Below are 138539 nucleotides of genomic sequence, written 5' to 3' on the forward strand. Positions count from 1 at the left end.
TTGGCATCTCTTTCAAGCAGAGGAGCAAACTGTCTACTAAGCGGGATTCCGGGACAAGAAATAGCAGTCCTAGCTGTTAAAAGCTAACCACGTTGCGAAATCTACGACTAAATACCAGGTTTGGGCTCTACACGTGGTAGTGTGGAGGGTGGATGGAGGTGATGGTGGACAGTAGCTGGCTGCTCTGGTGGAGGTCCCCCAGACCTTCTACAACCGCACCGTGGGCCTCTGGAGCTCCAACCACACCGATGACTCCCTGCAGTCTGACGGGAAGCTGATGACCTTCCCCAACAACAATTACCCCTATAACTCCACTGAGTCACACATGGAGTGCCAAGTATTGGTAGCCATTCACAGACATTGCTAGGTGTTTAAAGGAGCAGTCTTTCACCCTTTCAGCTTCGGGTCTGACAAGTTGGTAAGAATACACTCCGAGCCCCTCGGTCACATATACGGTCCTGTCTGTTCAGTCAGTGTATGATGCTGTCAGTTTGCAGTGCGTTCATGACATACTGTCTTCTAACGACACTGGCCTAGGTCTGGAGTCCCAGGGGCTGTGCCTCAACCTGGCTATGGTGTTTGGTAACTCAACTGTTACATTAGGCCAAAGGTCCAAGAATCTGTGTCTTTATTCTACGTGTTGGTCCTTCCTCTTTGAGTCCCATAATGTTGTATGCTCTGTGAAAAAGTTGCCCCCTGGACAAATATCTAGGGGCAGCTTACTCTCTCCCCAATTACAGACTCTAATCTTAATTACTACCCTAATTGGGCTGGTTTAGTGGGATAAACACAAAACGGACCTTAGATTAGCCTCTATGTGCAACTTCATCCTACTTCAACGCATTCTACCAACCGTTGTGTAAGAATTCATCAAATGCGGTGTAGTGGTGATTGAGGTCAGTTAGCATGCCTCTCTATAGGCCATTGACATGCTCCAATTTCTCTCCCATGTAGGTAACATGCCTCCCATCGTGACTGAGCCCACAGTGATCCGCTGTAAGTTCAAATCCACTGTTCACATGCAGATCGGCACTCAAGGATGCCAACAATATAAGCTTCTCAATGTTCTTCCCCAGACCACCACAAGCCTCTGTTGGGAAAAGTGAGCCACACACACACGCATGCAACTCCCCTCTTAGTGAAGTTACCTATAATCCCACCTGTATCTCTCCCTATAGGTGATGGCATATTGACCTGGACACCACTCGACATCCAGCTCGTCTACCTGGCCATCAGAGTTAATGACCAGCTGTTCAGCTCTCAGTTCACCCTCATCCTGCAGGTGTGCAACTGCCTCAACGGTGGCACCTGCCAATACACAGCATAGTGGACAACCATCTGCAGGGGAGATTTCAGGTAAACAAATGCAAACATGCATAGACAGACAGGCAAAACAATATGGGGAGCACTTCTATATGGACTTGGGTGTTTTCTCCCAGAGCGCAGTATAGTCCTGGGTTTTGAGTGTGAGATGATATTCCCATGCCGATCAACCCACACACCCTTCCTTTGTGTCTTGTCCTCCCAGGTGGTAGGGTGTCTGTGGCCTAATTCTGTCGGAATACCACCGAAGTGTGTAAAGGGAAGCCTAACTTCCCAGGAGTGCAGTGCCAGTCCCAGTCTCAATCCCAGGGAGAGACAGACCAGTTCACCTGTGGATAGTGCCCCCCCACCCACCGTCTATGAGGACAGGCAGGGATACAAGTGCTTTGAGGATGGTTAGTGTGTTTAGGATTACAAGGGTTGTGTTCATTAGGCACACAACGGGGTAGAAAATAGGGAGGGACTGCCTGGAGCACGTTTCCGTTTCCAGTTGCGAAATATTTTCAAACGTTTCGTTGCATGCCCTAATGAACAAGACTCCGCTAGCAACCCCTCACCTGGATTCAGGAATTTATTTATTACTCGCAAAGAAACTCCTGGCTCTGTTCATTACCATTGAGCTGTCCTCATTCATGTCTCTCATTCTTTTCCTCTCAGACTTCCACCTCCCTCCCTTCCTCTTTCGATGTCACACGATGGCTGACAGCTTCAGCTCAGGGTACAACTACACCTGCAGGTGCAAGCCTGGCTTTACTGGGGACAGATGCCACTGTACAGGTACTGACCCTTGACCCCTAGATGGAGTTTTGTCTGAAATCTGTCGAATCCCTAATATGGCTGCCATACTCTGTATATACACTTATAAAGACAATGTAATAGATCTAAGGTCTATAGGCCATATGTTACAGTCGTATTATGGAGAGATGAATGTACATAATGATAATTTCCCTCCTAATGCAGACATAGATGAGTGCCTGGACCACTCGGCCTGTCCCAAAGCCACATTTTAGGGTTAGGTCAGTCCGATGCTCCTGTTGCTACTGTACTGAGGAAACCGATGTCTGTGGTACGTACACAGTTAAAGCCTGTTATAACTGTTCCAGCATTAGCTCTGCATGAAAGAGTATCTATGAAGGGCATTATGACCCTGTCATGCATATAAAGACTTTATTAAGGGCCCAGCGCAGTCAAAATTATGTTATTCGGTCAATCAATCAAATGTATTTATTAAGCCTTTTTTACATCAGCCGATGCCCCAGCCTAAAACCCCAAACAGCAAGCAATGCAGATGTAGAAGTGGCTAGGAAAATCTCCCTAGAAAGGTCGGAACCTAGGAAGAAACCAAGAGGGGAACCAAGCTCTGAGGGGGGGCCAATCCTATTCTGGCTGTGCCGGGTGGAGATTATAACAGTACATGGCCAAGATGTTCAAACGTTCATAGATGACCAGCATGGTCAGATTTATAATAATCACAGTGGTTGTAGAGGGTGCAACAGGTCAGCACTTCAGGAGTAAATGTCAGTTGGCTTTTCATAGCCGATCGTTCAGAGCCGATTATTCCTGTGCTTTGTATCATTATTATAAACGAACACTGTAAAAGTGTGAAATCCTGATAGTTGCGGTCTGAAAATACAATCTACACAGGTCCATCTATCAGCAGGTTTCGCATGGGTGGGATTTTGGCTTGCCTGGTAACCTCACCAAGCGGTAAATAAATGAATAGACCAATAACAAAGAGCGTTCCAAACCTCTCTGCCAATAAAAGCTAGTTTTCAGTTTCCCCTCCCCACTCAGACCACACCCATACAGTCCTAGTAAAATCATTTATTGAGAAATAGTTTTTTGCTAAAAAGCTATTTTTGTTTATTTTATATATATATATATATATGTGCCTTTAAGTAAAGTGTTAACCAAATTGTTTTTGTATAATGATGATAACATTTATTTTGTTCCCTTGCAGGGGACTCTGTTCTCAAACGAATCCCCCAATACTACCCACATGACATTGCTGCGTCAGTGTTACCATGGTGATCATGACCACATCATAGAATATGAGGTCATCTGATGGCCTTGTTGTTGTTGGCAGGGTTCAATGTCTTCAACGTCTCCATGGGCTGGAAGAACCAGGGTGCTGGAGGAGAGAGACTGAGACAGGTGAGAGGGAGCGTGTGGGCAGCCTGTCTCATCAAATCATTTTTTACATAGGCCTATATTTGTGTGTGGGACATAAAACATGTTGAAAGATCATTTGTTTTTTTCCTGACGAGGAAAAACTCTGGTCCAGAAATGCCCCAGTTCTTTCTCTCTGCATTGTTGGGAAGGCCCCGTAAGCATTTCACTGTTTATTCGACACCTGCCGTTTACATAGCATGTGACAAATAACATTTGATTTGATTTAGTTTGCAGTAATAGGCTATAACTATAGTGTCTACAGATTTTCCTGGGAATGGGTGTGTAAATTTAGATAATGGCAGAGGGAGTTTTGCTGCTGGTCCATGTTCATTAGGCAGCAAATGGAGGAAAAAATATTGAAAAAGGGAGGGACTATATGGACTTGTCAAATAAGTAACACTCTTTTCCGTATTCTTTTTCAAAATGTTTTAAACTGTATAGGCCTATATTTGTGTATAGGACATACACTACCGGTCAAAGATTTTTCTGTATTTTAACTTTTTTTCTAAATTGTAGATTAATAGGGAAGACATCACAACTATGAAATAACACATATGGAATCATGTAGAAATGTAAAAAGTGTTAAACAAATATATTTTATATTTGAGATTCTTCAAATAGCCACCATTTGCCTTGAAGACAGCTTTGCACACTGTTGGCATTCTCTCAACCAGCTTCACCTGGAATGATTTTCCAACCGTCTTAAAGGAGTTCCCACATGCTGAGCACTTGTTGGCTGTTTTTTTTCTTCACTCTGTGGTCCGCATCACTCTCCTTCTTGGTAAAATAGCCCTTACACAGCCTGGAGGTGTGTTGGGTCATTGTCCTGTTGTACATATTTGTACATACAATGTAAAGCAATGGATTCATCATTTGATTTATCAGACAACAGGTTGTGGGATCCTCTATTTAACATTCAGTTCATCTACTGTTGTACTTCAGAGTGTAATGTCCACAGCTTTGTGTTGGACTTAGCATTGTGATGGAGGGTATTGTCGGGTTCTGAGTCTTGATGGCTGTGAAGACACAGAGAACAAACGACAAACGCTTGAATCCAATTCGAGGTTTTATCAACTACCGGTCGGTGAGAGTAATACACATGTAGCATACCAATTTTGTCATACAGGGGAGTCTCCTTTGCCTTAAACCTATGGAATGCATACAATAGTAATCATAATACATCTCAATGTTACAAAATAAACTAAATGCATAATGATATCCCTTGGCCGAGACGTTCTAATCACTGAAGTCATGAACCAGACAATGACCTGCCCTCTAGTCAATAAGAAAACAAAGACGGTAGCATGTTTAAAGGGGGAAGCATGTTTCACGATTGCCATCCATGTTACAGAGAGGCACAGATGGTGAAACATTTATCTGCCCGGCTATAGTTAATACCCATGAGTATTTACAGTATCGCCATACTTTGACCATTCCTATCATGTGGAGGTGTTATACTATTTTCCATCAATAGGTGTCAGCAGTGAGTCACCCACACAGGGGCAGCGGAGAGGCTGATCAATCACATTTGTTTTGTGGGTGGCTGAGCTGAACTGAATAGCACAGCAGCCACCTGCTCAGACTGCAGCCCTGGCTCCTTAGGAAGTGGCTGCAGCGTGCAGTGTGTTGCCCCCCTGCAAGATGAGATCACCTGAGTCCCACAGGTCCCAACACTGCAGAGAGGCCTGTCCCACACAGAGGCAGCTACGCTAGGGTCAAGGGCAGGGCCCTGCCACTGCACTCCCCAACCTACTTCCTGAATGTGGAGCCCCCTTCCACCACCCCCCACACTACCCCTGCATAACCTCTGCGCAGCCACAGTTCCTCTTGCTATCGTCCTCTGGATGACGCGAAACACAGATAATGTCGAAGTCCTGTTCAGAATATTTATAGGAAAGAGCTACAAAGAGTCATTGAGGTATTACATGGCAAACAACACTACTGACGTCTGAATGAATAAACATCAAGTTCTAGTAAAGAAATACCAGGAAAAACATGTATTTGTAATAAAGGAATTTAGCATTGAAGATGAAAATATGACAAGTACCTTGATCGCCTACTTTTATCCGGCACAGTATAATCTGGTACTGAACTGAAGGCTGCAGTGTTTGAACGGGGAATACTACTCAGACTGCAGCAGACACCTGGAGCCACGCCAGAAAGAGGGCGAGGGGGGAGAGAGAAAGTGAGAACGAGAGATCAAGAGAACGAGAGAGCTGAGCACCAAGATCAACAGCAGGAATTCAGTTGGACAGTTTCTAAGTGGTGTTGTCCTTCTGATCACCTCAAATAAGAAGGCTAGCAGGTGACTTGAGCTACAACGACACTCGCAGATTGAGAAAAGTCCAGAGTAGACAGAATTAGAAGGATTCAAAGGATTCAACACTGAGCATGTACTGTGTGACCATATCAATTTCATCAGAGCATGATTGAAATAGCTTGGGAAAACCAGCAATGCTAAATCCTCTTATCAGATTTGAAGGCATTAATCATATTTGGCTCATGATTATGTAATTGTGAATGCAACAAGTCATTGCTCTGTAACATGTAGTTATTTAGGCCTGTGTTGGTTGGTTGGTTTCTGCCATAAGCCTGTTGTGTTGAACCTTAGTAACATGGATAATGCTGTTATCACACATCCATAAAACCATAAAGAGCTGCATCTCTGAAGTAACCATTCATACTCACTGGGAGTATACTTCTCCTCCACATCACCTTTGACCAGTGGAGGCCTTCTGGCAGGATCACCAATTGCAATTAGGAACTCTCCAAGGAGAGTCTCTCTTAGACACAGCCAAATTGCCTTCAGTCATAAAAAATGCATGCATTTTACATTCATACACCACACACACACACACACACACACCACAAATTATAATACCTATTCACATCCATATTACGCACACTACAACTATTCCCCATCATGAAAGGTGACCCTCCCTCCTGGCATGGAGCCAACAGGTGCATTACAAAGCCCTCATACATGAGTGATGACAACGTCTCCTAGTTACACAGGTAAACATGCTCTCATATCTGTCACCTGCTTTTACCTCTGGAACTCCTCACACATGCCACTTGTGCCAGTGAAACTGTACAGCTTGTGTAGAGGAACAATACCAACTCGTATCTAGGCACAACGTCACAGCGACACTAATGAAGATGGGTTGGAGAACACAGTACCAGAGTCCCTGACGACGGCCCTGCCTCCCCTACACATGACCCTTGGCCTGATGGTGAGACCAAGAGCAGCTATCTGAAGGAGTGTGTCCTGGGATGGGTTGCCTGTTGCAGATAAGGTCTGACTCTCGCACCAAACATACATACCATGCAGAGGAGAGGTAACATGACATAAATGTGGAGATTACTGGGCTAGCTCATAGGGATACATGTGCACGCGTGCACACAAAAGGAGTAAACTAGTCCATGTAAATGTAATGAAACCAAAAACATAAACCCATACATATTCTGTATTCTGTGTACACACATCCCCTCACAAACCCCTCACAACTTACATTACAGAGATTGCTTTCACGTTTTTATAGACATGAACCAGGGTTATTTATTTGACCCTAACCAAGTCCCCCAGGGACCCAGGGAGAATGAGAGGGCATGTCAACCATCCAGCTCATTCTGCAAATGTATGGGAAGCACCCTAATAGATCGATATGTAATGGTGTGGCCATATTGTGGCCGTTTTATGACATATCAAAAATCTTTGATCTACAATAACATAATTGCAGGATTATAAATGAAACTATATATTATCAGAATCAGAAAACCCTTTCAGTCACACCAAGTTTATTTAAATACAGGGACACAAACATTTACAATGCGAAGTTGGTTCTTACATAAACATTGTAAAACACTGGGCATGCTTCACATATGGTGCATTTTGTCATGGAAACACACACACACACAGATCCCAGTTTATCTGGTCCCTGTGACAAATGTAGGCATTTGTGCCATCTTCAGACTAACATAATCTGTACTGGGAGTAAAATCCTGTTGCAGAAAAACAGATCTCACTGAATAGACTCCATTGTGTTCCATATTAGGTCGAGAAAAACCTGGGAGGTGACATTGGAACTGCTTACAAAGATCACAGTTCATCTCTGAACAGAACAGAATGTAGTGAATATAGTGAAACCATATTTTCTGATGCTTCTTGCTTTCATTTACAGTATGTCACCAACACAAAGTGTCTGACAGAACAATATTAGAAACAACAGGCAGCATTCGCATGATCTCGTGCTCTCTCCGGGAAGAGGACATTTCACTAGACCGTTGACCGTCAGTCAAAGAGACAGAGCGAGGTGACTTGGGGTAGAGAGATGGAGATGCTGTTACATCTTCACTGGTTCTTCAAATCCTCCTCAGCCTAAGTTTCCATCCTCCCCTTGCCCTGTGGCTCAAGTGGGACAGAGACAGAGACAGAGAGCAGCCAAACATAACAAATCAGGATATCAGATACGACCATCCTCACTACCAACTCAATTAGACCTGAGAATCTAGTAAGCTGCATAAGTGACATAAGCGGTCGCTTAGGGACCCAGATCGCCAGGGGGCCTCAATTTACTAGTCAGGGTCTCAACTTACTGTTGAGAGTTAGAATAGTAGAATACACAATGTGCAAGTTCGAAATTTGGTTGTGCATCAGTAATTTTTCTCTTGTTATGTCAATCACTGGCAGTCACTTAATAAGCCATGTCAGCTAACAATAATCATGGCCGAATACCGACTAGGCACGCAGGGCACATGCCCAGGTGTCCTGACCACTACGGGTCTCCCATTGATTTTGTTAGTCACTCTCACTCAGATACTGTATCATGGCATAAGTCATGGCAAAATGTACAGAGGGCCAACCAAATCTCACTTAGGGCCCCCAAAATGCTAAAGCTGGCCCTGCTCATGATATTAACCCCCAATGAGCAAGTGAGGTGAAATAAGGGAGGGAAAGGCAAAAAAAGGCCATGGTGGTGAAGTAAATACAATATAGCAGGTAAAACACTGGAATGGTTGATTTGCAGTGGAAGAATGTGCAAAGTAGAGATAGAAATAATGGGGTGCAAAGGAGCAAAATAAATAAATACAGTTGTCATAAAATAACATCCAATATATATATATATATTAGTTTTTTTTAAGTAATAGAGTTTGGTGTGGCATGTATGCCACAACATGGAGATTGAAGAGAGCATAGAAATATAAGACAATGTGTTGAAGGCTGGCACTCCCTTTTTATAAAACCGTCCCCACCAGGAAAAGTGGACCATGGAGTCTGTGCTATGTATACTTTGAGCTCTCTGAAACGGAATGCATGTAATTTCCATCTGCTGTGTATGATATTCCATCTACGAAATTATTCCTACACAGGTACAATTATGTGCTTATTGCAAATGCGATGTATGTGTGGACTACAATGCAGCGGCAATGCGAGACCAAGGGAGTGACGCATTGCAGGTACAAACACACCAATCAGAGATCGCTATTTCATCCATCTACGTCTTATGCAGCGCAAGACATATCACTGACTAGCAGAAAGTATACATGCGCAGCTGGCCAGTCCATCTTCTAAAGCCACTTTTTATGTTTAAATATGGCATATAAATTCATGTCGGTGAAATATTAACAGAGTTTAGGTAATTTTACAAATAATTTTACAATTAATCTCATTAAATGTGTGTTTGTGCTAATTTAGTAAATTAGGAGAAAGGAGGTTGGCGGAGGGATCGCAAATGGGGGAGGAGTTAAAGTACAACGGTTAAAGGCGCGTCAAACTGTCTGCTAGTGCATTCCGTGAGGTTGTAACTTTAAGCTGCGACTATATATCCTTGCTAAGCGTTGTAAAAAACCTGCTGCTACTATATCGCAATGGTAAGTGAACCGAATTAATTTTTTCCCCTCCTCGCTATATGGTTCAGTACTTGTCGTCCTTTTTTTTTTTTCTCGACAAAAGTACTTCGTTACTTGGGCTTGACAGCCATGCTGTCTGAATAGGCGAACCTGCGTGCTGGCGCAGAAATTTTGCTGGCCGTCGTCGTGAGTTGGATACTTCAGCATTATTTAATATCTTGCAGGAAGTTAGTATAATAACTTAGCTAGCTAGTGACAAATGTTGGCAACTTGTTACATTAGTTAATGTCATATTAGAAAGCAGCAGACGCCGACTAAGGTAAATCAAAAAAGAATGACGTTACTGTACGTAGCCGAAGTTAGGTAGCTAAGATTACCGCCAATTTTGCGGTTGGCTAGGAACATTCAATAGCTAGCTTGCTAACTACTTGAAGTTAGAATAGGTCACGTTAGCCGGATAGCTTCATGGCGTAACGTTACTGTTTTGTCTTGGCTAGTATCTCGCCATCAAATTTGTAATCTCTAGTTTAAAGAGCATTCTCTAATTTGTTTCCGCTACTTGCTGTCGTGTAACGTTAGTTGACGTTATGTATTTGTGTTGGCTAATTTGACTCGCTAACGTTAAAGCTAAAACTTGCTAGGCTAGGTTCACTAGCTACTGTAGTTAATTTTAACTCCGAGTTAACGTTTAAGTTAATGCAAGCCAGTTGCCATCACCACTAGTCGGTTAGTTAGTTAACATTTGTTAAGTGGTGGCTCATGTTATAATTATTATAACATCTATTCCCCCCAGGCTGATCAGCTGACAGAGGAGCAGATTGCCGGTAAGACAGCATTGCACTCGTCTGTCCCCTACCCTGGAACGTGGCCCACTGTGGACCCCCCCACCTACTCGGCATTGGATTTATATTTTTGCCTTTTAAGGCTTGCATCGGGACAAGCTGGTCATAAAACGATAATGAATGGGCAGGCTTTCTAGCCTTGGGTCTAAAGGACTCCCTCATGGGAAGCAACACAACACGCTTTTTATGATTTCCATGTCATAAATGATCAAATCTTAAAGGGATCATCTGGTCCCACCTCTTGCTCAACTGCTGGTTGCAGCCTTTGACCTGGGTGTGTCCTCTCCTTGTTGGATGACATTCTGCTAGCTAGTTCATGGCAGGACGCCTGGCACGCAGAGTGAGACTAAGTTCAATCGGAATCTTGAGTCTGTAACATGACCCAGTGTATGCAAAACCTTTTTCTACAGAAAAAAAAACTAACTCATGGAGAAGTTGCCAAGTTCACGTGGTCGTCCCCCCCCCCCCCCCCCAGGACAGTGGTCAAGTCAACTTGCGTTAACTGACATATTTTCATATTTTCTTTCGTTAGTCTGAACATGTTTTGCATGTCAGCAGTCAAGTTTTCAAGATGTAAGATTTTCAAAAAGCAGTGTCACTTGCCACCATGTGTTTTGGATCATGATATAGAAAGTGACTTTGCTTCTGGAAAACTTGACTAATGACACTCCCAACATGTGTGTGTATATATAAGCTTTTAATGTGTAAAGTCTAGTTCAGATGGGGGTTGCTGACAACATGCATCTCATCTGGTGTGTGTGGTTTGAATAATGTAATTGTAGGGAAGTATCCCCTGTTTTGTACAGAGGATTTCAAACTTTACGCTAGAAAAAAACTAAACTGTGGCCTAGATGGCTGACCCGTGTTTTCAAATTAATGTCATGCATGACATTTCGTGGTTGCCATCTTTCTAGATTAGGTTTTACTGGGTTGCCTACGCACTGGACAGACCGCAATATCTTGTGAACATGCTCCGGGAAGTCTTAGGTTGGGGGACTCTGCCTCATGGATATTTTTATTTAATGCAATGGGAGTTTTGTCCATGAAGGTGACGAGTGTCTTATGAATTTAAATGTGATTTCTCTATGGGAATTGTCTTTCTGGGCTGGATTTTTGTTCAACTGCAATACTGACGCTGTCCTCTGGGAATTTGAAGGGGGGGGGGGGGCATCTGTTAGTGCTTTGGTAAAGTGGAGGCAATTGATGTGTTGTCATGGTTATTTTTGTTTGACCCCTGTGAGGGTTTCCTGACACTGGCAGGTCTATTTATTACACAGTACTCCTGCAACAAAGGAAGTTCCTACTTATAGCGAAGGATCTTCAACTGCAGGCCTAATTGTGGTTCACTATGCTGACAAGCTGTTGCAAGCCATGACTAAATGCAGACTTTGCACAGCAAGACTGCTGGCTATCACGATAGACTGCTTGTCATTCATTCTGTGCCAAGTCGGAAACTCTTTCTAGAGCTCTGACTTGTTCCCAGATGTCTTGAAATCACAATTTTATAGCAGGCCAGAGTTTAGGGTGGGGTATATTTCGAGAGCATTTCACAGGCAATAGTTATTTCATTGTGCAACACTTTTTTTTTTTTTGTACTAGCCTTTGTGGGTTTCCTGTATCTGAGGAGTCACTTCCCCTGCTGGCAGTTCAAGAGGAAGGCCTCAGTTTCTGTTTATCTCTCTGCAGAGTTCAAAGAGGCTTTCTCGCTCTTTGACAAGGATGGCGATGGCACCATCACCACCAAAGAGCTGGGCACTGTCATGCGCTCTCTGGGCCAAAACCCCACAGAGGCTGAGCTGCAGGACATGATCAACGAGGTGGATGCTGATGGTGAGAAGCCAGCTCTTTCACAACTTCCTGTTGAGACTAGATGTGTGCAGTCACTGAAGAGATGTCCCTAAACAAGTTTCTTCTCCATCCCAGGTAATGGAACGATAGACTTCCCAGAGTTCCTGACCATGATGGCGAGGAAGATGAAGGACACAGACAGTGAGGAGGAGATCAGAGAAGCATTCCGCGTCTTCGACAAGGTAAAACACATTTGCATTCATCCTGACAAGGTGTTTGGGTGTGGGACTGTGCTCTAACGTGCGTGTGCTCTGCTCTAGGATGGGAATGGTTACATCAGTGCTGCTGAGCTGCGCCACGTGATGACAAACCTTGGGGAGAAGCTGACTGATGAAGAAGTTGATGAGATGATTAGAGAAGCAGACATTGATGGTGATGGCCAGGTCAACTATGAAGGTTGGTACAAAATATTTAATATTTTCTCAATTTAGATTTTCTTTGTTCTTGGGAGGTGTCAAACTAACGTTGACCTTTTTATCATTTGCAGAGTTCGTACAAATGATGACAGCGAAGTGAAGGCCTTGTACAGATATTTCTTATATAAATAACTTGCCTTTTTCTTTGTAATTTATCTGTAAAATCTTAATAGCCCTCCCTGCTGTCCAAAGGAACTGCATGTAAACTGCATAGGCTCTGAGTCCCCATGTCCCTTTCTTTTGCTGTCATCGTGTTTTGGAGTGACGGCACGGTTGTAATAAGGAATGCCCGTCGCAGCCCCAGGGATTGGCCAGAGCTTAGAACCGTCACGTCTGCTCAGCTCCAGATGCGTGGTGACGGTGGAGACCTGTCAGCTGGTTGTCACTTGGCAACACTGTTGGAATGGAAACAGTGTAGAGGAGTCAACACTGCATGGACTACGGACAAAGTATATGAAATCTCTCAGCATTGCACTACTGCAAAAAATGACTGGTGTATCTTCTAGATACTCGTACAAACTCTTTTTGTATCTGCTGTTCTATACCAGAAAACAACTTTGTTTTAATCTTACTATGCTTTTTAATGTTTTACTCACTATTCTTTTATGGCCTTTGGCCGTGCTTCAACTAATTCATTCCAAGTTGTATATTTTTGTTTTCCAATAAAATGTACAATTTACTCAGATTTGAAAATGGTGTTCTCAGCTGTAAGTTTAAGTTAAATTTGTCTATGAAAGATTCTCCTTTTGCAAAGAAACTGACATGAAAGCTGTGTACTAATGTACCCATGTAAGGTCCATGAGCAGTGAAAATGAGCATCAGCCAATGCCTTGTAACATTCAGCTCTAATTCCTATTGTCCTTTAAATAAAAGGACAATGGGATCAAAAGCTTCTCTTTTTTTAATAGTACTCCATTAGCTTAACGCTAATGTCCAGACCCTTTACTAAATAGATGCATTGTGTGATGTTGGCTCAGGACCAGGCAGACGCTGACTGCCTCATCTTATTTGGCACGAGTGCCTTTAACGCTTCAGGTCAACTCCAAGGCAATAAAATGAACTGCAAGTTATTTTTAGGTTAAACAATGAGTGTTTACAGATATGCAAGTTTTTATTTTAATGATAAAGCTCATTGGAGCTCACCCATGCTTCCTGGGCCTATACCCTTGCCACACTGCATAGGGACATGCTAGCTACTAGTCAATCTGGAAGTACTGTTCATGGCATGGAAAAGCAGCTATTGAATCTAGAACGGCAGCATGGGAATAGGATTGCAATAACATTTAGTGTTATGGCCAACTTAACATTGACGCCTGCGTTACTCATCAGTTTGGTTTCACCTTGAGGCTAGTATGCAGCTCAGCACAAGCTTTGGCATTATCACAGCTCTTTCCTCAGTGTCAAGTAACTACCACTATGCACAGTTACAATTTGTGTGGGGGGGGATTAGGGGCCGAGGTATGAATGATTAAACTTTTGTCTCGTGACAGATTTGAGTTTGGGATTCGAGATTAATCATTAGATTGTGTGGGTCCCTTTTTTAGCATGTCTCTGCGGCTGCGTGTACACAGTTAAAAATCAGATATTTTGCCCAGTTATTGAAAAAAACACTGATCTGATTAATCAAAATGCCAATTAGTGGAAAAAGATCAGAATTGTGCTGCCTGTGTAAACAGCCTGTGTCACGAGACTCCGTTGACTCGTTTAAACATTAATTCCTGGCTCCTTTTGTCCCATGAAGCCTAACAATGAGGCAAAGTACAATATTCTGCTCCTGCTCCCACAGAAATCTTAGCAGGCTGTCTAGATGATCTTTAGCTCTGGTATATACTTACACTGCACCACTCAGCTGTATGTGATCTGAGAAGGGACTTTGGACTACGCCACTAGAAACAGGTGCTTATAATAAAGGGGTCTTACACGAGTTACTCAACAGGGCCATAACCCTCGGAGAAGACGTGTCTAATAACTATTAACTTGATTTATTAAGGGTTTTCATACATGTGTCTATGTGACCGCCCACATTTGTTGGGTAGAAGTGTGTTACGCATCTAGTAATAGCTATATAATAGCGATTCTCATTCTCAAGGATACTCATTCACACTTATTTAAAGATCCCGATGAGACTCCAACTAACATACCAAAAAGTAGCCTATAAAGATGACTGTTGCACTAAAATGCCACTGGAAAACCAGTTATGACACATTTGGGACACGTTATTAAGTGGCCGTGCAGTAGGCCTGTGTGACGTCACAAAGGATTCATAGTGACTATGGCCATTTTGATTTGTGTCACATAGCGTCAGCTTGTCTGATAGAGGGAGAAGCTGTAACGGGATCTCTGTTGGACAAACAGCAGACGGTGAAGTGCGTACACATGTAACAGTATAACTTCAGACCGTCCCCTCGCCCAAACCCGGGCGCGAACCAGGGACCCTCTGCACACAACAGTCACCCACGAAGCATCGTTACCCATCACTCCACAAAAGCCGCGGACCTTGCAGAGCAAGGGGAATTACTACTTCAAGATCTCAGAGCAAGTGACGTCACCGATTGAAACGCTATTTAGCGCGCACCGCTAACCTAGCTAGCCGTTTCACATCCGTTCCACACACAGCAGGGGGAAAACACAAAGTTGGTGACATATCCCGCAATGATGCATCACGCAGGGCAGATGAGAGGGTAAGCTTAAGACTATTCAGTGTTATTTCCATCTTTGTATAGATACTGCATTGGGTAATAAAAAACGTGGTTTGTTGAGAGCTGAAATATGCTGTGAAGTGAGATCATCTTTGCCCTCAGGAGGAGTTGGTAGTCATAGGATATTATGGCTGTTGATACACTGAAGTTAGATTCAGTCTCTTGGCAAATAAATACATGAGCTAAAATGCAGTCATTAAAATGCAGAAATGAATAAAGTCTGTATTATTTGGTCACATAGACTTCAAAATACAGTCCACAAACAAGCCGTTCTTCTGTCTGGCCTTTCTTCCATCTACAGGGCAATGAGAAAGGAGAGGTGTGACAGAGGCGGCTGGTGGATGGGTACCTTGAAAGTAGGTGTTTTTAGTGAGGGGAAAACAACTAGCAGTTTGTTTCAGTAACACATCTTCATACTGTCATTTCAGAAAATGTCCTTAATAGTGTATATGTACAGTAATAGTGGCATGATAGTGTTTCATAATATTTTTTCCCCCTAAACATTATTGGGGCCCACACAAAATTGCATTCTACTGGTGCAGCCTTCGAATTGGTCAACAAGACGGATCAGCTCTTGTTGTCAAATTGACTGGGGCCAGCAAATCTCTTGTTGTCAATTCAACAATGGGCAAAACAAGATATTTGCTGGCCCCAGTCTATTTGACAACAAGAGACGGTTTGTTGTTGAATTGTTACAAGTAGTACCTTTAAGATATGACATCAAACTCCCTATCAGTGCAGTTAAAGGTGATGCTGTCCAAAAATGCCTTTTCAATCTCTGTTTCCTGTATATGCGGGAATTTGTGTGCGGGAGTTATAACATTTCTTTCTACAATTTTATAACATTTGTATATCTCCTTTTCCTTTCATCGCCATTCCCCCAGGAAACGCCCATCCCTGGGAGTGACCACATCCGGGACTTCATTGAGGAGGCTGGCATGAACCCGGTCCGTAGGACATATGGCTTTAAGGGTACGAGGAGAGTCGCCCAGATGTAGATGCTTAAGGGGGACCTGCTGCTACTGGGAGCCTAAAGCTTCACTGAATCCACCCAGGAGGCCCTCCAACGTCAGGCCGCCTACTCCTTTAAGAACTACCAAACAAAAAGGGAGGGGCGTGGGGGCAGACAAGAAAGGGAGGTGAGGAGAAGGGGGTGTTATCAGCAGCAATTTATCTTCTAATTACACAGTTTTATTTGAAATTATAACCTGAGAGTTTGTCCAGGAAATTGACCTTTCACCATGCCACTGCAATGTGACCGAGAAACCAGTGCCCAAGATACCCTGCAAGTAAACACTTGCATAATCCATCATTCAAATGTTGACACTCAAATCTGAGTCACTGCAAGCAGACTGCCTCTGATTCATCTCCTTGATATTTGAATCATCCCTATATATCTTTTTTTCCTGTGATCTTTCATCTCTTCAAAACATGTACAAACAACAACCTGACCTCTCCATTTCAGTGCCACACAACTGGTCTGGCCCACTGAGGTATAATAAGAACTAGAGACGGCCTCCAAGATGGCCAACCTTTGTTTTCAACGTAATCTACTCACGTTTGCATGCGCCATTTTGTGGTTGCTGCAGTTTTTCTTACTGGGATTACTACATCTGTGCACTAGTACTCAGTGCACCCTGGACATACAAAAGTATTGCGTGAACATGACCCAGGAACTCTGCAGAGCACCTGGACAGCTAAACAAGCCAACCATCACTTCCCCTGGCTAGCTGGGGTCATGACCTCAGAGCATGAATATAAAATGTTAATATCTTCGGCTGTCAGTGATGGAAGATTTTTTTCATTTGAATAATTCAATGGGTGTCTTGTGCACAAAGGTGATGGATTAAAGTATTTTATTAGGAATGTTCAAATTTGAGTTATCTATGGGGCCGTCCATGTGAATTGTCTTTCTCAGCCTGGGTGTAGTTTAACAGCAGTACCAAAGCAATACTATATGTGCAGTCAAAAGCGTGCTTCCAGACCGTAACCCTAGCCCCTTGGTCTCTATCTATGCCAGTGGAGGCTGGTGGGAGGAGCTAAAGGAGGACGGGCTCATTGTAATGGTTTGAATGGAATACGAGGAACAGTCAAACATATGATTTCCATGTGTTTGATAGCGTTCCATTTATTCCATTCGAGCCAATACAATGAACCCTTCCTCCTATAGCTCCTCCCACCAGCCTCCACTGATCTATACCCTCTTCTCTACAGCACCTCATCTCCTCTCTCACCACTCCTCTCCTTGCAGACACGTGATGTTTCGTTCGGCAGTGCAGAGTGCCAACGATCTGCCTGTGAATATCTAGTCTCCACTGGCTATGACTAAGGCCCTTACATTGCCAACAAAGACTGCAGGCTCACGTGTTTCAGCCGGTGGGGTTATGACACCCATCACAGAGTCTGTTCTCCGACCGCATTTGATTCATACTACGGCACTGTGTTGATTGATGATTCAAGTTCGGTTGCACTGTGTGTGCTGCAGCAAGTGCATCCGTACTTGATAGATATTTGAGCAGTGTTGGCAGGTATCTCGTGTTGACAGAGAAGGAAATGTGTAAAGAAATCTCAAGGGTGTCATGACGATGTAGTAGGGAGCTTTTTTGCACTGTTAGTGACGTGTCAGGGCTAGTCCAAGTTTACTGTCAAAGGTTAAAGAGCTCAACAAATCCCATGGCGATTGTATTTGTGGCCACAACCATTCAGACAGCTGCCTAGTTGATGACTTGAAGCAGGTTCGCCATATATCAGTGGGTCAAGGGTCACAAGGTAGTAATGTTTTACACTGAGAATAGTCAGCCAGAGAGTCCCTATCAAACTTGTTCAAATAGGCAACAGAGGAGTTCTCTTGGATTACTCTTTGCAGGCGAAGAATGTGAAATAGATTTTCAGAACAAACCATTTTGGAGCCTTTATTTCCATGACATTTCCACAACATTAGGCGGCAGGGTAGCCTAGCGGTTAGAGCGTTTGGACTAGTAAACGGAAGGTTGCACGTTCAAATCCCTGAGGTGACGAGGTACAAATCTGTCGTTCTACCCCTGAACAGGCAGTTAACCCACTGTTCCTAGGCTGTCATTGAAAATAAGAATTAGTCCTTAACTGACTTGCCTAGGTAAATAAAGGTAAACTTTAAATAGCCCAGCTGGGATTATCCAAATCATTATTGTTTGGCCATGGCCTCTGAAGTTTTGTGGTTGAGGATAATAGCTACGTACACTTGGTGCACTACGTACACGTGGTGTATCCATGGAAATAAAGGTGGTCGAGGACCTTGGCTGCAGCACACCCGTGATTAACGAAAGGTCAAAGGTTCAGCAGACATTCGCGGCATGGGCCAGTTATCTGTGCCAATGCCGGGAGAATGTGGCACTCGCTCTAGCAGCAGCGAAAAGTAGGCCAGGCGCCTTACACAGAGGCAGATCATCAGGACAGCTCGTCACGGGAAGGCGAGAGTGCTTCGGTCCCCCGTGTCCTTTCTAAAAATCTCCTGTGAAATACACCTGTATTAACACCTCCACCGTGGATCAGCTCCCCTGCGAGCTGATGGGCAGGTGGTGGATATCAAGTGAATTTGCCCAGCGTGAATCAAATGGCACGTAATGATAGCTATAGCTAGCTAGTCTGAGCCTCCCAGCTCAGGGACAGAGGAAGGCTCTTCCTAGAAGCTCCTTTTCTTTTCTTCTCTCAATCCTTGTGCTGCGAATCCCCCTATCAGGAGGGCTAGGGATGGATGGATTACCGGCTCAGCTTGTTCAGAGACATACAAATGTCCAGTAACGGGAAGGGTAGGAGAGGCTGTGTGCTATTTTCTGCTTATGGTCAACAGTATGTGTGGGCAGCGGGGGAAAAGGATAGCTGGAAGCCATTGAAATAAATGTTTTGAATCTCATGTAATTAATATACGGTATATGCAGTGGTTCAAGTATAAATACTCATACATTTGAAACTGCCTCAATGATCCAACTTCACCGTGTTTTGGCACTGAATGCTTATATAAACCTGATTCGTGCCAGTAAATAATCTTCAAGACAACCATTCAACTTTGGTCCCTCTGAGCAGGTTTATTTGCCTTTGTGTATGAGTTAGCCTACTATAAGTAATGAATCAAATGATTCCTGTTTGTGTTCAGAGAGAGGGCCCTTGGTCCTGCACACACACACACACACACACACACACACACACACACACACACACACACACACACACACACACACACACACACACACACACACACACACACACACACACACACACACACACACACACACACACACACACACACACACACACACACACATCATTGATTAATTGAGCCACTTGTAAAAATCTAAACAGAAACTGTCATTTTTGCAGCTGGTATGTTGTGAAATATATTCTCTCCCACAGTCATGATCAGTGAAGATCTAGCTAGCTATGTTCTAGTGAGTGTGTGTCTTGTTCAACAGAGGACCGCAGGACCAGGGACCTATGAGCCTTCCTGGCAAATGGGTCACCACATACCATTATCAAATACTTTTGTTTTGCCTAAATACATTTTAGACATACGAACCAGGGAAACCAAAGGATATTCATCCGCATTGCAATGCTGGTTAACTAAGGGCTGGATTCATGGCCAACCCAACAACGAATCACCTGGATGGGCGTTTGATTTCCATATGTCTTTCACAGGACCTTCTACATTTTTTAAATGGGTTTTATAGTAAAGACATTCATTTCAGACACATACGGAGACAGAGGGTTTCGCTCGCTCAGATGCTTTATCTTATAATTTGTGTGTCTTTCTGTCTGTACTTGTCTCGGTCAAATAAATGATCAATATTTAAATATTTTATTTGAACGGGCAAGGAGGTGCGGTAGGGCGGGCCAGGCCCCTTAAGGCCAGCCCATAATTCCAGCCCCAGCTGGATTCAATCCGTAGCGCCGAAGAACAGCGTTACAGCCAAATTGCGTCCGCAGAGACTGCAGTCACGGCAAACGCTGAGTACGTCAGCTCAATCGAAAATCACCTTCAATTTTCAACTGAGCTACAACGTTGATCTTCAGCGCTACGGATTGAATCCAGCCCTAAGTCCTTCTGCATACCCCACTCGCTTTCTCACTCTTGCTCTGCTGGCAGCCTGTCCTGCAGGCTGTTTTGCTTCCACAGTATCTGCTCTGCTATGCACTCGTGAGTGAGGGGGGAGGACGCAGTTCAGTCATCCATCACCTGCACATAACAGTAGCTTAGTGCGGCTTGCTGCACATTCAATATTAGAAGAGCAGCCAGTGTGACACACTAAAAAGGCTATTCTTACTGTCTATGAGCAAAACAAACACTTGGGATAATGTGGACACAGGTTACACTGGCATAGACCTTGATAAGAATCAGACCTGTGGAGAGTAGGCCAAGTGGTTGTGGGGGTTTATACAACAGATCGTTTTTCAGTCCTGGACGCTGATTGGCTGAAACCACATTTTCATTATAGTCTTGATTGTGGGAATAAGCAGAGAGAAAATGCTCTCCTCTCTGTGGAGCTATGAGAGAAAAAAAACAGGGAGGGCATCATTTGAGACGTCACTCTGTGCGTCTCACTAGTTCCATTTCCTTGTATTGATATCAGTTCACAATGTCTGTATTCTCACAAATATCGCAAACATATCCCTAACGTCATTATCTCAGCACATCAGTTTAAACCTCCCAACACCTCACTTACTTGTCTTCAACTAGTGACACATACAAGTGGCTCAAGTGGTTCAAGAGCAGGGCTCTTATTTCCGTTTCCGTTATTTAGGGGACCAAGGAGCACACTTCGAGGCTGACAGAAAGACTTGACTATTAACATGGGCTACAAGCCTGGTACCGTAAGTACTATGTGGTATCTGAGAATTTGCGGTGGGTGCATCATTGCGCTAGGCTGTGGTCAGGGGACACTATAGCCACTTGTAACCTAGTGGTTAGAGAAGCGGGCAAGCAACCCGGAGGGTTGCCGGTTTAGATGGAGAAAATCTGGTGCAGAGTGAGTCGGCAACCGGAGGGTTCCTGGCGTTATCCCAGATACCTTCGCCTGCTGTTGTGCCCTTGAGTAAGACACCTGACCCCTACAATTCCCCCAGGGGCGCTGCATTGTTGCTGTCCAATTGCTTCCAGTCAGTTGGGGTGTGGGGTGTGAGCATAAAGACACATTCTTCTCTGTTGCTTCTCAATAAAGTAGGCTAGATCTTATCTTATAATCCTTCATGGTCAGTGGTCACCATAACAACACTCTGGTCTGTAACATATGGCCCCATAGTGATAATTTAGCACAGCCCTTCTCTCACGTCCTGCATCGATGAAAGACGTGGGCTAGGCTGACCCTCTCTCCCTCTCGCTCCTTGTCTCTTTCTATCTAGCCCCCAGTTACCCCTGGTTCGGACATGCGCCCCTGATCTTGTCCACATTCTGATTGTGCCCACAGTTTCAAGCAGCTGAGTTGTCTGGGTTCCAAAACTAAGTTGTTGATCAATAGTATTCTTGTAAAGTTAACCTCCAATCAGATATCAGACATACATGATGTAACCTCTGCTTCTCAGAAGTGAGACAATGAGGGTTGGAGAGATAAGAATACTGACTTCCAGGGCCTCCCGAGTGGCGCAGCGATCTAGGGTTTGATCCCAGGCTGTGTCTCAACCTGCCGAGACCGGGAGTCCCATAGGACAGCACACAATCGGTCCAGTGTCGTCTGGGTTAGGGGGAGGGATTGGCCGGGGGGAGGCTTTACCTGGCTCATCACGTTCTAGCGACTCCTTATGGCGGGCCGGGCGCCTGCATGCTGACTTCGGTCATCAGTTGAACAGAGTTTTCCTCCGACACACTGGTGCGGGTGTTTGGAAGCGCGGTTTGGCGGGTCATGTTTCGAAGCCCACCGGGGAGTTGCAGCGAAGAGACAAGATCGTAATATCCCGAAATGAAACAACTTCCTAAGACAACGTGGAGAAACTTCTTGCATACAGTTGATAAGAAGAGTCCGTTTGGGGGCTGGGCTGCCCTACAATGGCGTTAAAATGTGTATATCTGTCCACTGTGTCTGCATTGTCACCAGAATTCCTAGTCCCTCCCTGCATGCACATTATTGGACAGATATTCTTTTAAAATAGTATTTAATTATTTATTTAAAAAAAACATTGATGCCACATGTCAATGGTTTCACACGTTAATGATTTTAGAAGGCTACGATGATTTAAACGATTTCACTGTCCAGATAAAATCTAAATCAAATCAAACTTTATTTGCCACGTGGGCCAAATACAACAAGTGTAGACCTTACCGTGAAATACTTACTTACGAGCCCGTAACCATCAGTGCAGTTCAAGAAGAGTTTAAAAAATATTTACCATGTAAACTATAGTAAAAAATAATAAAAAGTAGCACAATAACGAGGCTATATACTTCGGGTACCGGTACAGAGTCAGTGTGCAGGGGTACAGGTTTGAGGTCATTTGTACATGTAGGTAGGGGTGAAGTGACTATGCGTAGATAATAAGCAGTAGCAGCAGTGCACAAAACAAATGTCTACACTTGTAAGACATCCAGACACAATGGGTTCCTGACCACCTCTTGAAGTGATCAGGAAGATCTGATCACAGTCAGATCACAATGTGTCTTTTGATTGTCTACACCTGTCTAAAAATGTGGGCACAATCAGAATGTGGACAAGATCAGGACAAAGGATGTATGCTCGAACCAGGTATAAATGGGGCTAGTGAAAAAAGGATAACATCTGATTGACCCAGGTTATACCTGCTCTCCAAAATAGCAAAATAAATTAAATCTTAGAAAAGGTACATTTTATTACAAGAAAATGTGATTCTATTGTCTACTAATAACTTGACATTTTGTGATCTCGAAAAGCCAAGGGAAAGAGATAAGCTTGTTAAATTGATCACATTCTAAACTCCATGTAAAATCCTCTTCAGGGTGGTGACAGGTGGGTCAGCTGCAGCCCAGGTTTATTGTGGGATGAAATCACTCACTTTCATTAGAAATGATCTGGTGTCAACAAGGCCATCTAGGCAGAACAGGCAACTCAAACATTACCTATTGCATTTCTGGGACCTTGTGATTTCCGGAATAGCTCAAATAATTCAGGAGAATATTGGGAGGGACCAAGCCATGATAGTGGATGTTTTGAAAGTCCTCTTATCCTTATAATTGGCAGCTTTGAACAGGAAGTGGTCCGGCATCAAACCGAGTGGGTCAACATTTTTTGACTATTTGTGTTTTCCAATGTTTGCTGTAAGGACATTTGTCCTGAATTGGCTTATACCAGATCTGGAGAGACAACAAGTATCATTCGTCACTCCAATCCACCTCACTCTCAATGTTGATGAACCCATAGCGCCAAACGAGCAACAACAAACTTTGTTTATTGGCAATGCATTGAACCAAGATGGCTGCCCGACCTAAACTTGCTTTTTTTTAGGGTGAAAGAGGTTGAGGAGTCAAGGGTCAGGGCTGTACAGCAGATCTCCTATGTGGAGTAAATGTTGCTGCAAATGTTTTTACGTTAATCAAGTGATCTGGATACACTCATTGTGAAGAAGGTGGATTTTGTAGCATTTATAGCCACAGTTATTAATTGTGTTGCACAAGTGTCCAAGAAGCAAGACATCACTGTGTCTGTAGACAAAACGTTTTGGGGGCTGTAAGACGGTAGAAGCACTGCAAGGACTACTGTCACCAGAAAATGTCCCGCACTCATAGGATCCTTCTGAGCCTGTGTAGGGGCCTGATTAGAATTTTTGATTTTAACAGAAAAGCAAGTTGATTTTGCTTAGTTTAACTATACTTTAACTTTGGAGTGCTGTTCACTTATGTCCTCTCCGGCAGGGTCATATACACTCCCATCGACCCGACACCACTGTGTTGACAGCTGGCTAAACAATTCAGAAGGCAGCATGACACCAAGGTGGGCGACCAGGTATCTTTTTACCATGTCATTAACAGCTGTGATAGGCTGACATTACAGCTCTCTTAAATGACCTATAAAAGTTTTATAAGCTTGAATATGCTGTTTTAGTGAAACAAAGGGTCATTGTTTATCCTGTAATGGGGCTGGCATGATGTTTGGCACATGGACGAGGACCGTGGCTGTTTAAGGGCGATCAGGTGAGTCGGACTGGTGAAATACAAACTGGGGGCAAGGTTGGTGATAGCTCTGCTGCTGTAACTCATTTACGCTAACTGGCTAACCTCAAACATTATCAAGAGGAATTAGTTACAATTGGAAATCTGCCTCTTTAATGGCTGCCGCCTTTTATGTGTCAACATCGTTATAGAATGCATTGTTAGGTCGCCGGTTCCTTTGCTGATCATTAAAGGGATATAACTATGTAGGTTTATATGAAAAACCACACCAATGACCTGCCATAATTGCCCTCCTGGCCTAAAGTTATCCCTGTGTACTGAAATTCAGGTTGCCACACAGAACCTATTGTTAGCGTCCACTCTATTAACTTCCCTCTGCCCTACAATAACCCCCTGGAGTTTGGCAGTCTCATAGGGTTGCTCCCTTTTTGTCCGGAACACCACCTCACATACAGCACTGTACAGTGCTAATCATAGAAATAAAATTACTAGAACTGGCAATTTGTTCCATGAACGGTGGACCCGCAGCCACATTGAGTGTGCCCTTGAGGGTACAGTCAAATTGCAGTTCAGGGGTTCTTTACCAGTTCTAGTAATTCCATTTCTATGGGGCCAAAACTCTTGGCAAGCTTTATATGAAACGATTGAACAGTTTTCTAAAATGTTGGTATCACAAGCGTTATAACGTTTTGTTACCTTGGTGTTACCGTGGTAGCGCTATACTGTGCAACAGTACTTTGGGCACTATTATGTTTTCCTCTGCAGTCAGTCCAGTTGTTTCCCACTCAGCGACAACAACAAGATCCATCACACTGTGTGTATGTGGAATCAGATGTAAGGCTGTTATTATACATAGCAAAACGTTACTGGAGCGTGCATTAAGTTACAACCTACAGCATACACAAGATCTCTGAACAGAGCCCTCTGTGTGTTGAAATCACAAAGCAGTTACGTAGTACTTCTAGTTGAGTATAAATTGAGGCTTAGCCACCTCTGAAGCACCTCTGAATGCAAATGCCTGATCATATTGGACTGGAGAACGCAGAATAGCTTACTATACAGGGATACACTGGCCGTGTGTACAGTGCCTTCAGGAAGTATTCATACACCTTGACTTATTCCACATTTTGTTGTGTTACAGCCTGAATTCAAAACTGATTAAATATGTTTTTCTCACCCATCTACACACAGTACCCCATAATGACAATGTGAAAACATATTTTTTGAAATGTTAGCAAATGTATTGAAAATTAAATACAGAAATATATGATTTACAAAGTGATTCACACTCCTGAGTCAATAGTTTGTAGAAGCACCTGGTGGAAAGCAGACTGAACAGGTTTTCCTCTAGGATTTTGACTGGGCTTAGCTCCATTTTGTTTATTTTTTACCCTGAAAAACTCACCAGTCCTTAAAGATTACAAGCATACCCATAACATGACGCAGCCACCACTATGCTTGAAAATATGAAGAGTGGTACTCAGTAATGTGTTGTATTAGATTTGCCCCAAACATAACACTTTGGATTCAAGACAAAAAGTTAATTGATTTGTATTACTTTAGTGCCTTGTTGCAAATAGGACGCATGTTTTGGAATATTTTTTATTCTGTACAATATTGTGGAGTAACTATAATGTTGTTGATCCATCCTCAGTTTTCTCCTATCACAGCCATTTAACTCTGTAATTGTTTTAAAGTCACCATTGGCCTCATGGTGAAATCCCTGAGCGGTTTCCTCCCTCTCCGGCAACTGAGTTAGGAAGGTCACCTGTATCTTTGTAGTGATTGGGTGTATTCATACACCATCCAAAGTGTACTTAATAACTTCACCATGCTCAAAGGGATATTCAATGTCTACTTTTTAATTATTACCCATCTACCAATAGGTGCCCTTCTTTGAAAGGCTTTTGAAAATCTTTTTGTGGTTGAGTCTGTCTATGAAATGCGATGCTCGACTGAGGGACCTTACAAATAATTGTATGTGTGGCGTTCAGAGATTCAGGATTCATTCAAAAATCCCGTTAAACACTATTATTGCACACAGAGTGAGTCCATGCAACTTATTATGTGATTTGTTATGCACATTTTTACTCCTGAACATACAGTGCCTTCGGAAAGTATTCAGACCTTTTGACTTTTTCCACATGTTGATATGTTACAGCCCTAACCTAAAATCGATTAAATAAATACAAATCCTCAGCAATCTACACACAATGCCCCCGAACGACAATGCGAAAACAAGTTTTTAGAATTTAAAAAAATATATTCAAAATATGAAACAGAAACACCTAATTTACATAAGTATTCAGACCCTTTGCTATGAGACTCTAAATTGATCTCAGGTGCATCCTGATTCCATTGGTCATCCTTGAGATGTTTCTACAACTTGATTGGAGTCCAACTGTGGTAAATTAAATTGATTGGAAATTATTTGGAAAGGCACACACCTGTCTATATAAAGGTCCCACAGTTGACAGTGCATGTCAGAGCAAAAATCAAGCCATGAGGTGGAAGAAATTGTCCATAGATCTCCGAGACAGGATTGTGTCGAGGAACAGATCTAGGGAAGTATACCAAAACATTTCTGCAGCATTGAAGGTCCCCAAGAACACAGTGGCCTCCATCATTCTTAAATGGAAGATGTTTGGAACCACACCAAGACTCCGAGAACTGACCGCCCGGCCAAACTGAGCAATCGGGGGAGAAGGGCCTTGGTCAGGGAAGTGACTAAGAACACAATGGTTACTCTGACAGAGCTCTAGAGTTCCTCTGTGGAGATGGAAAAATCTTTTCTCTGCAGCACTCCACCAATCTGGCCTTTATGGTAGAGTGGCCAGACGGAAACCACTCCTCAGTAAAAGGCGCATGACAGCACACTTGGAGTTTGCCAAAAGACACCTAAAGAATCTCAGACCATGAGAAACAAGATTCTCTGGTCTGATGAAACCAAGATCAAACTCTTTGGCCTGAATGCCAAGCGTCACGTCTGGAGGAAACCTGATACCACAAACCTGGTACCAGCCTCAGACAGGGGCGAAGGTTCACCTTCCAACAGGACAAAGACCTTAAGCACACAGCCAAGACAAGGCAGGAGTCTCTGAATGTCCTTAAGTGGCCTAGCCATAGCCCGGACTTGAACCTGATCGAACGTCTCTGGAGAGATCTGAAAATAGCTGTCCAGCAACACTCCCCATCCAACCTGACAGCGCTTGAGAGGATCTGCAGAGAAGAATGGACAAAACTCCCCAAATACAGGTGTGCCAAGCTTATAGCGTCATACCCAAGAAGACTCACGGCTGTAATCGCTGCCAAAGGTGCTTCAACAATGTGCTGATTCAAGGTTCTGAATACCTAAGTAAATGTGATCTCTGTTTTAATACATTTGCAAAAATGTCTAAAAACCTGTTTTTCTTTGTCATTATGGGGTATTGTGTGTAGATTGGTTAGGAGATTTTTATTTTTTTTAATCAATTTTAGAATAAGGCTGTAACCTAACAAAATGTGGAAAAGTAAAGGGGTCTGAATACCTTCTGAAGGCACTGTATTTAGGCTTGCCATAACAAAGGGCTCGAATACTTATTGACTCTAGTCATTTCAGCTTTTCATTTTTTAAATTAATTTGTAAAATTTCAAAAAACAATTACACTTTCACATTATGGGCTATTGTGTCTAGGACAGTGACCATTTAATCCATCCAGGCTGTAACACAACAACATGTGGAAAAAGTGAATACTTTCTGAAAGCACTGTAAAATGTTTTAGATGTCACGTAGGCTAATTATTCAGTCTGGACTGGCTGGGTGATGAGCAGAACTGCCCTGAGCCCTTCATCAGCTGATGTCATCCTGAGAGGCTTTGCGGCAGGCTGGCCCATTCATTAATCTGTCTTCTTTTACCAGCCTTGTCCTGACTGAGCTACATTATAGATCACTTCACATCCGCACGGATTAGGCCAGGGCTTTTTATACTTCTCCTTGGGGTCCGCCAGCCATTCCATTCCAAGCTAACACATGACTCAACTTGTCAACTAATTATCAAGCCCTTGACTAGTGAATCAGGTGAACTAGTTCAAGGCTACAACAACATAGTGAGATGTCTGCTGGTCCCCGAGGAGAGATTCGAAAACCCCTGGATTAGGCCATTCATCTTCCATACACCAGCCCGGCGCAGGTGTCACACACGGGCTAATGAGGGGATGGACAGGGGGAGTGAGTGGTGGAGGGTAATGGAAGTAGTAGAGACAGGGATTGGAAGAAAATAGTGACAGTGGGTGATCTATCTATCATGAACATAAAAGACATGCATGTGGCTTTTGATCATGTGTAGTAGGCCTATGTGAAACAGAAAGACTTTGATACGCTTTAGTCATAACTCTATCATGGGGTGTGAAAGGGTTAATAAATTGTGCATGCAGAGAGGGGACTGGGATGCTTCTTCTTGAAACAGAAATCAATGTAGAACACAGAGCCATTGATTACAGCAGCCTATGTTGCCAAACAGACTAGATTTCTCTCCGCTTCCCCCGTTACTCAAACACGGGATGGCTGCTAGGCAACCAGGCCACATCACATAAGGTGGAGAAAGAGGAGAGAGATGGAGGGATAGGGAGTGAGAGAGACACAGCAATGGCGAGGGAGAGCAGAGAGAAAGGAGAGAGAAGATACAGAGAGAGAAAGAGAATAGAGGAGAGATGAGGTAGTGAGAGAGCAGAGAAAGAGAGGGGGTTGTGAGTTTCATGGCAGTAACTGCGCTGGCAGTATTACATAAGATAGCAGCTCGAGTCCCACTGCCCATATTAATGTGGTTAGGCACTGGGAAGTGATGAAGATTAGTCACAAGTGACAAGACAGATGAAGATGCACAATCCCACAGTGATTTAAGTCATTGTTTATGAGGACAAAGATGGACAAATGCATTTAAAACAACACACACACACACACAATGAATTGTAATATTAATAATACAGAAATATACAATACAAACAACCAGTGATTTGAACATAATGTATTATGTCAGTTACATACACAGGCTGAAGGCTCTCAGTCAATGAGAATAAAAGGGAATGATACTATAGGAATGATCCCTGAGAGTGGATGTATACGGTCTGTATAACAGTGTAGTGGATGATTACAGTCTGTATAACAGTGTAGTGGATGATTACGGTCTGTATAACAGTGTAGTGGATGATTACGGTCTGTATAACAGTGTAGTGGATGATTTATGGTCTGTATAACAGTGTAGTGGATGTATACGGTCTGTATAACAGTGTAGTGGATGTATACGGTCTGTATAACAGTGTAGTGGGTGTATACGGTCTGTATAACAGTGTCACCATACACTTGACTTGTCCATGAGTGCATGTGAGCGATTATTATGAGTGCATAGACATAGATAAAGATGAAGAGAGTAGATAAAAGGGAGAGGGGGACGGGAGGAGAGATAGAGAGCAAAAAGAGTGAAAAAGGGCAAGAGAAGATATATTGCACCAATTTGCACGTGTAAATGATCATACGCGTGCGCGTGTGTGTGTGTGTGTATATATATATATATATATATATGTATGTGAGTGTGTAATACAGTAGTACCCTCTGTCTGCTCCTCACAGCTCGCGGGGTATGATGGTGAAGGGCCTGATGGGACAGGAGGACTCCAGTTCCAGGGCTGTGAGGAAGCAGTCTGGAGCCTGGCTGCTGCCCTGTGACTGCAGGGCCTCCCCCAGGCCGCTCCACGCCTCGTGGGACGTGCTCTGGGCCTGCACCGCATCCCGCAGCACCTTCTCCCCCAGACCCACACGCCCACATCGCACCAACAACTGGCCCTGAGGAAGGCAGGAAACAGGAATAGGTGAAGTGAAGTGAGTTTGAATGGGGGATAAGCGTAACGGATGTGAAACGGCTAGCTAGTTAGCAGTGGTGCGCGCTAAATAGCGTTTCAATCTGTGACGTCACTTGCTCTGAGACCATGAAGTAGTGGTTCCCCTTGCAGAGGGGCTTTTGTGGAGCGATGGGTAACGATGCTTCGTGGGTGACTGTTGTTGAGGTGTGCAGAGGGTCCCTTGTTCTCGCCCGGGTATGGGCGAGGGGACGGTCTAAAGTTAAACTGTTACATAAGTAATTGAGAGATTACAGAGAGAGACAGATGTAAGATCTTATTTTGATCACTCTTTTGTTGCAGGAAATGCAAACGTGTGGTGTTGTCAAGATTTAAAAAAGTTTCTAAAATGTGTAATTTCCACTTTAAAAATGTCAGACTTGATTTGATCTTATGAAACATGTATCAACCCCTACTAAAAATGTCCATTAATTATAATCCACATAATAATAATAATTCACATTTCCTGTTGCTGCAGGATTATTTTCCTGCTGTAGCAAACTGATTTAAATTAAGATCCTACATCTGTAACTTTGGATATAGCTAAACCATAGATGTGTTTGAATACGTTACTAACATACGACATACTTAATGAGTATATACTACATACTGTAACGACCCTGGGTTAATAAGCCGGAAATCGACCTTCCCGGATGAGCATGCTTTTGCGGCACAGTCGATAGCGCGCCAGATTTCGGGCTAGAGGGTCGAGGGTTCGAGACCTGCTCCCTGGCTGTTTCATTACAGTACTATTAGGTCATTTTAGTACTGTAAATTGAACAGTATCCTTTCAGTTGAGCGTACTAGCACTTCGCCGGTCAACCGGAAGTTGATGCTGTTGCTATGCTACCTTGCTAGCTAGTTAGCGTAACAAATTACTAGTTAGACATTTCAGGACTTCGGGTGTGTTCTTAAATTCAACCTGGAGTGCCAGAGTGCGCTGGTAAATTGAGAGTGTTGTCAGATTTTCAGTTTGTAAATTCAGAGCGTTTCGCTCTCAGAGCTCTCTGGCCGAGGAGTAGGGTTGATTTAAGCGTTCTGACCTTACAAACGGCAGTCAAGCACTTAAGCTAACGTTGGCTAGCTTGCTAGCTACTTCCAGACACAAGTGAGAGTGACCACTGACCCTTTTACAGCAGAGCTGGTTAGGCAGTTTTCATTTTATCCACACAAACTGTTTTAATTACGCTTTTTTGCCGACGTTAACTGACACCGGCCATATTCAACCTATGTTGAGCGCTCGTAAATTAATTATTCTGTGATCTGGTACACTCAGACGAGAGTGCTCTAAAATTGGAGTAGATAGCCAGAGCGAATTTACGAAAGCACCCGAATGAATGTCATTGAGAATACACATGACTATACCATTTAGCTAAGATTGACGGGAATAACCAAGTCAATAAACATTGGGTAGTTAGTTAGCTAGCCTATAGCTAATATACTGGGACGTTTGCTGTATAAGTAGCCAACTAACGTTAGGTAGCTAACTAACATACCGGTACATACTGCTGTAATGATATGCTATGTGGTTCGTAAGGACATCGTAGCTAACAAATTGTCAGCCAACATAACGTGTAAGGTAACATAATTTAAAAGTAATTACTTTATTACATTGCTCAACATTTTGTTAACATTTGTCATAATTAGTTAAAGCAATGAATCAAATTTGAAAACGATGTGAAGCCACGCCCGTTTCCCGAAGAATTGCATTATGGGCCCTAAAGTACGGAAAGAGTGTCCTCTGCGTGTATACTTCATATTTTGGCGAATTTAATACGACATCCGGGAACTTTTGGCATCCTAACTATATCCATACTATGACTAATAAGCATACTATAAACTCAATTCACGTCACAAATAGTATGGTTAGTATGAGTATTTGAATACAGCTCATGAGAACCCTCTGACACTAGACATAGCGTGTCAGAGGGGCACTAAGGGCACATTTGGGTCTTAATGGGACATACAGAAAAACAGGGGAGGGGAAGCCATGTCCAGCTGCCTAAGAGGATGAGATGTTGCTAGTTAAAGCTCCTGTTTGTCCCAACTCTTCCTTTGCACAGGTGTGTCAGGTGATTGCAGCCAGAGGCATTTCTAGAAAGGATGGGATGTTTGTGTGATGAAGATGACTGCTCCCTATGTGTTACTTTGTGTCGGTGTGTGTGTTTGTGGCTGTGTGAGAGGGCAGTAGTGGTCAGCCCAGCGCGACATGTCTCTTTAAAACTTCTCTCTGTGTGTCTCCAGAGTCCAGCAGCGTAACGGTATCACACAACCGACCAAAGGCATGAACACACACACACAGCCTCCAGTGCAGGGCTTGCCTGAGGTCAAACAGGCGAGTCTTGTTATGCAGGCTCTGCTCACAAGCCCCAGATTAATTGGGCTGAAACTCAGAGAGCTGTCTAGGGGCTCTGACGCAACCTCCAATGAGGATGCTCTGCTCCCTCTGTCTCTCAGTCTCCGAGTTCCTCTCTGATGCAACTCCAGACTCTCTCACTCCTTTTCCTACAGTTGTTACTGTATACTCTCTATGCTACTGACCAGAACTGAAGAAAAGACGGAAGGAGATCTTAGGTGGGGTGCAGAGACAAAGTGGAAGATACAGTATCACACGGTGGGTGTATTGCCATTGTTAAGGCACTGGCGTCCTCATCACCTCACATTGCCAGCGGGTCTTTGATCTATTCGTTGCCATTCCACTGCCCTACTGTCACCAGGATTTATGGGAAATAACCACCCAAGAGTCGGTTCTGAAGTTTCAATTCTTCCATTCTTTGAAGTTTCTGGCGCACGCAGTGAGGCTTCACCACTGTATTTCCTCTCCTCGGGGGTTTACATGATGATGCCAAGTCTAATCCTCTTAGGTCAATGGTTCAAGGAAATAAACACCCTATACTGCGCCGTAAACAAGGCAGAGGAAAACAAACCCTGTGTTTAGAGAGGGGAGAGAGCAGTAAAGAGAGAGCGAAACAGAGAAAGATCGAGAGATAGGAAGAGAGCGAGAGACAGCAGTAGAGAAATTGAAGGACAACCAGACAGAGCGAGAGAGTAAAAGACAGGCAAAGAGGGCCCTGTGCCAGTAGTATGTATCTGAGGCTCATCCCCTTGATGCCCTGGTGGCCCGGGCCGTGACCCAGCGTGGCGCCCCACACCTGAACCCACTAATCCTATCAGAGATGTGGTGGCGATGTAATCCCTGCCTGCCTGGTTGAGCTGGCAGAGCTGGGCTGAGAGTGAGCGACGATTACTTGGGCCCTGGCCTTGCAATGTCCTATTCCCAAAAAGCCCTATTGCTGGGAGCCTTAGTTATCCCTCAAAGCCCTCTGGTAGCCCTATCTCCCCTCCCCGTCTCTCCGCTTGCCCGCTTGACCCTAGTCTTGCCAGATTCAGGGCGCTCAGGAAAAGGACTAACCTGCTTGTGACCTGACCTGACTCAGGGGAGCCAACCGATATGAGACACCTTATGTCAACACTACACAAGCTGAACCAGCTAATCCAATCACTAAAGTACACACCCATTCAGCTAACGAGAGAAAGATGGGGGAGGGGTGGGAGAAAGCGAAAGAATGAAAGAGAAAAACAAAACAAAGAAAGAACGAGAGGGAGGGAGAATGCAGAGAGAGGGAAAAAGAGGTGAACACATGCACAATGGCGAACAGGCACAAGCCAGCTCCCCTCCTCCTATCTTTCTCTCTAGCTGGTTATCAGAGGTATTGCTCAATAGAATATATTTCCCTGGTTGCTAGGCAATCCCATAAAGCGCCCGAGAAGGAGTGAAGTGTTATAAATAATGTATTTGCATTATCAAATGAGCTGCCAGCCACCCCCATCCAGAGAGAAGAGAGACCGAGAGAAAGAGAGAGTGGGGGGGGGCATTGGATCACTGAAACGCAATTCATTCTATGAGATGAAGTGATTGCCCTTGACCGTACATCTGTATGCGTCTGTGTTGTGTGTCTGCATCCATCTGTGAATATATATGTGTCTGTGTGAGTAGAAGAAAGGAGAAAGAGACAGAGAGGAAGAGAGCTGGTTCAGTGAGAAGAGGCCTATGTGTAGCTAACTGACACAGTGCTAAGCAGCAAGCAAAACAGAGGAGAGAGGATGCAGAGGTGCTGGGATGTGGAGGACATTGAGAGCTGTGGTGAGAATCATTTAAACAGCAGAGTCAGGAAGAAGGCAGGGCAGGGAAGATCAGCTCCACTGGCTTCCCAACCCAAGCATCACTATCCATCCTAAAATACACCCAACCAACTGGCCCTGGGGATGAGTCACACTACCTACACCGGAGGTTTACATACACTTAGGTTGGAGTCATTAAAACTAGTTTTTCAACCACTCCACACATTTCTTGTTATAGTTTTGGCTTGTCGGTTAGGACATCTACTTTGTGCATGACACAAGTGATTTTTCCAACAATTGTTTACAGACAGATTATTTCACTGTATCTCCATTCACACTAAATTGACTGTGTCTTTAAACAGATTGGAAAATTCCAGAAAATGATGTCTTGGCTTTAGAAGCTTCTGATAGGCTAATTGACATAATTTGACTCAATTGGAGGTGTACCTGTAGATGTATTAAAAGGCCTACCTTCAAACTCGGTGCCTCTTTGCTTGACATCATGGGACAATCAAAAGAAATCAGCCAAGACCTCAGAAAAAAAATTGTAGACCTCCACAAGTCTGGTTCATGATTGGGAGCAATTTCCAAATGCCTGAAGGTACCACGTTCATCTGTACAAACAATAGTATGCAAGTATAAACACCATGGGACCACGCAGCCGTCATACCGCTCAGGAAGGAGACGCGTCTCCTAGAGATGAACGTACTTTGGTGTGAAAAGTGCAAATCAATCCCAAAACAACAGTAAAGGACCTTGTGAAGATGCTTGAGGAAACAGGTACAAACGTATCAATAGGCTTGCAAGTCGAAGAACACTATCCCAACCATGAAGCACGGGGGTGGAAGCATCATGTTGTGGGGGTGCTTTGCTGCAGGAGGGACTGGTGCGACATCAGTCAGGAAGTTAAAGCTTAGTCGCAAACGGGTCTTCCAAACGGACAATGACCCCAAGCATACTTCCGAAGTTGTGGCAAAATGGCTTAAGGACAACAAAGTCAAGGTATTGGAGTGGCCATCACAAGGCCCTGACCTCAATCCTATAAAAACTTGTGGGCTGAACTGAAAAAGTGTATGCGAGCAAGGCGGCCTACAAATCTGACTCAGTTACACCAGCTCTGTCAGGAGGAACTTATTGTGGGAAGCTTGTTGAAGGCTACCCGAAACATTTGACCCAAATTAAACAATTCAAAGGCAATGCTACCAAATACTAATTGAGTGTATGTAAACTTCTGACCCATTGGGAATGTGATGAAAGAAATAAAAGCTGAAATAAATCATTCTCTTAAATTATTCCGACATTTCATATTCTTAAAATAAAGTGGTGATCCTAACTGACCTAAGACAGGGAATTTTTACTTGGATTAAATGTCAGGAATTGTGAAAAACTGTGTTTAAATGTATTTGGCTAAGGTGCATGTAAACTTCTGAGTTCAACTGTACATACTTTACACATCAGTCAGTCACATACACTTTACACGTCAGTCACACCCACACACACAGACACATACTTTACACATCAGTCACACACCCACACCAACACACACACCTCATGTTCCTGTGGCTGGTGGTGTGAGAACAGAGTATAGGACTGACAAATAGTATAAAGACCTAGTGAATCTAATAATACTGTATAGGTCGAGTGAGTCTAATAATACTGTATAGGCCGAGTGAATCTAATACTACTGTATAGGTCGAGTGAGTCTAATAATACTGTATAGGCCGAGTGAATCTAACACTACTGTATAGGTCGAGTGAGTCTAATAATACTGTATAGGCCGAGTGAATCTAATACTACTGTACAGGCCGAGTGAATCTAATACTACTGTATAGGCCGAGTGAATCTAATAATACTGTACAGGCCGAGTGAATCTAATACTACTGTACAGGCCGAGTGAATCAAATACTACTGTACAGGCTGAGTGAATCAAATACTACTGTACAGGCCGAGTGAATCAAATACTACTGTACAGGCCGAGTGAATCTAATACTACTGTACAGGCCGAGTGAATCTAATACTACTGTATAGGCCGAGTGAATCAAAAACTACTGTATAGGCCGAGTGAATCAAATACTACTGTATAGGCCGAGTGAATCTAATACTACTGTATAGGCCGAGTGAATCAAATACTACTGTACAGGCCGAGTGAATCAAATACTACTGTACAGGCCGAGTGAATCTAATACTACTGTACAGGCCAAGTGAATCTAATACTACTGTACAGGCCGAGTGAATCTAATACTACTGTATAGGCCGAGTGAATCAAAAACTACTGTATAGGCCGAGTGAATCTAATACTACTGTACAGGCCGAGTGAATCAAATACTACTGTACAGGCCTAGTGAATCTAATACTACTGTATAGGCCGAGTGAATCTAATACTACTGTACAGGCCGAGTGAATCAAATACTACTGTACAGGCCGAGTGAATCTAATACTACTGTACAGGCCGAGTGAATCAAATACTACTGTACAGGCCTAGTGAATCTAATACTACTGTACAGGCCTAGTGAATCTAATAATACTGTATAGGCCTAGTGAATCTAATAATACTGTATAGGCTGAATCTAATACTACTGTACAGGCCGAGTGAATCTAATACTACTGTATAAGCCGAGTGAATCTAATACTACTGTATAGGCCGAGTGAATCTAATAATACTGTATAGGCCGAGTGAATCTAATACTACTGTACAGGCCGAGTGAATCAAATACTACTGTACAGGCCGAGTGAATCAAATACTACTGTACAGGCCGAGTGAATCAAATACTACTGTACAGGCCGAGTGAATCTAATACTACTGTATAGGCCGAGTGAATCAAAAACTACTGTATAGGCCGAGTGAATCAAATACTACTGTATAGGCCGAGTGAATCTAATACTACTGTATAGGCCGAGTGAATCAAATACTACTGTACAGGCCGAGTGAATCTAATACTACTGTACAGGCCGAGTGAATCAAATACTACTGTACAGGCCGAGTGAATCAAATACTACTGTACAGGCCGAGTGAATCTAATACTACTGTACAGGCCGAGTGAATCAAATACTACTGTACAGGCCTAGTGAATCTAATACTACTGTACAGGCCTAGTGAATCTAATAATACTGTATAGGCCTAGTGAATCTAATAATACTGTATAGGCCGAGTGAATCTAATACTACTGTACAGGCCGAGTGAATCTAATACTACTGTATAAGCCGAGTGAATCTAATACTACTGTATAGGCCGAGTGAATCTAATAATACTGTATAGGCCGAGTGAATCTAATACTACTGTACAGGCCGAGTGAATCAAATACTACTGTACAGGCCGAGTGAATCAAATACTACTGTACAGGCCGAGTGAATCAAATACTACTGTACAGGCCGAGTGAATCTAATACTACTGTATAGGCCGAGTGAATCAAAAACTACTGTATAGGCCGAGTGTATCAAATACTACTGTATAGGCCGAGTGAATCTAATACTACTGTATAGGCCGAGTGAATCAAATACTACTGTACAGGCCGAGTGAATCTAATACTACTGTACAGGCCGAGTGAATCTAATACTACTGTACAGGCCAAGTGAATCTAATACTACTGTATAGGCCGAGTGAATCAAAAACTACTGTATAGGCCGAGTGAATAAAATACTACTGTACAGGCCGAGTGAATCTAATACTACTGTACAGGCCGAGTGAATGAAATACTACTGTACAGGCCTAGTGAATCTAATACTACTGTATAGGCCGAGTGAATCTAATAATACTGTATAGGCCGAGTGAATCTAATACTACTGTACAGGCCGAGTGAATCAAATACTACTGTACAGGCCGAGTGAATCTAATACTACTGTACAGGCCGAGTGAATCAAATACTACTGTACAGACCTAGTGAATCTAATACTACTGTACAGGGCTAGTGAATCTTATAATACTGTATAGGCCGAGTGAATCTAATAATAGCATTTTCTGGATAATCCTCTCCCTTGGTGTAACCAGTGGTTATGTTGAATATAGACAACATCATAACGGTATAACACTGTTTTATTGGGGAGTTGGGGGAGGATATTTTGGGGTAACACCCAGAAAGATGGAGGGAATGAGCTGTTGCTAGGCAGCGAGCGGAAGGGCGAGCAAGTCTGGAGAACATCCGCTAACGGTGTTGAACTCGCTGCATTTCTAATTACCGTAGCTCGTTAAACCAAGTTATTATTAGCTTGCTTGTAAACAAAGCTCATAAAACGAGAACAGGACCATGTCAAAATGGCCGCCACGGTTAAGGGTTAAGAGGTTAGGATGAACACCAAAACCCTTTTAACAGCAAACTAGTACAGGCAGAGTTGAATTGAATGGGCATTGTGGGGAACCTACCGCACCCACACACATTTAAAAAGGTCCCATCCTAACTGGAGATACTGTCTCTCAGAGGAGAAACTGCAGTATTGGTTCTGAATTGTAATACTTGGATTGGAGCAAGCAGGATTGGCCATACTCCACATAACATGCTGTTCTGCTTACACATATTCACAGAAAAACACATGCAGGCGCACACTCGGACACACACACAGTGACACGCACTCACAGTGATACAGACACAGATCTGTCATAGGAGACAGTGGGCCAGTGCCAGCTGGCTGTGTTTCAGCTCCTCACCCCAGGGATTGGTACTCCCACTGGCCAAATATGGAAGCCAAGAGCACCCTCTCTCACCCCACACATAATACACCCTCTCTCACCCCCCGAGAGAAAGGTACTGGCCTTATGTGGTCACACTGTGGCCACTGTTTAAGCCAGAGAAGCATTTACGGCTACACAACCAATGTATGGTCACTATGGAGAAAGCATGTAGGGTAATGGGAGAGTTGGATCCAGGAGATGAGGGGGGAGAGGTAGATCTGGGACTCTTTATGATTGGACCATTTCTTACAGAGTGCTGTGGCTCACAGGAAATATTTTCAAGATGGTTATCTGTTATTACTGAGGATAATAGGCCTGTTGATGTGCCCCAGGTCTTTGTGTGTGGTGACTCTTACCAGGACTGTGAGTGTGCATGTGTGCGTCTCACCACAACTGTGTTACACGTATGTGTGTGTGTCTCTCTCTCTCACCAGGTGCAGCAGTATGCGGTGTCCGTTGGGGTGGATGGCCAGGGCTTCATCGTACAAACCCTTGGCCTCGTCCTGGTTCCCTTTGAGCTCGGCCAGCCGGCCCCTTAGCAGCAGCACGGAGTGGGAGTTGGGGAAGAGCACAGCTGCCTCCTGCACACAGAACTGGGCCTCCTTCACACGCCCCTCTGCCATGAACAACTCTCCTTATTGAGAGAGATGGCGGGAGGCGAGAGAGAGACAGAGAGATAGGGAGAGAGAGAGAGAGGGCTCGATCATCGGTTGAGACAGCTGACAACAGTATGTGCTGATAAAGCCAGGCTAACACGTCACATCACCAACTGCACAGCCACCGTCGTTCGACATGAATAATTCTTGTTTCATTTCTCTTTGTTTTACCAGGTATGTTGTTTCAGGACTCATTCTCATTCACAAGGTTGACTTGGGGAATATGTTGCAACAGAGGAAAGGACACATACTGTACCAACATGACATTGGACACATACCAACATAATGGACTGAAAGAAGATTCAGTCATAGGCACAGAGATACAGACGCATATTTACCCTGACAGACACACAAACAAGACCAGAATGCAGTGCCTGGGAAGTAATGAGGCTCATGCCTAAATAAGGGCATTGCATGCTGCTGCTGTGGCTCAAGACAAACCCCAGGCTGCCCTCAGCACAGACACTCCCGCAAGCACAACACTGGCCAATTACAGGCTGGATAGTGGGCCGGATAGTCCACCACTCAGGCCACCACTGACCAATGGAGGGCAGGACATTGGGATAGAGCTGTCTCTGGGGGAGAGTGGACAACAGAGTGATGACAGCTTAACCATTAGAAACTCTTGAGGGGAGGCTTGCTAAAACATGTGTGTGCGTGTGGTACGTGCGTGCGTGCGTGTGCGCCAACACCGTATATGCCTTTATGCGGTAGCCAAGTAAAGTGTGTGAATGTTTATCTGTTTTTCAAAGTGGAAGAACATGAATAATATTAACGAATCCACCTACAATAGTCCCTCTGTGCCTACATGTGAGTGTGTGTGAGATCATGCATAGTGGCTGTGTGTGTGTGTGTGTGTGTGTGTGTGTGTGTGTGTGTGTGTGTGTGTGTGTGTGTGTGTGTGTGTGTGTGTGTGTGTGTGTGTGTGTGCGGAGCCAGGTCATGCTGGGTGGTTGTGTCCTGCCCTGAGGAGAAGTGCTGTGTGTGTTCGTGCTGCCTGCCAGTTGGGCCGATCAAGATGTGAGATTTGAGGCAGGAATTGATGATCCACATGACAGAGGAATGTGACTGGAGAGACATGGGCATGACTGCCCAGCCACACATCCCTGCCTGGGCCTGCCTGTCTGGGAGAGGGCACCACACCCTGGGTCACACACAGGTACATTCACTACACTGGCTCGGTCTGTGCTGGGAGGGAGATATAACAGATGCCTCTAACGACTGACTGAGGTACAGTATATGTGTATCTACTGTACATGTGATGTAAAGTTCAGTGGGTTTTTCAGTGAAATTACTCTCAAGGGTCAAATAGAAGACAAATGCCAGATGACAAAAACTACCTTTGGTTAAAATCCAACACAGGGAACTTGACCCTAACTCATCCATCGGTACAGTGATGGCCTTTCTCTCTGCTCAGTTCACAATTATAGGGTAGGATGCACACCCCTGCCCTCTAGCTCCAGTGGAGTGCACTCTCTCTCACTTCCTATAGCTGGCAGCAGTAGTGTACACTCTGGTGGTAGAGTCTACACTCCCTCCTGTAGCTAATTTCAGTGGGTATGAAGCTTGTCCTAGCTGACTCCAGTGTACACTAGATAGTTATGTACACTCCCTCCCTCCTGTACCTGCTTGCAGCCAGATGCGCTCCAGGGTGGTCCAGATGTAGGTGGGGCCCTGTTTGTGGGCGGAGCTGATGGCTGACACCTCTGACATGGCATGCTCCAGGCGGGATAGAGCAATGGACGGACCGCTCTGAGAACCTGACCCAGGGACAGTTCATAGTCAGCACACATACAGCACTATACACTATCACACACACAGAGCTTGATCTAGGAACAGTTGATACTTAGTCAGTACACATACACACAGAGCCGAGGCCCCTATCCACAAAGCATCTCAGTCTACACTTGACACTTACATGCGACTTCTGCTATCAGAATATGAAGATCGCATTTGAAAAGGTACTTTGTGTTCTGATTGTGTTCAGATCTGTCTGACAACTTCAGGAGGTTGTCAGGGATGCATTGTGTGCGGATTTCTCCTCAGTCTGGACTCAATCAGGCTACTGAAAGTGCATACAGTGGTCAACGTCATCAGCACACCTCCCACAAGTCTCCAGAAAACGTGTGTCTTGGGACCGAGGAACCGTTTCATTATAACGTTGGAAGAACTATGTTCCTAGCGTGTTTGCCGGCCTCATAAACGCTAGCTAGCTAGCTGATATTTACAAAGGAAGAAAAAAAGCAGAGGAAGACACAAAATACAAAGTCGAGTTAGTGTCTGAAGAGTGAGGACAAAGGAAAGATGGCTGAAGTGGATGCTGAGTTTGAATCAAGCAGCGCATCTAGCAAATTTGGTGTAAACAATTGTTTTGAATGGACAACAGGAGTAGCGAAAACTGGAACAAAAAGGAATTTGTCTAAAATTGGAGTGTAGGACATGTGTATGAACGATAATGAATCGCTTGTAGTTGGGATGTGTTTATTTTTTAGTAAGGATGCAAAAGTGGGAAACCTGTTTGAGGTGTCGAAAATGGTGAAGTATGCGCCGGGAAAAGTGGAGTCTGTCAGAGTGACCAGCCATTGCTGCAAGCCATTGCAGTGTAACAATTGTAAAGGATCTGGCTATGTTTCAAGTGTGTGTAGACAGACAGAGTATATTGAAGAACAGTGTGGAGAAGAACGACGGTGTTGCAATTGTGCTGGGATCATGATCCCAACTTCCTGGAGTGCCTTTTAAGGGCGAAGGTGGCAAAAGTTAGAGCGGTCAATCGAATCTCCTATACGGAGACAATTAAGGTTGTTGTTGAGGATTATCAGAATATTTTGAGCCTATTCCACCATTTGTAGAATGCATACCGGCATTTGAATATATTGCGGGAAAAGAGAAGCCGGGCACACTGTGGACATGGTAGACACATTTAAATGTAGGATGGAAATCCATCAACAGAACTCTAATGATCAGAAATCTGAATCTGCATGAACTGTCAAGTCTAGACACGACCTCAAAAAAAGATCTTAGGGAACCTGTTAAAACCTGTTTTAAGGCAAAAACTACTCCCTGCTCAGAGTAGATTTGAGGATGATGTTAAGACACTGCCTACACAATCTCTGAGCCAGGAGTAAAATCAACTCATAAAACTGTATCTCAGCTGGTTATCATGACCGTTTGAGGTACTGCAAAGGAAACATAGTAATTACCGTCATTAACTTTGTTGCAAATGATGGGGAATAACCAATGCAATGAGACATCGCCAGCTGTGAACTCAATTGCATGTTTCAAAAAACAACCGTGAATGTGACTGTACAGCACATATTTCAATGGTAAAATATTTGATATAATTTTTGCCTGAAACTATTACTTTGACACTCATAAATAATATGTTGGCATCCAGATGGATGGATAGATTTGGCTAATTCTGATGGCTGTTAAATGTGTAATTTTGACGATATTACTGTTATTTCAACACACTCGTCACTCCCGTTTAAAAATGCTCTATCTTTGGCACAGTAGGCGTCAATGCCTATACGTTGGGCAATTGCAGGCATCTAGGGCTTATGTTAACTTTGACTGTGTTTGATGAAAATGATTGAAAGATCTAACGTTGTATGCAACGTTGTCAACATTATCGGCAAGTCACTTATTTTTATCGTATTATTGGCGCTTGGCTTTTGCGCTAAAGCGATTTAGAATTTTTTTAACGGGAGTAAAAATTGTAAAAAATTACGCTTTTAAACAACCATCAGAATTGGTTAAAAAAATACAAACAATTATGCATGCCGACATATTAGGCAATAATTAAGAGTAGGTAAAGTGATAGTGTCAGGCGAAAATTATATCAAATATTTTACCACTGCAACATTTTATGTACAGTCACTGTGGTTGTCTGACGCGTGACAGAGTTAGTTCACAGTTGGAGATGCCTCGTCGCGATTGGTTATTCCCCATAATTTGCAACAATGTCAACGTTAATGTGTGTCATCGCTATCTTTCCTTAAAACCACGACAGTCTGAGGTAGCGCAAAGGAAAGATGGCGATTACCTTCATTGCCTTTGTTGTAATGATGGGGAATACAACCTATCGCCAGCTGTCACTTCGATAGTACGCTTCATACAACCACAGTGACTGTAGCCTACATCAAATGTTGCAATTATAAAACGTGTTGATATCATTTTCGCGTGACGCAGTCACTTTGCCTACCCTTAATTATGGCCTAATATCAAAGACAGTACAAAACTCTGTGCTAATATGTTGGTATGCATAACGTTGTTTTTTTTTAACCAATTCTGAAAGTAGTTGAAAGCAGAATTTTGACAACATTGCCGTTATATCAAAACACTCGTCGCACCCCCGTTCAACATATCGAAATTGCATTGGCACAGTAGTCATCAATCAAGTCACTTGACAATGATGTTGCATACAAAGTTGTATACAATGTTTGAAAGGCCTATACTTTTCATCGAACACAATCAAAGTTAACATAAACCCAAGATGCTTTCAATTGCCCAATTTATTGCCATGCCAATGCAGGCATCTTTTTTTTAAACAACGTGATGTTGGGCTCCAGGGGGATACATTGAAATCACGTTTGGTAATTACATAGTCGATAGTTTATTATCCTAGTGGTTAGAAGTATTTAGGCATGTCATGTGAAATAACCCTCGTGAAATAACTGTCAATAGTGCAAGATATAAGGCCTATGGTTGAATATGGGTGTAGATTATTTATTGTTTGATCATGTCAAAACGCACAGGAACCACTGACTCTATTATCAATAAATACCTGCTGGTAAATCTTAACTGGTTAGGACATTGCATGTGGTGTCCAGAAATTCTGTCAACTAGAGTGGACTCTTATGACTAAAGAGGCTTCATGCATAGCTTTTATTTTTACCCATAAGAGTAGGAGTAAAATGTCTCTATTCTCAGCACTTACAATTTTCTACTCAAAGAGCTTTGTGGATATGGCCCCAGGTTTGAACAAAATTCTTAGGTTCTTTTTCTGAGATGCTTTGTGGATACGGACTCTGGTCCTTGAACAGTTCATTCTGAATCAATACACATTCACGAAAACCCCTCGTTTACAAACAGCAGATCATATTTTGTAAGGATACACTATCCAAATACTGGTCGCTCTTGCTAAATAGATTTGTGTATTATCTCAATGAGACAAACCTGTCTAAACAAAGGTTACATGGACATCAATACACCCAAGAGGCTGTGGACAGTACAAACCAGTCTCACTGTCCTGGAAGTCTGGCAGGGTGAGGTGGAGGCCACTGGGTTTGCGGTTGAGTGGAAGTGGCTCTGGTGGGTGGATACTGCTGCTGTCATCCCCCTCACTGCAACACCACATGGCAGCTAATCAATACACAGCAGAATCCTTCCCAGCTCCCACTCAGCAGCAGCCATTATAGCCACGCACCCAGTGCAGTAGACAAACACACTCACGAGTACACACGTGCATGCACACACCCACACATGTAACACAAACACATTATAGACACAAGAGGCAGACACCGACATGTAACACACTCATTAACCACATAAACAGAGAGACAGGCAGGCAGGCGGACATATAGACACAGACACACACACCCATACACACACCTGGTACGTGTGAAGTCATAGCGGCTCTGCCATAGCTGCAGCATGTCTTGGCAGGTCTGGAGTGCTACGCCCGGCCCATACAGAGCCTCCTCCAGCTTCACCTTAGTGAATAGCAGACTGAGTGACAAGGAGCACAGACAGCAACACATCAACACAGCATGCATCAATTAGTACACCATTAGCACTTTACACATCGATACACACATTGGTGTGCTGTACCATATACTCGACACATCAGGAACCCCCCACACACACACACACACACAACATTGGCTCAATGTTGACACAACATGTGTTTGCTAGGTCAGCACGTACCGTTGGCACGTCAACCAGGACCTGATGCTACCATCATATAGGATAAGCATGGTTATCACTGTTTGTTCATAGAGCTTTGGCCCTCTGTTTTTCAAGATAGGAACTGTGTGAGTCTGGAGTGTTACAATATGCTACAGTGGGAGGCTGAGCTGGGAAAGGAAGAGAGAGGTACAGTATGTGAAGGGAAAAGACAAAAAGAGGGAGAGAGAAAGAGTCAGGGCCCTTACTCATCTGTGAGAGAGAAAGATGCCCCACAGCGGATGCCTGTCTGTCTGCCTGCTGTTTGTCTGTCTCTTCCTGTCTCCCTGCTCCCCCAACTGGAGCCTCTTCAAATTATTCCTCTCTCTGCTCACCTTTTACTGACAGAGAGCTTGGGTAGGGCACTATCCAGATTTTCTTACAGTCATACCATTTCTGTACCATACCAGGGTATACGGTATTACCGGAAGTGCACACAGGGGGCGCTATTGTTTGACTCGCAAAACAAGTTAGGCAACAGGGGTCTTGATTCAGGAAGGGATCGAATGTCTCTGCTGTAACCAAGAAGCTTGATCTTGACATCTAGCCACTTGGCTAGCAAGTTAGCAAACCAAATACATAGCTGGAGCCCTGAGCTGGATATAATTGATTTGATTTGACACAGCTAAGATTTCTTATAGTTATACTTAACTCAGTTAGTTTTAAGCAATGGCGTAGCACGCACCCCCGCAGCACCCGCAAGGCGGGGTTGCCCCCAACCCAAAATTATACCGTCAGTAATTGAAAATACCCCGGTATACGGTATATATCGTCCAAGCCTAAAGATAGCACTGGTGATCAATAGCACAGCCAGACGGCCCGGCAGCAGGGGAAAAAAACCCGGTGAAATGTGGCTCGTTACCGGTTAACGGGTGGGTGGAAGGGCTGGGGTGATGGAGGATGGAGGGGCGAGAGATATGCACGAAGTATCATCTGACAGGAGGATGAAAACTGTTGCTGACAGACGTGGTGTTACGGATACACCTGTCAGCGGGGCCAGTGGGTTTCCAATTAGCTACCGGCCAGAGCAGCGTTTAGTAGAGGAGTGGTGTGCCGTCTGTTCGTGGGCTTCCTACTGTGTGTGTGTGTGTGTGCAAGCACACTCATCTTGTGACATGCCGCAAGATGAATGCAGAATCAAAGCCTGGGATTAATCATTTTCTTTAGAACAAACTGCGAGACTACACACTCTCTCTCTCTGTCTCTCTCGCCTCCCTTCCCCCCTCCCTTTCCACAGCCTCCTCAGCTCTTTCGCTTTGTGCTAAAAATGCCTGTTTACTAGCTGATAACAATTTCAAACAGAGACAGAGATTTTTAAAAAAGACAGGAAATAGAGAGATAAAAAGACAGTAGCGTTTCCCAGCTGTTTACTTATAAAGCCACGCCGGCCATTTAAGAATGCAACAGGCTAGTACTGCATTTTCAGGTAAAATCTCAATAAAAACATGTCAAATATAAGGACAATGTCTACACATTTCAACTGTTTCATCCAATTACTGTCTGCTGTTAAGATATTTACTGTGGTATGATATGGCTCGAAGAGATGTTTGTCTTTATGGGGGGGGGGGGTGTCTCCTGTGCTACCTATGGAGGTGGCGTACGAGACGTGAAAAATTAATCGAGGTTTGCGTCTTTACACTACAGGAACGTGTGTGTACACAGGTATTTTTATCGTAGAGTAAATGCCTTCTATTTGGGGACCAAGAAAGACAGAAAGTGAGAGAGAAAGCACAATGATTCAGTGTGTGCTACGACAAATTGACAGTCTGTGCTGCAGAAATCCGATGACTAGCGTCACATACTGTACATGCATGTCATTGTGTACGTATGCTATTCAAACTAAATCCTCTTCAGCACAAATTCTTCACACATTCTTCTTCTTCTTTAACAACAGATGTTGACTTCTCCCTCCGCCGATATGACCTCATGGTTACCGGGGCGATGGGCATTCCTGGTGCAGGGAGGGCTGTGACGGGCTGAGCCTGACAAAAAGCTCTTAAATGGGTCAGTCAAATGTCTCTATGGAGAAGGAATGTGTCTGCATATGCATATGAGGGAGAGAAATCACTAGAATATAAGCTTTAAATGATACATATATATACATATACAATACTGGTCAAAAGTTTGAACACACCTACTCATTCAAGTATCTTTCTTTATTTTTACTATTTTCTACATTGTAGAATAATTGTGAAGACATCTAAACTATGAAATAACACATAAGGAATTATGTTGTAACCAAAGAAAGTGTCAAACAAATCCAAATATATTTATATTTTAGATTCTTCAAAGTAGCCACTCTGTGCCTTGATGATAGATTTGCACACTCTTGGTATTCTCTCAACCAGCTTCATGAGGACTGCTTTTCCAACAGTCTTGAAGGAGTTCCCACATATGCTGAGCACTTGTTGGCTGATTTTCTTTCAATCTGCGGTCCAACTCATCCCAAACCATCTCAATTGGGTTGAGGTTCGTGTGATTGTGGAGGCCAGGTCATCTGATGCAGCACTCCATCACTCTCCTTCTTGGTCAAATAGCCCTTACACAGCCTGGAGTTGTGTTTTGCGTAATTGTCCTGCTGAAAAACAAATGATACTCCCACTAAGCGCAAACCAGATCGGATGGCGTATCGCTAGTGTCACCAGCAAAGCACCCCGACACCATCACACCTCCTCCTCCATGCTTCATGGTGGGAACCACACGTGCGGAGATCATCCGTTCACCGACTCTCCATCTCACAAAGACAAGGCAGTTGGAACCAAAATTCACGAATTTGAACTCATCAGACCAAAGGACAGATATCCACTGGCCTAATGTACATTGCTCGTGTTTCTTAGCCCAAGCAAGTCTCTTCTTATTATTGGTGTCCTTTAGTAGGCATTTTGCCTTCTGGTAGGCCGTCATTGTAAATAAGAAATTGTTCTTAACTGACTTGCCTAGTTAAATAAAGGTTAAATTAAAAAATTAAAAATAAATAGTTGTGATTTCTTTGCAGCAATTCGACCATGAAGGCCTGATCCACGCAGTCTCTTCTGAACAGTTGCTGTTGAGATGTGTCTGATACTTGAACTCTGTGAAGCATTTCTTTGGGCTGCCATTTCTGAGGCTGGTAACTCTAATGAACTTATCCTCTGCAGCAAAGGTAACTTGGGGTCTTCCTTTTCTGTGGCGGTCCTCATTAGAGCCAGTTTCATCATAGTGCTTGATGGTTTTTGCGACTGCACTTGAAGAAACTTCAAAGTTCTTGACATTTTCTGGATTAACTGACCTCCATGTCTTAAAGTAATGATGTACTGTTGTTTATCTTTGCTTATTTGAGTTGTTCTTGCCATAATATGGACTTGGACTTTTACCAAATAGGGCATTCTTCTGTATACCACCCCTACCTTGTCACAATTCAACTGAATGGCTCAAAACTCCACAAATTAACTTTTAACAAGGCACACCTGTTAATTGAAATGCATTCCAGGTGACTACCTCATGAATCTGGTTGAGAGAACGCCAAGAGTGTGTAAAACTGTTATCAAGGCAAAGGGTGTCTACTTTGAAGAATCTCAAATATAAAACATATTTTGATTTGTTTAACACTTTTCTGGTTACTACATGATTTCATAGGTTTTATTTCATAGTTTTGATGACTTCACTATTATTCTACAATGTAGAAAAACATTTTTTTTTAAACCCTGGAATGAGTAGGTGTGCCCAAACCTTTGACTGGTACTGTAGAGATATATATATATATATATATATATATATATATATATATATATTATATATAGCTACAAATACGATATAAATGCAACAATGTTTGATTCGCTCTGTCCTTCTCTGACTCCATATCTCCTTATTTATCTGTTTCTATATCACATTAATTTACCGCTATCTATTTTCACTGTACCCCTCTCTTCTTGACACCATAGAGACCAACACTGACCCCAAATGGTCGTGCTCTGAAGGACATGTGTCTTAGATCATTATTGCAGACTCTAGGGTGAGTGGCACTGCGAAATACTCAAAATAGCACGTGGCTTTCAAATATGCATACTCTTCTTATAGCAAGGCAACACTGTGGCATGGGCCAATTGCATGATCGACTAATAATGTGTGTCTGTGGTTTTTCATTACTGCATAATGTTGTCTGCTTCTCAGAGAGAGGGAGTACTGCAACTCCAACCTACATGGAAGAGTTGGGGTCAGTGCGGCAGTGTGAAAAGGGTAAGGGTGTGTGAGGGTAGACTCCTCAGCGCAGTGCGGATGCCCAGTCTGGCACATCTAAATAAGGCCTTCAGTGAGTGTGTGTGGCTCTGGTGAGGAGCTCAGACACCCTATCCCCACACAGAGGTCTGGGCCTGGGCCTCCAGAGCACCCGGCTGGGTAACACACACCAGAGTTAGGCTCTCTCACCCCCCCCACACACACACACACACACACACACACACACACACACACACACACACACACACACACACACACACACACACACACACACACACACACACACACACACACACACACACACACACACACACACACACACACACACACACACACACACACACACAGTTCCATAATACAGGAGAGTGGCGACCTACTTGAAGTTCTCAGGGTGTTGGCTGAGCGCTAGTGTGAGGGTTTCGAGGGCATGTTGGTGGTGTTTCTGGGCACTAAGCAGAAGGGTCAGTAGGTGGAGGGAGTGCAGGTCGTCCCCACGCAGAGACAGAGCCACCTGCAGGGGATCCATGGCAGCTGCCACCTGCTCACACACATATCCACAGTGAATGGGGAGAGGAGAAACCGAAGGACAAGAGACGCAGAAGATCCAAGATGGAGAACCACTATGAGGAGCCGTAATGGTGTGTGTACTACAGTATATGTGTGTGTGGCAGTGCTGACTGACCTGGCGTACAAGAGCCAGCTGGAGAGACAGGTAGAGAGCAATCTTAGCATCATGGGGATCCAGTGCATGGGCTCTTCAGAGGAGAGAGAGATCACACTCAATGACAATGCAGAATAACACACAAACTGTAGTGTATGCTAACTATAAAAACAAACACACAGGTTAAGACCAACCTAGATTGACAGAGTGGCCTTGTGGTTAGATTGTCCACCCTGAGATTGGAAGGTTGGGAGTTTGATCCCTGGCTGAGTCACACAAAAGACTGTAAAAATGGGACCTGATGTGTCTCTGCTTGGCATTCAGCATTAAGGATATTCGGGGTAAGGCCCTGTGATAGACTAGCGTCCTGTCCAGGGGGTGTACTTGTACATCAAGCTGCCTCGCGCTACAGAAACAGGAGACGGGCTCCTGCTCCTATGAGCCGTTCTGAATTGCACAAGCCAAGCCTCGTGGCAAAGGATACTTACTTAGACTGACAGAGAGAGGTTGGTACGTACTTATGCAGATTTTGCAGTGCTCGTCTGTTGAATCCATCCCGATCAGCTTTCAGAGTGGCTGGAGAGAGATTAGGTACAGATGGACAAATCCATCAGTGGAAAACAAGGCATTTTGGGTGACATTGTCATGGTGGATTATAATGAGGTTTACGGTATTTATCGCACGGTTCTGAATTCTGAAAATATTAGTCGCCCTTTGTGAGTACCAACTCATATTCATTCCTACACAATTCACCTCGGAATGAAATACTGCACAGGCGACGGGGATTGCCAATCAATGAAAGTGTGGATTATCAGGACAAATCAAAAATTCAAAATCAAATTTTATTTGTCACATACACATGGTTAGCAGATGTTAATGCGAGTGTAGCGAAGTGAGTTCAGTGGGTTCTCTCAATGGTGGATTCCCGGTGAATCGGGACAAGATCCACCGTTTGTTAGAGGAAACCAATCCTGCCTCGTAGAGCAGCTCATAGTGGTGTCTCTTACCGTCAGAGGCCTGCAGACTGCAGCACAGCCCCACAGTCAGGTACGCACGGGACAGGAACTCTGCAGCCTCCTCTCCCATGGACACCACACTCTGAGACAGGGCCTCAGCCTCCTCCAGCTATCACACACAGATACACACAAAGATAACAGTCCGATGTGGTATGGGTCTAGTCTGCTGAAGTATTTACTAACCTTGTGAGCTCAACTGTGAGATCAAGGGTTTAAAGGCATGTTCAGTTGGTTTCGGATTGTCTTGTTTAGTGAGCTTTTGTGTTTGTATAGTATTAGAGTGTTTGTATAGTCTGAAGGGCTGTATCGTGGGCAGTGTGTGGTTTGTTTAAGGACACTGTAGATTCAGGTGAAGAACAGCGCACTAGAGTCCCCCGTTTGGCTGAGCTGGGACGAGGTAAAACTGTGTCACTCAGTGTGAGGTATGGGGAGGGGGTCGGTGAATTGCCTTTGACACGGTGCCAGCAGAACAGCAGGACAGCTGCTTAGACTCTCCCTGACTGTCCCCCCTCCCCTTTACTCTCTCTTTCTATCTCTCCCCTCCCTCATCATCCTCCTCCTCATTCTCTATCCCTCTCTTTCTCAGAATACGGACACTATCAACAAAGTTCCATGCAATAGAAAGAAAGAGAGCCATTATGTTATTATGAGATATATCCATTTGAATTTAGTTCCTTTTTGACAGTGTCCATTTTGATTTAAACAAAATATATTTGCCCATGGAAATGGCTAAACATTTAGGAGATAAAGGTGCTCCTTTATTCAAGAGCATGTTGTATCTCTACCGATGGCGGGCACAACACAAATGACCCAACTCAGATGATGTCAAATTAGGATCTAAGCTACAACATATGCGAATATGAAACAAAACGGAGTTGACACATTTTTAGATAACGTTTAATGACAAATGTTTTCCCAAGACATTTAAAATAGTTTGACAACCCTGTTGGTAAGCTTTTAAATAATGTTAATCTCAACAGTTTGTTTATATTTTCCAGTGATTCATTTTTTTTAAATTGTTTAATACTAACATAAGATTATACAAATATGCATTATTAAATGCTCCAGGGGTAATTCCGTTAGCATGTTTTTCTAGATTTAGAACATAAAACAACATTTAAAAAGCAAACATTAAACTTTAGGTCTAGCAAAGCAAATACTTCAAAAGTTTAAGCATACTGTTGTAGAACAGTGTTAAAAAACCCCATTGTTTTATAGAATTTGGTAGTACATCCAACTGGCCTCACAACAGCAGACCACGTGTAACCACGGCAGCACAGGACTTCCACATCTGGCTTCTTCACCTGCGGGACCATCTGAGACCAGCCACCTGCACAGCTGATGAAACTGTGGGTTTTGCACAATCGAGGAATTTCTGCACAAACGGTCAGAAACCGTCTCAGGAAGCTCATCTTCGTGCTCGTCATCCTCACCAGGGTCTTGACCTGACTGCAGTTTGGCCACGTAACCGACTTCAGTGGACAAAATTTGCTCACCTTCGATGGCCACTGGCACACTGGAGAAGTGTGCTCTTCAAATCAAATTGTATTGGTCACATACACCTGGTTAAGCAGATGTTAATGCGAGTGTAGCGAAATGCTTGTGCTTCATGGATACATCTCAGTTTCAACTGTACTGGGCAGACAGCATGTATGGCGTCGTGTGGGCGAGTCGTTTTCTGATGTTAATGTTGTGAACGGAGTACCCCGTGGTGGCAGTGGGGTTATGGTACAACGAACACAATTGCATTTTTATCGATGGCAATTTGAATGCACAGAGATACCGTGACAAGATCCTGAGGCCCATTGTCGTGTCATTCATCCGCCGCCATCACCTCATGTTTCAGCATGATGATGCCCAGCCCCACGTTGCAAGGATCTGTACATTGTTACTGGAAGCTGAAAATGTGCCAGACTTGTCACCCATTGAGCATGTTTGGGATGCTCTGGATCAACGTGTAAGACAGCTTGTTCCAGTTCCCGCCAATATCCAGCAACTTTGCACAGCCACTCTATTCCCAGTCATGTAATAGGGCCAAAATAGGCCTAATTTATTTATTTCAATTGATTGATTTCCTTATATGAACTGTAACTCAGTAAAATCTTAGAAATTGTTGCATGTTGCGTTTATATTTTTGTTCAGCGTAATAATATTGAAAACATTTGGAAAATTCGTAAAAAAAATATTTTCCCTTATTAAACTCCCTAAATGTAATTTTTACAATCAAATAATGCAACAAAAATCATATATATTTCTTTCAAAAATAAAAATAACATTCCACAGTCGGACACAAATCCCAATTGGTCACTCCACTCCTACCAACTAGGGGTCAAAGACCCTCGAATGACTCTAGTCCCAATGTCCCAGACTCCCAGATAATACAGTGCAAATGTGTAGTTTTAAGGGTCAAGATGTGTGTAATTTGTTGCTCTTTGAATTTGTTGCTCTTTGGTCCCATAGCATCCTATTGTGATTGTAAGGCTGTAAGCTCCTTAGTCTCCCTAGCCACATCTGATCTCTAGCCCCTCTGTTGCCATGCCACCATTCGTCTCCTAATCCTACACTACCCCCCTTCTGGATCAACAACAGGCCCGGCATTGCTAGGCTGGTTATCACAGTGGTTGGGGCGGAGGTGGGCGTTCGTGTGGAGCGCGGTTATGTAATAATTGTTGCGGCGATTCTGAATGGTGACCGACGGCCCGTATGGATGGTATGCATAGCATGTCGTGTAAAGGTATCGTGAAATAGAGAGAGACTGTGTGTGTCATTCACCCAGTGCAGTTGGCCGATGCAGACTTTGGCGGCCAACATGGGCAGTGAGGGGTCCTCGGGTCTCATCCTGGCACACTCCTTGAGCACAGACACGGCACCCACACCCTGTAAAACACAGGCACACACGCATGGTCACTGACACGTCGAGAAAAGTCATCTCACACACACACACACACTCATGCTTACGCACACTCTCCTACAGTGTAGACAGAGACAATCTAGTCTACTGATATAACAGGAGCATAGATCACGCGCATATTTACTTTCCGTATAGAATAACACAGAAAGGGAGTCATATAGGTCATTCATCAATGCACCACACACACACACACACTCTCTCGCTCCCTCATACACACAGCTGGCCCTAAATAGAAGCAGATCCGACGACACTGAGCCCCCCCCACCCCCATCCTTATAGGGAGCAGCCTATTTCCAGAGTTCTGCATTGATCTGCGGTGTCACCTCATCCTGCAGGCAGCCAGGCCGTGGAGGAGATCAATTTTCCTGTTTCACTCGGGACGGTTCCAGATCTTTCTATCTGTCACACTCCTCATCTCTCGTCATCACTCAGTCCTTCTGGTTCACGCATTCTACTGACTAACGCACACACAACCTCACAGCAACATTTAGAGGATGAGTGAATACATATGCTTGCGAACAGGTAGTAGTGCCAGATTAGAGTAGGATAGTGTGTGTGTGTGTGTGTGTGCGATGAACTTACCTTCCCACACGCCATGAGTGACAAGCCCAACTGGTGCCAGAGGTGGAACTCATTAAATGAGAACTTCATGGCCCGCTCCAGACACTGGAGGACACACACACACACACACAAACACACAGACACACACGCATTTGAGATATCAACCCACATTGTTGAAGGAGAGAGGTTGAAGGTTGAGGGTTAGATGTTCATTTGACACGCCATGACACCTTTGAGAGGAACGACGTCAGTCAGGCAGACAGACATAACCAGCGACGTGTTGTTAGCAAGACTAGTGGTACCCTGCATGGGCCCCAACACGTGAGAGGGTTCACCTGTCTGGCCTAGTGAGGCAGTGCTCACTATCATTCGCCTGGAGAAAAAAACGCTGCCAACCTGAACGTAAAGAGAGAGAAGCCTGGGTAAGCTAGAGAGAAAGAGAGAGAGAATAAGGAGAGGAATAGAGAAAGAAGGTGAGAGAGACAGAGATTCTCTTAGAGAAAGAGCGAGAGAGTCCCTAAACCTGCTCGAAAGTGTACGACACAACAAGGGCATGAAACAGTTGTCAGAGGCAAAGCTTTCCCTTCACACTGTGTAGCTAGTTAGGTTTCAGTACTTTGGCCTCCAGTGTTTTTTCGAGGCAGGCTTACCTCAGACAGCATGGCATACTGCCCCCTCCTGGCCATGCCGATGCTCAGCAGGTCGTAGACAGAGGTGGCGTCCTGCAGACTGGTCTCCCGCTCCTCCCTATGGTCGGGGGCTCGGCTGATGACTGCGTCTCCGCTGGCCTATAGGGGACGGGGAGGAAAAATCACATAGCTGTCTAGGATCCGATTCTTACCAAGGCTGTTGCGGCAGAAGGCCTATGAAGTGGCTTAATCTGCTGGTGTCCTTTCCTTCACCTGTATAGACAGGACTAGCGATAGCCAGCCTAACTCCTGTCAATACGTTTTGAGATCAACGTAGAATCTACGTACTGCACATTGTAGATGAAGGGGAGGGCACAAGAATCTCCACAGGAATGTCCAATCAATGTCGAATCAACACATGTCAAGGTAAACAGCAATTTCAGTAATAGATATAGACTCAGGGGGGAAAGAGAGAGAGAGAGATATACTGTACTTCAAAGTGATGGGTGGGAGGAATGGGAAAAGTGCCAGAGAAAAAGGAGAGGGACCAAGGAAGTTGGCTCTCTCAGGTATCTCTCATGTGCAGGCACATAGACATGTACCAAACGTGTACACACATACGTACGTGCACGCACACATTTGTGAGAGAGAGACAGACAGACAGACAGACAGAGCGAGAGAGAGAGAGGGCTGTCTCACCGTAGACTCTGTGATGAGCAGCAGGAGCACAGCCTCCTCAACCACGTCCTGGGGACAGAAGACGCTGCAGGGAAACACAGGAAACGGGAGCAGGAAGTGACACGTCACGCAACTGCCCCGCGCCGTGGCTAGATCGCAGGGAGCGTCCTGTTTCTACTTCACCTGCTCTGGTGATATAACACAACCCTCCGACCGACCCGACAGTACCACAGTACACCACTCTCTCAGGTGTCTCTCACGCGCACGTGCACGCGTATAGTACACTCGTACACGTTTGTGCATGTGCTCATCTTAACTACCCTCTGGCTGAGCCCATGATGTACCAACTAAAGATACAATTGCAAGATACTGTCAGGGCACTTCTAAACACGTAACCCATGACAACAAATCTGCAATTGATTTCCCTGAGTGCATTCTCACTCGTGTATGTTGTCTGGGGTGTAGGGTTTGATATTGTCTTGAGGATAGCGCAGACCCATAAGATCCTATCGTAGAGATGGCGGAACGGCCAAAGGTAGGTCCCCGACAAAGCCTTTGAAGTTCGACAATTTGCATGGGAGATGTAGCCGAATAGAAATGGTCTCAGTGCGACATCTTGGAGCCTTGAGGGGGTGGGGGGGGAAAGGCAATGGAAGTGTGAACGCAATGTACAGTACGTGTGCTTCTATAGGAGAGGTGGCTGAAGTACACCGTTGATCGCCGAGCACTATAGTAGCATGGATAAACGCCTTAGCCGCAGAGCTCCTAGCCAATACGAGGTCAGAAAGTGACGAGAACAAGTTATGTTCCATGTGTGGGTTTTGTATGAATGGAACAGTGGACGCCTCGGCCTCTAGGGAGGCCTGTCTTTGACCTTATTGATGCTCTGGGGCTATTTAAACTCAACGGTTCAGTAGGAGTACACACAACCCCACTGTAGGGGAATGTGAGCTAATCTCTCAAGCCAGTGCTAATGTTGAATGGGGATTGAGTAATACCAGTGGATTAATGGGACTACACATGTATAGAAAAGAAAAGAGAGGAGAGAGAAAGGGAGGGAGAGAGAGAGAGAGAGAGAGTGGAAGGAAGGAAAGAAGTAGGAGGTATCGACCTGTCAGTGCTGTAGCGTTGGGGTGGTTTGGGAGAGGGGTACATGGCATCCTTTGGGCCGGCGTTCCCTTCTCTCTGCAGCCAGGCGGAGGGTGGGAGAGACATGGGCGCCCAGTAGCTGTCCTCACTCACCGAGCTCAGCAACACCTCAGCCAGCTTCCGCGCTGCAGCCTATGAGACACGTTTCACGTACCGTAACGCCACAGAACACGACTAGGATTTAACTAGAGCCAGGACCGTTTCCCTGATTTTGTCAAGTCGCGTCGTCGTAAACATAAAATACATATCCTCACCTTCCTGAAGCTCTGGGAGCCTCGAGACTCCACCACCCTGAGGACCCTGCGCAGCTGGTGGGCTCCCTGGGCCAGGTGCCTGACAGACAGACAGACAGACAGACAGACAGACAGACAGACAGACAGACAGACAGGCAGACAGCCGCGTCAATGAAACAAGTCAAACAGCTGAGCTGACAATGACAAAGGCCTCGCAAAGTGAGAATGATGTTGAACGGGGATTGAGACACGTCAGCGGAGTGACGCCCTTTTCTTCTCTCTGAAGAAAATGGCGCCGACAGATAGGGCAGCCATGCTCCTAGCTCCTAGGCAACTTTGCAGTACGCTAACAGAATATGAAGACAATTAGGACAACACAGATAACATAACAAGAAAAGAAACAGGTGAGTATGACACAGTTCCAACAGACATACCAGTGAGAGTCATGGACGAGGTGAGAGTGATGGACTAAACACGTGGGTATTATACGGGTAAGGATGAGAGGAGAGTGAGATATCATATGGGTAGATCTAAGACAGCATCAGCCCATTCTGTCTCTACATTGTTAATCATCCCTTCAAATCTGTGATAAATAGTGTTTTCGCACACATGTCCACCTGTTCTCAAGCCTGGGGGGGGGGGGATATTCAGAGCAGTTCCACCTAAGTATAAATGAGTGGAGCTCAATCGTGCCACTACAAGCAATAACTCTGTCCTATCTGAGGTACAATACTGACACCTACTGGTCAAAAACAAAAGTGCCACTCGCTGTTGCTGAATTCACAATGCACTGTTCCAGAGCAGAAGAGGGGAAGCCTCCACCATCTCTGACTGCTCTACTGGGCCATTGACTCACCCCCTATGCAGCAGGCACAGGTATGCACTCTGTAGAGCCGCCTGCTGGAAGAAGCCCAGGTCAATGTCCAGTGGTAGAGGGACCAAACTGGTCTTAGCTGCTTTAGAACTAGGGTTGACCACCATCTGCTAACACAACAGTAAAACCTTCCATTGGTGAACACATACACCAAGTAGTTTTGTGCTGCTTTTCATCAGGAAATAACATGTATTATCTGCAATGGGGGTAGAAACACCCAAGAAAAACACACACACACCTTGTCGAGTTCTTGCAGGTAAACAAGAGAGGTGTCACAGGCCCTCAGGTAGCAGGAAAGACATTCCTCCTCTCTCTCAGACAGACGGACACGGGAGGCAGCTGACACTGCCTGGTGGTCCAGGGACAGACCTGAGAGATAGGGAGAGATAGAGAGAGAGCCAAAGAGAGACAGACAGAAAGAGAGAGACAGCGAGAGAGAGAGAGAGAGAGAGAGAGAGAGAGAGAGAGAGAGAGAAAGAGAGAGAAAAATAAATAAAGTTTTTTAGTTAGGTGATGCATTTGACACTGAAAACAAATAATACTGTTGCTGGTAGGAAGACGCCAGTTTGTTTAGTATGGATAATGTGACATTTCGAGACAGTCAGTAGATGGCTGGAGGGGGAATGCGGTTATTGGCATAAATAAATAGAGTGAGAGGAGACCTCCAGGACTGCAGGGCGGTAGGGACGACAAGACCAGACGCCAGCCTTAATCAAATAAGGAGCAGCTGCCAATAGACAATATCTCATCTAACAAATATTCCTATCGCATAACATTCCCTAAACAATATCATGGAAACTTTGTAAAGATGCTGAGAAACTATGCAATGTCAAACCCTTTACATAGTTGAGTGATTCCCATCAGGTCTTCTCTCTCTTAAGCATTCTTTATTTTGAACATATTGGCTTGACTCTAGTATTGTTCTAACATTACTTATAGTCCATGGTGGTTTATTAAATGGTAGACCTCAACAAGGCTATTTCATGAATTCTTCCCTTCAATTTAAGCAGCAGACACTGTGATGACGTCAATGTGTCAATGGCCAGGAAGCAATGACTCCTTGAATGTAATGAATCTCATGATGATGAGTGATGCTTATCAAACACAATTACCCAGACATGGACCAGCAGTGTGCTGTGACAATGGACAATGCCCTCTGTTTAACTGTGTGCGTGCGTGTTGCGTGTGCAAGTGGAAACCATCCTCACCACAAATTCTGATGACAGATACTCACTACCCTAGGAACAAAATCTGATTAGTTCCAGTCCAACTATATATAAAGGGTTCCCTAGAGCAGTGTTTCCCAACTCCGGTCCTCAAGTACCCACAACCATACACATTGTTGTTATATACCTGTACAAACACCTCATTCAACTCATCTTACAGTATTTCGCAAATTCGGTCCTCAGGACCCCAAGGGGTGCAAGTTCTGGATTTTGCCCTAACACTGCACAGCTGATTCTAAAAATTAAAGATGAACGATGACTTGATTATTTGAATCAGCTGTGTAGTGCTAGGGAAAGAAAACTAACAGTTCACCCCTTGGAGTCGCGAAGACTGAGTTGCGGAAACACTGCCAAGGGCTTCATGATTAGTTGACAAGTTGAATCCGGTGTGCTTGTCTGGGGCTACAAAAAAAAAATGTGTATACTGTTGGGGGTACCCGAGGACTGGAGATGGGAAACACTGCTCCAGAGACAGCTTTATTGAATTACTTAAGACTAAATTCTGAATAGGCTCCCATTATATTTGTAACCACTGCTGAAACCAGGAACTGATTTGGGTTGTGGAACAAACAGACACAAAGACACACAAATAGCATGAACTATCCTGTTGCCTAGTCACTTTACCCCTAACGACATGTGTTGTAAATATTTGCCTCAATTTCCTCGTATACCTCCACGTTGACTCAGTACTCGTACCCCATGTACAGTGGGGCAAAAAAGTATTTAGTCAGCCACCAATTGTGCAAGTTCTCCCACTTAAAAAGATGAGAGAGGCCTGTAATTTTCATAATAGGTACACTTCAACTATGACAGACAAAATGAGGAATAAAATCCAGAAAATCACATTGTAGGATTTTAATGAATTTATTTGCAAATTATGGTGGAAAATAAGTATTTGGTCAATAACAAAAGTTTATCTCAATACTTTGTTATATACCCTTTGTTGGCAATGACAGAGGTCAAACATTTTCTGTAAGTCTTCACAAGGTTTTCACACACTGTTGCTGGTATTTTGGCCCATTCCTCCATGCAGATCTCCTCCAGAGCAGTGATGTTTTGGGGCTGTTGCTGGGCAACATGGACTTCCAACTCCCTCCAAAGATGTTCTATGGGGTTGAGATCTGGAGACTGGCTAAGCCACTCCAGGACCTTGAAATGCTTCTTACGAAGCCACTCCTTCGTTGCCCGGGCGGTGTGTTTGGGATCATTGTCATGCTGAAAGACCCAGCCACGTTTCAGCTTCAATGCCGTTGCTGATGGAAGGAGGTTTTCACTCAAAATCTCACAATACATAGCCCCAATCATTCTTTCCTTTACAAGGATCAGTTGTCCTGGTCCCTTTGCAGAAAAACAGCCCCAAAGCATGATTGTTTCCACCCTCATGCTTCACAATAGGTATGGTGTTCTTTGGATACAACTCAGCATTCTTTGTCCTCCAAACACGGCAAGTTGAGTTTTTACCAAAAAGTTATATTTCGGTTTCATCTGACCATATGACCTTCTCCCAATCTTCTTCTGGATCAATCAAATGCTCTCTAGCAAACTTCAGACGGGCTTGGACATGTACTGGCTTAAGCAGGGGGACACGTCTGGCACTGCAGGATTTGAGTCCCTGGCGGCGTAGTGTGTTACTGATGGTAGGCTTTGTTACTTTGGTCCCAGCTCTCTGCAGGTCATTCATGTGGTTCTGTGATTTTGCTCACTGTTCTTGTGATCATTTTGACCCCACGGGGTGAGATCTTGCGTGGAGCCCCAGATCGAGAGAGATTATCAGTGGTCTTGTATGTCTTCCATTTCCTAATAATTGCTCCCACAGTTGATTTCTTCAAACCAAGCTGCTTATCTATTACAGATTCAGTCTTCCCAGCCTGGTGCAGGTCTACAATTGTGTTTCTGGTGTCCTTTGACAGCTCTTTGGTCTTGGCCATAGTGGAGTTTGGAGTGTGACTGTTTGAGGTTGTGGACAGGTGTCTTTTATACTGATAACAAGTTCAAACAGGTGCCATTAATACAGGTAATGAGTGGAGGACAGAGGAGCCTCTTAAAGAAGAAGTTACAGGTCTGTGAGAGCCAGAAATTTTGCTTGTTTGTAGGTGAATACTTATTTTCCACCATAATTTGCAAATAAATTCATTAAAAATCCTACAATGTGATTTGCAGGATTTATTTTCCTGATTTTGTCTATCTTAGTTGAAGTGTACCTATGATGAAAATTACAGGCCTCTCTCATCTTTTTAAGTGGGAGAACTTGCACAATTGGTGGCTGACTAAATACTTTTTTGCCCCACTGTATATAGCCAAGTTATTGTTACTCATTATGTATTTATTCCAAGGCAGTTAACCCACTGTTCCCCGGGCGCCGAAAACGTGGATGTCGATTCAGGCAGCCCCCCGCACCTCTCTGATTCAGAGGGGTTGGGTTAAATGGGGAAGACACATTTCAGTTGAATGCATTCAGTTGTACAACTGACGAGGTGTTCCCCTTTCCCTTTCCTTTCTGTCACAGCCTAAACGAGAAAACTCACCAGACGGATTGTCGGGCTGTGCAGTAGGGGGCTGTTCGTTTGCCGACGGTGCAGTCTGTAATAGGGACCACCGCTGGTGGGCGACTGATAGCCATCATTTTCATCCATTTCAACATGTAGAATTGGTTTGCAAATTACAGCCGGCACTCTGCTCAGAAGTGCTAAGTTTCTCTCGGCAGGCAGAAACTTGATAATCCTACCGGTCTGGTCGTGCCTTTAGAGTAAAGACTGAACTGATCTACATTCAAATAAACATACCTGGGGTATGGAGACACTGATCAATATTCATATGAACATACCTGGGGTATGGAGAGACGGATATATATTCATATAAACATACCTGGGGTATGGAGACACTGATCTATATTTATATGAACATACCTGGGGTATGGAGACACTGATCTACATTTATATGAACATACCTGGGGTATGGAGAGACGGATCTATATTCATATAAACATACCTGGGGTATGGAGACACTGATCTATATTCATATAAACATACCTGGGGTATGGAGACACTGATCTATATTCATATAAACATACCTGGGGTATGGAGACACTGATCTATATTTATATGAACATACCTGGGGTATGGAGACACTGATCAATATTCATATGAACATACCTGGGGTATGGAGAGATGGATATACAGTGCCTTATGCAGACACTGATATATTTATATGAACATACCTGGGGTATGGAGACCCCCTTGAACTTTATGCGACCTTTTGCATACATTTCAGGCTTCAAACATAAAGATATAAAACTGTATTTTTTGTGAAGAATCAACAATAAGTGGGACACAATCATGAAGTATGGAGACGACATTTATTGGATATTTCAAACTTTTTTAACAAATCAAAAACTTAAAAATTGGGGTATGGAAAATTATTCAGCCCCTTAAGTTAATACTTTGGGTATGGAGACACCTTTTGCTGCGATTACAGCTGTAAGTCGCTTGGGGTATGTCTCTATCAGTTTTGCACATCGAGAGACTGAAATTTTTTCCCATTCCTCCTTGCAAAACAGCTCGAGTTCAGTGAGGTTGGATGGAGAGCATTTGTGAACAGCAGTTTTCAGTTCTTTCCACAGAATCTCGATTGGATTCAGGTCTGGACTTTGACTTGGCCATTCTAACACCTGGATATGTTTATTTTTGAACCATTCCATTGTAGATGTTGCTTTATGTTTTGGATCATTGTCTTGTTGGAAGACAAATCTCCTTCCCAGTCTCAGGTCTTTTGCAGACTCCATCAGGTTTTCTTCCAGAATGGTCCTGTATTTGGCTCCATCCATCTTCCCATCAATTTTAACCATCTGCCCTGTCCCTGCTGAAGAAAAGCAGGCACAAACCATGATGCTGCCACCACCATGTTTGACAGTGGGGATGGTGTGGTCAGGGTGATGAGCTGTGTTGCTTTTACGCCAAACATAACGTTTTGCATTGTTGCCAAAAAGTTCAATTTTGGTTTCATCTGACCAGAGCACCATCTTCCACATGTTTGGTGTGTCTCCCAGGTGGCTTGTGGCAAACTTTAAGCAACACATTTTATGGATATCTTTAAAAAATGGCTTTCTTCTTGCCGCTCTTCCATAAAGGCCAGATTTGTGCAATATACGACTGATTGTTGTCCTATGGACAGAGTCTCCCACCTCAGCTGTAGATCTCTGCAGTTCATCCAGAGTGATCATGGGCCTCTTGGCTGCATCTCTGATCAGTCTTCTCCTTGTATGAGCTGAAAGTTTAGAGGGACACTGATCAGGACTTGGTAGTTGCAGTGGTCTGATACTCCTTACATTTCAATATTATCGCTTGCAAAGTGCTCCTTGGGATGTTTAAAGCTTGGGAAATCTTTTTGTATCCAAATCCGATCTTTAAACTTCTTCACAACAGTATCTAGGACCTGCCTGGTGTGTTCCTTGTTCTTCATGATGCTCTCTGCGCTTTTAACGGACCTCTGAGACTATCACAGTGCAGGTGCATTTATACGGAGACTTGATTACACACAGGTAGATTGTATTTATCATCATTAGTCATTTAGGTCAACATTGGATCATTCAGAGATCCTCACTGAACTTCTGGAGAGAGTTTGCTGCACTGAAAGTAAAGGGGCTGAATAATTTTGCACGCCCAATTTATCAGTTTTTGATTTGTTAAAAAAGTTTGAAATATCCAATAAATGTCGTTCCACTTCATAATTGTGTCCCACTTGTTGTTGATTCTTCACAAAAAAATACAGTTTTATATCTTTATGTTTGAAGCCTGAAATGTGGCAAAAGGTCGCAAAGTTCAAGGGGGCCGAATACTTTCGCAAGGCACTGTATATTCATATAAACATACCTGGGGTATGGAGAGACGGATATATATTTTCATATAAACGTACCTGGGGTATGCAGACACTGATCTATATTTATATGAACATACCTGGGGTATGGAGACACCGATCTATATTCATATAAACATACCTGGGGTATGCAGACACTGATCTATAATATAAACATATATGGAACATACCTGGGGTATGGAGACACTGATCTATATTCATATAAACATACCTGGGGTATGGAGACACTGATCTATATTCATATAAACATAACTGGGGTATGGAGAGACGGATACATATTTTCATATAAACATACCTGGGGTATGGAGACACCGATCTATATTCATATAAACATACCTGGGGTATGGAGACACTGAACAACATTCATATAAACATACCTGGGGTATGGAGAAACTGATCTATATTCATATAAACATACCTGGGGTGTATGGAGATACTGATCTTTACTCACATAAACATACCTGGGGTACGGAGACACTGATCTTTACTCACATAAATATATACCTGTGGTATGGAGACACTGATCAATATCCATATGAAACTACCTGGGGTATGGAGATACTGATCGATATTCATATAAACATACCACGGGTATGGAGACACTGAACAACATTCATATAAACACACCTGGGGTATGTAGAAACTGATCTATATTCATATAAACATACCTGGGATGTATGGAGATACTGATCTTTAATCACATAAACATACCTGGGGTACGGAGACACTGATCTTTACTCACATAAATATATACCTGTGGTATGGAGACACTGATCAATATCCATATGAAACTACCTGGGGTATGGAGATACTGATCGATATTCATATAAACATACCAGGGGTATGGAGACACTAAACAACATTCATATAAACATACCTGGGGAATGGAAATACTGATCGATATTCATATAAACATACCTGGGATGTATAGAGATACTGATCTACATTCATATAAAAATACATGGGGGTATGGAAACACTGAACTATATCCCTATAAACATACCTGGGGTATGGAGACACTGATCTATATTTAAATGAACATACCTGGGGTATGGAGACACTGATCTATATTTATATGAACATACCTGGGGTATGGAGACACCGATCTATATTTATATGAACATACCTGGGGTATGGAGAGACGGATATATATTCATATAAACATAAATGGGGTATGGAGACACTGATCTATATTTATATGAACATACCTGGGGTATGGAGACACTGATCTATATTCATATAAACATACCTGGGGTATGGAGATACTGATCTATATTCATATAAACATACCTGGAGTATGGAGAAACTGATCTATATGCAAATAAGCATACCTGGAGTGCATGGAGAGAATGATACATACCTGGGGTGTATGGAGATACTGATCTATATTCATATAAACATACCTGGAGTGTACGGAGAGAATGATCTATATTCATTTAAACATACCTGGAGTGTATGGAGAGAATGATATATATTCATATGAACATACCTGGGGTATGGAGAAACTGATCTATATTCATATAAACATACCTGGGGTGTATGGAGATACTGATCTTTACTCACATAAACATACCTGGGGTATGGAGACACTGATCTTTACTTCATAAAACATACCTGTGGTATGGAGACACTGATCAATATCCATATAAACATACCTGGGGTATGGAGATACTGATCGATATTCATATAAACATACCAGGGGTATGGAGACACTGAACAACATTCATATAAACATACCTGGGGTGTATGGAGATACTGATCTATATTCATATAAACATACCTAGGGTGTATGGAGACACTGATCAACATTCATATAAACATACCTGGGGTATGGAGACACTGATCTACATTCATATAAACATACCTGGGGTGAATGGAGATACTGATCTATTTTCATATAAACATACCTGGGGTGTATGGAGATACTGATCTATATTCATATAAACATACCTGGGGTATGGAGACACTGATCTACATTCATATAAACATACCTGGGGTGAATGGAGATACTGATCTATTTTCATATAAACATACCTGGGGTGTATGGAGAGACTGATCTACATTCATATAAACATACCTGGGATGTATGGAGACACTGATCTATATCCATATAAACATACCTGGGGTATGGAGACACTGATCAATATTCATATGAACATACCTGGGGTATGGAGATACTGATCGATATTCATATAAACATACCAGGGGTATGGAGACACTGAACAACATTCATATAAACATACCTGGGGTATGGAGAAACTGATCTATATTCATATAAACATACCTGGGGTGTATGGAGATACTGATCTTTACTCACATAAACATACCTGGGGTACGGAGACACTGATCTTTACTCACATAAATATATACCTGTGGTATGGAGACACTGATCAATATCCATATGAAACTACCTGGGGTATGGAGATACTGATCGATATTCATATAAACATACCAGGGGTATGGAGACACTGAACAACATTCATATAAACATACCTGGGGTATGGAGAAACTGATCTATATTCATATAAACATACCTGGGGTGTATGGAGATACTGATCTTTACTCACATAAACATACCTGGGGTACGGAGACACTGATCTTTACTCACATAAATATATACCTGTGGTATGGAGACACTGATCAATATCCATATGAAACTACCTGGGGTATGGAGATACTGATCGATATTCATATAAACATACCAGGGGTATGGAGACACTAAACAACATTCATATAAACATACCTGGGGAATGGAAATACTGATCGATATTCATATAAACATACCTGGGGTGTATAGAGATACTGATCTACATTCATATAAAAATACATGGGGGTATGGAAACACTGAACTATATCCCTATAAACATACCTGGGGTATGGAGACACTGATCTATATTCATATAAACATACCTGGGGTATGGAGATACTGATACAAACTCATATAAACATTACTGGGGTATGGAGACACTGCTCAATATTCATATGAACATAACTGGGGTATGGAGATACTGATCTACATTCATATAAACATACCTGGGGTATGGAGACACTGATCTACATTCATATAAACATACCTGGGGTATGGAGACACTGATCTACATGCATATAAACATACCTGGGGTGAATGGAGATACTGATCTATTTTCATATAAACATACCTGGGGTATGGAGACACTGATCTACATTCATATAAACATACCTGGGGTGTATGGAGATACTGATCTATTTTCATATAAACATACCTGGGGTATGGAGACACTGATCTACATTCATATAAACATACCTGGGGTATGGAGACACTGATCTATTTTCATATAAACATACCTGGGGTACGGAGACACTGATCTATATTCATATAAACATACCTGGGTGAATGGAGATACTGATCTCTCCAACCAAGCAGACGTTTCCCAGTCGCATTTCATTCTAATGATTGTATTCATACAGCCTAGAACGGGCCACTTCTAAACCCATACAAGGTTATAGTCATCACAGGCCTATAATAACTCCTGTCATGGGAGATTAGGAACTAGATCATTAGGTACATTTATGCACAGTGCTGTTCAACTTGAGTGTTTTTCAGGGAAACGTGCCAGTCTACAGGCTTTGGTTTTCTCTTTGTCTAGTTCATCGGAGAGGAAGTAATGCCAGTATGCAAATCATATCTGAGTTCCATGTAATCATAACACTGTACAGATGGAGACTAAAACCAGAACATACCTGATAGAAATCACCATTTGTAGCTCTGGGCTCGTATTCAAATAGCGTCTCAGAGTTCGAGTGTTGATCTAGGATAAGTTTCGATGTTTGGATTATAATGAATAGATGCTTGATGAAAACGGGCCCTGGTCATTTGTTTACTTTGTGCATTGAATGTCCATTTAGCATAGGTCATAATCAAGTAAAATTCTCAGGTCTCAGAATGTTTAGTCTGTCTACTAAACAAATACCAGACAGATCAAACATCATGTGTTTTCCATATTCCATATCACCCAGTATCTGCCTATGAAAGGATTGGTACCTTTGATGACAAAGGCCTCTGCGAGCAGACGCAGGTGGTAGAGGGGCTGCTCATCCCCCGTCAGCTCGTCTATACCCACCCTTGCACACATTCCCTGTGCGTCATGGTAACAGCCCTGGACATAGTGTATTTTGGCCATCAGGAGAAGAGCCTCATTCAGGTGCCTGGGCTGTGTGGGGACAGACAGACAGAGAGACACGACACAAGGGCTGTGAGTTTTTGACACAACAATGACAAACAGGTAAGTAAACCAAGGGAAGGCAGCCTGAATCATCATTTTATTGTTAAGACTGTTACTAGAGACTAAGTGAAGAGCGATAGAGAAAACAGGTAAATGTGAAAATAATAGATTCATTGGAAACTTGGTGAGATAAGTTAACGAGATAGAAAGCTGAGTACAATCGGAGGAAGTGAGGTGTAGAAGGAGGTGACACAAAGGGGAGATGCTCAGACTGACCACCAGCCGTCCCCTGCTCAGGATGGAGTTGAGGTAGCCCTTGGACCGGGACAGTTTGGGCTGGTTGATGTCCGTCAAAGGAGTGGCATTGCGTAAAAGACTCAGGTTGTCCTGTAGACACTCCTCCAGAAGGGCCTCGGCCAATAACAGCGTCCCGTAGTCATCTGGAGAAGGGCAGAGGGAATTGGGACAGAATTCAGAGTAGTGGAAGGTTAAGTGGACTGAGTGCAGAGTGGAAGTTCAAGGTCAGTGGTGAGCAACTTTGGAAGCCAAAATAAACCCAGTCCATCATAGCATCATTTCCCAAAAGCCCCAGAGAGAAGCGAGAAAAAACACCAGTGGTGTCTAAAACTATAGTCACTGGATGGCAATAAAAGTAACTTGTAAACACATTCTGGATTAAGGCTTCCTGTTTGGTCCAGGTCTCACTTCTCTCACTCCTCTCCCGTCTCTGGTGGTGTGTTCTGACGCCAAGTCTGTGACTGGTGTTTATGTTCTGGCATCTCTGACATACTGTAGCCAGTCGTGTTTATGAGACTGTCCCAGTCAAGGTTAATCACTGAAAGGGAGGATCGGGGCTGCAGAAATGTATAATGTGACATGCAGTATGGTGTCTAAACACATAAAACAAATCATTCGGCTCTATAAAACATTAACGACAGTATAACAGCAATGTGTTACAAATCAGTTTCACTGGGAGCGTTAAAGTGGTGCATAACTTCTATGAATTATTCAGGAGAGGAACAAATCCTCTACATAGCATCTGGATAAAGTGACATTATTTTCAACGCACCGTTGTAATCTCCAAACTTCCTGGTCAGAGACTGATTATGATGTCACCATTGTCTTGAATTGCAACAACTCGGGACAGTTTCAAGACAGAGGGAAAACTGTCACTGTCAAGGCAGACAGCAGGCCAGCTAGGGATGACTTGAATTATACACACTTTAGTCTAGAATAACACATTAAGAGTTCTGTACACTTGCAAGCATGTTGAAAACAGTTTCAGGTGAGCAGTGGGCACTCCATTCAGCCAATAATATATTTGTTTATTGACACAATAACAGTGGCAAGCAGCAAGGTCATGAGCCATGTCACCTTACCCCATGTTTATTTTAGCCAGGTGAGGTAATTAGCTACATTAGCCTACCTACTGAGTGCTTGAGTGGTGTGTTTGAATATATAGGCTCACATACATTGAAAATAATAAAAAGGACAAAGAATTACAGTGATAGTGACAACCAGTTAATACATGTTCATTACAACATGTTCTGTGTTTTGAACATTGTCCATTGAGAAGTGTATGGTATTGATGTAGAAAACGAACAGCTTCAGATACGCCCAAACTGCAGTAAAGTTGTTCATGGTTTGCAGAGTAGGGGAATGACATTGAGCTTACTTGCAGAGTACCAAGTCCAACACATGCGGAACTATTGCCATCCCTGCCCGGAAATGTGACAAAAACTTACTGAGAAAAAAAGAAAAAAAACTATACAAAAATCCAACAGGTAGTCAGTCAGTCAGTCACCAGCACTCACCGTCTTCGTGAAATCGTGCGGCCACTAGTTGCTCTACGATAGGGGGTATCTTGTCCCACTGGCACTCTGCTCTGTAGCGGTCGATCTCCGCTTCCAGACGGTATTGCGAGAAGGAGACCCTGCTGGTTGCCATGCCCGCTCTAGATCCCGATCTGTCTCGGTGACCGTACTCCCCTGATACCCGGGGAGTAACTGCGGACTGATAAACAGAACACGAAAAAAGTGTCATGTAATCTATGAGCATGTGCTGCTGCCCTACCTTCCCTTATACACATTATTGGTGGACATGTCAAAATAATATTTGACCACAATGTATTCTTAAATAGCACACACAAACAAAATGAGTTTTAAATAAACTCAAGATACTATTGTACAGGTGATTCAGTTTGAGGATGAGATAGGAAGATGTGTGTATACCCATTGTGATTTTTTTACATTTTTACTTTCGTAGACTCAGATTTGTTTATATTTCATAATAACTATCTATTCAATGAATTAGCTTATTATATAGCCAGTCGATATATATAACTCATTGGAGTCGACTCTACCCTTATATGCTTGTATTTATTTTGCATACAATAGGCCAACACAGCGCAAAGATTTTAGGAAACAATAATGCTTGTCGAAGTATTTGTTTTTTTCCTCTTATTTTCTTTAGCCTATTTACGCTACAAACCATTTGCTATCATATATGCCACTTGTCCTTGATAACCCGTCCTAGATTTTCCTTCAAAAGCTTTCCCTAACTAGATCAATTAGCCTACTGGGATTAGCGCTAATAGCCTACCAGAGTTCAGAGTGTTTAGATAAAACAGTAACATTCAAACTGTGGATCTGAGTCACACTGGTGGCAAATTATTATTCATGATTTTACCGCAATATATGTCAAATCCCTCAATAAATCCCAAGTAGGCTACTGTATTTAAAATGTCAGTTATCAACTATTTTAATTGACCGACTTCAGGATTTGGGACTATAGGTAGCTAAATTTACATCGGCCATATGGTCTGCTCAGACAATTCAGCACTGCACGGTAAACGCGTGACTGACGGAATACGCCTCGATCATACCGACTATTTGTTTTGCGTTTTGGTACCAGAAGTACATTAATTTCCAATGGAACGCTACGTTTGCTTTGAAGCATTGCGTTGCAGAGCCAGTTGCAGTGCGTTCTGAGTGGTACATACATTGGATTTATCGAATACATGCATCAAATTGTATCCGTAGACGGCTTGACAGAAATTATAGCAGAATGTGAATTTTTGTTGCACACATATCCAGATGATGCTGCATGCCATTTTTGCCCAATGACACTGTAGGTGTGATCGAGGCGTACACCTGTTGCAAATCTATTGGCAAGAATGTAACACTTTACATGTTAAATTGATTACAAAAATGTATACATTTAATTGGCGCATGCCTTATTTGTGAGTAAGGGGCGGGACGAACACATTCTGCAGTCCAATGGTGGTCGTACAGTAAAGTTCATTGAATGTTACAGCATACAATATTTGTGAATTTAAAAAAATATTACAAAAAAATATATGTATACACTATATGGGAATGATTATTTTATCGACCATTTGTCAAGAATATAATACATTATTTCATATACCTTGACCTGGTGGCAGAACACATTTTAGCAACCATAGTTTCACAGGACGGCTGCTAAATCGTCTTTCACAAAAGCATTACAAAACGACAGTTCGAGGCACTTGACTAGCTAACACAGCAAACTAGTGCTTAGGTCAAGTGCATTACCTACGAATACAAGCTATCACAGGACAGTTTTCTATATCTAATCCAACCTCAAATCTTCGGAAAATAAATTTGGCGGCTTCATTTTCCCTATGAAAGGTTGACATTTGCTTGTCAGATGTGTTTACTTCTCAAATTCAACGAAACAACCACATTCATGTTCGTGTTTTGGACACTGACAGGTGTCTGGTTGGACTATTGCACGCCTTCAAATCTCTGACGCAAAATGCCGATATCCAATCAGAATTTAGCTGTCGTGTCCCTGGGTTGAAAGGTGACTACGGCTCACAGCAATGCCCAAAAAGGGTGAAGATAGTAAAAATACAAATAGCTAAAGTGAACGGTTCCACGTCTGTTTTTCAGCTGGTGAGTATGCATTTTGATAATTAATATCGCTGAAGATCCAGTTCATTATGGAGGGCTTGTTATTACCGTATTGATTATCTTGCTAAACTAACGGAAGGTCTTAAAAACCTAATAGATTTGTCTAAAGGTGCACTCTGCTAGTATAATTAACGGTAGCCAGCAATGTGTCTGTGTCTACAACATCACTAGTTAGTTTGCATCCCGAACTGTACATATAATAACATATCACTGAAAACAATTAGGCCTATTGCCTGCAAATAATGCAATTCCATTTTATTAATCTTCTCATTCTTCTGCTATCTATGTGTTTCCAAAAATGTTCATGTGGGTTCATAGATGGAGCTCTCTTTCTCTCTTAGCTAGCTGCTCTTTCTGGCTGTCTGTGTAGTTACTGTACAGCCCAGAATGGTGTTAAGAGTAAGTGGCAGGAGGAGCGTTGTGTGGGGCTGGCTACTCCCGGTCTCCTGCTTTCTGCTGTCTGTCTGTTCACATGAGCAGGCAGCCCAAGAACACCCACCGGAGATTCACCATCCAAACATGCACCTGGACAAGAACATGGTCCATGACAGAGAGTGAGTACCGGATCGTGTTCATTAGGGTACACTGATCCAAAATACTTTGCAACAGAACAAAAGCAACCATTTCTTATTGGACAGATAGTACCTTCCTTTTTCTCTCTGTTTCGGAGCATTTTCTTCCATTCTGTGTCTAAAGAACAGGCCACATAATATTGAATGGGTAGAAAAATGTGCAATACTACATTAGGAGCCAAATTCTGTTTACAAAACAGTAGGAGCACCTGCTCTTTCCATTCTATGATTGCTCACGTATCAATGTCACTTTTAAATCCACTTCAATCAGTGTAGATGAAGGGGAGGAGACTGGTTAACACTAAACAGTTTACATTGTGTGTCAAGAATGGTCCACCACCCAAAGGACATCCAGCGGCAAGTAGCCTGGTGGGTAGGAGCGTTGGGCCAGTAACCGAAAGGTTGCTGGATCGAATCCCCGAGCTGACGAGGTAAACTGTCCTGCCCTTAAGCAAGGCAGTTAACTGGGCACAAACAATGTCGAATAAGGCATCCCCCTGCACCTCTTTGACTCAGAGGGGTTGGGTTAAGTGTGGAAGATGCATTCAGTTGTACAACCCTGACACAACTGAGCATCCAGTGGAACACTTTTGACACTTTATACTCCATGCCCTGACCAATTGAGGCTATTCTGAGAGCAAAAGGGTGTGCAACTCTATATTAGGAAGGTGTTCCTAATGTTTTGTTCACTGTGTGTGCTTTTTATATATATATATATATATATATATATATATGCTGAACAAAAATAGAACCCCACCGCCACAATGGTGCACTCTGTTCACAATGTTGACATCATCAAACCGTTCGCCCACACAACGCCTTTACACGTGGTCTGTGGTTGTGAGGCCGGTTGGAATTACTGCCAAAATCTCTAAAACAACTTTGGAGGTGGCTTATGCTAGAGAAATTAACATTCAATTATCTGGCAAAAGCTCTAGTGGACATTCCTGCAGTCACGAAGCCAATTACATGCCCCCTCAAAACATGAGACATCTGTGCATTTTGTTGTGTGACAAAGCTGCACATTTGTAGAGTGGCTTTTTATTGTCCCCAGCACAAGTTTCATCTGTGTAATGATCATTCCGTTTAATCAGCTTCCACAGGTCATGTGGATGGATTATCTTGGCAAAGGAGAAATACTCACTAACAGGGATGTAAACAAATTTGTGCACAACATTTTTGAGATGTTTTGTGTGCGTATGGAACATTTCTGGGATCTTTTATTTCAGCTCTTGAAACATGGGACCAACACTTTACAAGTTGCGTTTTATTATATATACATACATACATACATACATACATACATACATACATACATACATACATACATACACGTTCCTGACAGGCGTATAAAATCAAGCACACAGCCATGAAATCTCAGTTGACAAACATTGGCAGTAGAATGGCCTGTACTAAAGAGCTCAGTGACTTTCAACGTGCCACCTTCATAGGATGCCACCTTTCCAACAAGTTTGTCAAATTTCTGCCCTTCTAGAGCTGCCCCCGTCAACTGTAAGTGCTGTTATTCTGAAGTAAAAACGTCTAGGAGCAACAGCGGCGACGTGGTAGGCCACACAAGCTCACAGAACGGGATCACCGAGTGCTGAAGCGCGTAGCACGTAAAATTCATCTGTCCTCGGTTGCAAAACTCGACCAAGTTCCAAACTGCCTCTGGAAGCAACGTCCGCACAATAACTGTTCATTGGAAGCTTCATGAAATGGGGTTCCATAGCCGAGCAGCTGCACACAAGCTTAAGATCACAATGCCAAGCATACAATGACATTCTAAACGATTCTGTGCTTCCAATTTTGTGGCAACAGTTTGGTGTTTCCTGTTTCAGCATGACAATGTCCCTGTGCACAAAGCGAGGTCCATACAGAAATGGTTTGTCGAGATCAGTGTGGAAGAACTTGACTGGCCCCCACAGAGCCCTAGCCTCAACCTCATCGAACACTTTTGGGGTGAAGTGGAACGCCGACTGCGAGCCAGGCCTAATCGCCCAACATCCAGTGCCCGACTTCACTAATGCTCTTGTGGCTGAATGGAAGCAAATCCCCGCAGCAAGGTTCCAACATCTAGTGGAAAGCCTTTCTAGAAAAGTGGAGGCTGTTACAGTAGCAAAGGGTGGACCAACTTCATATTAATGCCCATGATTTTGGAATGCGATGTTTGACGAGCAGGTGTCCACATACTTGGTGTATATTGTCCAAACATCTCACTACGGCACCAAAACCCTGAGCTCAAACAGTCTCTCAGCCTAAGTCTCCCAGACGCTTGAATTAAAGCTTTACCTTGGCTGACAGTATATGCTTGGTTAATGCACTGACCAGTGTCTTTTCTATGGCCTGTCGGTGTATAGACACATCATGGAGCATCTGGAAGGTGTGATTGACAAACCTGAGTCGGATATGTTGCCACAGGAGCTGCAGTTGCACTACTTTAAGATGCATGACTATGATGGCAACAACTTACTGGATGGGCTGGAGTTGGCCACAGCCATCACTCATGTACACAAAGAGGTATGTGTAATTGCAAATGATATCAACAGCCAATGATGCCACATACTGTAATGCATTTGATCCACTTATGTACACTCACTCATGTACAGTATATGCGTTTTCCACCTTTCTGCAGGAAAGAGGAGAGGAAAGCCAGCCTATGAAAGAGGAAGACCTCATTAGCCTTATAGATGACGTTCTAAGGGATGATGACAAAAACAACGATGGGTACATAGACTACGCCGAGTTTGCCAAGTCCCTGGAGTAGAGGAGAGATGCTGCCTAACTGCTGAGACCTCTCTCAGTGCACTGCACATAACCACGCCACTTTTCATCTCAAAGCAAAATCTCTTGTTTATTTACCTGAGCCAGTGTACATGTCTCACGCTCTCTGGTGCTATCACTATCCTTTATCCATCCAGACAGCATACCAGGGGTGGACAAACTTTTTGGCTCGAGGTCCACATCGGGAGTTCAACGGAGGGCTGCACAGATTTTTTTTGGGACTGATTTTCAGGTTAGCAAAAGGGCAGTAATTTAGAAATTATAATGGCCCTATATATTTTCATCTCATTTTAACCCAAAATACCCCCCCCTTTGAAATCACCCCTGAGATAGATACAGCTGAACTCGGAAGTTTGCATGCACCTTAGCCAAATACATTTAAACTCAGTTTTTCCACAATTCCTGACATTTAATCCTAGTAGAAATTATCTGTTTTCGGTCAGTTATGATCACCACTTTATTTTAAGAATATGAAATGTCAGAATAATAGTAGTGATTTATTTCAGCTTTTATTTCTTTCATCACATACCCAGTGGGTCAGAAGTTTACATACAGTCAATTAGTATTTGGTAGCATTGCCTTTTAATTGTTTAACTTGGGTCAAATGTGTCAGGTAGCCTTCCACAAGCTTCTCACAATAAGTTGGGTGAATTTTGGCCCATTCCTCCTGACAGAACTGGTGTAACTGAGTCAGGTTTGTAGGTCCCCTTGCTCGCACACGCTTTTTCAGTTCTGCCCACAAATTTTGTATGGGATTGAGGTCGGGGCTTTGTGATGGCCGCTCCAATACCTTGACTTTGTTGTCCTTAAGCCATTTTGCCACAACTTTGGAAGTATGCTTTGGGTCATTGTTTATTTGAAAGACCCATTTGCAACCAAGCTTTAACTTCCTGACTGATGTCTTGAGATGTTGCTTCAATATATCCACATTATTTTCCATCCTCATGATGCCATCTATTTTGTGAAGAGCACCAGTCCTTCCTGCAACAAAGCACCCCCACAACATGATGCTGCCACCCCCGTGCTTCACGGTTGGGATGGTGTTCTTCGGCTTGCAAGCCTCCCCCTTTTTCCTCCAAACATAAGGATGGTTATTATGGCCAAACAGTTCTATTTTTGTTTCATCAGACCAGAGGACATTTCTCCAAAAAGTACAATCTTTGTTTCTATGTGCAGTTGCAAACTGTAGTCTGGCTTTTCTATGGCGTTTTTGGAGCAGTAGGTTCTTCCTTGCGGAGCGGCCTTTCAGGTTTTGTCGATATAGGACTCGTTTTACTGTGGGTATAAATACTTTTGTACTTGTTTCCTCCAGCATCTTCACAAGGTCCTTTGCTGTTGTTCTGGGATTGATTTGCACTTTTCGCACCAAAGTACTTTCATTTCTATGAGACAGAACGCTTCTCCTTCCTGAGATGTATGGTGGCTGCGTGGTCCCATGGTGTTTATACTTGCGTACTGTTGTTTGTACAGATGAACGTGGTACCTTCAGGCATTTGGAAATTACTCCCAAGGATGAAGCATACTTGTGGTCTACAATTTTGTTTTTGAGGTCTTGGCTGATTTCTTTTGATTTTCCCATGATGTCAAGCAAAGAGGCACTGAGTTTGACGGTAGGCCTTGAAATGTATCCACAGGTACACCTCCAATTGACTCAAATGATGTCAATTAGCCTATCAGAAGCTTCTAAAGCCATGACATCATTTTCTGGAATTTTCCAAGCTTTTTAAAGGCACAGTCAACATGGTGTATGTAAACTTCTGGCCCATTGGAATTGTGATACAGTAAAGTAATCTGTCTGTAAACAAATATTGGAAAAATTACTTATGTCATGCACAAAGTAGATGTCCTAACCGACTTGCCAAAACTATAGTTTGTTAACAAGAAATTTGCGGAGTTGTCAAAAAACAAGGTTAATTGACTCCAACCTAAATGTATGTAAACTTCCAACTTCAACTGTATATATATTATTACAGAAACTGCCAAATTTGTCTGCTGTATGCTCACAACTAAATGAGTTCAGTCATGTTGGAATTTAATATTTACCTAAGTGATGCCTTGCTGTAAGATTATGGACCAATATATTTAAGTTAGGCCATTAACGACAACTGCCTGTGGTCCTTAACTTTAAGTGTGGCCTTTACTATGACTCATGGTGGGAATTATATGGCTCAGAAGCAGCCTAATGTACCACAGAATAAATATGAGAGTGTGGGAATGGCAAAGCAGGTTTGGAGGATTTGTCTGATCACAGAAACACGCTATGAACAGTGTTGCGTACAGTTGGAACAAAACGGAAGACAGTGTTTTGAAACCGAGGAAGTAATACCTCGGCTAGTCCTATAAGTATGCTCATTCTTGTTTTCAAAACACTTTCTCCTATTTGTTTGTACATCAACGCGACCCAGGTAAGATAAACGCCACGCACGTTACAGGCCTGGTTCTGGTCAAACACAGGCAATAACAAATTAGTACTTTTTCTGCTGATCACTACATGCATCCTTAACGTGGTCTGTTACCCACCTATCTGAATGCTCAACTCCGCTTCCAGTTTACAGCAGGGCTGATACTCGAGATTAGCAGAATCTGAATGTAATACCGGAGCTGTGTTGTGCTGCGCATTGTGATTTCTTTGTCACTGGATTCAGTTGACTTGCAGCACTGTGAGATCTCTGGGTGATGCCATTACTCAAGGGACAACTTAATTTGACAGATGTGCTATAAGTAGAATGCATGGTTGTGTTGCTATAAATGTTAGCTGCCTATTGAAGTGACAATGTTATGCGTAGGTACACCTCACTTGATTTCCCCCCCCTCATGAGATGCATTGCTTTCAAACAGCTACAGATCATTAGAAGGTTACCAGGTCTTGTGTTATAAGGCCCAGATCTATATTGAACCCATGTATAACATTTCTAATACTGAAAAAAGTATTTGTTACAAAAGAGTTCTATTTTCGTCATTCGGTGTTGGTTGTTCAGTGAACTCAGTTTTATTTGAATAGAAATGTGTAATTGAACGCTATAAAATGTTAAAAGATTAGACAGATGCAACAGTTTGTCTGTGTAATATACTTTTAATAAACAAATATGGAAGTATTCTCTTATGTTGAGTATGTTTCAGTGGCATTCACACTGGCCTTTTGGAGCATGTTTAGTGCAGTTCACTCTGAGGTAAAGGTTATGTTTGAATGGGATCTTAAGCACTTGTAAATTTGTAAGATATTGTACTAATTTGAATTTGATAACATATCAAACAAATTGCAGAAAAATAAATAATTTAACATCATATGAAATGGATGACATTGTGCACAATTTCCGGGGACCAGTTTTGAATCATGAGCGCTACTTTCAAAACCACTGGCTGAAATTATACAAAAACTTTTCTAGCATCACTTTTAACATAAACAAACAAATCACTCCCAATACACTTATTTACTGTAAAAATACAAGAGTGTTAGGAGAAAGAGCATATTTCAGGCAATCTATGCTGCCATTTAGATGACCTACAAATGTCTCTGTTAGGCAACCTTGAACTTTCAACCTGCGAGTTACAGAACATGTGACGTGCAATGGAAGGTATTCAAGGGGTGAAAGAGTGAAGTCATTCTCACTATTCTCTACATTGTTCATTAGTTCCTATCACTGCACAGATACAATAAATATGTATTGTGTAATGAATAACTGTTAATTCTTCTAAAACCACAGCCTATCTACCTCCGGATGTAGAAGTTGCCCTTTTGTTAGTTCCAGTGAGAGGCAGGATCTAGAGCAGTCAGGGAGAACACAGGCGTGGCCAGGTTGCTGGGTGGGGCTCCAATGTTCCGTAGCGGGCTGTACCACTCCTCAAGCTGGTGGGGGGGGAGTCGTGGCTGTAGTGGGTCCGTAGGACAGTGACACTGGCTGGTTGAGCCTGTGTGGTGGGGGTGGGAGTAACCACCTGGGGGCAGCATAGACGGGGACTGGGGGATATGGTGAGCCAGGGAGTGAGGGTAGTACTGGCAGGTTTATCCCTGTGGACTGAACACACATGCAGCCCAACAGTGCACCATGCCCTGGCATCATGCCCATTGGCAAGACCTTTTGAGACCCACACTCCTGCCTGCGGTATTTGACACGCCGATTTTGGAACCATGCCTGTCAGATACAATAAGAAATAAGACTTAAGTAGGTTGAATTCGAGATTTGACAATTTTATAGGATAATTGATAATAAGTTAAGTATGTCACAGTCTTTTGTAAATTAAAACCTTTAGTAACCCCCCCCCCCCCCACCCACCCCCACACAGGATAAATATTGCTTTCAAATGTCTTTTTACTGTTGTTTTATTTCTTTACTTACCTACACACACACATACCTTTTTTTCGCACCATTGGTTAGAGCCTGTAAGGAAGCATTTCACTGTAAACCTGTTGTATTCGGCTCACGTGACAAACTTTGATTTGATTTAATACAATCCGTGTGGACTGATAAATAGGGTTAGGCCCAATGACCTGTATGAGTGCTTCATTGAGTTTGGTGAGCCGCTCTAGTTCCTCATGGCAGTAGATGTCGGGGTAGTGGTTCTGTCCAAACACCATCCAGCTGGTCCAGCTGCTTGTGACTGAAGGTGGTGCAATAGCGCCTGCGCGCTGGGGATGGGTAGGCTCTCCCACGCCCGCTGAGGCCTAGGGCCACATCTGTAGTCGGGATGAGGATAGGTTGAATGCGTGAGGACTTTGAATGGATGCTGCAAAGGCAATCCGTCTGACTTGAATTAAACTAAGTTCTGGCTGAGCTTCTTTATTATACTCTCTAGTTCAGGTTTCATGACGTAGGCTGGCCAGGCCTATAGACCTACTTGTGTTTCACGTTCACCATATAGGAAGTCGGCAACATTTGTAAGGACACATTTGACTGAGCTTCAAAAAAAGAGGGATTACATGACCTTATCTTTCCCATCAACCTCGGGCGACCTAATAGCCACAAGGCTTTGCTGACCAAATCCAATCTCGTGAGAAAGAGATACCAGAGATGTGGGGATTTGACCAAGATTAAGTTAACAAAAGATAACAAGAGACTAATTTGGTTGTCAAATTGGTTGACATAGTTGACTGGCTGTTCACGTTACACTGGATGGTGAACAGACAGAATTAAAGGGAACTGGCCAAAATAGTATTTTATAGTATTTTATTTGTAACATTTTTGTTGGTATTCTTTCTCAATCTTTTTCATGAAAGTCCAGAAATATAACGGAATTTAATATAAAGTACCTACATCATTGTTTATTATCTAATACTACAGCATCAATTCATACTATTAAAATGTAATTTCAGGCAGATATTAATGAAAGGCCTACGACAATTTTTATAGTTTGTTATTAATATTATAATATCATCATACAACTTTGACTGATACAATACAATTTTGACCGCAATTGTTTTTGAGACTGACCTGTGCTCGAGCTGACAGCGGAAATATCAGAACTACACTCCTGCTTACTCCCGACACCATCCGCAGGTGACTTTCCCAGGGCCATCTTCACCAGTGTGGTCTGTGATGCTACAGTCAGGAACGTGTCTCGGTAGGGGATTTTGCTATAGGACCGTTAAAGGTACCCCCGTTGAGAGTGATACAAGTCGTCTCACTCAAGTTCTTATGTCACCCGGCTAACAGGTGACTCACAGGCCCGCCGGACTGGCCTGGTTATGTATCCTGTATTCTGAGATTAGCTTTATGTGGTGCCGTTAGGCTTGTTTCGGGATTTTAGATAATATCAATCAGATTTAGAGTACTTCCTGCTTTACTTTCGCGTTCCCTTTGTATGCTCCTATATCTAGACTCATGCAAGCTATACCTTAGTTACGATTTACAGTCTATGCCCGTCGACTAATACTACTTGAGTATTAATATAGAGGATACCTGTTACAATAAAATGATTATTCTGTCCAAACCATCATATTGTCTTTAGTGTAGAAACTAGACTTGTTGGGAGTGTCAGAGGTGTTCTCTCCCCTAGAGTTTTGGGTCTAGCTTCTACTTTTTATTCAATGTTTGCAATTCACACAGTTGTACACGTTATTACAGTTTCTTTTTGGTCCTTAATCAATCACATCAACAATCATCAAAACACTTACTACTATTAATGCCTTATATATGTATTACAACAAGCAGTTAATTACCTTAGCGCAGGTTGACCTGGTTGGTCCCCAAAGAGTATGTTCTTCCACTCACAATTTCTCCAGAGGCGTATCCAATCACTCAGTATCTGTTTCTCCTACTAGAAGTTTGTACTATGATTCGCTGAATCTTGTTAAAAGGCTGTGTCGAGATCAAGACCCTTTGTATCTCCACTGATGCTGTGTATCTACTCCAGTTACGGGGTGGATTATGTAGGCAATCGGAGTGTACTGGGTAATGGTCTCTGTTCATCTCTTTTACAAGACCCAGAAATCAAAAGTTACAATTGTTCTAGAGTATGAAATTCAGATATGACCTTTTAGGTTGATGACAGATGGAAGTATCACCAGCTGTCTGTCAGTGATAAGTCAAGTAGCACTATCATGCCCTCTTAAGGAAGGCATCTTCCTTCTCTTCAGGACCAAGTCAACCCATGCTCTGAGGCACATTCTGATCATGCAGGCAAGCTATTCCTGTAAAGGGTCAGTGTGACATGTCGATGGCACATCACACCTACACATTTTTAGATGCGGCCAGCTGTCACTGTGAAAATGTCACTGTGAAACTATCACCAGTGACAGTGTCTATGCAACCCAAATCTGGCATCAGGTGAACCCATTCACATTCTACTGTTGGTTTTGCTTTTTCTTGTTTTGTCGATGACTCGCCTTCTTCCTCATTTGGGTGCGGTACTTAAGGTACCTCATCGAACCAGTTATTTTTGCTCCCACTTAAGAGGAGGACTAGAGGACTAATACCATAAGCATTAAACTCGTCTATGGAATTGAAGCCATTGAAAACTGTTCATGGAAAATGTCTATCCTGTATCTTTCATTTATCATTGCAGTTGTGCCTATGTCCACTAAGAGGTGACAACCTACAGCGTCTGTCCATGAGAGTGTGCTGGGGAGACTGTGCTCCTTACAGAGTAGTCCCTCCACAGCACACTCTCATGTCCTCTTTTGTCTTGATTTACAGTTTGTTTTAATCGCTTTGGAACTATTTTCACAAGTATGTGGTGAATTTTCGTACAAAGCTACAAACTGGTAACACTTGTAACAGTCTTACATTCAAAACCATTCATTGTGCATTCATTTTGTTTGTAGACATCTTATAAGTTTACTGTGAAATATAATGAGTACATTGATTTAATCACCAAAACTCAACATAATGATATCTTCTCAATTTAGTTATTTTAACAACCAGTTAATCTATTCTTTGCTGGTCTCTGGGGAGATAAATCTAGCTTGCTAAATCGGCCATTGGCTTGGCCATCAGAAGCTAGATCAGAAGCTAGATAAAGGCATCTGCCATTCAACTGAATTAAGGCAACAATTTGGAGTGACAGTGGAATCAACCAATCACATGAGCTGGCACACACCCATAGAAAATTATTGTATGTAGAGATGCAGACTTAGGTGATTAAGCTATAAAAATAAAAACACACACACATATATATATATATATATATATACAGTATAACACAAAAGTAAGTACACCCCTCACATTTTGGTAAATATTTGAGTATATCTTTTCATGTGACAACACTGAAGAAATTACACTTTGCTACAATGTAAAGTAGTGAGTGTACAGCTTGTATAACAGTGTAAATTTGCTGTCCCCTCAAAATAACTCAACACACAGCCATTAATGTCTAAACCGCTGGCAACAAAAGTGAGTACACACCTAAGTGAAAATGTCCAAATTGGGCCCAATTAGCCATTTTCCTTCCCCGGTGTCATGTAACTCGTTAGTGTTACAAGCTTTCAGGTGTGAATGGGGAGCAGGTGTGTTAAATTTGGTGTCGTCACTTTCACTCCCCCTCATACTGACTGGTCACTGGAATTTCAACATGGCACCTCATGGCAAAGAACTCTCTGAGGATCTGAAAAAAAGAATTGTTGCTCTACATAAAGATGGCCTGGGCTATAAGAAGATTGCCAAGACCCTGAAACTGAGCTGCAGCACAGTGGCCAAGACCATACAGCGGTTTAACTGGACAGGTTCCACTCAGAACAGGCCTCGCCATGGTCAACCAAAGAAGTTGAGTGCACGTGCTCAGCGTCATATCCAGAGGTTGTCTTTGGGAAATAGACGTATGAGTGCTGCCAGCATTGCTGCAGAGGTTGAAGGGGTGGGGGGGGTCAGCCTGTCAGTGCTCAGACCATACGCCGTACACTGCATGAAATTGGTCTGCATGGCTGTCATCCCAGAAGGAAGCCTCTTCAAAAGATAATGCACAAGAAAGCCTGCAAACAGTTTGCTGAAGACAAGCAGACTAAGGACATGGATTACTGGAACCATGTCCTGGAGTCTGATGAGACCAAGATAAACTTATTTGGTTCAGATGGTGTCAAGCGTGTGTGGCGGCAACCAGGTGAGGAGTACAAAGACAAGTGTGTCTTGCCGACAGTCAAGCATGGTGGTGGGAGTGTCATGGTCTGGGGCTGCATGAGTGCTGCCAGCACTGGGGAGCTACAGTTCATTGAGGGAACCATGAATGCCAACATGTACTGTGACATACTGAAGCAGAGCATGATCCCCTCCCTTCGGAGACTGGGCTGCAGGGCAGTATTCCAACATGATAACGACAACAAACACACCTCCAAGACGACCACTGCCTTGCTAAATAAGCTGAGGGTAAAGGTGATGGACTGGCCAAGCATGTCTTCAGACCTAAACCCTATTGAGCATCTGTGGGGCATCCTCAAACGGAAGGTGGAGGAGTGCAAGGTCTCTTACATCCACCAGCTCTGTGATGTCGTCATGGAGGAGAGGAAGATGACTCCAGTGGCAACCTGTGAAGCTCTGGTGAACTCCATGCCCAAGAGGGTTACGGCAGTGCTGGAAAATGATGGTGGCCACACACAATATTGACACTTGGGCCTAATTTGGACATTTTCACTTAGGTGTGTACTCCCAGGCAGACTAAATAACTTTTTGAGGACAATACAGTGCCACTGACACGGCCTGCAACGAAAACATGCAGACTCTCCTTCACTGCAGCCGAGGTGAGTAAAACATTTAAACGTGTTAACCCTCGCAAGGCTGCAGGCCCAGAGGCATCCCCAGCCGCCCCCAGAGCATGCGCAGACCAGCTGCCTGGTGTGTTTACGGACATATTCAATCAATCCCTATCCCAGTCTGCTGCTCCCACATGCTTCAAGAGGGCCACCATTGTTCCTGTTCCCAAGAAAGCTAAGGTAACTGAGCTAAACGACTACCGCCCCGTAGCACTCACTTCCGTCATCATGAAGTGCTTTGAGAGACTAGTCAAGGACCATATCACCTCCACCCTACCTGACACCCTAGACCCACTCCAATTTGCTTACCGCCCAAATAGGTCCACAGATGATGCAATCTCAACCACACTGCACACTGCCCTAACCCATCTGGACAAGAGGAATACCTATGTGAGAATGCTGTTCATCGACTACAGCTCGGCATTTAACACCATAGTACCCTCCAAGCTCGTCATCAAGCTCGAGACCCTGGGTCTCGACCCCGCCCTGTGCAACTGGGTACTGGACTTCCTGACGGGCCGCCCCCAGGTGGTGAGGGTAGGCAACAACATCTCCACCCCGCTGATCCTCAACACTGGGGCCCCACAAGGGTGCGTTCTGAGCCCTCTCCTGTACTCCCTGTTCACGCACGACTGCGTGGCCACGCACGCCTCCAACTCAATCATCAAGTTTGCGGACGACACAACAGTGGTAGGCTTGATTACCAACAACGACGAGACGGCCTACAGGGAGGAGGTGAGGGCCCTCGGAGTGTGGTGTCAGGAAAATAACCTCACACTCAACGCGCAACAAAACTAAGGAGATGATTGTGGACTTCAGGAAACAGCAGAGGGAACACCCCCCTATCCACATCGATGGAACAGTAGTGGAGAGGGTAGTAAGTTTTAAGTTCCTCGGCATACACATCACAGACAAACTGAATTGGTCCACCCACACAGACAGCATCGTGAAGAAGGCTGAAGGCTCAGGAGGCTGAAGAAATTTGGCTTGTCACCAAAAGCACTCACAAACTTCTACAGATGTACAATTGAGAGCATCCTGGCGGGCTGTATCACCGCCTGGTACGGCAACTGCTCCACCCACAACGGTAAGGCTCTCCAGAGGGTAGTGAGGTCTGCACAACGCATCACCGGGGGCAAACTACCTGCCCTCCAGGACACCTACACCACCCGATGTTACAGGAAGACCATAAAGATCATCAAGGACAACAACCACCTGAGCCACTGCCTGTTCACCCCGCTATCATCCAGAAGGCGAGGTCAGTACAGGTGCATCAAAGCTGCGACCGAGAGACTGAAAAACAGCTTCTATGTCACGTTCTGTCCTTTATTTCCTTTGTTTTGTATTTATTTAGTATGGTCAGGGCGTGAGTTGGGTGGGCAGTCTATGTTTGATTTTCTATGATTTGGGATTTCTATGTTTCGGCCTAGTATGGTTCTCAATCAGAGGCAGGTGTCATTAGTTGTCTCTGATTGAGAATCATACTTAGGTAGCCTGGGTTGCACTGTTTGTTTGTGGGTGATTGTCTATGTTGATGGCTTGTTTTAGCGCAGCTCGTATTAGCTTCACGGTTGTTATTTTGTTTACTGTTTTTGTATAGTGGTTCTGTGTTCAGTTCTTTAATTAAACATTCAACATGAACACATATCACGCCACATTTTGGTCCTCCGATCCTTCTCGCCTCTCCTCTTCAGATGAAGAGGAGGACGACCGTGACATTCTATCTCAAGGCCATCAGGCTGTTAAACAGCCACCACTAACATTGAGTGGCTGCTGCAAACACACTGACTCAACTCCAGCCACTTTAATAATGGGAATTGATGGGAAATTATGTAAATATATCACTAGCCACTTTAAACAATGCTACCTTATATCATGTTTACATACCCTACATTATTCATCTCATATGTATATGTATATACTGTACTCTATCATCTACTGCATCTTTATGTAATACATGTATCACTAGCCACTTTAACTATGCCACTTTGTTTACATACTCATCTCATATGTATATACTGTACTCAATACCATCTACTGTATCTTGCCTATGCTGCTCTGTACCATCACTCATTCATATATCTTTATGTACGTATTCTTTATCCCCTTACACTTGTGTGTACAAGACAGTAGTTTTGGAATTGTTAGTTAGATTACTTGTTGGTTATTACTGCATTGTCGGAACTAGAAGCACAAGCATTTCGCTCCACTCGCATTAACATCTGCTAACCATGTGTATGTGACAAATAAAATTTGATTTGATTGATTTGATTTGACTTGTTGCCAGCGGTTTGGACATTAATGGCTGTGTGAGTTATTTTGAGGGGACAGCAAATTTACACTGTTATACAAGCTGTACACTCACTACTTTACATTGTAGCAAAGTATAATTTCTTGTCACATGAAAAGATATACTCAAATATTTACAAAAATGTGAGGGGTGTACTCACTTTTGTGATATACTGTATATATATATATATTCAGTGGGGCAAAAAAAAGTATTTAGTCAGCCACCAATTGTGCAAGTTCTCCCACTTAAAAAGATGAGAGATGCCTGTAATTTTCATCATAGGGACACTTCAAGTATGATTGACAAAATGAGAAAAAAATCTAGAAAAACACATTGTAGGATTTTAATGACTTTATTTGCAAATTATGAATTATAAATCTGTCCTCCACTCATTCCCTTATTAATGGCACCTGTTTGAACTTGGGACACTTCCAAGTGACAATGATTGACACCGCCCGAGAAAAAAAGTGGCAATAGGTAAGCCAGAAAAACTGTGGGACATTTCAAGTCCCGGAGGGCCATCTGAGTTTTGATTTAGAAAATTTTGAGGGAGTTGAAATTATGAATTGCATAACAGCCCCAAAACATCACTGCAGTGCCAGATGTGTCCCCCATGGAGTACATGTCCAGGCCCATCTGAAGTTTGCTAGAGAGCATTTGGATGATCCAAAAGAAGATTAGGAGAATGTCATATGGTCAGATGAAACCAAAATAGAACCTTTTGGTAAAAACTCAACTGTGTTTGGAGGACAAAGAATGCTGAGTTGCATCCAAAGAACACCGTACCTACTGTGAAGCATGGGGGTGTAAACATCATGCTTTGGGGCTGTTTTTCTGCAAAGGGACCAGGACAACTTATCCGTGTAAAGGAAAGAATGAATGGGGCCATGTATCGTGAGATTTTGAGTGAAAGCCTCCTTCCATCAGCAAGGACATTGAAGATGAAACGTGGCTGGGTCTTTCAGCATGACAATGATCCCAAACACACCGCCGGGCATGGCTTTAAGCATTTCAAGGTCCTGGAGTGGCCTAGCCAGTCTCTTGATCTCAACCCCATAGAAAATCTTTGGAGCGAGTTGAAAGTCCGTGTTGCCTGGCAACAGCCCCAAAACATCACTGCTCTTTTTTTCTTCTCATTTTGTCTGTCATAGTTGAAGTGTGCCTGTGATGAAAATTACAGGCCTCTCTCATCTTTTTAAGTGGGAGAACTTGCACAATTGGTGGCTGACTAAATACTTATTTGCCCCACTGTATCTCCCATTCTGCCTTTTTCAGGGTAATTTCATGAATGCTTGAACCAGGTTATGTAGACAAACAGTACAATTAGTGCAACCAATGACAATAGCGAAGGGTGTGTCATAATTATTAAGTTAATTAGAAGAATTGAGTGAAACTGTTAAAAACAATAGTTTTATCACGGCTCTGATGCAAAAGACCCAGATGCAGACAGTTTGAATAACAGACTTTTATTATATAAACGGGGCAGGCAAAGGACAGGTCAAGGGCAGGCAGGGGTCAGTAGTCCAGGGCAGAGTCCATAAGGTACGGAGCAGCAGGTGGGGTTGGGGGCAGGCAGAGGTCAGTAATCGAGGGCAGTGGCAAAGGTACAAAACGGCAGGCAAGGTCAGGGCAGGCAGAATGATCAAAAACCTGAACGGGCTCAACGAAACAGGAGTAAGAAAAACACTCTGATAGGCTTCCCAGGAGGGGAAGCCAAAAGGCTTATATTGCGATTTTGGAAATTGGAGACTGTACCTACCTTTGAAATGTGGTTACGGGATTTAGGGAATGTAATGCATATGGAAAATATTCGATACAATACCTTAAATAGAAGTCCAATGTTTTACAAAATATGGCAGCCGATACTGGATAAATGGTCTAGTCCCGCTTCATAACTGGGTTGACGATCTGCTTCTACTCTGTGCTGTGCTGTACTCCACTCAATATTTATTTTTGGCTTAACTACACTGCTTGTAATGACTATATGCTGTCTTCTTATACATGTACCACCTAATAGGATTTAGTTTTATTTTGTGTATGTGTGAGTTAAGTTTTGTGTTGTCCTCTAAATTGGCCATCCCATTCAACAGTACAATGAATGTCAATGTTTGTATTGATTTTTTATTGGAAAATAAACATATTATAAAAAATTGACTTTATTGTTTAATTCAATTTCACATATATTTAATTGTTTCCTATTTCATAAAATAATGTGTTACATGTAATTTTTTAGTTCAACCACATGGTTGGGTTCAAATACATAATAAGCATCATCAACAGGGAAAACATATTGGGTGTACGTTGATAAGCTGTAGAAAGAGTATACCAATTTATAAGACTTGTTAATTAAATAGACAATTGTTCATAAGAAGGGCCTGAGATCAAAGTCAATATTCAGACCGTGTCAATGTTTTTCGGGTATTGCGGTCTGTGGGCTTTGTGTAGAAGTCTGTGTAATGCATCATTCTCTTTGATGAGGTATTCAGAGCTCTCTTTTAGTAGAGTTTGGAATTCATTTAGTTCCTGCTGACTTCCTTCCCAGAGTACAAAGACATCATCTACGTATCAGTTCCATAGGAAGATTTTGGAAAGCAGGGGATGCGTCTCTTGTAATATTTGTGTTGTGGAGAAAGTGACCAGGCAGGAGACGGGAGTACAGTTACTGTTGTTTAGTAAGAACCACCCCTCCGACCCAATAGGTGTCGTAACTACTATTAGTAGTCGTTACTATTAGGTGTCGTAACGTAACATACTGCCGTAATACATTACTGCTTAGTAACAGCATAGTAACTAATATAGACAGATATAGATCAACGATACTACATCTTTATTTTGTAAAGGAGTGCTTCCTCAAATTGTCCCACATACAGGTTTGCATAGTTGGGGGCAAAGGGGGAGCCCATGGCTACACCCCGAATTTGAAGGAAAAAGTCTGACTTAAAGATGAAGTAGTTATTGGATAATACCAGTTCAGTAAGTTGTAAGATGGAATCATTGGATGGAACGAGGGCAGAGTCTCTCTGCTGAAGGAAGTGTTGCAGCTCCTGCAAGCCTCCAGTGTGTGGGATGTTTGTGTATAAGCTCTCCACATCAGAAGTGGCCAGCAGGGTGCACTCTGGTATCCTTTCTAAGCCCTCTATCAATGAGATCATGTGACATAAGATGGGAGATTCTCAACCATCGGTTTAATGTGGTAATCCAATCACATTTTGACTTAATGGTTGGGACCAAAAGGTATGGAAACATCTGCCTTCTTGAAGACCAACAGGTCACTGCGCAATAGCGAGCGAGCAGTAGTTTTCCCACGGTCTAGCTGTCCCAGTGTAGGATTTCAATGACAATTTGCTGTCAATGAACAGGATGATTGATTCTGCCTGGGGAGCTTTCCAGTGGGGGTCTGCAAGGAAACCCCGGTGGCACATTTTATGAAGCGTGAGGAAAATTCCCATCTGACCAAAAGAGGCCCACCCAGACTAGACCCATACTGTGAGTTGCCTAGGAGGATACTCATCTGCGAACAATTGAGGGAAATGGCAACTGATTTCAGTGAGTCAATTTAAATTTTTTTATATAAAAATAATAGTAATAATATAACCAATAAAACTAAAAATGGAGGAGAGTACCGGTAGTCCTAAGTCAAGTAATAGCATGAAGTGAATGTGGATGTGAGTGTGAAAGAGGTGCGTGTCTGAATTTTCAAACTATAACGTTATCTACGGTTATTATATACACTGCTCAAAAAAATAAAGGGAACACTTAAACAACACAATGTAACTCCAAGTCAATCACACTTCTGTGAAATCAAACTGTCCACTTAGGAAGCAACACTGATTGACAATAAATTTCACATGCTGTTGTGCAAATGGAATAGACAATAGGTGGAAATTATAGGCAATTAGCAAGACACCCCCAATAAAGGAGTGGTTCTGCAGGTGATAACCACAGACCACTTCTCAGTTCCTATGCTTCCTGGCTGATGTTTTGGTCACTTTTGAATGCTGGCGGTGCTTTCACTCTAGTGGTAGCATGAGACGGAGTCTCCAACCCACACAAGTGGCTCAGGTAGTGCAGCTCATCCAGGATGGCACATCAATGCAAGCTGTGACAAGAAGGTTTGCTGTGTCTGTCAGTGTAGTGTCCAGAGCATGGAGGCTCTACCAGGAGACAGGCCAGTATATCAGGAGACGTGGAGGAGGCCGTAGGAGGGCAACAACCCAGCACCAGGACCACTACCCCCGCCTTTGTGCAAGGAGGAGCAGGAGGAGCACTGCCAGAGCCCTGCAAAATGACCACCAGCAGGCCACAAATGTGCATGTGTCTACTCAAATGGTCAGAAACAGACTCCATGAGGGTGGTATGAGGGCCCGACGTCCACAGGTGGGGGTTGTGCTTACAGCCCAACACCGTGCAGGACGTTTGGCATTTGCCAGAGAACACCAAGATTGGCAAATTTGCCACTGGCGCCCTGTGCTCTTCACAGATGAAAGCAGGTTCACACTGAGCACATGTGACAGACGTGACAGTCTGGAGATGCCGTGGAGAATGTTCTGCTGCCTGCAACATCCTCCAGCATGACCGGTATGGCGGTGGGTCAGTCATGGTGTGGGGTGGCATTTCTTTGGGGGGCCGCACAGCCCTCCATGTGCTCGCCAGAGGTAGCCTTACTGCCATTAAGTACAGACTTGACTACAATTGGGTTCCTCCTTATGCAAGACAATGCTAGACCTCATGTGGCTGGAGTGTGTCAGCAGTTCCTGCAAGAGGAAGACATTGATGCTATGGACTGGCCCACCCGTTCCCCAAACCTGAATCCAATTGAGCACATCTGGGACATCATGTCTCGCTCCATCCACCAACGCCACGTTGCACCACAGACTGTCCAGGAGTTGGCGGATGCTTTAGTCCAGGTCTGGGAGGAGATCCCTCAGGAGACCATCCTCCACCTCATCAGGAGCATGCCCAGGCATTGTAGGGAGGTCATACAGGCACGTGGAGGCCACACACACTACTGAGCCTCATTTTGACTTGTTTTAAGGACATTACATCAAAGTTGGATCAGCCTGTAGTGTGGTTTTCCACTTTAATGTTGAGTGTGACACCAAATCCAGACCTCCATGGGTTGATACATTTGATTTCCATTGATAATTTTTGTGTGATTTTTTTGTCAGCACATTCAACTATGTAAAGAAAAAAGTATTTAATAACAATATTTCATTCATTCAGATCTAGGATGTGTTATTTTAGTGTTCCCTTTATTTTTTTGAGCAGTGTATGTATAGGAAGTAGCGGCAAGCTAGTCTTAGGGCAGGAGGCGTCACTACAGACCCTGGTTTGATTCCAGGCTGTATAACAACCAGCCGTGATTGGGAGTCTCATAGGGAGGTGCACAATTGGCCCAGCGCTGTCCTGGTTATGCAGGGGTAGGCCATCATTGTAAATAACAATTTGTTCTTAACTGAATTTTGACTAGTTTATGTTCCACGGACAGTTTGTACAGAACTGTATGCCAATGCAACAGGTCAACATGACAATGAGTACAAGAGAGGAGCTCTCATCAAGGCCCATCAAGGGTTGTAATAATAATTGTATTTGTTATTTTGATTTAACAGGCAGTGTTGTTTTTCTGGACACATGAACCATGATGTGAGGGGGAATTACCAGTCCCCTTGGGCCCTTTGGTAAATATCCAAATAGATTTTCTTCACATGCCTGCCAGTAAAAGGAAAAAATATATGTTGGTGGTTTCAACTGTGTGTCTTATACAATTGTATTAAGAATATTGGTAGAAGTAACAATTTGTCATTCAGTGAATCATTTGTCATACAGTAAATAATTTGTCTGGATTCCCTGAATCAGAATAGCCTAAACTAAACTGTTGTTCTGATCTGTCCTCTCTTGAGGTTATGGCGAAGGTGGCCACAGATGGTATCTAGATGCATGGAAGGGATAATTCGGCCAAGAACAGTGTGAACCTCACCCCGTCTAACCGGCTGAAGTAATGGCGACAATGGCTTCACTATTGTCCTTCACCACTTCTTCCGTGAGACCTGAGTCCGAGCCAGCAACATGTACACAGCATCCAGTCGAAGCTATCAAATGCCTTTTCTCTCAGGAGTGCGACATGAGTCCAAGTGGAGTGAGCATGGAGAGAGTTCCCGTCCAAACTTCTCTCATGCTGCTGGTGTACTGGTAGGAAAAGGCACAAGACATAATGAACTGTAAAGGACAGTGGCGGCACAGGCGAGAGAAATTATCAAGGCCCATCCACTTTGAACACGTACCATTGGTAGGACGAACTGAAACGCCAGAAGAATGAGTGCTGGGAGGGAGAGGGTCAACCATGCCTGAAATTGATTTAGGCTTTTCAAAAATGGTTTATTTGGGGGTCTGTCATTAACAAAAGCCATTGCCAGAATCCATGAATGAAATTGTGTAATGAAGCATATGTGTAACTATGAAGCGAAGGTCTTAAGCCATGGTTTTACAAGAAGGGTTGAGGATTGTACAACCCATAATGAAGGGTTTGAAATTTTGAAGTGTCTGGTTTTATGTGTTGATTTCCCTTATGTTAATAGAGGTATAAACCTTCATTTAAGATTAACTCTGAGTGTCCCTGTGGAGAATTTCCACGACACTACCAAGAAATGTATTGGTGAATTTGAATTAGATTAATTATGCATTGAACTGCATCCATGTATTCTGCCAACAATGTCTTATTGTACGTGATATATATATATATATATATATTTTTAAAGTTTTACCCCTTTTTCTCCCCAATTTTGTGGTATCCAATTGTTTTAGTAGCTACTATCTTGTCTCATCGCTACAATTCCCGTAGGGGCTCGGGAGAGACGAAGGTTGAAAGTCATGCGTCCTCCGATACACAACCCAACCAAGCCGCACTGCTTCTTAACACAGCGAGCATCCAACCCGGAAGCCAGCCTGGCAACCTTGGTTAGCGTGCACTGCGCCCGGCCCGCCACAGGAGTCGCTGGTGCGCAATGAAACAAGGATATCCCTAACAGCCAAGCACTCCCTAACCCGGACAACGCTAGGCCAATTGTGCAGCCAGTTGCGACAGAGCCTGGGCGTGAACCCAGGGTCTCTGGTGGCACAGCTGGCGCTGCAGTACAGCTGGTACGATGACCTCAAATTGTGTCCACTTTTTTTTACATCCCTTTTAGTGGGCATTTCTCCTTTGCCAAGATAATCCATCCATCATGATTAAACAGCATGCTCATTACACAGGTGCACCTTGTGCTGGGGACAATAAAATGCCACTCTAAAATGTGCAGTTTCGTCACACAACAGTGCCACATTTGTCTCAAATTGAGGGATTGTGCAATTGGCATGCTGACTGCAGGAATGAGAGCTGTTGGCAGAATTTGGCAGTTCGTTCAACCAACCTCACAACCGCAAACCACGTGTAACCACGCCAGCCCAGGACCTCCACATCTGTCTTTTTCACCTGCAGGAACATCTGAGACCAGCCACCTGGACAGCTGATGAAACTGTGGGTTTGCACAACCAAAGAATTTCTGCACGGTGTCAGAAACGGTCTCAGGAAAGATCATCTGTGTTCTCGTCGTCCTTACCAGAGTCTTGATCTGGCTGTAGTTCATAACCGACTTCAGTGGACAGATGTTCACCTTTGATGGCCACTGGTACGCTGGAGAAGTGTGCTCTTCCAGGATGAATCATGGTTTCAACCCTACTGGACAGATGCCCGACGGAGTGTATGGCGTGGTGTGGATGAGCGGTTTGCTGATGTCAATGTTATGAACAGAGTGCCCCAAGGTGGAGGTGAGGTTATGGTATGGAGAGGCATAAGCTACGGACCACCAACACAGTTGCATTTTATCAATGGCAATTTGAATGCAGAGATGTCGTGCCATTCATCTGCCCTCATCATCTCATATTTCAGCATGATAATGCATGGCCCCATGTCGTAAGGATCTGGACACAATTCCTGGAAGCTGAAAATGTCTCAGTTCTTCCATGACATGCATACTCACCAGACGTCACCCACTGAGCATGTTTGGGATGCTCTGGATCGGCGTGTACGACGCTGTGTTCCAGTTCCCGCCAATATCCATCAACTTCGCACAGCCATTGTAGAGGAGTGGGACAACATTCCACACAGTGTTGCCAAATTAGCAACTTTGTCGCTATATTTAGCGAGTATTCAGACCCCTCGACAAATTTTCTTACTCTTCTCAACGAGCAACGGGTGCTGCCGTCGGCCCCACCCCTGTCCCAAAGCACTCACAGGCGGCCCAGTACTCGCGCAGCAATCCCTCACAGCTGCAGCCAGAGCATGAGATGCTCACCCCTCCTCGTCCAGACTGCAAATGAATCACGCATGCGGGAAGCCGCCGCTGGCTGATCCCGCCCTGATTTACATTTTTTTTTCTAATCCTGAATTAGGGCCAGACTAGTTACCATAATTTTCTCACATTGCCATTGAAAGTTTTTTTCTATAGTCTCTTTTTGGTCCATTTAGATTGTTAATGTAGATTGTATACAAAAAAATGTAAAAAATGTTTTACTGTAACTTGTTGAAGGCTCCTAAATGGACCATAAGGTTAAAAACCAAATTAAGAAAACTAAACAAAAAAATAAATAAATCTAAAATAAATTCTAAAACTAAGTAAAACTAAGTTACTCTTTTGGGTCATTTTTGCCGGTCCCAAGCCCGGATAAAGGAGGAGGGTTGGAATTGTGACATAAAAAAAACAAGAATCGACAGAAGAAAGTTCATTTGTATTTCTAAACATATTTAGGGTATTTTTTACTCACTTTTTGTCTCTCCCACGACGTTATTCCTCTCTCCTACAGCGTCCATCACAATGACATGCACATGGCAAATTAGGCGATGACGTCATTTAGCGACTTTTAGGACAGCCAATAGCTACTTTCCTTACTGAGGAGTTGGCAACTGTCACGAGTCCGACTGAGGGTGGTTTCCCTTCCCGGTCGGGTGGCGCTCGGCGGTCGCCGTCACCGGCCTATTAGCTGCCACTGATTGTCTTTCCTCCCCCTCCTTGTATGTTTATTGGTAGCACCTGTGTGTATGATTAGTTTGTCTTTATTAGACAGCCGGCCCGCCTGGTTGTTGTGCGGGATTATTCTTTGTAACCTTCGGCTCTGTATCAGAGGAACGTGTTAGTTTTGTCATTCCCTGTGTTTTGGGGCCGTGATTATTGTTAGCACTCTGTGGTGCGTTAGTGCAATTAAAGAGCACAGCATTGTACTCTCTGTCTCCTGCCTTTGACTCCACACCCACGACACCCGGAGTATTACAGAATCCCGCACCTAAAAATTGAATGGAGTCAGCAGGAGCAGCAGCCAACCCTCTCCCATCGATGGAGGAACGGGTTCTCCACCACACCACCGTCCTCCATCGCACCCCCGGCTCCGGACTCCCCATCTCCCGACTCCAGCACCCTCCGTCTGACGCTACCAAGTGCTTATGATGGAGCGGCGGCGGGTTGCCAGGGGTTTTTGCTTCTGCTGGAGATATATCTGGCCACCGTCAGACCTACTCCCTCGGGAGCGGAGAGGGTGAGTGTCCTCATCTCCTGCCTCACGAGTTGTGCTCTGGAGTGGGCGAATGCAGTCTGGAATGGCCCAGACTCAGCACGGGAGCACTACCCAGAGTTTTCCCGCCGCTTCCGTGCCGTGTTTGATCACCCTCCAGATGGCCGAGCGGTGGGAGAACGACTTTTCCATCTCAGGCAGGAGAGGAGGCGCGCCCAGGATTACGCGCTGGAGTTCCGGACTTTGACAGCAGGATCTGGGTGGAACGACAGGGCCCTTATTGACCACTACATGTGTAGTCTCCGGGAGGACGTCCACAGGGAGTTAGCGTGTCGGGACACCGCTCTGTCACTGAATGAGCTGATTGACATGTCTATTCGACTGGACAATCTGCTGACTGCCCGCAGGCGTTCGGAGAGGGTCCTGTGCGTTCCACCACCCAGCCCCTCCACTCCCATTCCGATGGAGTTGGGAGGGGCTGTGCCGAGGGGTACCGGAGGAGGAGGCCTTCCCTGCACCAACTGTGGTCGGAGAGGACACACGTCTGATCGGTGCTGGGGGGGTCCGTCTGGGAGTAGAGATGGCAGGTGGAACGCTTCTCGATCACCCCAGGTGAGTCAGCATCAAACTCACCCAGAACCCCTTGTTGGCCACCTGTTTGTCTTAACTTTTTTCCTTCACTTTTTTCCCTCTTCCCAGCATAGGGCGCTAGTCGATTCAGGCGCAGCTGGGAACTTTATGGATCGCGGACTCGCCCTTAAGTTAGGGGTTCCGCTTGTGCCGATAGATTCTCCCTTTCCCGTGCACTCCCTAGATAGCCGGCCATTAGGGTCAGGGGTGGTCAGGGAGACCACGGTCCCACTGGACATGGTGACGCAGGGGAATCATAGGGATCGCATCAGTCTTTTTATTATTGATTCGCCTGCATTTCCAGTGGTGCTGGGGATTCCCTGGCTGGCCCAGCACAATCCTAAAATTTCGCGGAGACAGTGCGTTCTCCAGGGGTGGTCAGAGGAGTGTTCTGGAAGGTGTTTGGGAGTTTCCATCGGTGCCACGTCGGTGGAGAGTCCAGACCAGGGTTCCACCGTGTGCATCCCCCCTGAGTATGCCGATTTGGCAATCGCTTTCAGTAAAGTGAAAGCGACTAAATTACCACCTTATCGACCGGGAAGGGATTGTACGATAGATCTCCAGGTAAACGCTGCGCTTCCCAAGAGTCACGTGTACCCGTTGTCCCAGGAGGAGACGTTGGCGATGGAGACATATGTCACGGAGTCGCTGGGACAGGGGTACATTCGGCCCTCCATCTCACCCGTCTCCTCGAGTTTCTTTTTTGTGAGGAAAAGGGAGGGATGCTTGCGTCCGTGTATTGATTATAGAGGTCTAAACGCCATCACAGTGGGGTATAGTTACCCTCTACCTCTCATCGCTACGGCGGTGGAATCATTCCACGGAGCACAGTTCTTCACAAAACTGGATCTCAAGAGCGCATATAGTCTGGTGCGTATTCGGAAGGGAGACGAGTGGAAAACCGCATTTAGTACCACATCAGGCCACTATGAGTACCTCGTCATGCCGTATGGGTTAAAGAATGCTCCAGCCGTTTTTCAATCCTTTGTAGACAAGATTCTCAGGGACCTGTGCAGGCAGGGAGTGTTTGTTTATATTGATGACATTCTGATCTACTCGGCCACTTACCCCGCGCATGTGTCTCTGGTACGCAAGGTGCTTGAGAGACTGCTGGAGCATGACCTATATGTGAAGGCTGAGAAATGCGTGTTCTCTAAACAAGCCGTCTCTTTTCTGGGTTATCGCATTTCCACCTCGGGGGTGGTGATGGAGGGCGACCGCATTAGGGCCGTGCGTAATTGGCCGACTCCGACCACGGTAAAGGAGGTGCAGCGGTTTTTGAGTTTTGCCAACTACTACCGGAGATTTATCCAGGGTTTTGACCAGATAGCGGCTCCCATTACCTCACTGCTGAAGGGGGGCCCGGTGCGGTTGCAGTGGTCAGCAGAGGCGGACGGAGCATTCAACAAGTTGAAGGCGTTGTTCACTGATGCACCCGTGTTGGCACATCCGGACCCCTCTCTAGCATTCATAGTGGAGGTGGACGCGTCCGAGGCTGGGGTGGGTGCCGTGCTATCACAGCGCTCGGGTACACCACCAAAACTCCGCCCCTGCGCTTTCTTCTCAGGGAAGCTCAGCCCAGCGGAGCGTAACTATGATGTGGGGGACCGGGAGTTGCTAGCGGTGGTTAGAGCTCTGAAGGTGTGGAGACACTGGCTTGAGGGGGCTAAGCACCCCTTTCTCATCTGGACTGACCACCAGAATCTGGAGTATATTCGGGCAGCTAGGAGACTTAACCCACGTCAGGCAAGGTGGGCCATATTCTTCACCCGGTTCCGGTTTACTTTGTCTTATAGACCGGGCTCCCAGAACGTAAAGGCTGACGCACTGTCTGCCTTTACGACACGGAGGATGGGTCCACCGAACCTACTCCCATCCTTCCCGCCTCAAAGCTGGTAGCACCAGTGGTATGGGAGGTGGACTCGGACATCGAACGGGCGTTACAGGCGGAACCTGCGCCGCCTCAGTGTCCGGCGGGGCGAAGGTACGTGCCGCTTGGTGTTCGGGACAAACTGATTTGGTGGGCTCACGTCCTACCCTCCTCGGGTCATCCTGGGGTGACGAGGACAGTGGGGAGCCTTCAGGGGAGGTATTGGTGGCCTACTTTGGCTAAGGACGTTAAGGGTTATGTCTCCTCCTGTTCGGTGTGCGCCCAGAGTAAGGCTCCTAGGCACCTTTCTAGAGGGAATTTACAACCCCTCCCCGTTCCACAGCGGCCATGGTCACATCTATCCATAGATTTCCTGACCGATCTTCCGCCGTCTCAGGGGAACACCACGGTTCTAGTGATTGTGGATCGGTTCTCTAAGTCCTGCCGTCTCCTCCCGTTGCCCGGTATCCCTACAGCACTACAGACTGCGGAGGCATTATTCCCTCATGTCTTTCGGCACTACGGGGTGCCGGAGGACATAGTTTCTGATCGGGGCCCCCAATTCACGTCTCGGGTATGGAGGGCTTTCATGGAGCGTTTGGGGGTCTCTGTCAGCCTGACCTCCGGTTATCACCCCGAGAGTAATGGGCAGGTGGAGAGACTGAACCAAGAGGTGGGTAGGTTTCTGCGGTCGTATTGCCAGGATCGGCCAGGGGAGTGGGCACGATACATTCCCTGGGCTGAAATGGCCCAGAACTCACTACGCCACTCCTCTACTAACGTGTCCCCTTTTCAGTGTGTGTTGGGGTACCAGCCGGTCCTGGCACCATGGCATCCGAGCCAGACCGAGGCTCCTGTGGTGGAGGAATGGGTACAGCGCTCCAAGGAGACCTGGAGGGCCGTCCAGGAATCTCTACTACAAGCGAGTGGACGGCAGAAGAGGAGTGCTGACCGCCACCGCAGTGAGGCCCCCGTGTTTGTACCGGGGGACAGGGTCTGGCTCTCGACCCAAAACCTACCCCTCCGCTTGCCCTGCCGACAGCTGGGTCCACAGTGTGTAGGGCCCTTTAAAGTCCTGAGGAGAATAAATGAGGTGTGTTATCGATTACAACTCCCTTCCTATTATCGCATTAACCACTCGTTTCATGTGTCTCTCCTCAGGCCGGTGGTAGCTGGTCCCCTGCAGGACAGTGAGGTGCCGGAGGTCCCTCCCCCCCTCTGGACATTGAGGGGTCCCCGGCGTATACGATCCGGGCCATTCTGGACTCAAGACGCCGGGTGAGGGGCCTGCAGTACCTCGTGGACTGGGAGGGGTACGGTCCGGAGGAGAGGTGCTGGGTACCGGTGGGGGACATCTTGGATCCATCAATGTTGAGGGATTTCCATCGCCTCCATCCGGATCGCCCTGCACCTCGTCCTCCGGGGCGACCTCGAGGCCGGTGTCGGCGCGCTGCGGGGGGCGCGCGTCGGGGGGGGGATACTGTCACGAGTCCGACTGAGGGTGGTTTCCCTTCCCGGTCGGGTGGCGCTCGGCGGTCGTCGTCACCGGCCTATTAGCTGCCACTGATTGTCTTTTCTCCCCCTCCTTGTATGTTTATTGGTAGCACCTGTGTGTATGATTAGTTTGTCTTTATTAGACAGCCGGCCCACCTGGTTGTTGTGCGGGATTATTCTTTGTAACCTTCGGCTCTGTATCAGAGGAACGTGTTAGTTCCTGGTCGTGCATTTTTCAGTCGTCATTTTGTCATTCCCTGTGTTTTGGGGCCGTGATCATTGTTAGCACCCTGTGGTGCGTTAGTGCAATTAAAGAGCACAGCATTGTACTCTCTGTCTCCTGCCTTTGACTCCACACCCACGACACCCGGAGTATTACAGCAACACTGATTCCACAGGCCACAATCCACAGCCTGATCTACACTATGCGAAGGTGATGTGTCGCGCTGCACAAGACAAATGGTGGTCACACCAGATACTGACTGGTATTCTGATCCTTTTTCTAAAAGGTATCTGTGACCAACAGATGCAAATCTGTATTCCCAGTCATGTGAAATCCATAGATTAGGGCCTAATTAATTGATTTCAATTGAACTAAAATCTTTAAATTGTTTGCATGTTGCGTTTATATTTTTGTTCAGTGCATGTTTCCAAATGCATACTGCCTCCAGCTCATTGCAAAGTGTTGTGTGACGGGCTGATGAAGCCTGCCTTCCGTTGCCTATGCATTTGAATAGCGAAAGGGAAGTGTGCTTAAATTAACCAGATAGTAAATTAAACTAGTGGCTCTTTTTCATCTTTAATCAAAAACAGACGATTGTATTCAGAATTGTTACACAATGATTGGGCTTGTAAAAATGCTGTCTGACAGATTTTCCGCTCAAAGGCTGTATATGTTGTGAGGGTCTGTGTTATACACTATAGCCCTTACCATATCATATGTGATGGAATATTATTTGCTGTTGGCTTGTGTGGGTATATGTGTTATGCAACATAGCTGACTTGAGACATTGTTAACAGTTTTAGGGCCATGGGCCTTTCTCGTGATGGGAAAAAATATAGAATAACATGAAGACAGGAACTGTGCAATGAGTTGTGGGGGCACATTCAGAACGTAGTGTTGCGAGAACAAACAGTCTTTTGTTAGATAACAGGAGCCAGGTGTGAGATAACTGTATTGAGTGTGTGAGCGCATAGATATTCTACACAACTACAATGACTGACCGCTGAAGCGCTTAGGGGGCTGGGACCAGCTCGGGCGCCAACAATCAATGATAGGCTGAGTGAGTTTAAACCACGCCCAGTCTCCACCCTGACAGGCCGGCTGGGAAGCAGGAACTACTTCTGTCAAGAGTATATTATAATATCTTTGTCAGGAACAAGTCAGTTCTCTGTTTTGCCCTGCGAGGTGTGACAGAGAGCCTGTATATACGGAAATTGCATTTACCACTTATTGCTTAGCTAATAAAAAAATACATCGCATACAATCGGTGACTCGGTGTCATACTTATCCTGATACCAGATTCGATTGACGCAACCCTAACAATGTATGATGTTCAGTTGTGATTAATAAGATACATAACGAATATACACACACATGCAAATGAACCCATAGACCGATTAGCATCACCGGTCAAATGTATTTACATCAACTGGTATTTCCATCAATGAATAGGGTAAAAAGCATTTTTACGCAATGGGATTTTTCTTCTCCGGGACATTTGGCCAATGCCAATTTTATTTATGGGCTTTTCTATTTTTGTAATGGCTAAAAGGCTATCCGAACGCTTTCCCGCCTGCGGTCAGTCCATCCATCCATCTGTCTGTCTATATAGCATTAAGAATAGTATAGCGGCAGTGGGTGGAAAGTTTCTCTGTATTGGCATGATGACTGGGAGTCCTTCACCTAACCAGGCTGGGTGATATAGAGTCCCCAGAGAGACAAACATGCCAACTCTGTATTGGCATGACGACTGGGAGTCCTTCACCTAACCAGGCTGGGTGATGTAGTGATGAGTCCCCAGAGAGACAAACATGCGAAAGCGCTGCTGGATCGATCTGGACTCCTACAGCTAGAGAAGGACTCAGTGGATAAAGTAAACACACTGTAGGTAACATAGAAGAGGGGGAATTCAAGAGGGGAGAGACTGGTGGAGATTGTTATTTTACATACAATATGTTTTCCACATGTTGGGCATGGATTTTAATCACGTTCCGGCAATTCCACTGTTGGGCAAAGGAGCAAAACCATTAGTGAATAGAAAGGTAGGTGTGTGGTGTCAAAACAACTTTTATGGGTAAGTACTAGTATTATTGTAACTCTGTTTTCTGTCTTTGCGATGCCTATTTAACGTTTGTGAGGTGGTTGTGCTAAATAGTCACAACATTGACTATGGACCCAGATACCACTGGGACGATAGCTCTGGGCCAAACCCACAAGACCTCTACCTGCTGGAGTGAAACACACGTACAAAAAAAATGGCATACAAAATGGAGCTCGACATTAAATTAATTCACCAGTGGATAGAGCAGTGGGCCAGCAATGTACATGCATTGACAAGTGTAGTGTAGGGTGTGACATGCTACTGAAATTTTGCGGGTGAAGAGAACGCTGGGCATGAGGCGCTAGGCATCGTATGACATGCGTTATCTGAATTAGTCCCACAGAATTCTACCTATTAAAGAGCGGCTTCTATGCAGGAACTTTTGAATGTCTTTGAACTTCAGAGAGTTGGCTTAACTAATGTTGGACCGGAGCTATCCCTTTATCATGACTCTGTTCCATTACATCAGTAGCGTGCCGTGGTTCTGGGGCCTGGGCCTTCAGTGAAGTCCTACACAGTCCCACCCGAATTAATCCACCTCTTATTACCATCATTATGATGCCATGGCTCTAGACACTATACATTTAGACAGAAACGCAGTATAATCAGGCGTTGCGTCACCTTGAAATTGACATTTTTATTCAGAGAATTGCAGGGGAAAAGTACAATACCTTTTCATTGTGCAGCTTCGTTGCCCTGCGCGCTTGTTCGTTGAGCTGTAGATCCACTCGGGTGTCCCCAAAAGTTTTCAAAAGCACCATTGTTTGTAAGTGCCCAGCCGTACTTTGGTGTCTCGTTGCTGCCTTGGTTAGACAACTCAGGTTTTGCAAAGCCAGTGTGGCTCCAAACACCAAATCGATCACTTGCAAATAATAGGCATTCCCAGCAGTACAGTTTGAAGTGCTTCTCGGAGCCTGTGAGTCATTGATAGCGCCCATAATTGAAAGTGGCAAACGAACCCCTTTCCCGCCTGTGACAGGCTTTGTAGCGTTGGCGTCTACCACTCCTGACAATGTCTAACTTTTCTTGAAAAGTTTGTCTTGAGAATGGCGTTATAATTATATCCTCGACCAAATCGATAACTTCTCTTTCCGCCATTGTGGGTTGAAAAAACAGCTTAGTAGTACGGAAATTAATTTCAGTTTCCTAGTTCTGAGACCTGCCCATATAGGACCTGCCTCTCAATATTGGTAATCCAATCAAAAGACGTGCAGGCACTATGCCTGCAAGCTGGCTCCTGTGTAACACTGGAGCCAGCCAGCAGGCGTACAATAGCCAACTCTAAAGCTGATTGGTTCACTAAATTTTAATTTCCATTCACTTTAAGCTACAAGCGCCCGCACTGTTGATTCTGAAGGCCTGAGGGCAGATTTTAGACCCCTGGCAACACATGATAGCTGAATATGATTGGATAAAATATCTAACATAAAGACCAGCCCTCCAAATCTCAACCTGGGGCTGGTAGCAGTGCAACCAAGAGGAACACTATGAAATGAAGAGTGTAACTCTTACTCTGGAGAATAATTTAATACATATTTGTGGGAAAATATATTTAAAAAAATATATTCTGATGATGTTTAGGCCAGCAGAGAAGGCCTTGCTGGCCCTGACGGCCCACCCCTGCATTACATTACACAAATTTGCCACCTACAGTTTGAGAGCTAGACCAGAGCTAGCTAACAAGCTTGTGTGTGCAGAGCAGCACCAGATTTAAAAATAAATCGCGTTTTACCTTTTTGTAGTTAATATATCCAGTGTGAAACGTGATAACTATAGTATCCTTAACTAACATTGAAAAAGTTAATCCACTGTTTTTTAATAAAAAATCTCTCCCTAATTCTGAATTACGCCTGTAACATCAGTAGCTACAGTAAACTGTACGCTTTAGACGGAGGGAGAGGGGCAGGTAGCATACACACATGCTGACAGTGTCACACCCTGACCTTAGTATTCTTTGTTTTCCTTGTTATTTAGGTTAGGTCAGGGTGTGACATGGGTGATGTATGTGTTTTGCCTTGTCTAGGGGTTTTGTGTGTTTATGGGGCTGTCACCTTTCAAGGTATATTGTATGTCTATGGTTGCCTAGATTGGTTCTCAATTAGAGGCAGCTGTCTATCGTTGTCTCTGATTGGGAACCATATTTAGGCAGCCATATTCTGTGGGTACTCGTTTCACCACACGGTACTGTTTTGGTTTTTCACGGTTCGGTTATTGGTTTGTACTGTTTTGAATTTTTCATTAAAATCTATGGACACTTTACCACGCTGCATTTTGGTCCGATCCCTGCTACACCTCCGATTCAGACGAAGAGGAGGAAATCAGCTGTGACAGACAGGCAGGCACTGGAATACATTTCTGAGTGACAGTGAGGGCTTTGCATAGGTGCTTTGTGGCATTTTTTTGTGGGACTGGAAGAAAATGCCCAGCATGTAAAATAACGTTATCCCATACTTTTAATTAAAATAATGGTTCTATTCCTGATCAGTACAGATCACTTTCATTCTCAGTTCTGGTTCGGTTCCTCAAAAAAAAAAGAATCTTTACAGTTTTTGGTTCTGTTCCCTGAACCTGTTCCAACCCTTGTTCAATCTGGAAGAAAAAGAAATGCACAGCTAATGAGGCGAGGTGCTGGCTAGCAGAGTAGAAAACTTGAAAATAATGGAGAGCCGCACACTCTATGAGCTCAGATGCAAAAATTGAATTACCAACGTTTCGACAGTCAAACTGTCTTCATCAGGGTATAATCACAAACACTGCGGGATGACTCGTTTTTATAGTGTCAAAAGACACACAGGTGTCTGTAATCATGGCCAAGTATGGCCTAATATCATTGGTTAATTCTCAAATATTAAAATGGCATACAACAGCATACAAAAAACAAATGGATAGCATACGATCATAGATTCATTTTAGACTACGCAAGCTGACAAATAATTACAATGGCAAAGTCACAATCACAAGAATGGCTTCAGATCAAAGTCTACTTTGACACCGAAGGGAGCAAGGGTCTTTAAATTAAAGATCCAGGCAGCCTCTCGTCTCCTACGGAGAAGGGGTGGTAAATCAGATTGTACCAATTGGTCTCCGAGATTTCTACCCCGCGAGAAAACGACCAAGGGAAGGTCCAAAAACATATCACTGAGATTTTAGAATGTGCCAATGTTTGTGAACGATTCCCTTAATTTGTTCAGAGCACTTTGAAAATTCGGGTAGTTAGAACGCAAGAATGCGTCTTTTTGTGAGACTTACCTTGAAAAAGGTCATGTCTCGTTTTGTTTTGAATTTTCTCAATGGCAATATTAATCTGATCATTTTTGTACCCCCTCTCCTTGAATTTTCTTTGCGTCTCAGCCATATTTCTGTCGAAATCTGATTGTTTTTTGCAAATTCTTTTGATTCGACAGAATTGGCTGTAGGGCAAACTATTTTTCAAGGGAAGTGGGTCCAACCCCTGTTCAACCAGTTTGTGCCCAGTGGGTTGGTTCTGCTATTAGATGAAGCACAGTGATACCACGATCTGTTGTATAAATGAACAAAATATCTGACATTGTATTCCCATTTGAACATTGCTATGCTTTTAAATAGTTGAAAGCGCAGTGATAGACATTTGGATGACAACTAAACCAAAAATCAGGGATTGTTTTTCCATTGGAATTTGGTTGTGCTTTTAGATGGTTGGAAGCATAGTCATCATAACACATTGGAAATTCAACGTTAACTCTTTATTTGACACCTAGTGTCATAACACTGTAATGGGAATTTTAATGTTTGGGCTCCCGAGTGGTGCAGCGGTCGAAGGCACTGCATCTCAGTGCAAGAGGCATCACTACAGTCCCTGGTTTGAATCCAGGCTGAATCACATCTGGCCGTGATTGGGAGTCCCATAGGGCAGTGCACAATTGGCCCAACATTGTCCGGGTTTAAGAAGTTGTTCTTAACCAACTTGCCTGGTTAAATTAAATAAATATGTTTGTGCTTTTCTTATAACTAATTTCTGTGTTCTATTCATGTGCTGTTCTAATAACCAATTTCTGTGTTCATGCAAGTGACTGATTTAACAAATTCTCACTTATCAGTTGCTGCAATTTGGCAGTACGTCCAGACCTTTTTTTGAGAATGAAAGATATCTGTTTCAAGGTCTCAGCTTAGAGAGAAGAAGCCTCTTGAGGTATTGGTATGTCACATGTTATGAACTAGTAGTGGTAGTTCACATGAATGAAACGAAACGGTAATGATTAATTAATTATGCTAAATCATGCAAATATAACTTGTCTGTGTATAGTCGTGTATAAGACAACTGCTGGGTCTGCCCAAGTAGAGATCCTGATTGACATGTTTACTATGGTGCATTGAGTTGGTTGCAACCTCTCCAGCGCGCTGACAAACAATGATTCATATTAAGATTGACTTCTAGTGTCTCGTGTATAAGAATTTCCACAGCAACACGTTATGACATGGTCATAACCATATCATAATATGTCATAACAGCTGACATAACTTGCTGGGCCAGTAGCTGGAAGGTTGCTGGGTCGAATCCCTGAACCTACAAGGTACAAATCTGTCGTTCTGCCCTTGAGCAAGGCAGTTAACACCCAATAATAACTGTTCCGAGGGTGTCGATGATGTGGATGTCGATTAAGGCAGCCCCACGCACATCTTTCATTCAGAGGTGTTGGGTTAAATCCATTCAGTTGTGGCAACTGGTTAGGAATCCCCTTTCATAACTGGTCATAACACTGCCATGACACATATTTTAAGACCTATTGGGACATATATTGCATTATTTCATGGCTGGTTATGACACCTGCATAAGAGTGTCAAAACACACAAAACCTACCAGACTAGGATGACTGCAGGAGCAGATTTCAGGAGCAAGACAAGACACCCTCTTTGTGTCTGATGAGTGATGACTGACATAAGGGCATAATAAACAGAATAGGCCTATCTGGCTTATATGATTATGATGATCATAATGCTTCTTATGATGGTCATAATGTATTTTCTTAGTCCAAGTAAAGCAACAGAATGGTCATGGTGCTTCATGAATGTCAAAGTGTACTTTTTCAAATGTATTCAAAATAAGATGTTAAGAATGGATTACAACAACAACAAAGGATTTCACTTGAAATCGTATTATTTCTTCAAATGTGTTTTTTTCCCTGGCAATAACTTTCCTCTCGTTTGAAAGTTTGTTTGTGCAGTTCTCCATCACCTCCACGCTATCATCACCTCCACGCTTGGATGCAGCAGTCAGCAGCTGCTTTACTTTCTCGGTGTCATGACTTCCACCCAAGTCGGCTCCTCTCATTGTTCGGGCGGTGTTCGGCGATCGACGTCACCGGCTTTTGAGCCATCGCTGCTCCATTTTTCATATATCCATTTGTTTTGTCCCATACACACCTGGTTTTCAGTCCATAATCATTCTACATGTATTTAGCCCTCTGTTTCCCATCATGTCTTTGTGTGTAATTGTTTGTTTTGGTGTTGTGGATTATTGTCGGGCGCTTTACTTTTGTCATGTTCCGTGTTTTTGGCACGTTGTTTTTATGTGCTGTATATTTTGGAACGGAATTAAAGTGTGCCTGTTCACTACACTGCATCTGACTTCGCCTCCCGTTCACACCATTGACACTGTAACGGCGTTCTTCGTTTGTCGAAAGAGAGTCGGACCGAAATGCTGCGTGTTGGTTACTCATGTTTTTAATAGACAAATGACGATACATGAAATAACAAAAACATTAAACGGAACGTGAAAAACCTGAACAGCCTGTCTGGTGAACACTAACACAGAGACAGGAACAATCACCCACGAAATACAAAGTGAAAACCAGGCTACCTAAATACGGTTCCCAATCAGAGACAAGGAGAATCACCTGACTCTGATTGAGAACCGCCTCAGGCAGCCAAGCCCACACAACACCCCTACTCAGCCGCAATCCCAAATACTACAAACCCCAATACGAAAATACAATACATAAACCCATGTCACACCCTGGCCTAACCAAATATATAACGAAAACACAAAATACAATGACCAAGGCGTGACAGAAACCCCCCTCCCTAAGGTGCGGACTCCCGGACGCACCTCAAAACCATAGGGTGGGTCCGGGTGGGCGTCTGTCCATGGTGGCGGTTCCGGCTCTGGACGTGGACCCCACTTCATAAATGTCATAGTTCCTCCCCTTCGCGTCCTGGGATGATCCACCCTCGCCGCCGACCATGGCCTAATAGTCCTCACCCAGAACCCCACTGAACTGAGGAGCAGCTCGTGACTGAGGGGCAGCTCGGGACTGAGGCAGCTCTGGACTGAGGCAGCTCGGGACTGAGGGGCAGCTCGGGACTGAGAGAAAGCTCGGGACTGAGAGAAAGCTCGGGAGTGAGAGAAAGCTCGGGAGTGAGAGGAAGCTCGGGAGTGAGAGGAAGCTCGGGAGTGAGAGGAAGCTCGGGAGTGAGAGGAAGCTCAGGAGTGAGAGGAAGCTCAGGAGTGAGAGGAAGCTCAGGAGTGAGAGGAAGCTCAGGCAGGTTGATGGATCTACCAGATCCTGGCTTGCTGGTGGTTCCGGCAGATCCTGGCTGACTGGCGGATCCTGGCTGACTGGCGGATCCTGACTGACTGGCGGATCTGGAAGAGTCTGGCTGACTGGCAGATCTGGAAGAGTCTGGCTGAATGGCAGATCTGGAAGAGTCTGGTTGACTGGCAGATCTGGAAGAATCTGGCTGACTGGCAGATCTGGAAGAGTCTGGCTGACTGGCAAATCTGGAAGAGTCTGGCTGACTGGCAGATCTGGAAGAGTCTGGCTGACTGGCAGATCTGGAAGAGTCTGGCTGACTGTCAGATCTGGAAGAGTCTGGCTGACTGTCAGATCTGGAAGAGTCTGGCTGACTGTCAGATCTGGAAGAGTCTGGTTGACTGACAGATCTGGAAGAGTCTGGCTGACTGGCAGATCTGGAAGAGTCTGGCTGACTGGAAGAGTCTGGCTGACTGGCAGATCTGGAAGAGTCTGGCTAACTGGCAGATCTGGCTGCTCCATGCTGACTGGCGGCTCTGGCTGCTCCATGCTGACTGGCGGCTCTGGCTGCTCCATGCTGACTGACAGCTCTGGCGGCTTCTTGCAGACTGACAGCTCTGACTGTTCCATGCAGACTAACAGCTTTGGCAGCTCCTTGCCAACTGGCAGCTCCTTGCAGACTGACAGCTCCTTACAGACTGGCAGCTCCTTACAGACTGGCAGCTCCTTGCAGACTGGCAGCTGCTTGCAGACTGGCAACTCCATGCAGACTGGCAACTCCATGCAGACTGGCAACTCTGGCTGCTCCAAGCAGACTGACAGCTCTGGCTGCCCCATGCAGACTGGCAGCTCTAGCTGCTCCATGCAGACTGGCAACTCTGGCTGCTCCATGCAGACTGGCAGCTCTAGCTGCTCCATGCAGACTGACAGCTCTGGCTGCTCCATGCAGACCGGCAGCTCTAGCTGCTCCATGCAGACTGGCAGCTCTAGCTGCTCCATGCAGACTGGCAGCTCTAGCTGCTCCATACAGGCAGGAGGCTCCGGCAGCGCTGTAGAGGAGGAAGGCTCTAGAAACGCTGAACAGGCGGGAGACTCCGACAGTGCAGGAGAGGGAGAAAGCGCTGGCTGCGCTGAACAGGCGAGGCGCACTGAAGGCCTGATGCGTGGTGCTGCCACTGGTGGTATTGGGCCGAGGACACGCACAGGAAGCCTAGTGCGGGGAGCTGCTACCAGAGGGCTGGGGTGTGGAGGTGGTACTGGATAGAGGACACGCACAGGAAGCCTGGTGCGGGGAGCTACCATCGGAGGACTGGTGTGTGAAGGTGGCACAGGATTGACTGGACCATGAAGGTGTACTGGAGAGCCTGAGAGCAGGACTGGCACAGGACGTGCAAGGCTAGGTAGGTACACAGGAGGCCTAGTGCGTGAGGCTGGCACATTTTTCACCAGCCGACTAACACGCACCTCAGGACTAGTATGGAGCGCTGACCCAGGTGCCATTAAATCCCCGACACGCTCCGTCGGACGAATCTTATACCTAAAGCACCAAACTAGCAACTCCCTCATTACTTTCTCCTCCAATTTCCCCATTAACTCCTTCACAGTCTCTGCTTCGCTCACCTCCAACACCGGTTCTGGTCTCCTCCTTGGATCATCACGATAAACAGGGAGAGTTGGCTCAGGTCTGTCTCCTGACTCAGCCACTCCCCCTCTGAGCCTCCCCCCCAAGAAATTTTTGGGGCTTCGCTCTGCGCCGCCGTGTCTTTCTTTTCGACTCCATTCTCCTATAGCCCTCTTCGCACTGCTCCAGCGAATCCCAGGCGGGCTCCGGCACTCTCTCTGGGTCGGCCGCCCACCTGTCTATTTCTTCCCACGTCGTATAGTTCATACTGTACTCCTCTTTGGGCTGCTCCTGTTTCCTCTTCTCCTGCTGCACCTTTGGGCGGCTACACTCCCCTGGTTTAGCCCAGGGTCCTCTCCCGTCAAGGATTTCCTCCCATGTCCAGAAATCCTTAATACGCAGCTCCTCTTTGGGCTGCTCCTGCCTGTTGACACGCTGCTCGGTCTGTGTGTGGTGGGTGATTCTGTAACGGCGTTCTTCGTTTGTCGAAAGAGAGTCGGACCGAAATGCAGCGGGTTGGTTACTCAATTTTTTAATAGACAAATGACGATACATGAAATAACAAAAACAACAAACGGAACGTGAAAAACCTAAACAGCCTGTTTTTTTTTTGTTTTTTTTATAAAAAATAATTTATTATCTTCAATACCATTCATTCTTTACAACTCATAATTTACATACATACTCAAATAATGGTATTTTTAATTAAACTAATTAAATTAAACTAAACATAAACCCCAAACAAACCTCAGGGGAGCATCTTCCCTCCCCGTCACCCTACAAAATACCTTTCCCTATCTCCCCGTCCCTAATCTATCCTCTTACAAATCTAAATGACACCCAGCCCTAAACCCCCCTTCCACCTCTCCCGAGCAGCATGCTGCCCCCACTTCCTCTCCTCCCTCTTCATCCTCCCCCTCAAATCTCCTTCCACTCTCCTCACTATCCCTTCCAACCCCCAATCTCTCCCTGTCTTCTCCATGTTCTGCCTTGCTTCCCACAGCCCCCGTTTAAAGAGACTCATGAGAAGCCAGAGCAGAAACCTGTCCCTATCCGTCCCTCTCGCTCTCCCTACACCCCTCTCTAACCTGGCCCACGTCAATACAAAATCCCCCTTTACCAAACCTAACAACACCCGTGCCCTAGCCCATACTACTCCGGCAAAGGCACAGTCCCAAAAGACATGGCGCACAGTCTCCTCCCTGCCACAAGAGGATCTTGGACAGGTGGGGGATTGCACTAAACTATACCGGTACAAGATGGAACGTACCGGCAAACACTTATGAAGGCTCAACCAATTCAGGTCCTTGAGCCTGTTGTCCAGACCCCGCACCTGCACTCCCTCCCAGACCACTTCCGAGATGCCTACTACAGGCGCCGGACTCTCTGCCTTTCTGACCTCCTCGTACAGGTGCCTATGATCTAAACCTACTCGGGCAACTTCAACCTCAGGGTGCGCACGCAGCCACTTGGCCGCATGACCAAAGTGCCACGGCAGTTGTTCCGCCCGAGGACCCGTGTTAGACCACACCATTATGCTTCTCGCCTGATACGAGAAAAATACCCGCAGGAGGTAACCGGACGGGTGTATCACTGGCTGAGCAAGCTCCGTTAACAAGAAAGAAACAAAAATTGTGTCCAGCTTGAGGGGGAAATGTGGTACCACCCCTACCTCCCTCCCCGATGGGACAGATCATGCGTGCCCTGGCGACCCACTCATACCTGCCACTCCACATAAACTGAAACACAAGCCTCACTAGAGGCCTTCTCAGACAAGCCGGCAATGGGTAGATGTATGCCAAATACAAAAGCGACGGCAACACATCCACCTTTAGGACCAGGACTTTGCCCATAAAAGACAAATACCTAGCTTTCCACATTGCTAGCTTCCTCTGTACCACTGCAATACGCATGTTCCAGTTTAGCGTCGCTGAGCCGGAGGTCTCAAAATGGACCCCGAGAATCCTCAGGGCCCCCTCACAGAGAGATAACCCCCCAGGCACATCCGTTCTACCGTGCCATCTTCCGAAAAACTTGACGGAAGACTTTGCATGGTTCAGAACTGCTCCCGACGCTCGAGTGAAATCCCCAAAGATGGCAAGGGACCTTGTCAGGCACGAGTCCTTGCACAACAGCAAGGAAGTGTCGTCGGCGTACTGCGTCACCTTAACACACAGTCCACCACTTCCAGGGATCAGCAAACCTTCCACCCCTGTGTCTGCCCTAATGGCAGGCCCCAGAAGCTCCATGTACAGAACGAAGAGGAGAGCCGAGAGTGGGCACCCCTGCCTGACCCCAGACGAGAGGTCAAAAACGTCACCCAAGTGACTATTTACACTAACTCGGCACCCCGCTCCGACATATAATGTACGAATCCATCCTATAAACTTCTCCCCAAATCCTAATCGACCTAACACTCTGAATAAAAAGGATCTATTCACGCGATCGAAGGCTTTCGCCTGATCTAGCGCTGCTACCATAAAAGGCAGTCCTCTATCTTCAACCCAAGCGATGGAGTCCCTGATTAACTGTAGGTTCCATCTAATAGAGCGGCCCTCTACCCCGCACGTCTGATCCTCATGAACGACGTAGGGAAGGGCTGTGCGCAACCGGTCTGCTAAAACCTTTGCAAGTAGCTTGTAATCTACACACAGCATGGTCAACGGCCGCCAGTTGCCAAGGTCTGTTACTTCCCCCTTCTTATATAAAAGTGACAGCACACCAACAGCCATTAATCCCCCCCGGGACCCCCGTCTCAAGGATGGCCTTCAAGACTTCGAGGACCACTGGTCCAAGTATACCCCAAAACCTGAGATAAAACTCAGCCGGCAGCCCATCCATCCCAGGCACCTTCCCTTTTCCCATCCTCCTAAGAGCGCTCTCAACCTCTTCTAGTGAGATCTGGGCCTCCATCACTTCTCTAATGTCCTCCGGCAACCGCCTGGACAAGTGTTCTAAAAACACATTTCCCTGCTCTACATCTATTTCCCTTTCCTTAAATAAACCTTGGAAATGATCAGTTGTCACCCTGACCATATCCTCTGGTTCTCTAACTATACTACCATTTTCTTCCCTAACACCATGCATTACCTTCCTACTCTGTCTTGCCCTAACCAACTTAAAGAACATAGCAGAACAAGTCTCATTATGTTCTAGAAAGCCACTATGCGCACGCTCCAGGAAAGCTCGAGCCTTCCGCTCCTGCAACTCCCTGAGCTGCGCCTTTAGGGTTGCGGATCTCTCCCAGTCAAACGACCCGCCGAGGTTGCCTGCCTCGTATTCGAGTTCAATTAACCTTTGGATACGATCCACCTCCCTCCTCTCCTCCCTTTTTTCCTCTTGCAATACCCTATTATAAAAGCCCTAATCCTCACCTTAACTAATTCCCACCACTCTAACACCCCCTCACACATGGACCGGAGGCCCTCAAGCCTCCTAAAGAAACCATAAAACCCGTCAACAAAAGCCTGCTCCTCCAGCACATCCCGATCTAGCTTCCAGTACCCCTTACCAAAGAGGCAGACTGGCGACCCCACCTGCAGGAGCACCCCGTCGTGATCCGAAAAGAAAACAGGCAACAGCCGCCCAGACAACTTACCCAAAGACCTGGGTACAAAAATATAATCGAGCCTCCGCTCAACCCCCCTGGAGTTACGCCATGTAGGACCGTCCATTTTCGGAGTAGTGTGCATACCACCATCTACCAGACCATGGCAAGCCATTAGCCTAGCAATGGCGCCTGCACTGCTATCCCCCTCTTCCTAAATCTGTATTAAAATCCCCCCTATCACTAATTTCCTATTTGTGACACACAGGGACGTCAGACAGTCCACCATCTCCCTCCTGTCTGCCACCACCTGTGGCCCATACACCACCACTAATCTAAATTTACAATCCGTTATCGTGACATCCACCCCTATAACCCTCCCCTGCATTACCACAAAAGAATCCTCCACTTTTACCTCCCTGTGCCCACACAAAATCCCTACCCCCGATGAGTGCACCCCCCCTACACCCCAAACCGACCCCCCCTTGACCCACTCCCTCTTAAATCTACTAACATCCCCTCCATCCCTCAGGTGAACCTCCTGTAAAAAACAAAAATCAAACCCCACACCCTCCAAATAACTAAAAACCTCCCTCCTCTTAACAATATCTCTTAAACCCCTTACATTTAAACTAACAAAAGTAAAATTACACTCCATGAAAAAATAAAACATGTAATACACTCAAATTCTAAACCCAGACAGAAAAAAAAAACCAGGAGACTCACCCGATGCTCCCCTGCTCCATATCTACCGGTGAGAACACCATCCGTACTCCCGACATCCCCCCCTCTTCCTCCATCACACCATCCCAGGATGCAGGAATAGTGTTTGGCTCCGGGGTGCCCTGCACCCTGGGTCTACCCCCACAATCCTCACCCTCCCCAGTGTTGCAGCTGGTTTGGAAAAAAATTGGGGAGGCTGAGTCCCCAAACAAAAAACTCCCCACCTCCTCCTGTACCCAGTCCTGAGTCTTGTTAGGTGTGTCCCCATCCAAATGAAGTTGAGAGCCTGGGGAAACCAGCAGCAACCCAGAGGTTTCTCCCACCCCCATCACTCTCTTGGCCATCCCCTCCCCCTCACTGTCGGCCAATCGCACCCTCCTCTTCATTCTCTTCTTTGGTGATGGCGGCAGTGGAGGATACCACCCCCCCCCCCCCCGCCAGCTCCTCCACCATACCCCTCATCTCTTCCACCATGTCACTTTCCCCCCAGTCCACTTGCTCTTCCACCGTCTCCTTCTCCACCACTCCTCCCTCGCTTTCTTCTCTCTCATGCTCCTCCACTCGGTTGCCTTCTTCCGCCGCTTTTCCTGGTTCTCCTACTCCTGTGCCTTCCGTTTCCTTCTCTCTTCCATCCGCCGCTTCTTGCTCCTCTTCCTTCCTTGTGGCCTTCCCCTCTGGACTTGTACTCTTGTCATGAGGCGTGCTTCCTTCCCCTCCTCTTCTTCCCCCATCCCCCGCTCCTGCTCCCCCCCCAGCCGCAGACGCACATATGACCTCTGACGGGCCGGGCAGCCCCGCCACAGGTGTGCTGACGAGCCACACCCATGGCATGTCTTAGGCTTGTCACAATCCCTCGCCTCGTGATCCTCAGATCCACAAAATCTGCATTTTCTCATGCTGCACGAGGCGAAAATATGTCCGTAGGCCATACAGCGCCTGCAAAATGGGGGCTGACGTGCATAAAACAACGTCCCCCTGTCAGCCCCAAGGGAGAACATAGCAGGAGGATGGAGGTAGCCACCATGTCCCTTTGGGTCCTCCCTGAGGAGGGCCTGGAAACCTCTCCTCCCATTCCAAAACCCAAGGGAGTCTTTGAGGTGTCTAGCTGAGGAAACGTTATCCATGTATCTCCCCAGAAAAGCCCTCACCTCTTCGTCCTTAACGTAAGGGTTGTAAATGTTGACAGTTACAACCCTAAAGTTATTCTTCGCCAGACTTGATATTTCGTAGTGGCACATCGGCCTCTCACCTCCCACTGCTCTTGCCCTTCTCAGGATATCATCGTGTTTTTCTTCTGTATATAGCGCGACGTCGTATGCTCCCTCCAACGAGTTGCCTTGGAAACAAAACACGTCCTTCACCGTCAGCTTTAGAATCCCCATCAATATTATCCTTCCAAAAGATTCTCGTCCTAAAGGCTCCAACTCCTTTTCCTTCCAAGCAAAACAAATCGTGTTGGCCAGCCCAATCCCAGGGACCGACCGTGTTGATGTATTTAGCACCATCTCCGCAAGGAGATGGCGCTCGTTCTCTTCTCTTCCAATACAAGAAAAAAAAGAAAATCCAAAGTGACCGAGCCTGTCTGGTGAACACTAACACAGAGACAGGAACAATCACCCACAAAATACAAAGTGAAAACCAGGCTACCTAAATACGGTTCCCAATCAGAGACAACGAGAATCACCTGACTGATTGAGAACCGCCTCAGGCAGCCAAGCCCACACAACACCCCTACTCAGCCGCAATCCCAAATACTACAAACCCCGATACGAAAATACAATACATAAACCCATGTCACACCCTGGCCTAACCAAATATATAACGAAAACACAAAATACAATGACCAAGGCGTGACAGACACTCAGAAAAATATAAGTAAAGAACAGAAATCAGAATAGAGTTTGCGACAATGCAGTGACACCGCTAAAGAAAGCTGAAAACAAAAATTTCATACAAAAGATATTATGGCAATAGCAAAACACATTCCCAAATACAATCATTTTTTGATCAACTATTCATGTTGCTAGCTACCATATAGTTAGTTTATTTAGCTACAGTTAGCTGCCCTATCACTGAATATGGTGATATGCAAAACAAGTAAATATATCAGGATGGCCAACTTTTGAAAAAAGCATGAAGTGAGATTTTGCCTAGATGTGAGTCTGGGGAAATTGTACTGTTTTAAAGATTTCCTGTATTTTTGCGTGGGTTTTGATACTTTATTCAGACAGTACTGAAATTAAAAGGGGAGACAGGCAAATATGAGAAAGTGGGAAGGTCAGTGTGAATGCTCTGCACAGGAAATACTAATATTAATGGTTGATGGCAGTGAGTAACCAAACCATAGATTGCAGTCTCCTAGACTGATTTCAAGGTAAGGACACAAACATTTTGTAATTTTGGTGAACACTCTTTAAAAAACTTTAAAAAAGGTCTGGAAGAAAATCCTGCTGGCTCTCCAGGGAGGTTGGTCACCCCTGATCTGTTTCCCAAGTGCTGGTTGTTTGAAAATGGTGTTTGAAAAGCCCTTTGTTAAGAATGAGAATTGTTCAACTGATCAGACTAAATAAAGGAAATTGATAATAGCATCTCCTGAAGACAAAAATATTTTTAGTAACAAATCAGGTCACCCTAACAAACTTCCCTGCTAAACAGACATGGGTCTGTCTGCTGCCTTTTTGTTGTCACAGCCTAAATGCCAATTACCAAACGAGGGAACTAAATAGATTTTCGTACATGCTGTCACAAGGCTGCATTCTGCGATAGGGACGGGAGTAACAGCAACCTCATTCTGTAGATAACATTGTACTGTGCTGTGCTGCTCTTTTTACAGTTTTATAAACTCAGCGGAGAATGTTCTCTCGCTCCATACAGCTCCACTCTAATCTTGAGGTGCATTTCTTTAAAACGTGCATCCGAATCCATTGATCCCTTACATACTGTAACTACACCAATCATATGATTCAATGTGCCGCAGTTCACAGTGCTGTGGCCAAACAGGCCAACGATAAAAGTTCCACGTGTGATGTTAAATTGCAGTCGCAGATGCTCCGATTTCAAAAGATTTGGAACACAGTTGAAAAGTTAACGCAATATACAATGGACTTTAAAAAATAAAAGTTGTATTTTTCAATACATGAGATATAAGAGGTAAGGCGTGTGCGCGTGAGAAGAGGGTCAAATACGTGTCTCACGACCAATGCGTGAGAGTTGGCAGCTCTGAAACACACCCATGCATTGTAGAAGCAACAACAGTGCATTTTATTCACTATATTGTATACAGTGGTAATTGTACAAACAAATTATAGAAGAGGCCCGTGTGTTAAATGTAACAAAAACCCAGGGACAGCTAATAACCACTAGCTAGCTATGGTAGGCTAGCTAGCGCTTAGCGCTGAGTTAGCTAACGCTATTGGTTAGCATGCTACCGTTGGATACACATATATAAAAAGTTACCTTCTAAAATACATATCATTAGCATGGTTCATATGTACTCATCGATTGTAAAAAAAATATATATAATAAAAAAATGAAAATACATTTAATCCTAGATGCCATCTTGTCTCATTGATTTAGCTAGCATTCGTTAGTGTGGCAACACTACACGTTAGTGTGGCTACACTAAACTATGAAGGAGAAAACTTGTCTCACTTGTTTTTTCAAAACACTTAAATTATACATCAAAATGACAAGAACTCATCACAGTTTAGATAAACATGTTATCTCTAGATTCAAACAACGAAACCTTATGAAAACAGGATGAAGAAGGAGACAAAGAAAATGTACATTTTTCCTCTGGGCTTCCTTCCTGCTTCTCTTCTTCTAACATATGAGGCGTGCGCCTGCAGCTAACGGTTTGAATGTCTCCCTGTAGTGGTAGCGTTGGACTAGTAACCAAAAGGTTGCAAGATCGAATCCCCGAGCTGACACGGTGAAAATCTGTCGTTCTGCCCCTGAACAAGGCAGTTAACCCACTGTTCCAAGGCCGTCATTGAAAACAAGAATTTGTTCTGACTGGCCTAGTTAAATAAAGGTAAAATAAATAAATAAATATTATTTATTACATATTATCCATGAAGGACTACAATAATAATGTTGTGACAACCATCTTTGATTCCAAAATGTGGACATTTAAAGAAATTTATCACAGGACATTTTTGTTGTTGTTGTTGTAATAATATAAGCCAGATAGGCCTACCACAAAAGAGGGTGTGTTGTCCTGCTCCTGCATTCGTCCCAGTGATTAGCTACAGAGCATTGGGCTAGACATGTTTGATATCAATGTGTATACAATTACAATGGTAATTGAGTTAGAGACAGCAGGTAATTGTGCAGCCTCCAGTATTTATGCTGAAATAGTTTGTGTCGTGGGACTAGGGGGCTGTTATATCTGGAGTATTTCTCATGTCTTATCTGGTGTCCGCGTGAATTTAAGTATACTCCCTCTAATTCTCTCTCTGCTGTCCCCAGTCCACCTGGTCATGCTGCTGCTCCAGTTTGAACTGTTCTGCCTGCGGCTATGGAACCCTGACCTGTTCAGTGGACGTGCTACCTTGTCCCGGACCTGCTGTTTTGGACTCTCTCTCTACCGCACCTGCTGTCTCTAACTCTGAATGATCGGCTATGAAAATCCAACTGACATTTACTCCCGAGGTGCTGACCTGTTGACCCTCTACAACCACTGTGATTAATATTATCTGACCCTGCTGGTGATCTATGAACATTTGAACATCTTGGCCATGTTCTGTTATAATCTCCAACTGGCACAGCCACAAGAGGACTGGCCACCCTCTCTGGTTCCTCTCCAGGTTTCTTCGTAGGTTCCTGCCTTTCTAGGGAGTTTTTCCTAGCCACTGTGCTTCTACATCTGCATTGCTTGCTGTTTTGGGTTTTAGGCTGGGTTTCTGTACAGCACTTTGTGACATCGGCTGATGTGAAAATGGCTTTATAAATACATTTGATTGATTGACAATAAAATTGCCAATTTTAGGAAATGTTATATAACATACTATTTACAAGTATAATGGAATGGTTTGCCTTGGTCGGATTTATGGGCTTTTGACCCTCTTATCTAGGTGTCATAACCAGCCATAAAATACTGCAATATGTCACAACACGTCTAAATATGTCATGACAATGTTATGACAGGTTATGCCAGCTGTAAAGCCATTTATGACATGCTAATGACCGTGCCATATCATGTTATGACGCTAGGTGTCAGTGTTACCAATTCAACTAACAGGGCTGTCTGAGTGGTAGAATATAGGTTGTAATCTTATTGATCAATATCTCAACCAAATATTACTAAATTATCCATTTTGCAAATACGTAATGTGCCCAGTGGGGTAGGCCTACACATGCTGGTGCACATGCTGAAACAAATATACACTGGTACAGTTGTTCACACAACAGACACACACACATGCATATGTATACACAACCAGGCTGTTCTGTGGTTGCAGTTCTGTTCAGTATGGACTCACAGAGGAAATTCTTCCCTCCCAGTTTCCCTGGACTGAACTGGGAGTGACCTGGCAGGCAGAATTGCAGCCCCGATGGAAGGAATGTGACCCAACTCCCCCCTATCCTGCCTGTATGTGTGTGTGTGTATGTGTCTCTGTGTGTGTGTTTATGAGGAAGAAAAGCTAGGAAATAAGGAAGAGAGAGAGAACACTCCACTACAGTGTTATGCAAATGCATGTTTTAACAGTCACTCGTGCTGTTTTGAACATTCATTCAATAGTTTATAAAGCCCTCTTTATCTTTTCTCTCCCATGGTGTCAATGGGGACTCAAAGTCTGCTGGGGCTCTCTGGTGGGTCACAGGTCACATAGTCACTTTGTTGAGGGGACATTCTTAACCCAGATCCCCAGGGGTGGTTTACTTTACATAAACTAGGCCTAACCAGCAGACACCATGGTTATGAACTCCAACAAATAGTGCTCTTTCTGCCAAGTTTGCATGAACATTTGATATACTGTGTGGCAGTGTGATACACATTGCCCAGTGAAAATGACCCCCCCAGTGCAGAACATATTGCTATTAATGGGCTGTCTGGTGTACTGGTATATTACTCCCACATAACTTTCATTTGGGGGCAGTCGGGGGCCATGTGGACAGACAGGTAGACATGCAGGCAGGCAGACATGCATACCTACACTATGGCCTGGTCCAGAAAGATCCCATGTCCCCTATCGCCTAGGTACATGATGATTGGTATATGCAATAAGGAAACAATTCCAACTAGCCTATCAAAAGCCAGGTAAGGTGAACCTACCACCACATTGCTTTTCATATCCAATCCTTCCAGATCTACGCAAGTGCATAAGGGTGTAGGGGCTAAGGGTTGTTTCTGGCTGGGGCCGGTGTCTCCCTCAGTGAGGGGTATCAGAGTGCTTTCAGTGACTTGGAGGAACGCTGGTGGCCCTGGGAGCCAATAAACCGGGCTGCAGGAAAGAGGACACCGCCAGGGGAGTCTGGACATGAGAGACATCCAGACAACAGCCCTGTAACCCTGTCCTGCTAACAGCTGAGCCTCAAAACCCCAGCACCGCCACACGCCACTCTCGCCTTTCATTTTCGTCCCTTTTTTAAATTCGCCCTCTTTTTCTAATTTCACCCCATTTTTCACTATTATTATCCATCTTGTTCTCATTGTGTGAAGAGAGGACATTTCGGGGAAGAGAAAATAACATGGAAAGAGTTTCTAAGTATTCTGAACAAAACTATAAACGCAACAACTTCAAAGATTTTACTGAGTTATATAAGGAAATCAGTCAATTGAAATAAATTCATTAGGCCTTGATCTATGGATTTCAACTGTGCCGGGCAGATGGCAGAGGACGTGTATGGCATCGTGTGGGCGAGCGGTTTGCTGATGTCAACGTTGTGAACAGAGTGCCCCATGGTGGCAGTGGGGTTATGGTATGGGCAGGCAGAAGCTACGGACAACGAACACAATTACATTTTATCGATGGCAATTTGAATTTACAGAGATACCATGACGAGATCTGCCCGGAATACCTAGGATAGGATAAGTAATCCTTCTCACCCCCCCCCCCCTTAAATGATTTAGATGCACTATTGTAAAGTGGCTGTTCCACTGGATGTCAGAAGGTGAATTCACCAATTTGTAAGTCGCTCTGGATAAGAGCGTCTGCTAAATGACTTAAATGTAAATGTTAAATGAGATCCTGAGGACCATATTCGTGCCATTCATACGCCGTCATCAGACTTTTTTCTCACCAAGTCGGCTTGGGGATTCGAACCAACAATCTTTCGGTTACTGGCCCAATGCTCCAGCCCCATCACCTCATGTTTCAGCATGGTAATGCACGGCCCATGTTGCAAGGATCTGTATACAATTCCTGGAAGCTGAAAATGTCCCAGTTCTTCCATGGCCTGCATACTCATCAGACATGTCACCCATTGAGCATGTTTGGGATGCTCTGGACCGACGTGTACAACAGCATGTTCCAGTTGCCACCAATATCCAGCAACTTTGCACAGCCTTTGAAGAGGAGTGGGACAACATTCCACAGGCCACAATCAACAGCCTGATCAACTCTATGCGAAGGAGATGTGTCATGCTGAATTGAGGCAAATGGTGGTCACACCAAATACTGACTGGTTTTCTGATCCATGCCCCTACTTTTTTAAAGGTATCTGTGACGAACAGATGCATATCTGTATTCCCAGTCATGTGAAATCCATAGATTATGGCCTAATTAATGTATTTCAATTGACTGATTTCCTGATAAACTTTAACTTAGTAAAATCTTTGAATTTGTTGCATGTTGTGTTTATATTTTTATTCAGTGTATATGAGAGAGGGAGTGATTCAGGAAATAGATTTTGGTTTGGGAAACTCAGCAAGAGAGCGCTTTACCATATGCCAAATGAAAACAGGATTAGAAAAAAACACAGAGAAAGGGTTCTTGTGGGGACTCGTTTTTTATTTTTAAAGAGCAGTGGCAGGGTAACCATTGGTCAACGGGGAGAGTATCACTATTTCCTTCCTCTTTTTTTGTTGTTGAATTTCTCCAGTCTCCCTTCATCAACCACCCTTCATCTCCTTCTCTCCCTCTCTCCTATGAGAGCAGTTGGCTGGCATGCTCACAGCTCTTTCCTCACTTTTTAATGGGATCTTCCCAATCAAGTTTTTATTGCAGGAAATTTTTAGCACACCACATTGCGTGAGCCGGAGGAGCGCGCCATTCTTAGCTCCATGCTGTCAAGTGCCAGGGTGCCTTCGCTTGCCAGGAGAGAAGGGGGTGGAGGAGGAGAGGAGGCAGTGGTGTCAGATTGGTGCCAACATTACAGTTCTGGAGGATTTTTCTTTCTTTCTCAACAATACTGAAGTCAGAGAGAACGCTTGCTGAACCATTAAGCTAAACAAAACAAACATTGCCAGTCACAATAACACAGATGGAAGACGGATAGCATTTTCTTTGTTAGATTCTTGGTAATCTCTCGTGGACAGACACATGTAACATAACTGGTATCAAATACTGGGATGCCGTGACTAACAAGGTAATTGTTCCTGTGTGCAAATTTGTCGTCCCACCCAGACCTTAATTGAGCATCTGACGCAATTACATGAGATTTTAGTTCTGGGTTAGCTGACAATAACACAAAATCAATTTGTACGCTTCAATGGGGCAGAATTCCCTGTTTTTTATGATTCTGGCTGACAGCTAGCAACAATGACAAGAAGCTACCTCGTATCTTGTTATCTCTGCTCTTTTCAACCAACCTTCCAGACAGGGTTATCTCTGAAATAAGGTCTGTGGTTTGATTGCAATCATTTGCTGTACTCGCAACCTCCCCAGTACTGTTTCAGCGGTAACCCAAACGAAGCCGACTAAAGATGAAAGTCAGCGAGTGAAGTTGGGGGAGGTGCATCTGCAACAGTCGAAAGTCAGACACTGTTACAGGGGTCCCCAATTACATTCAGCCGTGGACCAATTTTCCCTTGAACGGATGGTCATGGGGGCTGCCCGGAACATAGTTATAAATGATTTGTACACTGCAAATTGACCTCATGAATCCCAAACAGATATTGTATTTGACAAAAAAGAATCATTTCAAACCTTGATAACGTTGGGATATGATCACGTGCCTCGCTCTTTATGAATTGGAATACTTGGAACAGATTTCCTAAATAAAAATGTAACTGATTTTCTGGTGATTTTAGTCTTATGGCAACGAAAACTACATTAAGAAAATGAAAACTTAAAAATCACCCGGACCGCCGGCCGCCTACTTCCAATAGCAAGGCTCAGATCAACATAGCTGCTATTGTTTATACATGTCTTTCTTTAAAAATGTCCAAATAAACTTTTCTATACCCACATATTACGCACTCACAAACTGAAAATAATTGGTTAGAGAGAGTTCTCAAATATTACTTTCATTTATATCCCCGTAGCTATAAAATCAGGGCAAAGTTGTTTCCTGTTTCAGTCACGTCTTTGGCCAGAGTCGCATGGGTAAAAAAACAAACACAATGCAGGTGATGGCTGCTTGGTGCAGTTGGTGAGAAGCAAATGCAAGTGACTTGAAGGCAACTATCAAAAACTGCATGACCTTTGATCACATGATTTTTGTCAAATTCATGTAGTCGCAAGTCGGATGATGTTTATAACCATAATGCAACATACTGAAAGGTGGTGACCATCAACTTCACAAACGTGAACCGCTTGAGCGCGCCCCTATTCTCCCTTAACAATAAGCATTCTTTTTTAGCTTCTGCGCAGACTTCTGTCATTTCCTGTTGGCGGTTCAGACCCTGCACACTTGGTTCAGCCCACAAGTATCACAAAGCCTCTGAGCTGAGGCTTTGACGCTAATACCATTCTCGAAACCAAGCATGTCCTCTGGGCCCGGAGAATATAATCTCTGATCCTTCACTACCAAAAAAAGCATATTTTCACCAGGAAAATACCAGCAAGACACCGCCTATCCATTCCATTCGCAATGATCCTGTATCGGTTCGCCTGGTGTAGCCATGTCTGACTTGAGTGAGAAGAAGCACAAGGAATGTGTCTCTTCTTTCTGTCTCCTCCAATTGTCTCTCTCTTCTTTCACAGTTCCAGGAACAGAGAGATCTGTACAGACAGAACATGCATCAGAGATCCAGAGTGACAAAGAAAGTCTGGGGGGGGGCAGTAATTCCTCAACTTCTGGCTCTACTCCTAGAATTCCATTTCCCTCAGCACGGCTGCATGTAAAGCATATAAGCCCAACTCCCTGTGTGATAAATGATTGGGCAACATGAACATTGCAGTCCTAAATAACAACATCACAACATATTTATTAGCGCTTTATAACAGCTTATTTAGTACTTCACAAAAAAAGCATAGAGCCTAATAAGATTATGTCGACAAGCCAAATTGACATGAGTCATGACGTCCTTGTGGATGTTTAAGTGGTTAGGGTTAGGGCGTGTTCTGCTTTGCTTATGTGTTTACGTCCTTATTTACTGGTGGACCCCTTCAGGGGTTACATATCATACTCAAACCAACACATTTGACAGAAGTAACCTTAAACTCACATGAAAACTGTTGAAATAGTGGCCAGTCCTGTAGTGACAGCAGTGTAAGTCACATGACTCCCCTGGGAGGTTGGTTGGGGAGAGAAGGAGAGATGCTGTGGTGAGGCCCTGACCCCCCTCACAGTTCTGGGCTAGAGAACAGAGGATGGAAAGGCTCATGGCCACTCTGTAGTTTCCCTCTCTGATTCATCCTTCAGGCAGTGGGAAAGGAAACCACATGGAGACTTTCTCTCCTTAGTCTCATTCAGACACTACCTGCCATCCCTGTTTGCCTGTAGTGAATGCAGGAAACCACCGCTCCTGGCTTCATCTTATGGTTCCCATTAATATTTTGAGTTTGTAGACTGACGTTTGTGTTGTTTAAGTGTTCACACAGCCAATCATCCACAAATCTGGGCATCTCCACCACACTGCCCCACCACAGGGCTCTCACTACTTCACCACATAGACCACGTGGTAGCTCCAGCTCGGGGCCTACACTACTTCATCGCAGAGCCCTTGCTTTCTCTGGAAAGAGAGATTCAATAGAATGCTGGCATGTTAAGTCTACAGCACAAGAGAGCGATTTAGGAGGAAGGAATTTGTCAGAAGTCCATAAGCACACGAACAAGTTCCTGATTATAAGCATTATAAGTGAGTAGAACTTCCTGGAGCCTTCAAGACACAGGGAAGCTGGGGGTGAGAGTAAGCAGAGCTCCTGGGCTTGGAGTTTACAGGAAGGCCAGCCAAGCAACAATGATACAGTAGGCTACACTTGGAGAGAGGCAGAGAAAGAGAGTGAGAGGACAAACAATTCAAAAGAGAGCAAGACAGACAGATGGATAAATAAAGTTTGTAGTGGGATAATTTGTTCGCATTTTATATGCATATCATACACTGCTCAAAAAAATAAAGGGAACACTTAAACAACACAATGTAACTCCAAGTCAATCACACTTCTGTGAAATCAAACTGTCCACTTAGGAAGCAACACTGATTGACAATAAATTTCACATGCTGTTGTGCAAATGGAATAGACAACTGGTGGAAATTATAGGCAATTAGCAAGACACCCCCAATAAAGGAGTGGTTCTGCAGGTGGTGACCACAGACCACTTCTCAGTTCCTATGCTTCCTGGCTGATGTTTTGGTCACTTTTGAATGCTGGCGGTGCTTTCACTCTAGTGGTAGCATGAGACGGAGTCTACAACCCACACAAGTGGCTCAGGTAGTGCAGCTCATCCAGGATGGCACATCAATGCGAGCTGTGGCAAGAAGGTTTGCTGTGTCTGTCTGCGTAGTGTCCAGAGCATGGAGGCACTACCAGGAGAAAGGCCAGTACATCAGGAGACGTGGAGGAGGCCGTAGGAGGGCAACAACCCTGCTGCAGGACCGCTACCTCCGCCTTTGTGGAAGGAGGAGCACTGCCAGAGCCCTGCAAAATGACCTCCAGCAGGCCACAAATGTGCATGTGTCTGCTCAAACGGTCAGAAACAGACTCCATGAGGGTGGTATGAGGGCCCGACGTCCACAGGTGGGGGTTGTGCTTACAGCCCAACACCGTGCAGGACACGTTTGGCATTTGCCAGAGAACACCAAGATTGGCAAATTCGCCACTGGCGCTCTGTGCTCTTCACAGATGAAAGCAGGTTCACACTGAGCACATATGACAGATGTGACAGAGTCTGATGCCGTGGAGAACGTTCTGCTGCCTGCAACATCCTCCAGCATGACCGGTTTGGCGGTGGGTCAGTCATGGTGTGGGGTGGCATTTCTTTGGGGGGCCGCACAGCCCTCCATGTGCTCGCCAGAGGTAGCCTGACTACCATTAAGTACCGAGATGAGATCCTCAGACCCCTTGTGAGACCATATGCGGGTGCAGTTGGCCCTGGGTTCCTCCTAATGCAAGACAATGCTAGACCTCATGTGGCTGGAGTGTGTCAGCAGTTCCTGCAAGAGGAAGACATTGATGCTATGGACTGGCCCACCCGTTCCCCAGACCTGAATCCAATTGAGCACATCTGGGACATCATGTCTCGCTCCATCCACCAACGCCACAGACTGTCCAGGAGTTGGCGGATGCTTTAGTCCAGGTCTGGGAGGAGATCCCTCAGGAGACCATCCGCCACCTCATCAGGAGCATGCCCAGGCGTTGTAGGGAGGTCATACAGGCACGTGGAGGCCACACACACTACTGAGCCTCATTTTGACTTGTTTTAAGGACATTACATCAAAGTTGGATCAGCCTGTAGTGTGGTTTTCCATTTTAAATTTGAGTGTGACTCCAAATCCAGACCTCCATGGGTTGATAAATTTGATTTCCATTGATAATATTTGTGTGATATTGTTGTCAGCACATTCAACTATGTAAAGAAAAAAGTATTTAATAAGAATATTTCAGATCTAAGATGTTTTATTTTAGTGTTCCCTTTATTTTTTTGAGCAGTGTATATGCTATGTATGTGACAGTGGGTTAGTGGGCAGCAATAACTTAAGGAAATATATGGAGGTACAGTAGAGAGAGTGAGGAATAGTGGAAGGACATGCCGGAGAACATTTTCCAGTGTATCTGTCAGGGGGGAAAAAGAGGTCAGTCCAGATGCTCACTATTAACGTGTGTTTCGGCTTTTCTTCGGAAGACAGGGGAGGTTGAGGGGTGGGGTGTTGATGATGAAGATAGAACGGGGAGATATGAGAGAGAGAGGTGAGGAAGGAGCTTGCTGGGTGCTCCCTCGTTGACTTGGGCATGGTGAGTGAGGGGGAGAAAATCAGATGTTGGTTCCCAAATGTTGGACAGATGGGAACTTTTTAATGGGGTGGGTGTGGGGAGGTTGGGGGATCACTAAGCCGCACTGCACTACATGACCAAAAGCGTGTGAACACCTGCTTGTCGAACATCTCATTCCAAAATCATGGGCATTAATATGGAGTTGGTCCTCCCCTTGCTGCTATAACAGCCTCCTCTCCTCTGGGAAGGCTTTCCACTAGATGTTGGAACATTGCTATGGGGACTTGCTTCCATTAAGCCACAAGAGCATTAGTGAGGTCAGACATTGATGTTGGGTGACGAGGCCTGGCTCGCAGTCGGCATTCCAATTCATCCCAAAGGTGTTTAATGGGGTTGAGGTCAGGGCTCTCTTCATTCCAGTCAAGTTCATAGTTTTTGGAGAAATGTCCTCTGGTCTGATGAAACAAAAATAGAACTGTTTGGCCATAATGACCATCGCTATGTTTGGAGGAAAAAGGGGGAGGCTTGCAAGTCGAAGAACATCATCCTAACCGTGAAGCACAGGGGTGGCAGCATCATGTTGTGGGGGGTGCTTTTCTGCAGGAAGGACTGGTGCACTTCACAAAATAGATGGCTTCATGAGGCAGGAAAAGTGTGTGGATATATTGAAGCAACATCTCAAGACATCAGTCATGAAGTTAAAGCTTGGTCGCAAATGTGTCTTCCAAATGGACAATGACCCAAACATACATCCAAAGTTGTGGTGAAATGGCTTAAGGACAACAAAGTCAAGGTATTGGAGTGGCCATCACAAAGCCCTGACCTCAATCCTATAGAACATTTGTGGGCAGAACTGAAAAAGTGTGTGCGAGCAAGGAGGCCTTACAAACCGGTCTCAGGTACACCAGCTCTGTCAGGAGGAATGGGCCAAAATTCACCCAACTTATTGTAGGAAGCTAGTGGAAGGCTACCTGAAACGTTTGACCCAAGTTAAATAATTTAAAGGCAATGCTACCAAATACTAATTGAGTGTATGTAAACTTCGGACCCACTGAGAATATGATGAAAGAAATAAAAGCTGAAATAAATCATTCTCTCTACTATTATTCTGACATTTCACATTCTTAAAATAAAGTGGTGATCCTAACTGACCTAAGATAGGCAATTTTTTACAAGGATTAAATGTCAGGAATTGTGAAAAACTGAGTTGAAATGTATTTGGCTAAGGTGTATGTAAACTTCCGACTTCAACTGTGTTTCATGAAGCTCCCGGCACACGGTTCTTGTGCTGACTGCTTCCAGAGGTAGTTTGGAACTCGGTAGTGAGTGTTTCAACCGAGAACAGACCATTTTTACACGCTTCAGCACTCTACGGTACCGTTCTGTGAGCTTGGGTAGCTTACCACTTCCCGGCTGAGTCGTTGCTCCCAGACTTTTCCTCTTCACAATAACAGCATTTACAGTTGACCAGGTTGCTCTAGCAGGGAAGAAATTTGACAAACTGACTTGTTGGAAAGGTGGCATCTTATGACAATGAAAGTCACTGAGCTCTTCATTAAGGCCATTGTACTGCCAAATTTGTGTCTATAGAGATTGCATTGCTGTGTGCTCGATTTTATACACCTGTCAGCAAAGGGTGTGTAGCTGAAACCGCTAATTTGAAGGGGTGTCCACATACTTTTGTATATATTGTAAGTTATTAAATACAGTAGCTTGACTTACTAAATCATGGTTAAAAAATTAAGAGCATTAGGATTCAATTAGCGAAAAATCAAGACACTAGTCTAGGACCCAAAGAAAGACAAAGTTGTTGAATAACTTTTGCCACTGACAGTTTTTGAAATTAAATTTGGATGGATAGGCTACTTTCCCTGTAGTCCCTGCACTGTCTTCTTTCTCTAGATGACAGTGTGATTCGATAGGCCAGTTGTTCTTGGCTCAGGCCAGGGCTTCAGTTTGGCTTAGAGAGGAGAGGCGCAGCTTCTGGGCCGGCCCTCTCAGCACAGCCACTGGGAGGTGATCTCTGAAGAGGGTGTCAAATGTTGTCTGCGGAGATACAGTATTTCTGGTATGAAATGGATGGCAGTGTGTGTGTGTGTGTGCCTGGATGAGGTGAGCGGGAGGTCAGCTCACTTCGCCGCCACAGACTTGGCCTCAGTCCAATGCTGGAGATGCAGCAGCAGCTCTCTCCCTTCTCCCTACCGTTCTCTCCTTCCTTGTACTGTCAGTCCTGGTTGCATGCAGATGACATGCGAGAGCCATTTGGTGTGTATCTGTGTTGAGCGCTGGACTTAGCACTCTGGCAGGGAGATACGTTTAGCTTTGAGCTTGAGAAGGGAAGGAAATTGAAAACGTAAGTGGTTCGGGAGCGAGTGAGGAGTCGGAGCAACATAAGGGTGATTCATCATTAAGGTTAATTGGCATTAATGGAAGCATAAGTTCATCTCTCAGAAGTAGAGACCTCAGCGCCATTCTACAAAGTTGATAGGAATGTGTTCTCAAAGACGCTAGACTGGCTAGAGTACCAAAGATATAGGATAGAGATAGTCACACCAGGGCACATAGTTTTTAGGTCACGAAAGGCCAGGGAGTGCAATTTAGAGACATACAGCTAGTCATATTAGCCTGGGTACCAGTCTGTTTAACTAGCCTGGGTACCAGTCTGTTTAGGTAACAGTCCACTCCCTGTATTCCATGTCATTTCCTAACAATGTTGTGACACAAGCTTCTAATCTAATCGAGCTACACAATTGTTTGGCAATGTCAAAGAGTATAAGGAGTCAAATGTTAGGTAAACATACTGGCACCTAGGCTATAGTCATATAAACTGAGTATACCTTTACAGATGAGTCCTCTATCCATCTCTATGGAACTGCCTCAACTCCTATCTGACTACAGTCTCCATCACTGTCCATGTTATTATCATTATTATCAGTACGGCCCAGTGTATCACCGGGGCCAAGCTTCCTGCCATCCAGGACCTCTATACCAGACGGTGTCAGAGGAAGGCCCTACATATTGTCAAAGACTTCAGCCACCCTAGTCATAGAGTGTTCTCTCCGCCTCCGAACGGCAAGCGGTACCGGAGCGCCAGGTCTAGGTCCAAGAGGCTTCTTCTAAACAGCTTCTACGCCCAAGCCATAAGACTCCTGAACAGCCAATCAAATGGCTACCCAGACTATTTGCATTGCCCCCCCCCACCCTGCTGCTACTCTCTGTTATTATCTATGCATAGTCACTTTAATAATAATAATAATAATAATACCTACATGTACATATTACCTCAATTAGCTTGACACTGGTGCCCCCGCAGTTTGACTCTGTACCGGTACCCCTGTATGTAGCCCCTATTGTTATTAACTGCTGCTCTTTAATTATTTGTTATTCTTCTCTCTTTTTTTGTAGGTATTTTCTTAAAACTGCATTGTTGGTTAAGGGCTTGTAAGTAAACATTTCACTGTAAGGTCTACACCTATTGTATTCAGCGCATGTGACAAATCAAATTTGTCACATTATAATGCATAATGAGGTTGGAGAACACATGGCAAGGGATCTGAGACCATTCCTCCACACAGAATCTCTCCAGATCCTTCAGACTCCGAGGTCCATGCTTGTGGACTCTCCTCTTCAGGTCATCCCACAGGTTTTCTATGGGGTTCAGGTGAGGGGACTTGGATGGCCATGGCAAAAACCTGGATTCTGTGGTCAGTGAATCATTTTTGTGTTGATTTTGAGGTGTGCTTTGGATCATTGTCCTGCTGGAAGATCCAACCACGACCCAGTTTAAGCTTCCTGGCAGAGGCATTCAGGTTTTGACTCAATATTTGCTGGTAATTGATGGAGTCCATGATACCATGTATCCTAAGAAGTTGTCCAGGGCCTTTGGAAGAAAAAAAGCACCACGACATCAAAGATCCACCGCCATACTTCACAAAGGGGATGAGGTACTTTTCTGCATGGCTACAAAAGCTATATGTTGGTCTCATCTGACCATTGAACCCGGTCCCATTGAAAGTTCCAGTAACGTTTTGGCAAACTGTCGGCGCTTGAGTTTGTTGTTTAATGACACCAAAGGCTTTTTTTATGGCAACCCTCCCAAACAACTTGTGATTGTGTGATCGTAGTTCGCAATCGTAACGTCTGCAATTCTCCAGCTGTGATCCTTGGAGATTTTTTGGTCACAAACCATCCTCCTCACTGTGCGTGGGGTCAATATAGACACACGTCCTCTTCCAGGCCGATTGTTAACATCTCCAGTTGCTTTAAACATCTTAATTATTGCCCTGATAGTGGAAATGGGCATTTTCAACCGTTGAGCTATTTTCTTATAGCCATTTCCTGATTTGTGCAGCTCAACAACCTTTGGTCGCACATCATTACTGTATTCTCGGGTCTTTCCCATAGTGATGAATGACTATGAGAACTTGGCCTGTGTGTCACCTCATATTATTACCCCAGTGAAACAGGAAGTCATGGCTTACCACTTAAGTGTTTCCTAATCACTCAGGTGAACTTAAAAACGTAAAATATGAATGGGAATTTACTTAAATTAGATTTTATTCATAAGAATTTCTAAGGGTGCCAATAATTGTGCCACACATGTTTCTGAGAAAAATATTGTATTTCTTTCAATAATTTTACTTCAGTTAAAGGTTCGATTTTGTGATTATTTTTGAATGAAAGACCAAGAGGATAAAAAATTAAAAAAATGTTTTGCTCAAGGGTGCCAATATTTGTGGAGGTCACTGTATATCCAGGTCGCAGTTGTAAATGACAACTTGTTCTCAACTAGCCTACCTGGTTAAATGGTGAAATAAAATACAAATAAAATATGCATCTAAGTAGTAGAAAATAAGCACCAAATAATGTCAGTGTACATACATTTTGTTTCACAATTGGGTTACCAAAGTCATGAAGTGGGTTACCTTCTGTATTTGTACAAATTATGAGCCGCTGACAGGTGAAGGTTGCTGGCCGGATACTTGCTAACATGTGGCTGACTGTTCCATTCATAGGAACGCTCACAGCGAGGGCATGTCTGCATGGTGCTGATGAGGGCCCCCTTGCTGGTCTTCTCTATGTTCGGCTGCTAACTGGACAGCACTCGAACAACTGCAGCAGGCAATCTTCTGAGGTGGTACTGAATGGGAGGGTCTGTGACAGGGTGATATAATAGACAGCCAAGTGGTAAATTGCATTTTGTTCTAAAGAAAGGAGAAAGCTTTTTGCTATTGCACTTCACAACCAAAATGACTACTAGTTGTATCTGCTTGGCAGGGGAATTAGCCTACTAGTTTATCAAGCCGAGGAGTTAGGAATACAACTTTTCACATAAAGCACATTACCTGTTGTTGTTGATGAAGCCATCTGTTTCATCAGGGCTGTAACTCGAGTCACTATCAGAGGCCTCATGATGGCGAGTCCTTTTCACAGAAGTCTGGCAACAACAGAGGTGTCACTAGGGTACTTAAGTCACATGGCACACCTTTATTCAGAGCTCCTGCCTGACAAGTTGTGAAAATAGCAAGTGAACAGTGAACAAAATGATTTTTGGAGATGCCTAAAACTAACCTAAACTTAACCCTAACGTTAACGAATTCTAGGTAGGTGGCTAACATTAAGTTAAGCAAATTTGTAAACATATAACACAAGTTGTAATTCGTAACATATCATACCAAACGGGTGATGGACATCTACAAATTAATACATACCATATGAAATGTAACATATACTACATGGAGTGTCTCGGACTTACATACAGAATAATACAAAATTCTCAGAGACCAGGTTGGGTGACACCGTTACACTATTCAACCAACTGACATGTTTTGCTATGGCCATGGGTTGGGTTTGTTGCTGCTAGTTAGCACACTGGTGTAGTCAGACATGAGATAGCGAATGCCAGCCTATGTGCATGCAATATTTATTTGTGCCCTGAACCAGTACCTGGGCTTAAGGATGCCCAGGATCCTTCAATTCAAAGTACTCATCAAAGTATGAAGTTTTGGGCCTCCCGGGTGGCGCAGTGGTCTAGGGCGCTGTGCCACCAGACTCTGGGTTCGAGCCCAGGCTCTGTCGCAGCCGGCCGCGACCGGGAGGTCCGTGGGGAGACGCACAATTGGCCCAGCGTCATCCGGGTGAGGGAGGGTTTGGCCGGTGGGGATATCCTTGTCTCATCGCGCACTAGCGACTCCTGTGGCAGGCCGGGCACAGTGCACGCTAGCCAGGTCGCCAGGTGCACAGTGTTTCCTCTGACACATTGGTGCGGCTGGCTTCCGGGTTGAATGGGCGCTGTGTTAAGAAGCAGTGCGGCTTGGTTGGGTTGTTTCGGAGGATGCATGACTTTCAACCTTCGTCTCTCCCGAGCCCGCACAGGACTTGTAGCGATGAGACAAGATAGTAACTACTAACAATTGGATACCACAAAATTGGGGAGAAAATGGGGTAAAATAAAAATACAATTTAAAAAAAATAGAGTTTTGCATTACTGCAGTTACGCACTACCTCATTCCAGTAGTGTCTTGGTCCAGCTCAGGATTCCACAACTTATTGGTAATTCCCAGAGCGCCTTGGGGTATTTGTGGCTGAAGACTGAAGCTTTTAAGGGCCTGAGGCAGATTTACAAGTGAACTTGATGTTGGCATTGGTATTGTTATAAAAGCAGAGCTTGAGTTTCAGCAGCACATTTGATGGGGACCTGCCTGCAGCAATGTGCTGCTCAGAATCACTTATCTAGAATTCACCTTACATGTCAAATAACCACTCATTACGTGATCAAGATAAGCAAATCTGTGCAGCACCTCGCACAGGGCAATAACATCAAACATGTGGTTGGAGAAGGATTGTGAGAGCTTTGTGCATGTTCAGGTATTATGTAGAGGTCTGTTGAAGTTCTGCAACAAGTTCAAGCTTTTAAGTCACACCCTGCAAGCCTACAGAATGCTTCCCATACTTGCTTGCTCACCCGCTCTCCCTCTGGGCGAGCTTCAATTATTTATAGGTCGGGTAGATAACTGGAAACCGATAACCCACATGCTATTTATACTTTATTTCAAGGAACAAATACTTAACGTTCGGGCCGTGCTTGCGTCTCCAGCCAGCTACTGGTAGGCCCTGGTGGGTAGGCTCAGGCTAGCCCTGGGTGGGTCGGACCAGAAAAGAGCAGCAGCTAGTCCCGAGAAGGGGGCGATACATGCAGTGCTCTCTGGCTAAACAGAGTAGGCTGGCTCCAATAGACTCCGCAAACCAAATCCTGCATAACCTCATTTAAGTTAAGGTAATGTTCAATTAGTTGTCTAATTGTGAATTATCCCTTTAAGGTAGATCGAATGGTGAGAGGTAAGAAAATGCAGCACAGTGAGAATGAGATAAAAAGAACGAGAGACCAGAGCCCAATGTGGATTACACTTAACAGTTTTATTTGGAATATTAAGACAATGAAGCATAAGCCAAGCACCAAGAGTGACAGCTACAAGTGTCGCATCATATGGTTCTTTAAAAATGAACAGGTTATACTGGAAATAAACAACTGTCTGAATGGTGAAGCAGATACACAGAACAACAAAGACTGAAATGTGAACATGATTACGTAATATACACTCTCGAAATCCTTCCTGACAGCAGTTAAAAAAAAATTATTATAAAGAGAAAAAAAAAGAAAAAGAGAAAATGGAACGGCGATATTCGTCTGACCCAAGTTTGGTAAGCCTGTGGTGGTAGCCCCAGATTTCAGAGGACTTGTGTGATTGGACAGAATGAATAAGGCAGTCTGAGAACACAATGGTGCTTTAGAATGACAACCATTAGTCACCATCGCCATGGCACCCACATCCACACAGCAACCAATGTGCACATACAGCATTAAAGTGACAGAGGATTGCAACCATTGTTACAATACACTCCATTGCATAATAGGAAGAATGAAAAAGAATAAACTTTAGTCATACATCTTTTTTCTTTTTTTAACCATTTGCATATAGCATTTTTACCCAGCTTTCCTAAAAAATAGGGGGTAAGATGAGACTAAAACTGCATTTTTCCTCTAAGAGCTGAAAGGTTGAGCCGTACCAGGGACATCCAGTACTAGATCCAAGCCAGGGGTCATGACGTGGTCAAACAGGGACAGCTGGTGATATGACCTGCCTGTCTCAGATTTATAACAAGACCCAGTGGTTTCTTTCCACAAACATTTTATAGTGCAGCAAATAGTGTCTTTCTACCACTGATATAGTTTTTCAAAATAGTAAATTCACGGCATATTTTTTGAATGATATATATATATATATTTTTTTTTACATACAGAATATACATGTAAACACCTTTCTTTGTTTTCCCATTTCTGGGGCCACAGACAGGTGGTGCTGGCAAAATGTGGTCCTTCTTTAGACATCCCTGGTATTAGGCAAGTGTCTATTTCAATGCGTGTGTGTGTGTGTGTGTGTGTGTACATGAAAATTAGTGCATGTGTTCCAGACATTTTATGCACCACAGGTTAAAAAAAATATCTTCAATTTATTCTTAATTACCCAAGGGTGTTTCTTCTACAGGCCATATGGCAAACGCGCTAGTAGTGTAACGGTCACAGATATTTCCCATGGGGAAAACGGGGGTTGGAGAATAGATCCTGGAACTAGCCTGACAGCGGGCCTGCCTGAGAATAAGTGGGGAAAGAACCATTGTTCATAGGTGTTCACCCCTCACAGCAGACTCTGCATCCTCTCCACCGGAACCCTCTATGTGGCTCTGTCCACACACACCTGTGAGTCTGCAGGTCAACAGAACAGAAATCTGCATGTCCTCCAACATTGCTTATAATGTACGAACACAAATGAAATACTCCAGGACCACCATCTCCTCCCGGCACACCCACATTCACACAACCTCACCACGAACGAATAAACACAAAACGCACACACAATTAAAGTGCCATTACTTCAACAAATCCGTAAACCCCCCCCACCCCCCACCCCATTAGCACAGCAGGATACTGGGCATTCAAATGGTAGATTGTGTGACTGAGGCGCTACTCTTTTAATGCCAACTTTAGCCTGGCTCCCAAACAGGGCTGGGGGCTGCAGTAGCATGTGAAAGGGAAGCAGACTGCAACAGGCCCCTCCACATCATCCCAGCTAGCATTAGCAGGGTGATGTTGAGGATGTGGTCTGAGAAAGAGAGGCGGGGGGGGGGGGGGACTGTCTCCCTGACAAAGAGTCACACAGCACCCATTAGGAAACAATGGCCCTTTTAGCACCCGGTACATTTTAGATCCCTGCGAGATACATTTAGCCCCCACGGGTGCCAGTAGGCTGTAGCATGGTAGGTGGTAAAAAGTAGGTGTGTGCGAGCGTATGTGGGCAGGACAGTGAGTTAACAGATAGCCCATACAATACATCAGGGTGATCGAGAGATGACGTGGACATAGAACATAAAAGTGCACATGCAAGTGACTTATATGCCAACGTGTTTCTTTCAAACAGTCCCCCACAGCCCTTAAGTAATGGTC

General features: G+C 44.4%; 3 protein-coding genes across 10 annotated transcripts; 2 read left to right on the top strand and 1 right to left on the bottom strand.

Moving 5' to 3' along the window:
- The first annotated feature begins 9248 nt into the window (after positions 1-9248).
- On the top strand, positions 9249-13136 carry LOC135512429 (calmodulin-1). The gene is made up of 6 exons (XM_064934450.1): positions 9249-9366; positions 10139-10169; positions 11874-12017; positions 12111-12217; positions 12296-12431; positions 12523-13136. Exons 1-6 carry the CDS (start codon positions 9364-9366, stop codon positions 12549-12551), a joined length of 450 nt encoding a protein of 149 aa, XP_064790522.1. The 5' UTR covers positions 9249-9363; the 3' UTR covers positions 12552-13136.
- A 15990-nt stretch (positions 13137-29126) lies between these two features.
- On the bottom strand, positions 29127-72470 carry LOC135512430 (tetratricopeptide repeat protein 7A-like). Of its 3 annotated transcripts, none has more exons than XM_064934454.1 (21): positions 72360-72470; positions 70552-70750; positions 69014-69177; positions 68557-68725; positions 58676-58806; positions 58420-58544; positions 57585-57663; positions 57293-57462; positions 56203-56266; positions 55525-55662; positions 54896-54979; positions 54175-54279; positions 51394-51511; positions 50905-50962; positions 50408-50480; positions 50103-50263; positions 45178-45294; positions 44803-44909; positions 41193-41327; positions 39343-39545; positions 29127-30073 (listed from the first exon to the last, which is right to left on the bottom strand). In XM_064934454.1, exons 1-21 carry the CDS (start codon positions 72414-72416, stop codon positions 29855-29857), a joined length of 2676 nt encoding a protein of 891 aa, XP_064790526.1. In that variant the 5' UTR covers positions 72417-72470; the 3' UTR covers positions 29127-29854. The 3 variants fall into 3 exon arrangements, with proteins under 3 accessions (XP_064790526.1, XP_064790525.1, XP_064790523.1); XM_064934453.1 differs by lacking the exon at positions 72360-72470 and adding an exon at positions 72167-72313; XM_064934451.1 differs by lacking the exon at positions 72360-72470 and adding an exon at positions 72167-72313 and having other exon boundaries at positions 58420-58547.
- Positions 72471-72578: 108 nt separating this feature from the next.
- On the top strand, positions 72579-78855 carry LOC135512432 (multiple coagulation factor deficiency protein 2 homolog). 6 transcript variants are annotated; one of them, XM_064934455.1, is made up of 4 exons: positions 72579-72675; positions 73035-73247; positions 75626-75785; positions 75901-78855. In XM_064934455.1, exons 2-4 carry the CDS (start codon positions 73081-73083, stop codon positions 76030-76032), a joined length of 459 nt encoding a protein of 152 aa, XP_064790527.1. In that variant the 5' UTR covers positions 72579-72675; positions 73035-73080; the 3' UTR covers positions 76033-78855. The 6 variants fall into 6 exon arrangements, with proteins under 6 accessions (XP_064790527.1, XP_064790531.1, XP_064790528.1 ...); XM_064934459.1 differs by having other exon boundaries at positions 72588-72675; positions 73174-73247; XM_064934456.1 differs by having other exon boundaries at positions 72590-72675; positions 73012-73247.
- Positions 78856-138539: the final 59684 nt, after the last annotated feature.

This window comes from Oncorhynchus masou, chromosome 24 (genome assembly GCF_036934945.1).
Source record: "Oncorhynchus masou masou isolate Uvic2021 chromosome 24, UVic_Omas_1.1, whole genome shotgun sequence".
Classification (NCBI taxonomy): Eukaryota; Metazoa; Chordata; class Actinopteri; order Salmoniformes; family Salmonidae; genus Oncorhynchus; species Oncorhynchus masou.

Coding starts and splice junctions, on each gene's coding strand:
- LOC135512429 (XM_064934450.1), top strand. Junction 10,170..11,873: donor GACAGAGGAGCAGATTGCCG/GTAAGACAGCAT, acceptor ATCTCTCTGCAG/AGTTCAAAGAGGCTTTCTCG. Junction 12,432..12,522: donor TGGCCAGGTCAACTATGAAG/GTTGGTACAAAA, acceptor TATCATTTGCAG/AGTTCGTACAAATGATGACA.
- LOC135512430 (XM_064934454.1), bottom strand. CDS start 72,416: ATGTCAACCTTTCATAGGGAAAATGAAGCCGCCAAATTTATTTTCCGA. Junction 69,178..70,551: donor CGCACGATTTCACGAAGACG/GTGAGTGCTGGT, acceptor GCCCTTCTCCAG/ATGACTACGGGACGCTGTTA. Junction 55,663..56,202: donor TGCTCATCACAGAGTCTACG/GTGAGACAGCCC, acceptor CGTCCCCTATAG/GCCAGCGGAGACGCAGTCAT.
- LOC135512432 (XM_064934455.1), top strand. CDS start 73,081: ATGGTGTTAAGAGTAAGTGGCAGGAGGAGCGTTGTGTGGGGCTGGCTA. Junction 73,248..75,625: donor AACATGGTCCATGACAGAGA/GTGAGTACCGGA, acceptor GTCGGTGTATAG/ACACATCATGGAGCATCTGG. Junction 75,786..75,900: donor TCACTCATGTACACAAAGAG/GTATGTGTAATT, acceptor ACCTTTCTGCAG/GAAAGAGGAGAGGAAAGCCA.